Here is a 109,393-nt window from a genome sequence, read left to right on the forward strand (position 1 = left end):
GCGCACATGCGCACCATGACGCCCCGTTAAGGACATGTGAGGTAGCCACGAATGTAAACGTTAGCTCGATTATTTTGACTGCAGACTCTTGAACGGAGCGTTACGTGCCGCTTTCTGCTGCCCCCCGTAAGACACAGCATCAGGCTAACTCGCTTTCCGTGGCGGTGTAAAAAAATAAATAAATAAAAAACTACACTTAGTGCAGTCTACTACACCTTTAAGCCCCGCAGAGTGCAGCGAGTTCATGTGTCCGTAAAGGCGCACGATACCGAGCGACCGCCGCTGCTGACAGTCCATTTGCAGCGGTAGACTAACAGCAGGACACCTTACAGTAACCTGACAGCTTCAAAATGTCTGTGTCTTTAAAAAGAACTCTTTGGTGGATGGTGCGTGATGTCAGGCAGCTCGCTGTCCGTGTACTGTTCATGTGAGCGGCGTTTACTTCCTGCAAAAGGGACAGGAGCGGGCAGAGAAAGAGAGAGTGGGAGAGAGAGAGAGAGAGAGAGAGAGATGGGGGACGAGCGGCCAAGATAGGACTAAAGTGATAGAGTGAGCCAACGGACGAGGGGGAAACCTGGGCCTGCTTACACATCGCAAACTTTAGAGGTTATCCGAAGAGAAAGCGTGCCACATCTGCGCCAGCTGACAGCCGCATTGTATGGAATAGCGACGTATCGGGTAAATATATCCCACTCTTGTCTTGATATTTACACTGCCTGATTTGTATGACGCATAGGTTTTACCATGCATTACTCCCTCGCTTCCCTCTCTTTATTTACCAGCCGCATATCCCTACAGTCTTATGGCATTTATAGTAGGATTTCTAGTAAAAAAAAAACTACCACCTAAAGTAAGTCTTCAACTTAACGGAATGTGTGTCAATGTTTTTGACGCGGAGGACGATGGCTGTGTACAAAATTCCCGAAGTGTTAGTGTAGCCACGCGCTACAGAGGGGAATTTAATCAAACTGTTAGTATTTGTAGTTTTTTTTTTAATTATTTTATTGTTTCACTCCCACAAATTTGCACCCAGTGATAACGTTGGGCACATTGTAACCACAGGAAATAGTGTTGTCATTAGTTTCAACTGTATGAATGGTGAAAGTGGCATGATATTATCACGCTTGCGTCACGATGAAGTAAAAAAAAAAAAAAAAAAATCTCCACCCATAATATGCATTCATTGTTATGCTATATGTTGCAGGCCTGCTACAAATCATTGCTACATCATGAATTTTAATTGTCAGCAAATTTTGACACCTTAAAATGATGCAAATAGATGTATAACTTTTGCAGATTTATATGATAAATGCTGAAAGATCAAAAGGGCTGTGTGGATCTAAAAGTTGATTGGAAAAGTCTTAATCAGGGCTGGATTGATACAGTTCAATAATAATCTTTGTTGTGCCGGATCTGTCAGTTGTGACTCTGTTTACCTGCCTGCAGGAGCCATTTGTCTATACATACAGTACAGTAAACACTCCCCTCTTTCTCTTGTGCATACATGGGTGCAGTGTGTGTGTGTGTGCGGCTAGCCGACAAGCATCTTGCGGTAGTTTTCTTCATTTCCTGTCACTTTTCCTCTCATCGACACAAACGCTTTCTTTTCTCTGTCATTCTTATTGTCTTAGAGTCCACAGCTGAGTTGGGTTTTGCACTTTTTTTTCATGACAACTAAGTGTGTTAGCATATGGACCATGCTGGTCCACCAACAGGTGTTGAACAGGTGGGGTGTTAAAATTATTCTTTAAGTGAAGTTCACATTTTTGCAGTTTTGAATCCAACCCATCTGGCTCTGCCTCTCAGGTGGGTGTACAGATATCACTGTACTATATGTAGTGCTTTACTTTTTAAATCAATATGTACTGTAGCTATCTATACTGTATGTGCGAGTGCTCTCTCAGGCAACACAATGACAGCTTTTGTCAACATTGTTTATGATATCCACCCTCCCACCGCTTCAAGGAAAGCGTTTCGTGGTAATGTGGGTTTGTACTGCCAAGTTTCTATCTTCAATGTGTAACACGACATACATGGAAAATGTAGGACTCTTTTTTTTCTCTCTTTCTGTCTAAATGGAGGCCTTCCAACAACACTCGTCTTTGACTTGGACATCGGCCAAATGGTTGTGATGGCTCTCAACAGCTGTATTTGTCTGTGTGTGTGTATTCGTGTATGTCAGTTAAGTGTGTTTGTGTGTGTGTGCTTTGGCTGTGTCCCGGGATGCCCTTCCTCCATAGGCCTCTCACTATACAGCATTCCACAAGGGGGCCCGGGGCTGCATGTGCAAGTGGGGAGTGTCAAGGAGAGAGAACGACAACACAGATGTGATAAATATAACTGATGAGGACACTGACAGAAAAGGCTGAAAAGGGGAGAAAACACAGATTCTTGCCTCATTGTTGATCTTACCTCATCTCTTTGTCAGAGCTATAAGGTAGCATTAACAACAGCAGTTGGAGAAAAGTACCTTAAAGGTCTGTACAGCATATATTTGAGTATTACAATGACACACTCAGAAGAAAACCCCTCTGCTACTTAATCATCAAATCATCTTAACGCCCGTCTGCTTTATTAAAAAGCCTTTATTGATTCAAACTAAAACCAGACGCCCATTTTCAGTCCCTGATGCTCCTTTATTTGTAATGTGCGTGTGTCCTCATTCTTGCTGCACTTTTCTTTGTGTATGCTTTGTGTGGGGAGTGTGTTTATGTGTCTATGATTTTCCTTTCCTGAGACAGTGATGAGTCATTGCTGATGGTATGCAATACAGGGCACCAGTCATACATCATGTTCTAATACTTAAGTCTGGTACTTTTGACCCATTATGCATTAAATGATGGCCGCCACTGGTGCTACTGGTTTGTCCAGGGGTGCAGGTTGCTGTTCGCGGATCTGAAATTCTAGGAGTTAAAAGAGAAAGAAGTGCCCTTTCTGCTGAATGTAAATCCAGGGAAATCCAGTAGAGATATGCATCAAGAGATTACTGATTACCTTGCTGTTTTTCCTAGAATGCCTACATACATATTTTTGTAGTATATTTTTCTAATAGGGGTCTCTCTCTCTCTCTCTCTCTCTCTCTCTCTCTCTCTCTGTGTCACCTGATCCCAGTTATCAGTATAAGGGAACATCATAAGCAATGAGCGTGGATACAGAAGTGCAGCCAGAGGTCCATGCTATGCTAAAAACAACCCTTATCTGGTCTTCTTTCCCATTAATCCTGCTCTCCAATGGGTGCTTACAGAGGGCTTCAGCTATCTTTGCATTTCATATGTTTGAATTATTAACTGTATGAAAGAAAAACAGCTCTCTTGGCTGTGTTTCTTCTCCCTCTGTGTTTTAACTGTGTGCAGACTGTGCTACTTTGACTCACTATCCATCTTGTGGTGCAAAGTGGTAAGATGCAATGGCACAATCTGGGGCTAGCTGGTTTGATACTGTGACTTCTTTGAATGTTTTTAGACAACCATACAAATCAAAGCTTTAATATATGACAGTAAAGTAAGATAGACATAATTCCATTTTCTTATAAAAGTCTGGTATTGCCATGATTGTGACTTTAATGCTTACAGTTTAAAATGTTTGCGACAAACATGATTCATTTCTCGTAACTACCTACTTAATTCCATGCACGAGTTTACAGTCAAAAACTCATGAAAGCAGATGAATAGTAAACAAAGTTGGAGGCTCCGGTTGACCTTGCCTTGTCCACATATTTCCTTATCAAAGCCAAAATTAAGTTGGGAGTCACATCAAATCAGATTGACTGCCAAATGAGTGATTTTGGCAGCACTGCTGAAAGATAAATTTACTTGGATAAACTAAATTATGCCCAAATGACCGAAGTTCCACCGGCCTGTCTGCAAACTAATAGCCAATAGGCTAACGTTTCCCACCTGAATCAATGACAACAAAAGATCAGGCATCGGGCAGAGGGGGGAAAGAAAAACTCAGACGGATTAGTTGTTTTTTTGTTTTGTTTTTTTAAAGATCTGATTGCAAGTTAGCACAAGTGGCTATTTGCATTGATTCATCTGTCTATAGCACTGTTGGCTTACAGCCAAACTATGTGTGTAGTTGTTGCACAAAAGGTAATTTGCCAACCCCACAAAACAGGGTTGGGCAGTTCTTCGAATTCACTGTTCATTTCATATGTAATGAGGCAGATATTTTTTTTCCTAGAATGCCACACCGGTAGCGTTCCTGCAGTGATCTGCCTCAATCGAACAAAAACGATTATGAGGTCAAAGTAAAGCTATATGTGTCACATGTATACATGTCTCACACATCGGTGTTTCTGTTGCACACATTATACAATTATACAGCTGCCTAAAATGTGTTTATTTTTAATATCTGTTGTCATTTTTTGTGCACAAACACATATTTTATATGGAAACGTGGAAAATAACAAAAGGAGCAAATGAGAGAAAGAAAGAAGCACAAAAAACCTATTAGGAGTCTTGAAATGTAACTGATTTGGGCAGCTTTGGCTCGCAACAAGCTTTTCAGGAAGCCTTCCAAGAATTTAGACAATGAACAGTAAACATGGCATGTTCCTTAGAACAATTCCACATTAGATCTCAAAGATCACGTGTCTCGTTTATTCTCAGAATTGACTGCCCCCACACCACACTACATTGCAGATAAAACTGTAGCAGCTAGATCTCATGTTCTCTGTGTGTATGTACTGTACTTACACTTGACAAGGAGCTCTCACAAACTGACAAATGTGCAGAATCTCTCTCTCTCTCTCTTATTCTCTCTCTCTCCGTCCGTCTCGCTCACACTCTGTCTCAGAGATTTCTGGTAAGTGACATGTTTGGCCGTTGGCATAATGCCTAGCAAGATCACATGGCATGAATGTCGTGCCTGTGTTGTGTAAGTGTGTGTGTGTGTGTGATTGTGCATGTCTGTGCATTTGTGCCTGAGTAGGGGGAAAAAAAAGAAAAGAAAGAAAGGGAGCATGTGCACATTTGATTGTTCCAAGTATTTTCAGCATGAATAGGAGCACGTAGCCATAGCAGAGAATTACAGAGGGGCTGAGAAGTATGACGAGGACGTGTTTCTGAAACAGTCATGAGATCGCATTCTCTAAACAGGATAGAAAATTCGATTTTCACACTTAATGATACTTCATAGTCAACGCTGTTTTGCTTCATTTGACCGTATTTGTGGCATCAGTCCATTAAAAATTAATTAAGGCAATGTAACCTTATATAGAGCAGATTTAAGATTTCAGCAAAAGTTCATCTCCTTTTATGTTTCATTGCAGAATGCCAGACTTATTAAGACCCCCTGTCTTACAAAGAACAGTGGCCTGAATTTAAATCATTTTGTCAAATCCTTCAGTTTCAACGAGGGGATATTAGACTCACTGTGAAAGTCAGACCTATAATTCAGTGGATGACGCACACAGACATGTACAAACACACGCACACATTCATAAACACATAAACCCACCAGAACCATGCAGATACACACACTCACACAGAAGCAGACAGACATACAGAGAGAGAGAGAGAGAGCGAGCACTGTGGATGGCATTTATGCTTACAGCCCACCTCAATTTTCCATGCTTTTTCACCGTGTGCTGTACATAATTAAATTGCTGCAAACTTCAAGCCTCTCTCTCTCTCTCTCTCTCAAGACTCCTGCCTGTAAACAAAGCTTGCTAATTAGTGTGTAAGGTAATAAGTGAGGAAAGTGAATGAGCTGACCCCTCCTTGCTCTGTGGTGACCTGTCCTGTATGTGCTCTCGTGTCGTACAGTAACAGGCTGGCAGAATGGAAAAAGACAGGAATCTGAGGCGGCTAGTTTTCACTACACAGCTTCACCCTCCCTTTTCCAAAGCTAACATGTGTTAGCAATTACTGCTAAATCACAGCATTACTTACCTGATGGTTTCATGACAGCTGTGCTCCCTGCAAAAAAAGAGAAACCTGCTTTGACTTTGCTTTGTCTGTTGCAGATTTTATATTCATGCTAGTAAATTCAATTTGACTTGGACACTTAATCCTAAATTTAAAATGATTAAATATGCTCGTACCTTTATCTATCAGGATAGAAATAATCATCTGCACACACAGGAGAAAGCTACATAGCTGCTTGTCTTAGCTTAGCATTTAGCCAGGAAACAAGGGAAACAAACCACCCTGCACATCTATGTAACAAAATATGGAATTGTTGGTAAACATTAAAAAAATCACATCTCTATGTGGACAAAATAGAAAACAGTGCAAATAAAATGCATATTATTACATCGATATTCACACTAGCCATCTTGCATTACGAGATTGGCGTGAATTTTTTGTCCTAGTTGACACAAGTTCCCGGTAAAATTCATCTGTCCTTTCTTTTGTTGTTTGGCTGTAGTCACATGTACTGTCTACTGTTGTAAAGAAAAAAAGTATTACATTTAACACACACAAGTTGAAGAGTCTGTTGTGTTAAATACGCATAACCTCTCTGGTTAAAAAAAAAACTAAAACTTGACACTAATAGAGCTTTCCTATAATTTTTCTCAGAGGCTAAAAAGAGTACAATAATTGTGTAATCATAGCAATAGACCAAGATTTAACCGTAAATTGATCATTTCCTTGAAACACTAGACTTTGTGTGATGTGTGTGATGAACTTTTAGTATCATCATTTACTCATCCTTCACTGAGTGACCTACATATATACTTCTATATGTATTCTGAAAACTCCAAGGGAATTTTTGCTCTTTTGAGGTGGATGCCTGTCTCGGTGTTTACTCAGTTCTGATTTGAGACATAGAGATAAACAAGGTCTGCTCACATAGGTCAGCCGTGGCCCATTTCAGTGTTTTACCAGTGTGATGAGGTTATCCAAGGTGACATGTTATTTGAGCACATGTATGCTAGCTTAGTGTGGTGCTGACTAGAAGATTCTTAGGTCACACTAAAGTGTGTGTGTGTGTGTGTAGGGGGGATTGTTGGTGAGGGCTGTGCGTAGGCACCTAAAATAAATGTGTATGTCTTGCTGTTCCCTTGAACAAACCATCTTTTATGATACATTTTTAACACTAGTCGTCATTGTGATCTTTATCGTGAGAAATCTTTGCCGCATGTCATGAGACATTCTTTTTATTCACCTTCTCTAATCATGATATTAAACACCATTACTGTTTTTTTTATACCCAAGCATGAGAAGGAATTAAACAATTCTGTATGCTCTAATTGAAACATGTACATAAGGGCACTCAGTGGTTGTGGGCAACAGCTCTGTCTGTATGTCGTTGTCTGTCTGTGTCTGTGTGTGTGTGTGTATTCCTGTTTGTAGACAGTGGGGCACTGATGCTGAAAGATGTGTCCTCATTTTTGCATTGCACCGGGCTCCTCTGGCGGCCATGATGGGCTGCTCTGATGTCACACATGTGTCACTGTAGAACATTCATCTCAGAAACAAAAGCGCCGGGTGATCAAAATGGCATGTTTATTCTCTCCATATCGCCCCCCTCTCTGTCTCTTTCTCTCTCTCTACTTTTGTGTCACTCTCTTCCTGTCACCAACTCATCAGCTCAGTGTTGGCGTTATATGCACTGGAAACATTAACATGCAATTTGTCTATCAAGTTGTTTTCATTGATTTGATTTTTGAATGCCTTATAAGTTGGAAAAGCAAAATTAAAAACTGATGTTACACTTGAAGGTGTGACAATCCCATCAGAGATCTAATCTCATTTTTCTCATATTGTTTAATTGATTCTCTTGCTGCATCTGTTATGCAACAATTTCTGAATGCAATATAGTGAATATTGAAACTGTGTTATAAATTTTTCTCTATAAAATCTGCTTTAATCTTGAAAAGGAAATATGTTTGGACATATTAAAAATCCCTGAATGGGCTATGGATTTAATCCCTAATCTGACCAACAGTTAAAAGAGAAAAAGATCACAGCTGATGAAGCCCTTTAGCCTGAGGGTTGCGAGACCATCTTGCAAATTTTAACTATGAATGTTCAGTATTTCCATTTGTTATGAATAGCATGATATTCTTTAATGAGGCGATAGGACTTGTGAGATGCATGAGAACACACATCCATCTATCTATCTTTCTGTCTAGCTGTCTTGCCAAGCGTCGGGAAGGCACAATGCATCAATACTCATTTTGAAACCTGATTTCAAACAAATCTGTTTCTGTTATTGTCCTAAAACTCCCCATCAAAAAGAAGCATTTGCAATTTAAATATGTGGAAACTCCCCTGCATTCACTAGAGATTAGCAGCAAATCAAGTTGGATTGATAACACTTTAACCAAACTGACTAAGATGAGTCACAGTCAAAGAAACGTTGCTGTATACAGACAATTTAAGAAGCTTTCACATATGAAATAGTTTCAACAGCATTACGTATGCATTCATAATTTGAAATGCAATTTTGTGTATTATTTGTAAGCTATATCATTTGAATGAAGCTTTTTACGTAAACATGACAAGTGCAAGAAGGATCATCTTTGGTTATTTAAAAAGAGTGTTTTTTCTTAAAGGTACTGTGCAGAGGTCGTTGACATCCATCAACATGTGCTATTACTAATATTCAAAGACTCTGTGTCTACATTAGCATCATGTCATATGATAACATCCATTGTGTTCGTTCCACTGGATCCTTTTAAATCAAGTAGGGATGATCTGATATTTTTCAGTTAATAAACCAAATCTAAACTAAACTACAAATGTGAAAAAATCTCTTAAACCTATTTGCCTCTTTGTTTCTGTATGTGTTGTATATACTGCAGGGTCACCACTGAGATGCTTTCATTTCATGCTGATTCATTCTATTTTCTCCACTTTTCACTGTCTCATGCACCATGGAAATCAAATCATGTTTGGAACAAATGCATAGGGCTGATACACATACAGTATCTAACATACAGACTTCCTGTAAAAGCTAATCTCATTGTAGTCCTTGTGTAACAGGCAGTGACACTCAGCAGGCCATCTCATGGCTCCTGTGTTCTCAGAAGAATGGGCCATGGTTAGAGGGGACCTGCCTCAAACTCTCTTTAGGACCCTTATTCTTTTAGGTTGTTTCTATTGCTATTGTTAGTGTAATTATTAATACATGTGGCTGCATGTTCTAGACCTAAAAATCAGTTAAATGGTTGCCGTGCTAGCCTTAGAGTACTTTTTGATTGCTTTGGGTGGCAATAGTGTGGACAGAAGGTGAAGCCTGCAATGAAGACATCCAGGATATTTCAGGGCCCTGTGTTTATGCTGTTTGAACCAAAAGTGCAAGCACAAATCAAATGTGTTTCAGTGTACTTAATTATCAGATGTCTTGTGGCCAAGAGTGTGAGCACGGCAGCACTGACACATACCTGCTTTGTAATTGTACTTGCAAGAATAAATTATCAAGGTTCTTTATATATGCAGCCAATTATCTCCTTCTAAAGCCAGAACACTCCCTGCATGCCATGGCACAATCACAGTTTGAAAATGAGCACGTTGGAGATGCCACAAAAGTTTCTCCCAGGAGTAAACTGATGTCCTTGTCAAAGCGAGAGTCACGAGGCAGGACTACAGCGTCCCTGCTGTGATTCCAAGGGCGAGTTGTGTTTCTTTTAAGCTGTGTTCGCTTTTTTACGCTTCGACAGGTATTTGTTCACACATAGTGCTGAAAAAAAAAAACGTAAAAAAATGCCCAAGTATTGCTTAGATTTTCATTTGCTGTTGTCTGATGATGTGGGGCATCTTGGGGCAATGGATTGAGGCTTCCGGCGTAGCTAGTGGATATCTGGATAACAGCTAACGGATGTTTAGCCTAAGCTTCCGACAGTCTCACTAGAAGCATGAGCTGCAAGAAGAAGAGTTCAAACATCTTAAAGACTAGTTTAAAACCACTCTAGCTGCTTTCTCTAAGGCATTTGCTTGACCAGGGTGACATGACAGTTTGCTTGCTGATGGGGTATGACAGGGCACTCCATCTGTTTCTCTATCCGTCTTGTCTTTCCACACGCACTGTTTACCTCCGTGCCACCAGAGAAGCACTCAAAACATGGTGGGTCAATACTATGCAGACTACAAACAAGACAAACATCTTGCCCCAGATCTGCACTTCTATATGAATATATCTACTATGTGTTGGTTTGTGATCATTTTTAGAATGTAGCTGGATTACCTATGCTGTAGTCAAACAGGAGCAAACAGGAACTTTTTCCACAGTCCCTGAAACTGCAATTAAAAGATGCCATGTGCACTATGATTGATACTGGTAGTTTGTTCTGTACCGCTGACATTTTCCAGTCATGACAATCCATGAAATGAAACCACATAAGCAAAGGTAAGAAAAAAATATGATACTTTGCTGGCAGCAAATCAGTGCGTGCCTTAGGCTCATAGAAAATATATGTGTTATGTTTTTGACACTCAACAGTCACATGGCAGCTGCAAGTCGGTGCCAGTGTAAGGATTTATTAGTTAGAAACTGTACCAAAAAAAGAAATATCACATGGCAGTCATTGCGTGGTATACTGTATCCCTGTGTTGCTGCATAACATTCATTCTACTCACGCCCCCCTGAATCATTTCTTATGTTGGAAGGCACTGCTCTCCCTTTCTTCCTGTTCTGCTTGCGTAGTTTCCTTTTTAAGCTAGAAATTGAGGGAATTTTTCTTCTTGTGTCAATGTTTGTTCAAAATATCTCAGTCTTGCGTGAGTCCATCGGGCTGAGTTTCCTTGCTGCTCTCTATCGTCACACTTATGTGTTGCTGTAAACTGGAACGACCCGTAGGCCCCGACAGTTCTGCAATATGAATCCTCGTCTTATCACGTCGTGCCATCTTCTCTCTTTCTCTGTCACATAAGCAAGGTTTTCTTTCCTAGAAAATGTCAGTCTAGGAAGCTTCTTTGGTGGAGCTGACATTTTAAGAGTCAGTAATGTGGAGGTGGAATCTCTTTTGATTAGAACAAAGTGTCAGTTTGTTGATATGACTTGGCTTTGTCTGTTGCCATACTTGACAAGCGGACACAGAAGTGTTTGAAATGGAATTCTTCCATATACCAAGTGGTATCCATGCTGGTTTCAGTGGGGTTGCTTATAATACGGCCTTTTAACACGTTGATTTTTTTTTGCTCTCGGCTTCTGTCAGCCCTCTCTGAGCTTTACATTTCTCTCTCACTCATTTCCTTATTCCTCTCTAACTCTGCTCTCCCTGTCACTGTGCTTTGTCATCTTCTCTCTTGCTCTCTGTTTGCATCTTTCACACACACTCCTGCTCTCTTTCCTCACCCCTTTTCTTTGTATCTCTCTTCCACTGTACCTTTTCCTCTCCATTAGTATCATTTAAACTTTTTACAGTAAGCCATCATGTGTGTTTAGACCTACGTGGGTTGATATGTAAGTGTGTGCGCATCTGTTCTATATTCACCAGAGTTTGGTGTAATGTAGTAGCCACTGCTACTGTTTGTTTGTTTACCTCCCACAGCCACTTGGAGTCCATTAGCAATGCCGTTGCCTCAGGAGGATCACTCACAGACCCTCACACACACACACACACACACAGAAAGATACACAAATACTGTACACTCTTCCTCTATCTTTCTTTCCGTCTCATTTTCACTGCGACTTCGGGCTAAACTGACAGGTAGCCTACTGTTACAGGAGTTTTCTGTCATGACTTTTTTGTTTGATACTGTACCCAACCACTGTAAAATGTCAGAGTGTTTTGGTGCAGTGAACACTGGTTTATTTCTGGTTTCTTTCTCAGGACTGCTGCACAGTTGTATGACGTCCATATTGTTCATTTTACAAACGTCACATTTAAGCTTTTGGCTGTTTGACATTAGGGGTGAATAAACAGGCACCACTAAATATAGCAGCAGTACAGTGCACGTGACAGGTCTGTGCAGTTAACTGAGTTGATCAAATTATTAAAATTATAAATTGGTTATTCAACCAGGTTTGCTCATATCTTTGTTTCTAAACAAATGGCCGTGAATTGGAATTGGATTTTTGTGAAGTTGTGTATGTGGTCACATAAATATCTGATCAAAACAACAACAAAGAAGCTTAAAAATAAAAACTATGAAGCTTATTGTAAGTGAGAGGAACAAAAACAACAGGACCAAAACAGCAACTTACGTTGGCGCCACCACTAAGGTTGTGTAAAACCTGTGTTTATGTGAGACCCATGGTACAATAGAAGTAAATCAGAATCAGAATCAGAATCAGAATCGAGTTTATTGCCATGTAAGTGAAAAACACATTACTAGGAATATGCCTTAGTGTCTAGTGCAAGAGTGCACTAAAAGCACCAGGGCGACCATTCAAGGCGCCCTTTTGGCTCTCGAAAATAAATTTGCAGATTGCGGTACATACAAACAATACAATCACATAATGACATTGACCCTTGATTACAGTACACGTGTTAACGTGATGGGATTTTTTCTTATACATAGAGGATGGGGGGAGAAAACAACAGATACGGAGGCAGACGAGAAGGAAGGGAGGGGTAGGGAGGGGAATGTATGTCCGTCAGTTCCATGAGAAGTGTGTGCGATAGTATGACTGAGACCGCCAAGATGTTTACAGGCAGTTCACCAGTTGTCCTTGACGGGAGATCGGAGTTGCACAGGAGACAGATAGGAGCACAGCTGCTGGGCTATACTTCAGGGCCAGGAGAGGGAGGGAGGGGAGAGGGACAGACAGAAAATCAACCAAAATCATAACAACAATTTTCGATCTGTAATTAATTTGCCCAGATCAGTGATCAATAGGTTAGTCCGGCCTCAGTGCTCATTCGTCCCTTGCAGGTGCATGGAGAACCTTCGACATCTCTTCAGCTTGACAGATATTCCTTCCATTGAGATCCTCAACTGGTCGGACTGTCTTCCGATGTTGTCCACCTGCTTCCAGCCCTCTCCGGAGCAGGCTGAGATGTTGCAAATCAGCCCATCCATCCGGTCCATCTTCTGATGTAATTCCGAGTTCCGAGGTCCCATGAGCCCAGGGTCTTGTTTTGTGTCCACGCTTAGCGGTAGTGCCAATTTGCCAGCAGCGGCTTTTCCAACTTTTCGGTACAGCAGGACAGCTCCCACGCAATTCAGAAGTATGCCTACTACCAATGTCCAATAGATGAATAGATCCTCCACATCTTCTAGGGTCAGTGGCTGGAGACATACCAGACGCTAGGTTTCCCAGGAATCACGGACATATCCACCAGCAAATGTCCCTTCAGGGCAGAGGGGTTCTCCCGTTGATGTCTTCCTTTGTGAGAAAATGTTGTCCAATGCACTGAGCAATTTACAATTTACAATTTATTAGCTCCATGTCAAAAAATTATCCCAAGGATAGCAAAGCAGGGTGTTCAGGGAATAAAAAGTCACAAAAATCACAGGACAGGACAAGAGAGAGCAGAGCAGAGCAGAGCAGAGCAGAGCGGGAGCAGTCAGAAACACGTCTGCACTCCTTGAAGGACAGATAAGAAGATGGAGAACCTTGTTGCAGATATTTTAGATATTTTCCAAATGTGACCAAGTGGTAAAAAGTAACTAGTCCAGCTAAAAGTGCACTCAGGTGACACAGTGTGACGTATGTATAGCCAATAAAAATGAGTTATCATGCAGTGATGCATTAAAAATACTTTTATCAACAGTGACATTTTTATGATCGCACAGGTTTTAGGTCACTTTGTCCTGTTGCAGTATGGTGACATTGTCACTTTTTTACCTCCTCAGACGACATTGTTCCATTAGTCAGAAGTGGAATACAGATGTTCCTTTTTTTCCTCCTTCTTGTCACATCACAAGTTACATTATTGGTGCATATTGAGTGAATACAAGTGGAAAGATACCAGACAATATTCAGCCCACAACAAATCATTTCATAGTTGTCTCTTTGTTACATAACTGCATGAATCACTGGGAGTTTTTCTTTTCTTTTTTTTCTTTTTTTTTTTTTAAGAAAAAAATGATTTTGATCCCGACTATGTGCAGACAACTTCACCCAGCGGGGTCTATACACAGCGAATGATGTTGCATTATAAGCAGTGATAAGCAGCTCTCTCTCTCTCTCCCTCTCTCTCTCTCTCTCTCTCGACATCCCATAATGATACTCAGACAGACTCAGGCAGACACCCGCTCGTTCCCGATTGGTAGAACTGTTGCCAGGGAGCGTTGCCGTCTCAACGTGGATAGAATCTGTTGTCTGGTACACTTTAGACATGAGAACAACTGCAGGATCTGAATATTTATAACGAGGGGACTGTTCATATTGAGATTGTATAGAGGCACCATAAGCTGAGAGAGGATGGATGTTCTCCTGTTCAGCTCACTCGAAATTTTCTATCAGTTTATGTTTGTTTCTTTCTTTTATAGCTTGTTGTATAATAAATACAATCTTAATTATTACTTATGCTTTAAAGAGAAGTCTAATAAATATGTTTTTAGTCAAATTTTTGGCGATCAGCATCATGTGACACCAACTTCACTGAAGAGTGAACTTACTTGAACAATTCCACTAAATGGTTAATGCGTGAATCACGCTTGCATATGACTTTTATGGTTTTATGTTAACACCATTGTCGTTTGGTAGGCAGCTACAGTATGACTGGTAATTAAAAGCTGTGTGTGTCTGTGTGTGTGCATGTGTTTGTTTGCCATCTGGCGAATCGTCTCATTTCTTCATATTATTCAAATATGCCTGGACCTGCTGCTACAGTTAATAACACTGTGCGTAGGTATGAATCCTTGATTAAAATGGATGTAACACATTCCAACAAAGCAGACAACAGCAATCAGAACAACGCTCAAATCTATACTCACAAACTATATCTACACACACACATACTCACATACACATGCTTGGCAGAAGTGCCAAAAGTCACAGCCGGGTATATAATGATGATTATAAAAACACGCCTTGGTATGCAAGAAACTTTGACATGGAAATGCAAACATACACACACACTCATTAGGAAATGAGGACACACACACACACACACACACACACACACACACACACACATATATAATCAGTTGAGAAAGTTGATGGCATATGTTTTTTTAATCAGGAATGTGCAAAGTCTATATTTAATGCAGGCAGCGGGAGGCTGGAATTTGCATGTTTATGTTTGTTTGTTCTAATAATGTACGTGCTCTTTTGTTTCGCGTCTCGTCGTGCCTGTGAACATGCGGCTGCATGTCTGTATATATGTGCAATGTGGCACATCACCGTCCTGTCTGCCTGACTCAACATATTCTCCGTTCACTCTCCTTTTGCTCACCCCCTCCCTCTTCCTCTTTTTCCTCACTCCCCCTTCCCCTCCCCTCCCCTCCCCCCCCTCCCCTCCCTCCCTCCCTCCCTCCTCTCCCTCTCGCTCTGCCTGGCTGGCACGTACATGCATGTCTGTAGACTCTGTACTGTGCTTGCTGCTGTGGCACGCGCCAACCTCACTGCAATGCAGCCCTGTGTGCATTAATTGGCAGAGAGACAGTGGGTACGTGGTATGCAGGGCAGGAAGGATAGAGAAAAGGGGGCTGGGGGGGTGGGGGTGAGAGACGCAAGAGGCAATGTAAGGACACACAATAGTCACAATTACTGACTGACTGACGGACAGACTGATGGACGAGCAGTCTGCCAGGTTCGCAGAGGGACAGACAGACAAACAAACAGAATGTGTATTGCTGAGTGTGCACAGGGAGATTACCTGACTGTGTGTTAGCATGTGTGCGAGGGAGCGGTGGGAGTGTGTGTATGTCTGTTTGCATTAGTGTGTTTGTGGATTTGTCTCTCCTGCGTTTGACTGTGCTTTTTTTGTGTGTGCTCACTCATGTGTGGCTATATGTGCCGTGCAGATATCACACTGCTGGGGCAAAGCTCTCTAAACCAAAGTCTGACTCACTGCATTCAACGCTTTGTGATATCCTCCCTTTCATATTTCCGCTCTGACTGAAGAGTAAAAGTTTGCTCGGTTTAGCACAACTTTCTCCACTTGAGGTTTCTTTGGTAAAGAATGTGTCCTGATACTTCTTCGCACTAGCTTTACATGTATTATTTTTTAATTGATCTGTATTGTGATTCACAGTCACATAATATATCACACCTAATATTCAGCACAGCAGTAGAGAGATCTCGCCTGTGCTTTTGTGTGTGTGTGTGTGTTTTTACACTGACATGCAAAAATCCCACAACAGTTGTGTGCTTGTGTTTGTATGCACACACACATACTGTAAGTATTCTCTTACTCATCCGTCACGGCAGTTTTGCATTCATATCCTCCCACACTCATCTTTCTGGAATGTATCCTCTCTGGTAGCTATTTCTTTTAGCTGTTGTCCTGTCACAGGGCTGCGACATCTGGCTCCTGTCCCATCTCATCCACATCAACTAACATTTAAGGAGGCCTTGTCTAGAGAAGAATACACTGCATGGCCAGACAGCGGCGATGAACACAGAAATGTCACCTGAATAAGCTGTGCTACCAACAGCGGAGGCGTAAATTAATCATTTAATTTATCAATTCAAAACACAAAATAGTCTTGTGTGAAGACAGTACTTCTCTCTGTTTATGTGTAGGTGTTTGGCAGAGATGTCCTTGCATGATTCAGAGAAAATGCACAACACTTGCTCGAAAGTATTAAACCTCTTTTTATAAACTATTGTCTTATCAAAGACTGCAAGAAAAAGGGAAATACCTTCACATGGAATTTTGTTTTATTTTCAGTTCTACATTTTTAAAAGATAGGAGGGTTTCTATTGTGACCATTTAATCTTCCAGTTTAATGAAGCTTTGCCATACTAAGATGTGACGCATTCTCTCCAGACTTGCGTCAAACAGGGATTTCAGAAGTTTCATTATTTGTGTTTAATTATTTAACGGTTGCTATGACCTCTGTAAGCGTTTCTCATTTCTCTTTTGTCTTTGTCATTCTCCTCCTCTTTCGGTTAGACCATATAGACATCTGTGTCCAGAGGCAAGTGGGAGAAGTTGCTTCAACCTAATTGTCTTTCTCTACCCGTACTGTCCTCAGATGACTTTCTCTCTGTCTCAACTCTCCCCTCCCTCCCCTTGATTCTCTCTAGCTCTGCCCAGCCTCTGTCTCCGTCTGTAACTGTAGCCTGTGTTTTTCTCTCCCTCCCACTCCCTGCGACGTATAGATACTGCATTGATCAGACACACACGCGCAGACACATGCACACACACACACACGCACACACACTGAGCCTCCCACTCCTTTCATCATTGATTCGCTCTGCTCTGCTTTGCTCTGCTCTGCTCTCTCTTTCTCTACCCTCCTAATTCTCTTTCTCCCTCTCTCTATCTCACACACACTCCCTCTCTTGCTCTCTCTCTCTCTCTCTCTCTCTCTCTACAGCGGCACTTGTTGAATTCAACCCTTGGAGAATAGAGAAAGGGGAGAGAAACAGAGAGAGATAATGACAAGGAGGCAGAGGGAGGCTTTGAGACAGAGCTGGAACAGACAGTGAGCAGAGAGAATGGGGCTTTGGAGGATATAGAAGATAGAAGATAGGCTGAGGAAGACAGACAGAGAAAAGTCAGAGAATCATCTCTGAGACAGTGGGAATGACACTTTAAGTGAAAAGAGAGAGTCGGCCAGACAGAGTACATCAGAGTGCTTTCCTTCTATCTCTAAACTACTCCTCTCCTGTCCTGGTCCTGACGGCTGCTGCTGCTGCTGCTGCTGGTGTGTTTGTGTGTGTCAAGGCTCCATGGTGTGCTCTAGCCAGAGGACTGGCTTACACAGGTCAGAGCTGTCTGGGAGAACAGTGAGCGCTCTTTTTTGTGCATTTGTGCATGTGTGAGAGTGAGTGTTAGCAGAGGAAAGTCATGTGCTGGTTTCTCCAGGTGAGTACTTGCGTGCCAGAGTTACACAGTAATTTCCCTATGTAGCCTGTACTGCGTGTGTATTTATGCATGCACACTTTTATGTAAGTAAGCCAGAGTGCATGTCTTGTCTGTATGGAGTGCATGAAGTGGGAGAGAGAGTGTGTGTGTGTGTGTGTGTGTGTGAGAGAGAGAGCGAGAGAGAGGCGGTGACATTTTTTCAGTTTGTATTCCTGGAAACCGTTCTGCAGCATTGCTCAATAATGAAACTAGTGCGTATATGTATGTGTGTGTGTGTCGGTTGGTGGGAGACAAAAGCAATGATTCAAGGTTCATGGAAGAAATTAAGTTGCAATGTATGGAGATCATTACCAAGAAGGAGCTAAGGAAGCTATCAAAGTTAATATGAAAAAAGAAATGAGGGTTTTCTCACCAGACTTTAGAAAGAGGACACCGTGGTGTCAGCAATATCAAGTGTCTCACTATGCCATTAATAACTCAGGGTGGTTCTTTTGGTGAGAAAAGTTGACTTACAGGCCATGCAGGGAGAGAACTGTTGTCGCTACAGTAAATACAGTGCATGGAATGAGTTCAAGGTTCTTGGAATTTAAGCCATGTAAAACAACACAGGCATTTCACAATGTTCTATGTACAGTAGGCACAGCATTGTGTTCATTTTGGCTTTGACTCCTCCTTTTCTCTCTCCTGCTTCGACTCTCTCACCCACTATATCTGCATATCCATCTTTCTTTCACACACATCTCACTTCTCCCTCAACTGTATTCGTTTTCTCACTTTATCTCAACTCTATTTTCATTCTTACTCTTTGCTCTACACTCATTTTCTCTTCTCTTGCCCCCTGGCATGTCTTTTCATCTTTCACGCATTTTACATTCACTCCCTATTTGTCACTGTATTCCTTTTATTCCCAACACAGCTTTCATATATTTTTAGTTTATGTTCTTTGTTTTGTTTTTTGTTTTTTATAGATGCCTCTTTCCGTGGCAGAGTTTGCAGTGAATATCTGAACATCCTTTCCCTCGGTGGTCAACATGTCCCAGCTGCTCCATGTGGAGATCCCGAACTTTGGAGCAACAGTTCTGGGCTCCCTTAATGAGCAGCGCCTGTTGGGACACTACTGTGATGTATGCATTCTGGTCAAAGGTTGGTTGGTTTAGCTGGAAATTTGGAGATTTCACTTTCACACAAATTTCTGTACTGGAATTTTGTTAAAAAATCTCATCTTTTGTTTTCATCAAACAGGTCAGGCTTTCAAAGCCCACCGGGCCGTTTTGGCAGCCAGCAGCCTTTACTTCCGTGACCTCTTCAGCAGCTCCACAAAGACCCAGTTTGAGTTGCCTTCCTCAGTCACACCTGCTTGCTTTGAGCAGATCCTGACCTTCTGCTACACAGGGAAGCTAACAATGGCAGCTAGCGAACAGCTGGTGGTCATGTACACAGCTGGCTACCTCCAAATTCAGCATATAGTTGAAAAAGGCATGGACCTAATGTTCAAAGCAAACTCACCTCACTGTGACTCGCAAACGGCAGGATCCTTAGAAGAGGCAGGATCCGAGCCACAGAGTCCTTGTAATAATGGTAATGGCCTAGCAGTGGCTGCGCTTTTGGGAACCCCAGGCTGGCCTCCATCCCTACTGCTGCCACGTAAGATCAAATTAGAAAGCGGTGATCCAACACCCCTCACAATACCTTCAACGCAGAGCAAGATTTCGTCTTCAGAGCAGGGGAGTCGGCTGTCGAGGGCCGGCTCACTGTTCTACACGACAGCTGGAGGGACGCCCTTCCCAGGTATACCTCCGTTACACCTCCAAGGAGCCAGTGGGGGTGGAACAGGAGGTGGAGGAGGAGGAGGAGGAGCAGTTGGTGAAAGGTCCAGTCCAGGGGCCTCCAGTCTGCCCACCACTGATAGTCCCACATCCTACCAGAACGAAGATGAGGAGTTTGAGGAGGAGCCCTATGATGGGATTACTGAGGAGGCCTACAGTCATCTCTATGCACGTTCAGCTAACCCCTATGGGAGTGAGTATTGTGTTATATTGTCATTGTGTAAATTCATGCATTACGGTGCCTAGGATAGGCCAAAGGCATGTTTGATGAAGGCTTTACTTTGAAATAATAATTCGGAAAAAAGCATCATTGAAGTTCGGACAGTCTCAAAAGCGATCCTTTACCCTGAGTGCATTATTTTCTCAAATGCCCTTGGCTTAGGGGGGAAAATTCATTTGATATCAGACCAATCTAAAAGTAAAACCTGGTATGACTTGCAGAAAATGTATTTTCTCCAAACCCTACATGTGTAATGACCAAAAAAATAGATGCATGTTCATTTCTTCCTAGTTACATTATTTAATCTTTCATAAATCATGTATCCTCTGCATCTTAGAAAAGCAGGATGTTGTGCCTCCAGTGTATGTGTGTGTGTGTAAGTGTGTGTGTGTGTGTGTGTGTGTGTGTGTGTGTGTGTGGGTTCTCTCAGCATAAAGATAGCTTTATGGAGTTATGATTGGAGTGCATCGTGACCAACAACACACTCCTTATCACAGTTACAACAGCTGGTCTGTACTGCTTTTTGTTATGGTTTCTTACCACATATTCATACTGGCATGGATTTGCCTGCACTTGAAGGCAAAGATGGTATATCCATTTGTGTTTGTATTCTTTAAAAAAACACATAGACTTAGGGTTCTAATGGATAGGCACAAACTCTCACATGTGCACACACACACACATATTCCAGCATCCTCTAGCTCTAAGGCTTCACACAGGTTTGTCAAATTCTAAAGTTTCAGATATTTATGAAATCCACTCTATCTGCAATCAGTCAGAGCACCCCAGGGTGACATTGTGGGATATTTGAGAACCATGCACATCTTTTGTGTATATGTGTAGTGTGTGCTTCTGTGTGTGTGTGGGGGGGGGGGGGGTATAAGTGTCTATTCACACGCAAACAGATTAATCTACACTTTTCAGTGTGTGTGTGTGTGTATGTGTATGTGACAATTAATGGATTCAACTCTCCATCTCTACGTTTGTGTGTGGCATGAGTGTGTGCATAGGAAGAGCGTGCATGTGTATCCACCCACAGGCCACCTTAGACAGCGGTTAAAGAAAACATTTTGTGAGGAAGAACCTAACACCCAGCTTTGGATATGTCTTCCTCCAAAACTCAAGTTGCTTATGCAGCATCATGACTTATCCAGGGTACATCTGCAATGCTCTAAAACATTTATGAAACACAACAGAGGTTACTCTGTACTCTTTCAATTGTATAGCTACTAGTTTGATAGAGTCGCTCAGGGGTAGGGGTAGCTTTGCTTTTGTAGCGTATATGCTAATAAATTGAATAGATAGGAATCTATCTAAACCTTCAGTATAACATAAAACCATAAAACACATTTTTGTACTTCTTTGTTTCAATAGTCCAGGACAAGCCAGAGATGGCAGCATTGCCCTTGACCATGGAGAACCGCAACTGTGTGCTGATCCGCAGGGACTTGGTGGCACTCCCTGCAAGCCTCATAAGCCAGATAGGCTACCGCTGCCACCCTAAACTCTACACAGAGGGGGACCCCGGGGAGAAGCTTGAACTAGTAGCTGGTAGGCACACACATTCATTTCCTTACCACGCACACGTTAAGATTCATATGTATCTGTACTGTATATATACTTTGGCGTTGTAGGTGGGACAGTTGCTGTGGTGACACATGTGAACAGTCACTGTTTGAGCCCTTCTTGGGACTCTTTAAGATAGCTTGTAAAAGATCATTGTATACCCTTGTACTGTATAAAGTGTGCCTTTCATTGCTGCCAGAGGTCAGTCTCTGGATATCACCACTCACAGTGACATACATTAGTGCTGATTAAGACATTTGAGTATCATTAAATTAAATTCTTATCCCTAATTAAAAGACCGTTCACCAAAGCAGTCTCTGACTCATATCCAATCCGGGTCAGGAGAGGGTCATTAAAGGCCAGGTCAGATGGTGTACACTGAGGATGTCATTGAGAGCCATAGTGAGTTTGACTCATGTTGGTCACAAAAAGATCAAATAAAGCTACATAGTTCCTTCGCAGGGATTTCAGGCTGTGACGGAAAGACAGTCATCTCTGCAGTTATCATCACTCAGGTCTTTATGGAGGAGTGACCGTACAGTCGTGTCAAGTCACTGAGGAGAAAAAAGCATATGACTGCCTGCCAAGAATTTGCCAAATAGCTCCTACAGAGCTCTGAGAGCATAAGGGGAAAAGATTTTGTGTGTGTGTGTGTGATGAGACAAAAAATGAACTCTTTGGTCTGGCTGCCAGATATCGCTCTTGGCAGTCAGACCAGAGACTTTCAAATAGAACAGGTTCCTCTGAACATGTAGGTAATATAATTTCCAGAAAAATCCAATCTGTATAGAATCGTTTCAGGCAAAGTAATAGATTCTGAATACTTCCCAGTGTAATTGACAGACGTGCACACCACAGCTGAAAACAATGGCACACGTGTGAGTTCTGCAAACAAAAAAAGGGTTGAAAGAGTTCAAGAAGTTCATTTCTATGTGTTCATAACATTAATAATTTAAAAAATAAAAATCATCAATTCAATCATGTTGCCTGCAAGTAGAATACAGAATACAGTGAATGTGAGATAGTGTTCGAAAAGTAAAGAAATTTAATACTGTGATGGTTCTGATGACCTTTTATTCCCACTGACGCTTTGTTTAACTTTTTTTTAAAGATTTCCTTGAACATTATCTAGGGCAAAGAAGGAAAAGTCTTCAAAGACAAAGGTACTGGTTGAAATGTAAGCATGCTGCTCAGTTTATTTTTTTTCCATTTTACACAGGTACACAAGTGTTCATGACTCGAGGCCAACTGATGAACTGTCACCTGTGTGCCGGAATCAAACACAAAGTCTTGCTCCGCCGTCTATTAGCCACGTTCTTTGATAGGTAAGTACAAAGACATGCACAAAAGTGCAGTCAGTAATAAAGTGTGTGTATTAGTTCTATGTCCTGTGTGTGACTCTAACACTACTGCTGTTGTTGCAAACCAACTTTCACACTCCATCTGTGGCCATGTTGTGCAATGCGGTTTAATGTGTGTGTTCTCATGTGTAGAATGTGTCTACTATACTGTATGTGCCTGTTGCTGACTCTGCCCCCTGGTGTTGACTCTGTATGCCTGCAGAAATACTTTAGCCAATAGCTGTGGGACGGGTATCCGTTCTTCTACTAGTGACCCCAGTAGGAAACCCCTGGACAGCAGGGTCCTCAACGCTGTCAAACGTAGGTTTATTGTCCACATCATCTAATATGTGTGATAAAATTTTCAAAACACACGATTGCATACATGGATTTCTTTCTTTCTTTTACAGTCTACTGTCAAAATTTCAACCCTAACTTCAAGGAGAGTGAAATGAATGTGATTGCTGCTGACATGTGTACAAATGCAAGGCGTGTCCGTAAGCGATGGTTGCCCAAGATCAAGTCCATGCTTCCCGATGGCATGGAAGTGTACCGTGCAGGAATAGGCATGGGTGCTGCTGTGGGTCTGGGCTTGGCGCTGGGTGTCCCTCAGTCAGGGGTTCCCCCCTCATTCGAGCCTGATTTCAAGACCTTAGAGCAAAGGTTGTATCCAGATCGCAAGGACCCTCTCAGGACTCTGACAGAAAGCAGTCCCAGGCCAGGGGCACCTGGAGCGGAGACCGAGGGTGAAGGAGTCATCCAAGAGGAACAGGAAGAAGATGAAGATGAAGCTGGGTTAGAAGGTGTAGATGGATCACTGAGGGCACCAACTCTTATCCCAGGAACCGAGGCAAGCAACTGCGGTGACACGCTACCCGCACAGGAAGTGGAAAGTTTTGGACAAGGTCTGAGGGTGAATGGACAGTGAATGGTCCTTTTGGGCTGCCTCTCAAATTGTGAAATCTGTTTAACACCACGTTTTCTTTTGCTTGCTCTCTTACTCTTAACATCTCATCCATCACACTCTCTCTTCTCCTCTGTGCTTCCTCCACAGACGTTTTTCAGCACAAAAAAAGGCTGCACTCATATGTAGATGTTACTATACAGCAATTTGTCACACATGCATGTGCACACGTGTGTGCTTGTGTACTCGCGTACTTACCAATAGTGGAAGTAGAACATTGATAGTAGAAGTAGACACAGGCATGGCATCAGCACATTCAGAAGCTCCACCCATTTCTTAATATACGCAGTCTGTACTGAGTATTTGGGCAACTAACAAATGACTGTAATGATTCATCGTTTCAGTGCAATACAAAAGCAACAGCTGCTTTGCTGGCAGTTTATAGAGTGTGGTATAATGGTTTGTAAAATGATTCCATTTTCTTGGAAAGCTGCATCTGAAAATAACCCATGTGACCTTGGGAAAAAACAATCAGGGATCAGCTCCCTTAAAAAAACGGCATTGTTTGCAGTGTTTGACCACTTTACATTACATTACTGTATGATAAATATGTATGCATAGAGATTGTATTACAAACAGAGGTCATGTACTGTATTAGCACCATTACACAAAACACTTCTCCTTCTTGTTAATCAGCATGTCGTTCGTTCGATAAAGATCATTCAAATGTTTTTCTGTGAACGCTTAAAGACCACAATCCAAATAACAAATCTATCACATGCAGTTGTTTTTGTCATGCATATTTGTCCATGACATATCGGATTAGTCAATGTGATGCCTGTGTCTGCTCCAGATCACCCCTCCCAAAACCAACACATCCATACACACACACACACACACACACACATTTCCCACTCTGTAGCCTTTAATATCTGCAATGATGTATTTAAAAAAAAAATACAAAATGCTTTTTAAAAACTTTTTGAATTATACCATCCTATCTTGGAGAAGCAGAGAGAGAAATGCATTAAAATCTAAGCTTGCATGCTGTTATACAAAACAATGGATACAAAGAAAGCCACAAACCTGCATCTAAATAAGATAACAGCTACTGTTGCCTCGAAAATGCCGTTAATGCGCAAAAATGACTTTTATCCATTTGTCACTGGGATCTGATCTCAGTCTGACACATGCTAGAACTGACCTGGGTGAGACCCAGGGCTAACTGTGTTTGACACAGTATCAATTGAAATTTCTGTTTTTGCTTTTTCATGGAGTGTGCTCAGCACGAGGAGAGGAGACTGAAGTGCACTACACTTGAGTGCTAGAAGAAAAATTGTCAGAGAGAAGCAATGTTCTAGATGTGGTGGTGTTATATGCACCAAGATTGCTTCCATTCTGTTTTCTGTTTTGTTTGTTTGTTGGTTTTTTTTTGGTGGGGGGGGTTGGGGGGGTAAATTATTGAATAAACCTTATTAGAGCAATTCATGCTGGCTTATTGCATTTGCACTCGAGAAAGTTAAAGGGTGGGAAACTGAGGAGCGAAATGGACATGTACTAAAGACTGCAGATTTCCACCACATCCCCCCCCCCTCCCTGATCTTTTATTAGATTAGGGGATTGTGGGTTTGGAGAGATGCAACGGCTCTTTCTGACAATGACTGTTTCTATTATTTTGAAAGAGGGGACTTAGGCAATGTCGGACCGGGACTTAAACCTGTATTTGTCGTAGCCATTTTCTTTGTGTTTTTCTGTTTTCATGCTTTATGCCACGCATAATATGCAGTCTAAACTGCCTTTCTTTGCCGTTTCATGCATTGATTTTAAAAGATGTACAGTATGTTCTTTTTTCCCTTGTATTTCTGAGTTTTTGTATTTTCCCGATTAGCAACGAAAGCACATTGAAACCCAAGAGCAGACCATTAATTTAACTGAGAGTTATTTGAAGCCACCAACAACTTTGGAAATTAAATCACACAAATTCTCCTCCTACAGAAAAAGTTAAGTTAAGTATCATAAATTAAGAACTAAGGGTATATATGCCCCTGATGCCACTTCAAAGGTTGGGCCAGATTATTCTCTGTCTGTGCTCCACATATCCTGTTTGGAGTTCTTTAAGGGAAGCTTTAAGATGGCCCTGCACAAGAAACACAGGGTTCCATAGTTGCACTAGGTAATAATAATAATAATAATAATGACGTTTACAGTTTGTTTTTTCTTTTCAGAAGAAATGTGATCTGCAATAGATGAGACAGGGCTGTGATAGAATGGCTGCAATGATGGATGAATGTAAGCACTGCACTTGTGCAAGTCTTTATTCAGTATAGAAAAAATATTGAATCTCTCCATTTTCATATGACTTAAATTGGAAAATATGAAAGCTATAGTATCTATTTTTTTTTAAATAAATAAAGGAATGCATTGCATTGCATTCAATCCCCCCTGCCAAGCAAACTGAGATTAATCAATTAAATTCAATTAAATCTCACTGTATTTAAATATGATGTCTGCAGTGACGTTCCCATGATGGTACACTATGCTGCAGATGTAGCCTCCAAAACGCAGCAACTAAGTACCTTTTTTTTCTCTTAGATTACTCAAAAACCCCAAATCAAACCCTTAAATGTTGTTCTATGTGGTTCATCCTATATGTCCAGAACAACTGAGAGTCCCAGTATTGCACCACATTCTCCAAGATTTCCCACATGTGAGCATACCTCATTTGCATGTGTTGGCATTGTTTGTGTAATAGCCAGAAAGGTTTTACACTGTAGCTTTAAAAAAACGGGCCATAATATAAAATAAATCCGACTGTAAGGCTGGGTTTTAATCTAATGTGAACAGGTCTTCCAGTGTTGTGAACAGCAGGGAGCACTTCCTTTATATGTGCAAAACTGAGCAAGTTTATTATTACTATGTTGTTTATTTTACTTTTTATCCCAGCACTTATGTCGAAATAATAAGATTTAGCAAACTCTATCTTTATACTATTTTTAATTTATTCAGCTCACATTGCTCTTGTAAGGAAATAAAAATATCCAATTTAGTCTTGATATTTCAGGTTTTGTCGAGATAGAAAAAGTCATAAAATATGTGTACATTTTGGAATTTAATACTTTACTTGCCATCCAAACACTTTGTACTGTACTGTTAAACAGGGCAGTTAGAATGAGAGATTTTAATGCACAGTATTTCTCTTTTTTTGACCAGGCAAATTTGATATTACCACTATTAATACAGTATCTGATGAATTTAAAGTCAATTTTGATTAAAAGTAAAAGTAAATAGTTTACTCCACTACAGTGATGAAAGGATGTGGAGCAGTGCCTTAGACTGTGAATGTGTGAAAGTGGATGTGTGCCAATTATATATGTTTAGAGACAAAAGACATAAAATGTAGAAACTGACAGATTGATGATTAAAATTGTTCCAAAACCTTCAATAGTTGATTCATCTCCAGCCCACCTATGCTTAACTCATTAATGCAGCAACAGCTTCTCAACTTAGACTGAAACCTGAACAAAAAGGTTTCCAATGAAAATGAATTTTAGGTTTGCTCCGTGTGCGTTGTTTTTCTTTTTCTTGTGCAGGGTAGACTGAACGATGTTGCACTATAAACTGAGAAAATACTCAGAGAATGTCATGGCTAACCCTTGGGAGGAACGGCTCTAGTTAAGGTGGCTAAAAGTTAAAAAAAAGTCCTGCAGAATGTATGTAATGTTATGTATGTTTCATGTTTGAGTCACTTAGAAATGGACGAAATAAGAATAAGATGGGGCTGTTGGTTTAAAAAATAAATTCTTACTTACTTTATAAACCCTCACACAGCACTCTGTTCATGTCCCATAACTGTAAAACTGACGGACACTTTTTTTTGTTTTGGTTTGGTACAATGGTGTATCCTGAAAACAGTACATTTATATGCAAAGAGACACTTGTATCATAAACTGCATGCCATTCAGACGCTCACCTCAACCCGATGAAACCTCTGATCTTTATGCACCGTGTATTTTATGCTGAATAACTGTTGTCACTGTTAGCAAACAAAGACCAAGGAGTCTTGCAGTGAGCAGGGCTGTATTTTTATCATACACCCTGGCCTTTCATTGAATGTTTGCATAAGGTCTTAATCTTGTGTAATAATGACAGCAGAATGGTGATAAAGACTGGAATACATAGACTAACTACCCAGAGCAGTGTGCATTTAAACCTTCTGCAGACTCTGAAAAAAGAAAATGCACTAAAAGTTTGTATATGTATGTGTCCTTGAATATAAAGCCAGCACTTTAGACTTAGAAATAAAGGAGAAAACCATCAAGAGTGACCAAGGGTTAGACAAATGAGGGGTAAATGCAACTTTTAAAGCCATGTGTTCAGAGCGCTGACAATCAGAAAAGGGATGAGACCCAAAGTGCACTATGGGAGATATGACATGACTTGCTGTGCTCTTGCTGTTTGCTTTGTCTGTTCTCCAGCTTGCTTTGGTCTGTGCCAGCTTACTTTGCAGAGTGGAGGGACATGGTGATGTTAACTTCAGCCTTCTCGGTTATAAGTGTTTGCTTCTGCAACAAGGACTGACTCACACCTTGGTGCTTCGTAAAACAGAGCTGTCCCATGTTGACATGGACCATATCTGCCATGCTCTGGTAAGCATGGGCCGGGTAAACTTGGTCCTCCATCTAGTAACCTCTCGATGGACAAAAATACAAATGGAGAAAAAAAAGAGGATTTTATCATGCAACCCTACACTTTGATCATGGTAATGTTCTACACTATCAACAGGGCTTGGACCAGGCAAACTGGGACGGGACAATTTCAGTGTTGATACTGCTTTATGTTTCAAATGAAAAATGTTCAAAAATGTTTATGCGCCTTCTGAATCAAGCATCAATAATATATACAACAGAAATGCAAGTTGCCACTTTTGATGTTGCATAAGAATCTACCTTTCATTCCCATCATGGTATTTGCCATCACCAGTTTTAAGTTGTATAGTACAAAAGTACCTGATTTCTTTAAATGCAATACGGAAAAATCTGCTTTCTAATAAAAGTCCTTACTTCACCATGAATCTCTTGCCTCTTTGTTGGGCCTGTGGGCCTGTGACACCAAATACTACCACCACAAGAAAGTTGTAATAAGGATTATTCAATAGAACAGTGTAGTGCTTGAAAAGTTAAAAATCACTCAGTGAAATAAAATAAGTTGATTTCAAATAAAATAAAATTATTGTAAACATGTAAAATTGTAATGCTGCAATACAATAAAGCTAACTTTGATTGTTATTGTATTTCAATGCAATTCTTGGTTACTCTTGAGTCTTGAGCTCAGTGTTGTGATCCCAGGATGCTCTGGTGGCTACGTCATCCTCCTACGTAACAATCGCGCGGCGCATGTTTAGCTGTCCTGATGTGATTCCATAAAACTTTGTCTCAAAGGCACACAGGCAAGGAATAAACTGATCCAGCGAATCTGTAAGTTAAGACAACTTCCATCCTTCACGATGAGTGACGATACAGACTCCCCTCCTGAGAGGGAAATGAAGGTGAGCTGCGTAGCGCTTGTGTGTTGACAGTTTAGCATGTGTAGCTGCTGCGTCAATACGTTTCCAATAGCTGTGGCTAGCTTAGCTATTTATCTAGCTGCTCGGTCTTAAGTTTCGGTGTACTTAATCGTTATCTACAAGTATGTAATAAGCTATATTAACGGATTTGATGCGACTAAATGTTAAACACGCTACTAAAATTCTAAAAACATTTATATATAAACATGTATAATACGTCGTTACACTTTTATATCCGCTGTTTGTAGCTAGCCGCTCATGCTAATACCGTACTCCTTCGCATGTTAATGTGCTACACATGCATGGATATACACTCCTATTATACGAACTAAGTCTTTGTAAAATCAAATTATGCAAAACATATAACGTTATTATCTGTTGTAGGAATTCAGCTAAGCATCGTTAGCCAGTGAGACGTCATGCTAAGCTATGCGATGCTTTTTGTCAGGATGTATGTTTCGTTTTAAATGCCGATGAGTTGTTTTCTGTTTTATACCAGTAAAGAAATCAGCTATTAAATTGTTGTCAAGCATATTTACAGTATTGTGTTTATTTTCCACGTTGAAGGCTGAATGCTTTAGTTTCCAGTGAACTGACTCTGCTTATGTTTACAAGCCATAACATGTCACCTGTGTGTTTTTTAATTGTAGGATTTTCAGTTTCGTCAGATGAAGAAAGTAAGAGTTTTTGAGCCCACTGAAGAGTTACCAAAAGACAGATCAAATCTGCTGACCACCTCAAACAAGTTTGGTTTGACTTTTGTGGGACTTGGCAGAACATTCAAAATATACTTAACTGGAGATATTCTGGCTGCTGATAAAGTTGATGGCAACTCCAATGAAATAGGTACAATGATGGCAATTTTACTCTGTCAAAGTAAAAGTATTTGATTATCACAAGCACACATTTCTAATAACTTCCTGATCATTACATTGTCTTTGTGTTCTAGTCAAAGGGATACAAGTGCTGGCTGAAGTGACTGTGAATTTGGATCTGCACCACCTGGCTCTGAGTTGTGATGAGCTCACCTTGTCAGTGTGTGGCATTTCTGATGACGCAGTGTTGTCCCTCACATTCTATGATGTTCGCACCCTTATAAACAAGGTAGCTACTTTATTCCATCTACATAACTGCCACTGTATTCTTATATTTTCCTTGTAGACTTATAAAAGTATCTGTCTACCTAACTATCTAATCAATCAATTCATTCTTTGAAAAGCACCTTAAGCCCATTTTTGTTTTTAAGCTTTGTACAACGATATTTGCAATTTTTATGTCACTGCATTTGTCTGGATTTCCGCAGTCAATGATTATCCCATGCAGATTACTTACTGAAATCAAAAGGATTCGTTCTAATGAAAACAATTTACAGTAGCTATTTCATTATAGAAATGGCTGACAAAGAAAGTCAAATGAAAGAAGCATGATGTCAACAAAAACAGTAAACTCTTATTTTTACTAGCAGATCAGCATATTTGTATAATGACTCATTTTCCTTTTTATTTCTGGCCTTTATAAATTCTTCCCTGCGTGCTCCCAGCAGTTAAACCATTACAAAGTCTTACATAATAAAATAATTTTGGGGAAATTGAATTTCCAGATTCATAGATTCCAGCATAAATTCAGTTATCAAGCTATCAAATGTCCCAGTATCTGCCAAACCTTTTATTACTCTGCTGATTTTTTTTTTCACCTTGCTTTCCAGGCAAAACCACAGAAGTTACCCTTTGCGTCTCTGCGGCCCGCTGTGTCCCCTGGCACTTTTGTGCAGGACCTAAAGTGGAGTCCTGCTCAGGCCTCTGTGTTGGCTGCCTGTCTGTCTGACGGCAGAATGATGAGTCTGGAAGTTACCGACTCTGTCAGAGTGCAGGCTGAGCTACCTGCTTCATGTGGCATTACTTGCAGTGAGTGAAGCCCTCATCGTAAATGTTGACCTGACCTGTGCTTGATATCTGTGGTGTGCTTCAATTTCAGTTTGTGTACTTTTGTTCAACACAGTTTGCTGGAGTCCAAAAGGAAAACAAGTGGCTGCAGGAAAAATGGATGCAACAGTCAGTCAGTACACACCAGTAAGTGAACCTTAACAAGTATAAGAATTGGAAAATCCTTATACGCTTTTGAAGGCTACAGTAACTGATTCCCTCTTCTGTTCTAAAGTTGCTAGAAGAAAAGAAAGTTATTTTATGTCCACACTTCTACACCACAGATGAACCTGTTAAAGGTAAGATGGTTACTCCTGCATTTAAAAAAATGAATCTTATCATACATACTAAAAATGTCCCAAATCATCACTTCTCTCACAGCTCTGGATGTGCTCTGGCTGAGAACCTATGTGTTTGCCGTGGTGTATGCTGCTGCAGATGGTTCTCTTGAGACCCCTCCTGAGCTGGTCTTGATCTCTGTTCCTGTGAGTATGCAACGCATCCATAAATCTGTGTTGTTCCTTTAAAACGACAAATAGGCTTGCAGGGGTTTCCACACATCTTTTGTGTTGTTGACAGTGCTTTATCAAATGCCTTATTGAAGAAATCACTAAGCTATTGAAGTCTTGTGTTTTTCATAGAAGTGCTTGGGTCATGACCCATCACATGCATGTGTTTATATAAACTTTGTCATATGACTTATAGCTGAGAATTACAAATGAATGTCACAGGGTTTTACAGTTTGTAGACCCAATTTGGATATGAAAACTAACAGAAACACAGGGAAACATTATTATTAAATATCAAGGTGTAGTAAATAGCTATGTAAATAGCTGAAAAGTTAATCCACATAAAATATAAGTAAAATAAAATGCAGCAAAATATACCTCCAATATACAGCCAAACATCAGTTGTTCCTGTTTGTCATGAATGTGGCTTAATCTTTGCTTTTATGTATTTTTGCAGAAAAAAGATGAGATAGTAGAGACAAAGTATCTGAACTTTGGAGACAGTGTTTATGGCAGCTGCACTGAGCGACAACACCACTACTTTCTTAGTCATGTAGAGGACTGGTAAGAATGTTTGCACCTTAAAGCATCATCACTTGTCTGAGATAAAATGTGGTTTTTGGTTTATGTATGTTTTAACGTCATGTTTAATTGGTCTAAAATTTGCTTAACCTCAATGGTAATTTTATTCAGGGACCTTGTGTTTGCGGCATCGGCAGCATCCATTGAGGTCAGCGTCATTGCCAGACAAGATGATAAGGTATCTAATTAACCAAAATGTAATAAAACATTGTGTGTTTTTAAAAATGGACATAGATGGAAAATAGTATATCTGTTCATTCTGCTGAATGTTTTTTATGCCATTATAAGTATTTAAGATGCTCCAATGTATCCATTGAGAGAGGTTACATAACTGTCGTACAAAGTTCTTACTCAAAATACTTTCCTCTTAATTCACTCAGGTTAGAAATGAATCCCTCATTGTGGCAACAAAACAAATGCTCACTACCTAACTACATTTCTCAGTGCTTAAGCTTGCAGTTCTGCTGAAGTTTAAAAAGTTAATAAAACCGAAAAATGCTTGTTTGCTTTGTTTAGTGGATCAGAGTTGATTGTAGATTATAGCTACACCAGTATGACATAACTAATTTGTTTCTTTGTTTGAACACTTGGTGCTCCTTTTTAGATGTGGGAACTTTGGATCCTGGAAGATGCGAGTAGGGCTGAGCTTCCAGTAAATGAGACAAATGAAGACACATTGCCCCTTGGCTTAGCTATAGACTTCACTAGCCAGCAAGAGATCCACATCTGTAAGTGAATCCGTCTCTCTGTTTAGTTTCTCTTTTCACTTGTCTTAGCAGAAGTTGAGCAAAAAAACAGAAATTCAAATTAAATTCATTATTTAAAAAAAACAGTAGGTATACAGTTTAAGCATCTAGGTTGCTGCTCAACGGCACTATTGGAATGACAAGAATTTCTGTCAGAGTTGAATTCCCAGCCTTTAAGCTCTAAAGCAGACATTTCCACCCAATTCTTCTTGTCCATGAAAAACCTGTAAGCGTTTCTTTAAAACAATTGAGTTGAAAAAATACGACACTAACAGGCAAATAATAAGCACAAGCTTTTGAAATGGCATGTCAGGCCAAAACAAAGAAAATATTGACAGTGCACTGTGGCTTGAAATCACAGTGAATTGTGTGTGTGGCATTGTAAAAGAACTTTTTAAGGAGCTGGTGTCCACACCAAGAAAGGGTTTTTATTTAACCTGTGCTTCAGCACAGAAAATATGTCAAAACATAAACTGAAAGAAACTGATACAGACTCTTTCCATTTAAATATCAGGCTCTGATTGCTGCCCTACCACCACTGACAAAGACATTAAGATGTACAATAGACATAATCAACAGACAAGAAATGAATTTCAGGTCTGACATATTCTGTTTTTATTTATAAGTGGTATACTCTGTACTGCATTCCATTGTCTTTAAAAGGTTGTGCATTGAGCACTGTTAATAATCAGGTGAAGCACAAATCTGTCAGGTTTCTTTGTGCATACAGCACCCACTGCAGTGCTGTATTGCAGCATGTGTAAAGAATAGTGATAAGCTACCGTCTCAGTATACTGTTTTATCTTAACTGGCCCAGTCTGCCAGACATTCACGTAGAGCTGCTGTTGCTGTCTGGTCACATCTCTTCTCTGTTCACTCTAAGAACTCCCTCCCCATCAAGGAAAAAAAAAGCCTGTAATTTGAGCAATATTATGACATGATTGTGGTCTGATCAAAACCTTGGTCCAAAGTGAGACATTAGGTAGGCAAAGCAAAGGAAGAGTAACGAGAGAGTTATCTGTGGAGGGAAAAATGCACTCATTAAAATGGCTCAGACAAGTGAGAGGACCATAACAAACAACAAAGCCCAGACAATCCTGTTGCAGAATGCTGATGAGGTTTACGGTGTGTCTCTACCGTCTGTTCACTATCTTCTCCACCCTCTATCTCCTTTCTTCTCAAATGGCTTTCAAACTTTAGCTCCGTAACTGAAAAAACATCAGGTGATGTGTTTTTGTTTCTGTTTGTAGAAATCTTTAGATCACACTATTCTATGAAGAATATTTAACTTATATTCAGTGCCAGACTATTTAATGTATATTTGTGTAAGTGCATTCAATATGTTAGCGCTTTAAAATTGTATATATTTACACATGGAAGTAATAGAGATGCAAAAATACAGGCAAATACTCTTGGTCAGTGGTAGATAATCAGACAATGATATAGTGAGAATATTGTCACACCCTGATAACAGGAGAATACAGGCTTAGGCTTAGACACGAGGCACTGTGATCGGTTGTGAGAACAAAATGTTCAGCGTACTTTTCTTTTGTTTCTGAACTGACTCGTATCAGCTATGACTAATGCATCTTTAATTTGCACTATGAATACTCAGTCTCCACCATATAACCGGTGGTTGAGACTTGGTTTGCCATTTTGTCTACAGCCCACAGCACATAAGTAAGATTTTCAAAAGTGCAAAAAAGTGGGTGTGAGGAGTAGAAAAGGTTTTCACGTTTGGCAAGTAGAAAGCAGTGGAATTTTTTTTTAACCAAATCAGACATTTTAGGATTGTTGTCTGTTCCTGAGATACATGAGCACAGTGTGCTTTTTTTGGATTGAACACCAGGTCCTCATTTTAACCGCAGGAGAATGGGGAGAGCCAAGGTCAATGAGATAAATAACATACAGTCTTTGTGCTCAAATGTTTGGGGACAAGTGACAAATAGCATTTTGTCATCACAGAGCAAGCACAATGTGCAAACAACTCTTGCTGTTGATTTCCCTTGTGAAGTAGTATTAGAGGCCCAGTACTGAGCAGAAAGCAAGATATTATCTCCAAAGCCTGTTACTCTCCACTGTTGATTGGATCCTTATTTGTCATCTTTTTTCTGTGTTTCTTACCAAAGGGGTAGGGAAAGATTTACTTTCACTTTCTGACCTGTACAGTATTGCGAAATGTAAACTTGAAAATTGAGAATGTCCATATATATATATATATATATATATATATATATATATATATAGAAGAGTATTGTGCTATGTGTGTGGGGGAAGTTTTCCCAAAGTCTGTCACTGAATCCCATTTTTTTTTTCAACCCACCAAAGCTGATGAGAAGACCTTGCCCCCAGCACCTGTGATGCTAATGTTGTCCACAGAGGGATTGCTGTGCCCATTTGCTCTGCTTAACCTCAATCCTGGGGTTAAACAACTAGTCTCACCTCCTGCTGCCTTGGCCTTGGAAGGGGAGAGAATGCCCAAGCCAGGTCAGAAAGCCAGAACCAGACAAATGTTTGAGAAAGCGACAGAGGGATTTAATATTACACTTCATTCTTCTGTTCTCTCAAATAACATTAGCCTAATACATTTTCTAGCATTTGTCAGTATAGTGTTTTCTCATATAATGCCATCATAGTCTCTTGACACTGAATAATTACTGATAAACCTATGATAAAAAATGTAAAATTGTTTATTTTGTTGCTGGAATCCAGTTTCTTCTGGAAGTGGAAACCTGAAGTCAGACAAAACTTGCTTGTGTGATAAGATCAAATAAAAGCAATTGTGTTTCTGTTCGCAGGTTCTTCAGCAGTACAACCACCCAAAGTTGCAGCCACCATTCCTTCTGTCCCTGCAGCTTTTCAAAACATTGGTCTCACCTCAGCAGCCGCTTCTACCCCCCTAGCCCCTGCTTCTTCTTCTACTGCTACCCCGTTCAGCATCATTCCTACTGTTCCTGTGTCCTCGTCCTCGTCTGACTTTAGCTTCTCTATCCCAACTACAAATTCCATGTCAGCCCCTTCAGTTTTTACCCTTGGGGGACCCACACCTTTCGGCTCAGGATCCTCCGGCTTCTCCTTTGCCTCCAAACCTCCCACTGACACTCCATCTGCCCCTTCAGCATTTTCTTTCAACCCTCCTTCCATCAAACCATCAACAGTGGCAGCTCCAGCTCCAACACCTCAGAGCATTGCAGCAGCTTCACCATCTGCAGTAAAACTAAACTTAAATGACAGGTACTGATCTGTGTTAAGAATAATGAGTTGTTTTTTATACATATATGTATATATGTCTGTACAAATCTTTGTTCTCTCCCTTAAGGTTGTCAGCTGTGGACACTCCACCACCAGCTTTCTCCTTCAGTTCATCACTTCCTAAAGCAGCTGTTTCCAGTTCCGGTAGTGTGGCCACCCCTCCACTGTCAGTCACGAAGCCACCACCTTTGTTAGGTAAGAAAGAATATTCTATACAGACATGCACTGTGCTCATGTCTTGTGTTGGTATTTTTAATAATGTAGATTGTTTCTCAGCTCCTGTACGTGCAGCTCAAACCAGCACACCTGCCACAGCTGTCCAGAAACCAGCACCTGCTACCCAGGGCCGCATTCAACCCGTACAGGTACCGTGTTTATGCTGACAAAATATTAATCTTCATCTATGTAAAGCATATGATTCAGTGAGGTCAGTTCCTATGGCATGGACTCTAATTTTCACATCACTTTCTCATACAGGCGGCAGTCAGTGTGAAGACCTTGGAGAAGCAGCTACAACAAAAGAAAGACTCTGATCCTATTATGGCTGGTATACTGGAGGAGGTGAGTCATATTATAGAGTCAATACTGAGTGCCATGTACTGTGGTGCTCGTGTCTTTTAACCAACATAGTTATGTATCATATTATCTTCTGCTAGGTAGGAATTTGTTTTCAAATAATAGCCAACAATGTACGATGTACATTAAGGGTTGAAGGCAGTTTTGGAAATCTTAAAATTTAGTTCAGTAAATAACAATGTCTTTGACTTTTTGTCAGATTGCACACTTCCAGAAAGAGTTAGATGACCTTAAAGCACGAAGTGCAAAAGCTGACTTCAAGGTTGGTGCTAATGATGAGATGAAGGAGCTGAGGAAGGAGTCTGAAGAACTTCATATTTTCACTCTGGAGATCAAAGAAACTACAGAGGTGAGACGACAAAACATGGTTGGAAACTACCTGACCTTTAATAGGCTGATAAATGTTTTTAAACTTTTTTGTGTATTGCAGTCTCTCCATGGTGACATCAGTACACTGAAAACCACATTACTGGAAGGATTTGCAGGAGTGGAAGAAGCCAAGGCTCAGAGTGAGCTGAGCAAAGACAGAAATTACAGACAGCTGCTGTACAAAAAGCCTTTGGACCCACGCAGCGAGGAACAGCTCAAGGTAAGAAAATAGAAGGACGAATGACTAAAGGTATTTGTATAAATTGATGCTTTTGAATAATTATAAACCCACCATACACACTTCTTACATCTTTTCTATTTGATTATATTTATTCAGGAGATTCGCAGACTTTACCAATATGTCATGTTTGCTGTGGAGGATGTAAATGATGTCTTGGATGTGGAGTGGGAGAAACACCTGGAGAAAAAGAAAAAGCAGAAGTGAATATAAAAACTGACATGTAACCCTGCCAGCAATTTGAATGTGGAATAAGAAAAGATTACTGAAGTAAATCTCTTCTTTACAGGCACATGGTTGTTCCTGGGCGTGAAGGTCTGTTCACAACACTGTCCAACAACCTGTACATCATCAACCAGCAGAAAAACAGACTGGACCAGCTGGTTAAGGAACTCACTTCACTGCGCCTTTACAGCAAAACAGCCACTCCGACTACTAACCAAAATAGGCCCACAGCAAGAGCTGCAGGGTAAGGACTGGCAAAGAACAACGAGAATCGTTGTGGAATGGCATAATGTTAAAGATAAATGAAAATTAAAGTTTTCTGTTTCTTTTATTAGATTGGAAAGTGAGCTTGAGAGTTTAAGGGATGCACTCCTGAAAGCAAGGCTGGACACCACCCCTCCTAAATCCAAGTCTAGATCTCCAGGTATCAAGCTTTGTTTTTCTTTTAATGAAAAAGAATAAAGGATATAATTTTAACGTTTCTCAATCATGATGATTTGCAGGAGTGAAGATATCACCAGCTAAACAGTCTCAGCTGCGCAACTTCCTCTCTAAAGGACAGATGCCTCCTGTGCGCTCAACTGCACCAGGTACTAGTCGTTTAAAAACCTCAAATGTTTGAACTTTACCATGTAGAAAGTGTCGTCTAAGCCTCGGTTGCATTGAAAGATACCTGAGAGCATCTTTACTCTTGCAGCCAACCTGTCTCGCTCAGCCTTCCTTTCACCTAAATACTATGAGGACTTGGATGATGTGAGCTCAACATCTTCCCTGTCCCAGTCCCTGGACCCTCACTTGCCTCACTTGGACCTGGAAGAGGAAGAACTCCAGCCAGCATCCCTTCCCATGACTGCCATACCCCCAGTACTGTCCACCCCTCGTCATCCTGCAGTTGTTAGGACCCCTTCTATTCAACCTGGCTTTACGTCCATCCAGTCCACCCCCTTAAACAAACTTCACTCAGTACAGGGTATGGGCATTGGACTCAGCCCCATTGCCAGCCCTGGTAAGTAAATTGTAAAAATCTGCAAATTTGAGGCAACAACATTCAAAACTAGTTAACACAAAAAGACAACAGCTTTTAAACACTACGTGTGTTTACATTTCAGTTCCAACCAATAAGATCAACCTGAGCGGGGCGGATAGTACTGCTCTTGCTACAAAGACCGTAAAGCATGGAGCTCCACCTACAGAGAGGACCATACCTGTCACCATACCTCCCCAGCAGGCTGCCGCCACTGCTGCTTTACGGCGACAGATGGCAAAAACAGGTATAGAAAACAAGCAAAAATAAACAGAAAATAATGATTTTTTGTTTATTTTTAAACAGCACCAAATGTTCTTTTAGCAACCTGTACAAGTAAGGTTTTCTTTTAGTTCCAGATGTTATAGCTCTTATATTTCACCAGGGGGAGACATAGACCTATTATAGACCAAATGTGAAATTTGATGTGTAGTATAGTATAGTATGCCATCACTTCTGAAAATAATATACCAAGCTGATTAATGTAATTATGAAAGTTTATATAATCACGTTTGTCTTCCCTATGCCCATGTGTTAATTGCCCGCATATGTTTTTATTCCAGCTGTTGCCAACACTTCATTGACAGAGTCCACCTTGAAGACAGTTCCTCAAGTGGTCAATGTTCAGGAGCTCAAAGACAAAGGGCCTCCTGTACCGGTCTCTTCCATCATCAGGTAAAATTAGTTGTAGACTTAGATATTAGCAAGAGACAGTTTAGGTCTCAAGAAAGAGTTGTCGGTTTTCAGGTTAGGATGGAAAAGTATTTCTGGGTCTAGTTTTGAGTATAATTGTGTCTTGTGGTTTAGACTGTATAATTGGGTAGGTATAAAGTGCAGAGATTAAAATTAACACAGTTCAATTTCACAACCAATATATTGGATAATAGAGCCGAATAAATATGTGAATTCCCAATGTCACTGTATGCCCATGGTGTAAATGTTTCATTTCATAGCATTACTCTGTTCATTTCCTTTAATTTGGCTCTGTATTCACTCAATTATTCACACTTTGATTGTTTTGCTCCTTGCTGTATCCTGCACCGTACTTTTTCTGCCTCACTGGGCTGTGCTCTACTTTTGTGCTAGACCATTCCTCTTTGGGGCTTTTCCCAAATAAAGCCTGCTCACAATAACAGAAAAAGCAAGGCAAGGTATTGCGAGAGGAAGATGATTATGCAAGTGAGCTTTACCCCAATTTTGAACTTAAACTGGTTCTACAGACATTTCTTTAAATGATTCCTTTATTCAAAGAACATTACTACACACATTTTGTTTTACTGTATGTAAAAATATTTTAAAAATGCTGAATTTATGATTTAAATAATCATGCAGTGTATGAGGCAGGCATGCTAGTGTGCAGTTACAAAAGTGGAATGGAGTCATTTTTAATGTACCTCCAGCCTTACACATAGATAGCATTTGTTTGTTTTAGGGCCATTTTCTGGTTGTGGACACTTACTTCTCCTAAACTAACACCTACCGGAAATTTGACTTTTCACATTTTAGTTCGGCTGTCTTTGTGACATTCATTTCTTTTGTTTTGTTCCAGCTCCTCCGGATCAGATCCAACAGCTCCAGTCTTTGGAACATTGTCCTCAAACCAGGCTAAACGGGTAAGTGTTATGTATTGCTTCCAGGCAGTCATCTTCTCATATATTTGTTGTTGATGTAACAGATAACTAATCTAACAAATTTAAATATTCATCCATACCTACCATATGGTTAAAAAGACACGCTTTTTATATGTCTAGATTAATTTTCAGAAAATGTTGAAATATCTGGTTTTATTTAGTTGGTATTTATGATGCTGCTATGTTCTAACATGAACAACAACAAGGTTTTGTATCCCTCTGCTTACAATGTTGTACATTGTACGTGACATGTGAAAGTCCACGGTTTGCTCACAGTTTAACATTTGAAAAAAGACCACTAACTGTGTGGGTGCAAAATATCCCAGGTCACTCACATGTAAATGTTACAAATTGCAGTTAGGTGACAGGGGAACTCCTAGCACGGATTCTGTCCGAGTGCTGCCCCAAGTTCACTTAAACAAGAGTGATCCAAACATACTGAGCTCCTGTCAAATATGTGTGTACTACCTATACACATGGTGTTTTGTCCAAAACACTTGAGATGTAGCCTGTAGTAAACCTGGTCAAGATGAGGCACTCTTATATAATAGTTAGAATTTTTTACATGCATTGTCTCTGCAGAATCCTACCCAAGGTGTCCAAAAGATCTCCACTGAAAGTACATCAACCCCACCATCAAACTTTGTCTTTGGTAAGTACAGTTGGAAATATGTGTATTTTTGCAAAGACACCTCTTTTCTTTTGCGCTAAACTGGTTACACATAAAACCAAACTGCAGACCCTAACGTTGTTCATGATCCTTGGTTATACGTTTGTAAAACTTTGACATTTTAATATTCTTGAGGCTCTGTGTTGTGACAGATTTTTAATGTCTGCCTAAATGTTTTGTCCTTTAGGCCAGCCATCCAAAACAGATGTTTCTGTGGCTCCTGCTAGCTCAGTGGAGCAAAGCGCCAATAAAGGTTTCTCCTTCTCGTCAGGGTGAGTTGATTAATATAAATAAATAAACAAGCATTCCACGGTCACCTAAATGATCTTGTAGATTATACATTTTCACTTTTCGTAAAGGTACATTGTATTATCCCCTCAATCATCATGAAACAATGCTTGACTGTGCCACATTAGCTATTAGTGCAGTATCATACGTTGGGTAGTGAAACAGTGCAGCAAAGATCTCATTTATTAAGTCTCATCTCGGCCCCCACCTCCTGCTGTAACAATCTGGATTCTCCAGATAATTTGGTCAAATTCTACTCACAGCGACTGCACACATTTATTCAGTTTCACTGAGAAATATGCAACACACAGAAGTTAAACGTGGTGTCATTAATTTTGCTTCTGCAGGTCAGCAGGCTTCAGTTTTGCTTCAGTTACACAGGGAGCTGGAATGTCACAAGGTAAAAACAGTACTGCTGCTTTGTATCAGGTTTTAGTATACATGTCCTCATCATTCTTTTTCGTCCTTGCTAGAAAAAAATGCAAATAAATTCTCCTTCGGTGGCAATGGCAAGATGTTGTTTGGCCAGACTGGGGAGGAGCCATTCTCCCTCACCCCAAAGTCTGCCTCCCCTGGTCTTGGCACTGGATCTCCCACATTGGTTTCAGGTGATGTCGCCAAACAAGCCTCAACCACAACTGCACTCAGAACAGAGCCACAGCCTGCAAAGACAACTGGAGGAGAGACTCTCGGCATTTTTTCTGGACTACGTGTGGGCCAAGGAGAAGACGCTAAAGATTCCTCTACCAAACCTTCTGCTGTATTTACCTTTGGGGATGCTGGGTTTGGCACAAGCAAGGGCGCAGCACAGTTTAATTTTGGGCCAGCTCTTAAAATTGTGACAGACGAAGACGAATCAACAGCAACGGATTTGTCCAATGGGGCGACGTCAGGAAGTTTGTTCAAGCCTCCGGAATCAACCACCAAGCCAGCTTTCTCTCTTCCCCAGTCAGGCCCCACTGCTGCAGCTTTGCCTACAACTTTGCCTACATCTTTTAGTAGTGTTCTTGCAGCTGCTTCAGAGTCATCAGAGGAACCAAAAGCACCAGCAACGCCATTGGAACCCACACCACCACCTGAAAAAGAACCTACTCCCCCTGTACCTGATGCAGAAAGCACCAGTCGTCCTGTAATATCTGATTTTACAGCAGACACAACCACCCCAGAAACAACAGCAGCTACACCGACACCAACAGCAGCACCAACACCTATACCTACACCTGCTTTGTCCACAACTGCCCCAACTTTAGACCCTCCCTCCTCCGTTCCTGCACCAACTGAAACAGCCCCTCCACCACCAGCCAGTGCTCCTTCCACAACAGAACCCACTCCACAACCGTCAACTACTGTGCCTCTTCCCACCTCAACTGCTGCCACTGCTGCACCTGTCTCCCAGGTAGCTCCAGCAGCTTTCCAGGTGCCCAGTGCTGATAAACCAGGATCCATTTTTACAGCTCCTGCCACAACAGACAGCAATTCTCTTGGAGTCACACCAGTCATCATCACAGCTGCTCCTGCTGCCACGACTCCAACCCCAACCGTTGTTAGCGCTGCAACAACTAATGCTTCTAACACTGTGTTTGGACAACCAGCTGCACCTCCAGCATCCTCAGCCCCAGCATCAACAGGATTTGCCCCAGCAGGGTTTGGTGCATCAACTGGAACTGGGTTTGGCAAATCCATATTTGGCCAGGTCAGTGGCTTTGGCCAGCCTGCCAGCAACACTGGAACAGCAAGTGGCTTTGGTTTCGGCCAGTCTACATTTGGAGCAAGTTCCAGCAGTGCGACTACTGGAACAGGAAGTCTTTTTGGTGCACCTACTGCCAGCAATGCAAGTTCCTTCTCCTTCGGCACAAGCAGTGCCAATGTAGTCAGCAGCACCGGCTCAGGGCTTTTTGGTCAAAGCACAACCCCAGCCTTTGGTCAGAGCTCTGGATTTGGGCAGGGAACTGTGTTTGGGAGTAACACCACTACATCCTCAGCATCAGGTTTCGGCTTTGGACAGCCGTCAGGTGAGTGTGAAACCAAACTTCAGTGTAACATTTTGTAAATATTTTGTCAAGCCAACACATGCTGTAGTAAAAACAGAGACCACAGTGTCACTCACAGCGGTGTGACAATCAGTAATTAGACCTACATGTCAAGTCACATTTGACAATGTTGAAGCTAAAACACACTCTGACAGGCTATGAAGTACAATATTACTGGAGGTGAATGTGCAACCCTATGATCTATTCTGACTGACCTGCACATTGTGTGATTGTGGCCCAACATGTTTATTTTGTTTCATCTTGTGGGACAGAAGAGACCTAATTTTGTTTGAAGATGACCTGCAGTGTCAGTTTGAATGGATGTGAGGAAGTTGTCACATTCCAAAAGATTCTTTAAATTCTCAAAGTGGTATGGGAATGTCTGTGTCTCAGTGGACAGCTGATGGCTGTGCATGGGCTCAGCAGTTAGACACAGCTTGGCATTGGTCTCTACAGACTTTATATGGGGGTCCAAGGTTGTCAACTCAGCACATCGTTGCGACTACAAAATGTGTGACGCATCCCATTTAAATACCAATAAAGGTGTAACTACTTAGTTAATATATCAGTAATCAATATAGTTGACTGTTCTTTTTCTTTTTACCACAGGTTTTGGCTGCTCTGCTGCCACCCCTGTTTTTGGTCAACAATCTAACAGTGGGAGTGTGTTTGGACAGGTATAACAGATCTTTGCCCATACATATTATTATTTTGAAATGCATAAAAACAAATCCTAATATTGTAAACAACATTTCTGTCTGCAGCAGCCACAGTCTGGTGGGGGTCTGTTTGGTTCAAGCTCAGCCAATACGGCTGGTTCTGCTGGTGGAGGATTCTTTAGCGGTCTTGGTGGCAAACCGAGCGAGGACGCTGCCAACAAGAACCCATTTGGCACCCCTGCCCCCACTGGAGGGTTTGGGCAGTCTCCTCAGACAGGTAGGCTAACACTGTGTAAAGGTTATTATTATACAAAGAACCAAATGAATCAGTCAGTACAAGTTACATTGTTTTCTTTTATAGGTACCAACAGTCTCTTTGGGAATAGTGGTGCCAAGAATTTTAGTTTTGGACAGTCGTCCTTTGGAGAGCAGAAGCCTGGTGGGACCTTCAGCACTGGTGCAGGAAGTGTTGCATCCCAGGGCTTTGGCTCCTTCTCTACACTAGCAAAACCAGGTACATAAAGTAGCTGCTGGTTTTGTGTTACTCTCACCTTCTATAAAGGTTGTGCTTGGCTGTACTTTAGTGAACATGTTACAGGAAAGTTTGTGGTATTTTCAGATCAGAATTGGTTTGTACATCATGAAGGTAGATATTAATTTTGTTAATTAGAGCTTAGCCAAGGACCAGGAGTGTTATTAGGCAATAATGAATATTATAATTACATGCATACACAATTTCACCTGATAGAGTTTGTGTCAGTAAAGTTCGATATTGTCTGTTCTTTCTGTTCAGTAATGTGTGAGGTTCAGCAATAGCAGGTCAGATGTGGTAGAACCCCTGTGTGTGTACATAATGCCATTTTACCCAGCAGTCGACTCGTGACATTGCTCTGTCCTTTATCATCTGAGCTACAGCAAGTGCCCTTATCTCCTCACCCCAGCAGAGCAGAAAGTGAGGAAGTCAGATGCTCCATCATTACTTGCCAAAATATTGCTGATGCAGTGTTACCTCTCAGTGCTGCAAAGTCACAATGTGATGACTTAAAGATGTGATGTAATAATTTTAGGGAATGTATTTAATATATAAGTAATCGCTTAAAGCTGTATTACAGTTAAATTTTATCTTGTTTATCACGCGTCTGCTTGTTTATAGCAAGGCGGTAGTGGGTGGTGGTAGTGATATAGTGGACTACAGTATAACCTTAACATACAGGGAAATATCAGGAATATTCCAAACACTGTAATCTCCCTGCTACACAGCTCCACACAAGCTCCAAAAGCACTCGGTAGATTGACAATTTAGAGTAAAGAATAAACCTAATGCTTCCCCAAATCAGTTTTAAATGGTAAATTACCTGGGTATTTTGTGCCAATCCTGGTTGCATCAGTAGCAGCATCCATCCCACAGCTCCACTGGGATACTGCTACTGCCCAGCACACTAACGCCCTATCACTGGCCTATGTAAGGGGAATGTAATCTTGTTACATTAGCTCAATCAATTATTTACTGGGGCATGCTGCTAGCCAGTCTGTAATTTCAGTGCGCCCTTTCTCCTCTGCCACTCTGAGGCTTTGAATTGGTGTGAAGTGTCTGTAAGCTGTCATAGTGTGCTGTTATAAAGTACTGTACACAGGAAGATGTGCTGACTGTAGCAACACTTTATTGTCAGATGCAATACAACTTTTCTGAATACTTTTAGTGTTAGCCCAGGTCCAGGCTACATGTGGAATGTATGGGGAATGTATATACAGTGATATTGACAGAGGATTCTTGAGTGATGTACTTTTCTCTGTTTGCTGTGGAAGTCTACCACATTAGTGAAATATCCTGTGCAAATAAGCAAATGTCACACCAAGCCAGAGATACCATGATTCACTCACTTTTACCTTGCTGAGGTAGATGTGCAGTAACTCCCGCTTTATGTTCCACTGTGTTCTCTCACAAAGCTTTGATCTTATTTTGTTTTGACAGGTGCTTTTGGCAGTGCTCCAGTGTTTGGGAGTCCCCCTTCCTTTGGGGGTTCCCCAGCATTTGGTGGTGCAGCATCATTTGGAACAAGCCCCTCTTTCAACAGTCCCATAGGTTCCTCAGCTGGGAAGGTGTTCGGTGAAGGAACGGCTGCTTCTAACATGGGTGGATTTGGGTAAGAACATACATCTGGATTCACCTAGCAACAAATTAACCCAACGCCTAAATCAGTTTTTGTAATAGTTACAGTCAGTACCTTGCACGGATGTGTGTGAAGAAGCAATTTGATACAGTTTAACACAGTAGATTTAGTTTTATTTTTGCTTTATACATTCCTGCAGTTTGTGTTTGAAAATGTCAGTGTCACCAAGCTGTGCAATACACAGGGGGGAGCAGCAGCAGCATTTTGCCTGCAGCAGCGAAGCAGCTTTTTTGGAAACCAGAACATCTGCGCTAATGCATAAAACAAGGGAGGGCCTGCATTTACCTTGCTGTTAAACACTCCATTAAATTATAGTGTTGGCATAAAATACACTAAAAGACAATTATCAATTGAAGCTGCTGCCATATACATTTTGAATCGTCTACCATACTCTAACCCTTATCTTTGTTTCTGCATTGCATTTTGGGGAGAAATTAGAAGCACTTCTCTCTCGCTCCCTGCTCACAAAAATGCTGAAAATTGCACTCAAGTAGATAAGTGCAATCACAGTTTTCAGTTCAACTTTTGTGTCTGTGCGCCTATCAAGAGTTTTGATATCAGTTAGCATGACAATGAGCCCAAAACCATGCAGCTCTATGCAGCGCTAGATTATTCCCCTTAGATAATCTCACTCTGGGGTCATGCTGCCTGCAGATTAAACTGGCCTGCTCTCTCTCTCTCTCTCTCCCCCCCTTCCTGTTTTGCTTATATTCTCTTTTCTCTCCTGGGAGTCAGTAGGCGTGGGTCCTGTAGAAGGGATTACCACTTAAATCCCAGCCTCTCAATCCTCACATGCAAAAACACATATACCATCTTACATCTTCTATGTTGGTTGCATGTTTACTTAGAATTTCATACATCCTCTGTATTATTTTGTTTATGTTCCTTCTCCTGTCTTTTTTTGTCCAGTATATAAAGTCTAGTCTGTATTATGGCATTGATAGCAATTATTGTTTTCACATATTTAACATCAGTATACACTTTATGATTCTGATTCCAGTCTCTTGATTTTTACCATAGCACACCCTCAGGGTCTGCTTCCGTTTTCAGGTTTGCTTCACCCCCCAGTGCCCCGTCCTTTGGTGATCTAGCCAGTCAGAACACGCCATCATTTGGGAGCCTAGCCCAGCAGGGTCCTGGGTTTGGAAGTCAGCCCAGCAGCTTCTCAGGATTTGGACAACAGCCACAGGCAGGAGGTGAGACTACTACTTTAGTGGCAGTTTTTTTTTTCTTCCCACATCATCTTCAATTGTCCTCATGCCAGCTAGCAGTAACGGAATATTAATGATGACAAATCTTTTATCCCGTGGGATCTGTTTAGTCTTTTATCCCATCCTGATAGCCCACATTCACACAGCCTGTTCTAGCCTTAAATGGGGAATCCTCTAACACATTAGCTTATCCAGTTTCTCAGCACTGTTTTTGTCTTGCTTGTTGATTTTTCCTTGCATCCTTACATTGCACTCACCCATTTATTCACGTTTGTCTGTTCTTCAGGATTCTCTGGAAACACCTTTGGGTCTACAAACCAGTAAGTGTGTTGTTAATTGAGTTTTTTTGTGTTTTCAATGTAAATGAACCGATGAGAACACAGAGCCATGTTTCTCATATCTCTCTGTCCTTGCCTGGTAGTGCTGCCTGTGGTGTTTGAACTTTGCTGAATCTCACATCTGGTCTTCCACAACAGTGCTTCTTATAGAATCTTTCTGATTTAATACCACCTCATCTAACCTCATTTATTTCCAGTTATTCAGCTTTTCTCTTTCCTTTCCCTTCCCTTTGTGTCAGATCCTTTCTTTTTGGCACACATTTAAAAAGATAATACTATAAATAATAAATCAAATACTGTACTGTACTCTGCTACACACACACACACACATTGCCTTCAAGTGTGTGCATATGCAGTTCATCATTCTCACCCCCTGTGGGTAGTTGCTGTTACTGAAATGACAGCAACTTTCAGAAGTGATGGTATTGTTGGAGTCACACTCTCTTAATTACCCGCCCCCTTCTCCTACTCGCCTTTTCTGTCCATCATCCCTCACTCCCAGCTTCTACCTTTCGTCCCTTCGTTGTCTTCTGCTGCTTCTCACTCCATTTGCTGCCGTGTGTCACATGGCTGTGTTCCAGTGGAATGCACTCTGAAGTGTGCAGTTGTGTGTATTTGGAGAAGAGGCTTAGTCTATTGGACAGATTTACATGCTGTTAATCTTTCACTCTCAGTCTCGCTTTTATTGTGATTTTAGAAATAGGAAGGAATGTTTGGGAGCACAGGGAGGCTCAAAAATTCATGAAACTCTGTACACACATATCACATGACCATTACAGTGTTACCACCTATTACCAAATATTGTACCAGTCAGTTAAAAAGAAATGGGGGCACTGCTGAGTTATTTGGCCACACCCATTGGTGGCATCACTAAAATAAGAATATTTTCATAAGGGGGACATTTTTTTGGAAAAAAATATTAGTGAATGATAATAAAATAATAAGCCCTTGCTTTTTAATGATGCCCTAATGATACTACTGCTGCTTTTGCAAACAGTAAAACCTTTTCCTTCTCAATAATCTCTGTCTCTGTTTTGTCATTTGTTCTTCCAGATCAAATGCTCAAACATTTTCCAGTTGGAGAAGCTAGTGTTATTAAACAACGTACCGCGACAGTTCATCCTGCAATCAAGCTCTCTGTGCCCCACAATTGGATGAGCAAAATCTGTTAAAATAATATGAGCAGAAAAGAAAGACATCGCCACACACTGATGTGACTTGTCACAGTTTTGTGTCACGTTGTCAATGAACACACTGTTCTGTAATGCTACCTTTTAGTTTCACCTTAGGTTCAGCATTGCACATACAGATATGCTTTTGTTTTTAAACGTTTCAGGCTTTACTGGCATGGCTTTACAGTATATTAATATTCAACCTAGATCTATATGACTGTCAGTATATGTATCCATAGACCTATTGTGTGGAATTATAATAAAAACAATAATCTTAAAGATTAGGAAAAAAACAGCTTTTTGCAGTAGTTTTGCAGCAAACCCCTTCCTTTGATGTGTATTTTTACATGAAACCTCCAAATAAATCACGTTTCTCAAATTATTTGTCTAAAATGAATTTTCGTCATAGTTTATTTATTAATCTAGTCATGTCGATTGCTTTTTTTTTATGTGCATAAGAAGCAAACATCATTATCTGAACATACAGCAGTGTGACTTACAAAAGTTCTTCAGGAAGCAGCAGTAGTAACTAAACATAATTAGACTTGCAAAGTAGCAAGTAGCTGTATAAACTCCCTTTGATTTTAACTCAGTGAGGGTCACTGACCAAAACCTATTTTTTTAGGAGGAAAATCTGGAATTCAAGCTGTAAAAGTGCTTGTTGATATAAGGTGGCATGAAGAATAATTTGGCAAGATGCCCTCAGCCATGTTTAGATGGTTCAACAAATTAATGCTAAACACTTCTTGAAATGCAGCTCGTTCCTCCATCCTCAATAAGGAATCCTTCCACTCGCATGCACAACTAATGTGGGCTGAGGGTGAATGCTGATGATGAGGGGAGTGGGGGGTTGGGTTGGGGGGGCTGCACCAGAACCTCGACATTATGGCATATGTCCACCGGCTGCAGAATTCTCAGTCTCAGCTCATGGTTATGGGGCATGTCACTGTCACTCTGTCAACCCTTATCTTGCGTCTTTTGCCACATGGATGGCAGAGGTCCCTGCTCTCTCCCTCTGAAGTGCCATGAGAAAATGTCAGGGTCATAACATGCGACCTGTAATAGACACCTGCTAAAATAGTAAAATCCACATTCCACAGCAGTCATCAGTAGATATAAACAGTAGTGTTGAGCCGGTCGCTTTAGTGTCAAAATGTTAAGGAACAGTTGGCTTTAAATGAACACTATGTGTGCGTTTTGATTGCTTGTTTTTAATTGGTTTGTCATTCGATTTATTTGTCATATATAATAAGGTGTAATCAACACCAGATCAATTTGATGCCTTAGTAAAGAATTACAGTTGGACACATTGGCAGATTACAGAGGCACACGGGCAGTTACAGAACCCAAAGTCTTAATGCTTTCAGCTAAAGCGGATGAGCTTATGAGATTTCCAGCACCCACTCCACTCCAGCATTTCATTATGTCATTTGTTATATTTATTTTTTTTACTGCCAGTCTATCACAGATATGCAGTAGTGATCTATTTGTTTATCCTGTCATTGTTCCTCGGGATAACAAGAGCAGGGCAGTCTCACAGACACTTGGGAGGATGGCAGCTGTCCTCATGGAATCCAGATAAAAATAGCTTAGACCCAACCAACAAAACCCACCCACCCACCTGCCCCTCCCCCAGCCACACCCTCATTCTTCGTCTCTCCCCAGCCCCACCCCCCACTTGGCGATGATTAGCAGCTTTCGAACACATTACTACACTGCATTGCTGACATATTCATCATCTCCACACTCCACAGTGTGTGTGTGTGTGTACGTCTTTTGGATCTTCAACAGTGTGCTACTTCTGTGGTCACTCAAGTATTTCCCATATCGTGCACATTGTACCAGCTGTGCAGTCTTGTGTGAGGCGCGGGTCATCCGGAGCGCTTTGCATCTCATCTGAAACAGAATACACAATTTGCCCTAATGGGTAATTTTGTCTGCACCGATAATCCAAATCCAATAATGCATTAAGAGACGATGGAGAGATCTCGCTCCCTGTTTGTCTTAGCTGACTGAAAAATCTCAATATTAGCATGACAGCCGGTGCCATTATAGTTCATTTTTCCCTTCAGGATTCTATTAACCTTATTTCTGTACAAACACCAAAATGTAACCTTTAATAGCAGACTAATTTTTCCATTGCTCCCATTATAATAGGCTTACGTTATCAAACAATGGGCCTAGTTTGAGCAAAATTTCGTCCACACAACAACCCCAGACCTGTTGACCCAGGCCAGACTTAAAAAGCCTTGTAACTTTTGGGAGCCTTGTTATAAACTGTGCGTCCTGTCATTACTAAGCTGCAGGATGTAAGAACATGATCACTTCTAGTATTTATTTATTTACTTCAATGCTAAGTAGAGCTTTGAGCACTGTACCGGCACCAGACATGAACAGGATGAATGATAAGTAACATCCGAGCCACTAAGTCTATCCTAACCTCACAACTTTTAATTACCTACCTGCCTTAGCTCCTCCTTATCACTTTCTTTCCCCTCTCTGACTTTAACTCACTCACAGGGATTATGCAGGTCAGTGTCATGACTTATCTTGATACTTTTTAAAAGGAGCTTTGTTCTGAAAGTTTAAACTATATTTAGTCTTCTAAGCGCATACAAGGTGTTGCATGGACCAAAAAAAGAACCATCTTCTGTAGAGGAAGCCATTCACACATGACTTAACAAAAACAGTTCAACACTTACTTTGCATGTGAATGGATTACCCAGAATGGGTTTAAAGTCTTATCTAATAGACGTGATCGTGGATGTTGGGCATTACCACGGCTGTCAGGGGGAAGGATTTCAGTATCACAGGAAGTATACAGAGTCATTTAGGCTTTTAGAGGAAGACTTGAATGAATACTCACCCTTGGAAACAACTGCTCTTCCTGATGTCCCAGTTTAATGTCAGTGATACTGTTAATCCTATCTTCTATTACCTTCCAGTTATTCATAATTTTGTTGCAGCATTTGGAATCTGTTTTGCAGCACCGGACTAGGTTACCTCATTATTTCATCAATATGCCTATTAAAGTATTTTCAGTAAACTCTGAGTTTATGTCAACACACACACAGTAGTTGATTTGCTGAATCTAGGACTTTACCCTTTTCACTAAGCAAGCAGCTCCTATTTAAATGCATACTAATCACTGCTGCTGTCAGCAGATGTGTAGTGGTGCCCACATTTAGGGTGCATAAATTAACTAAATCCATATCTTTTCTTTTTTTTTATCGTGACAAAGATTCTGAGGTATTTTGATGAGTCATTGCATTTGATTTAGCATAAAAGAGCATGAGCTTTTACCTGTTACAACAGTGTGCATAACAAGCCTAATATCCTGCAGCTCTGTGTTAGATCAGGCATCCAGCTTTGTGGCATCATGATGATAATGGCCTGTGTTCTATGTGCAAAAATGTCAAAAACTGTCAACGTAAACACTTACTACTGCATTTAAAGATTGTTTGCAGCTTGCTTTGTTTCCTTTTTTAGCAATTTATTGATCCATCTGATCTGTTTGCCTGATGATGGATCATCAAATCATGATCCAAGAATTCCATTTACACTATAAAAAGTATCTTAGCTTCTTGAAAATGGTCCCAAAACTGAATTGTTTCATCACTGCTTGTTTATGTAAGAAGGTGCTAATCATTGCATAACTGTGAGGAATGTGCCAAAGTATGGCGGTCCACATCTGCTGGCCTTAGTAAAATGGGGTCAGTTCAAAAACCAAATTAGACGTGTCCTCATCCCACTGGATTTCCAAACCTTCTGTAAGCTCCTTTAGGTCATAGAAGCGTGGAGAGAGAAATTAAAAGTTACTATGAAATTTAAAAAGGAAGACTAAGTCCTATGCTTTATTAATGCAGGAGAAAATATTAATATTCATAGAAGTTAATTATGGGCAAGGCAGGCTTGGGTCAAAGGAGGCGCTCAGTTTAACATCTGAAATGAGGGCTGAGCTGTTTATTGCGTAAAGGATCTAGACGCTTTCCCACAGGAGCTGCTTGTGATGTCTGAGTTTATTACAAAAGCTTTGTCAGGGTGTGGGAGGTATTAGATCCAACTGGATCACATGTTGTAATTACAGTGACAGCAGTTTAAGGTTGCCTATAAGTATCCTGTTCAGTGCTTAATGACTGTGATTATTTTAAATAGAAAATCACATTATATTGTATGCTAAGAGGTTATTGTCCCTATCCCAGGCTCAGTGTGACAGCACGGATATGAACTATGTTGTTTTAGCCTCAGTCAATTATATAACTGGATGATATTAAAAAAAGGGGGTGACAAAAGCCTGTCATAGGCCATAACATTATTTATATAGCAATTTTTATCCTAACTGCTCACTCGTTCAAGCTAAAAGTGCTGTTTTTGTCATCTAAAAATCCAACTGTGAATAAAAATACATGTTTTTTGATAAGTGTTTTGAGGCTCAATAGGAGGCTCCACCTGCTGCCATCTTGGAAGTGTCTGAGTCTTCCTAACTCTCAGTTAATCCATATACGGGTATGACAGTGGTATACAAGGGTAACTGAAGTGATAAAGGGAATAAGCAGCCAGCCCAAAACCTCCGATGAGGTTTGCTTTGCTTTTTGTGCCACCCACAAGTGGCCAGTTGAGGAAATACTAGTTTGGGACATTCCCACATTGGCTTTATAATTTTTCATTTCTTTGTAGCTTGGTTAGCACTGTCGCTACTGCTAACTTGGAACTCGTGATCAGATCTGAGCTGACATTCTTCCTTTTATTTACTTTTGCTTAAAATGTGCCACTGTCGCTTTATGGCACATCTGGTTATCCTGTTATAGTGTTTTTTTTTTGTTGTTACACCTCCATCATCAGCTATATATGATGTGTACATTATCAGATGTGTGTGTAGGCAGGAGTTTGGAAATACTTGCCAACTTCTGTAATTTTTGTTCCCCATATGAAGTCTAAAACACTGGAACCAGCTTTTTCCACTTTTTTCTTTAAATTGCACAATTTAACAGATGGCAAATGTTCCCCATACAGAGAAACGCTGAGTCCTCATTAAACATATTCTGTATATTTTTATCTACTGTTTTTGTTCCAAATAAAATTCCATGTTTGCATACTTTGGAAGCACGTTTTGGATAGTGTAATGTGTTCAGATAACAAAGCAGAGCAAGAAGTCTTATGGAGGATCGGTGGTTAATGAGCCCCAGCATTGTCCCAGAGATTACACAGAGTGATATAGAGCTGTTGCTTTTAATGCTGGCTCCATGGAAGTATTAATAGTAATGCCCGGGTCCAAAGATGCAGCAGTGAAGTGATTATTTGGTATTACAAATAGGGACAGGTGGATGTATGCAGGGAGACACAACATACTCATGGACTCTGAGCCATGTAAATATAGCTGTGAATGTGCAGTTTAGGAATGTGACCAGGATAGCATAGACAGAGGAGGCTGCAGGTCTGGAATGGACTCAAGCCTCAAGCAACTGAACGGACACAAGCTACGGGGCTCTTTGTGGCCTTCCACATGACTGTGACATTAATAGTCTTACAGCACCATGTTAGACTATATGGAGTTTTGTTGTTTTTGTGAGTCAGTGTCCTCGGGTTGCTACACCTGCTGTATTCATTTTCAGCCCTTCATTGCGTGCTTAAAGCAATGAAGAGAAAATTAAAACTGCAGTGAGTACTTTGCAATTCTTCAAGAACTCCTCAGAGAGATAACGGATGTGCAGCACAGGAGTGCAAAACGTTATCCACAGCTATTAATCAACATACCTATGTGCCATCATGCATTTCAATGACTCGATTCTGATTCATAGTCTTGTTTGTTTGACTGAAAGATTGTGTTTTTGTGTCTTTCAAAGGATTTCCTAAGAGAGCTTTGAGTCTCAGAATGTAAGTCTGCCCAGGTTTATGTGGACAGCCTGCTCCAGAGTCCCTTTAAAAGCCAACCAGTCATGACCAGCTGGGCAGAGACTAATCCAGGACACACCTGAGGGATTACATCTCACAGCTGGATACCTCCCAGGAGGAGCTGGAGGATGCTGTTGTGTTGATAAAATATCCAGATGGTAATTAAAAAAAGAAATGTACACATTAAAGTCTAAAGTACTGTGTGTTTTTTTTCTTAAATATCTTGTTTTAAATGTCTTACTGCCACTACCATCAACAAAAGGACATCTATAGTAAAATCAATAAGAGCACTGTGGAAATCTTTTGACTCACCAAATCATACAGCGCCTCATATGCTCCACTGTGTATCAGTCGCCTCAGGGAATTTGTTGTGTGCATGCAGGCTTTCAGCATTTTTCAGTTCAGCACTTAAAAGACAGCTCGTCTTTGTCCTGGCTCAGAAGAAATAGTCCCAGCATGTTTGGAGGGCAAACCCCCCTAGAGTGTGTGGATGAAACATAAATAAGTGTACTATAATTAAACTGAAAATGCTATGAGTATTATGGTTTGGGTGGCATTAAAGAAAAACAAGACAACAGATGATATTTATACTTTTTATTTCTTCATGAAAAAGTCATTTTTATATTTATATATATATATACTTTTTAGGGGTTGTTTCCCCAGTGTTGTGCATTTTCACAGTTTTAAATATTTTTCCAAAACTGACCCATTTTTTTTTTTCAAGTATTGGAGTAAAAGTCAAAGCTGAACAAAAGAACACATTCTGCTTTTCAGTGCTATATTTCCACAAACCAAACCCAATGAGAGACACTCATGTCGTCTTATGTGCTACATTTTTGGAGGTTGTATTAAAAAAAATATGAATTTCTGACACAAGAAGAAGCACAAGATGACTATTATGATTATGGAACACTTTATATATTTATATATATATAACTGTAATGCAGAACCAAAACTTAAAAAGCCAGGAAATGGCTTAGGTGGTCCTATATAATCAATACAAGGATGACGATTCACTCGTGTCTCACAGGGGGGATAAATAACTGCACAGCAAAGGTAGCAGCCCTAAGAACAACTGTGAGGGTGTGTGGGTTTAGGAGAGGAGACGTCCGTTTTCTTGGCACAGTCCTACAAACGTGGCTACATTTACAAATACAAACAGGCCTGGTTCTCAGTGCCAACAATGTCCTCCTGCATAGTTTTGGCTTTATCCAATTTTGGCACCTTTTGTCATCTGTATAAAACAAAACAAACAAAAAAAGCATGTTTTTCTGTGGCTTAGGAAGCATAGTTAAGGTTATTGTCATGTACACAGTGTGTGAGCTTTTCTTACAATGAGCTATACAATGGAGGCTGTTGACAAGCACCGTCTTCAGTGACCTCAATACTTTATTTAAATTTGAAAAACACACTTCCTGTTTATGAGTGAAACAGGTGTGTTTACGTGTGCGTATGGCTTTGTAGCATGTGTTCAGATGGGGTCACGTGCAGCGCGGCAGATAAATGAGTTCACGTTGCCAATGTGACAGCGCTGTGACAATCAGATACCATGCCAGGCCTGTTTCTTTCCCCTTAGGCTGTTTTTGTATGTTTTGTGTGCCCGGTCCCCTGTTTCATGACAAGGACATAACCTTCCCTGCACTGTGTGTATGTGTGTCAGATTCATGACTCAACAACAGCAGTAGTGCTTCAGTGAAACTCCTCGTACTTTTTTAAATCCCTTCAGTGGGATTTAAAGCACACACTGAGAGTATGGGCCACCCTGCGTGTCGAGGTTTAATTACATTACATGTAGTCCAGCTTGAGTACGATCCATAGTGTGAAACAGGTCACTGAAAAGGCATCCACAACAAAGTGGCATGCTACGTTAGGTTAAAGGTCACTGCGTTCATAACAGCAGCCTTCAATACAAACCACAAATTGAAATAACTTGTGGCTGACATCCAAGTTGTTCTTGGAAAATGTCAACGTTATTTTTAAGCTGGCATTAATGTCTAGATGGATTCAATTAGTTGTCGCTTTAATATTCACTCTTGGCCATAACCATTTGGCAGCCTGCTGTACATTTTAGGACAGAGACAGCTCCCCTCTCACACACACTTTGCCTCTGACCTTTGCTATTGTGACCTCGGTTAAAAGCTCAACTGTGACTGCTGCTAGCCATTGCATTGCATAGCACGGCTCTGCACAGTTCAGTCCATCTAGGGCATAGAAGTGTGTCAGTGCAGATATAATTATGACAGCAGTCCCCCATTATTTCTGTTCTCCTTCACCTTTTCCCTAAGATGCCCTGTGACTCTGCCTGGAGCAGAGGATAACTCTGTACAGGGCAGGCCTGTCGGAAATCTAGTTTTACATGTAAAGGTAATTTACCTCATGACATGAATGAATTAGATCTTCGGATCAGCTTCTGATGGGTTATTATTTCACTGCTGGTACATCAGCCCATTAACACCAGCTAGCTTTTTCTCAATTGAATTCAAGTATTTTACTATACACAGACACAAATATTGCTCTTATTTCAGTATGGTACATACTATACCTATATTAAATTAAGATGTCAATGACTCAACATGCATAATGACTGTGCCCTGTCGGACTGATTTTACTCCAGTGTTTAGCTTGAGATAAAGATATGAGAGGGATATAGTCCAAATTCTCAGCAATGCATACATGTATTTTTAACCATACATTTATGGCACTGCTAACAAATATAATCCAATTCAAGCTGAGCTGTCTTCAAATTTTCAAAAGAAACATGGGCAGACCCATGCCTGGAGGATGGATACCATGTATAGTCAACAAGGAGGACATGCTTATATACTGAAACAACAGCAGCACAGTGAGCTTTGTAAAATGCAAGAGCCGATAAGACTTACATACAAATTATTTCATTGGTTGGAGGTGAAACAACAATCACTGCCTGGGCACAAACATCTTACAGATTTATGAAAGCAACATATTTTGGGCTCAAATCCTTATCTATCTGGCTTCTTTCTTGCTTTAGCAAAGCAAGATTTACCCTTGACTGGGCATCATCTCTTCAAATGTTGATATTTAGCTGACCAGAGCTGTTTGTTTATGCATGCATGCGTGTGTGTTTTTGCAATTTGCTGGCGGTGAAATAAAGGAAGACAAGCCCCACATTTCTACAGCGAGAGCTACAACTGGCAACGCAGAGAAGTGGGTCATCTATATGCCAGCCGAGCAGTTGACATCACCCTCGCATGCCTTCTGCTCTGCTTTTCAGCCTCAGCGGTAAGTAAAGAAAACTGATGCTTTTCTTTTTAAAAAATGCTATAATAAACACAACTTGCATGAGATTGTCAACAAAACGCGGACTACACAAAGCAGACAAAACTGCTTATTGATAAAGGTATTGATTGTTTAGACACTCACTGTGGCAATAAGGCAAGACAGGGTGGATGAAACAAGGAAGGAGGTTAAAAAAAAGGGGCCCTGAGATGGAGTGATAGGAAAATGTGGTTGAATGAAACAAGTCAAATGTAGAGTGCTTTTTCAGTTGTTATTGCATGTTTAGTTTATTGTGCTGCATGATGAGGGTTGGCTATACTTTTATCAGTTTTGTCCATCTGAATAGAGTGCCCCCTCTTGTTGCATAATGCACTTGAAACTGAACTTGTTAGCTTCGTTGTGTTCACATACAATGCTGGTTGCACTTTTTCGACAATAAATGTGTCAGGTAAATGCTAGCTAGATGTAAAAGTCTACATTAGAGTCCTTTTCTGTGCTCTTGTTCCTGTCCTAAACCCACACTGCGTGCCAGCACCAACAGTCTGGAAGAAACGGGACGATTGACCAAATACTGCATTGCACTTTTGTTTTAAGGCTAAAAAAGTTCGCAGTGGAAAGCAATGTAAACTTAAGGCAGCATGGATTGAATGTCTTGCATGTTTTTCTTTTTTTTAAAAAAAAGAAAAGTATTCAAATCTAGCATGTCACTCAATGCAATTTGTCCTGTATATAACACAACAACAAACAAATAAAATGCACTCCCTTCCAGACCCCTAAATAAAAACACAACTGGTATTCGTACACAAAACTTTGTGCATATCCATGTATGTAGCACGTGCGCAAACATGGTAATGTAAATGCGTAAATCCACTCGCAAACCTTATATCACGTGGCCTAAGCGGCCAAACAAAATAACAATTCAAACACTTTTTTTTCATTTTTGCAATTTAGCACAGTGAGACCCGACCCAGTTTGAAGGTAGAATGGTTGCACTTTGTTCACTCCAGTTTTAAAAGTATTCAGTAGTTCACCTCAAAGCAACAGCTGTTCATTTTCTCAGCAGTCGTTTCACTTCTTACTTTTCATTAAAACATGAGAGAAGAATATAGAGGCTAAAAAAGAGGGGGGGGGGTAAATAAATATCAAAGAAGGGTTTGTTAAAGCAGCGGGCGCTGGTGAAGAGCAGAAGGAACGAAAAAAAAAAAAGTAAGAGATGATACTGTTAGGTATCCAAGGCCAGTCTGGTCAGAGAAACAGGTCAGTATTTGGGTGGGATGACCACCACGGGGTCACCATTCTTTGGCCGCCACATCAGCACCTGGGCGTCATTGGCGTTTGGTTTGACCATGGCGTTAGCGGGGATGGGCTCATTCTTGCCCAGGATCTGCGGTTGTTCCTGGGCCACGGGCTCTTTTAGAAAAGCCCTTTGACCCAGCGGCTTCTCCGGGTCAACGTGTATGTTAAGACGCATCCTCCAGCGGATCGTCTGCAGGACGAGCGTTTCCGAGGTGACCTGATTGATGGCCACCAGCCAGGTTGTAAAGCTCTGGTCGCGGTGGATGCTGCTAAGCTGAGGCACGTTGCTGTCGCTGACCGGCACTCCCCAGGTCACACTGGGGTAGAAATTGTCATTCATACTAACAGTGAACTTGCTGTCTTTCTTGGTGGGGCCTATGACGGTGCAGGTCTCTGTGGTGTTGCCATACCATGGGTAGTTAACCCCATCTGAGTCACTGATGGCCTGGATCTTTCCGTCGCGCAGGTCGGGGAGCTCCCAACTTGACCTAAAAGTCAAAGAAGTTCTAGATGAGGGTTTGCAGAGAAATAAACTCAGAGCAAACAAACAATCAAGCAGCACAATAAACCTGTGAAAAGTTCTGTGAAAAACCTGCATAAATAATGTGTGGCAGGTTTGCATACCATCATCACCACTAAAACTAGGATAAAGCATCAAATGTATTCAAAACCTTACAGTTGGATTTCCCCACCAGTTTCCATCCTAGTGACCTATTACCTCTGGTGTGTCCACCTATTGATTTTCTGCCTACAGTAGGAAAAAGATTAGAGTTTATTCCCTTAAACTGAGGATTGGCAGAATGGAGGAGATAACAGTGTGATCACCGGCCACATGACTTACTGCCTGCTTGGCCTGGCCTCACATTGTGATTTATGAATTCACCCAGGGGGTGCGATTAGCATGTCAGGCATGATAATAGCCAGCCTGTGTGTGTGTGTGTGTATCTGAATGTGCACAAACGCTTATGTTTGTGCCCATATGTACATTTCTATTCAGAACTATTGCTTAATCCTCTCAACTGATGCCTACAAAACAATTTGCAGCACATCTCCATTCTGTCATAACCTCCAGTACACACAATATCTGGCAGTGAACATCTAATTTTCTGTTCTTGGGCTTTATTTAGGATTACCTGCCTTCATGGAAATGTCCAGCTTGTCTTTTCTTAACAGAGTATACTGCGCACAGGTAAAATATGCATTCGTCTAACCACTGAGGAACTTCGATGGTGATGGAGAAAAGCGTTGCAGAGATAGGGCTCACTTCCTGTTTGTGCCTTTGCTGCCTGCGTTGTCACAACCAAATGGTCTGCAATAGGCAGTGTGAGTCTTTGTGACAGAGCCGCAGGCGTGCTAAAAGCGGTTCACTCTAAGAATGACTCTTGAGCATGTCAGTTTTTGTAAATGTTGCAAGCATCTATATGGGGTGTGGTAGTTTTCAGCAGTGTAAATATCATTTCCCCTTCTCAATAGAACTCCAGCTTAATGTCTTCAGTTTCTATTGAAGGGGCAGCTGAACAGCTATGGATCAGCTATATAAAGCATACTATATATGTATATGAACTAAATGAATGGATACTAATGTTAAAATGAAAATGATAAAATTACTGCCAACTCAGTTTGCTAAAAAATGTGAGATGAGTGATGGATAACATCAGGAAACCTTGACCAGATAGACCTAATCTTACTACCTTTCAGAAACTTTTGCAACAATAAAAACTTTCATATAAAACACCACTTGATAGCGGTGTTGAAGCAGTGACGCTTCGTCTCATCTGACTGATCTAAAATAACACTTGCATGCTGTGTGCAATTTCCTGTTATCTATAACTCCCACTACACATCAAAACTGAAAACTGTGTAGTGTGTTGGCCTGAATCATCGTCAGACCTAAGAGAGAGAGAGAGAGAGAGAGGCACAAATGTCTGCAAATGTCCTGTTTTCATTCGAATGTTGTGGGATAGGAGTTTGGCACAACAATAAAAGGCATCCATTAGAGGATTTCGTTCACAGATGGTAAAGCCTGGATCAACTTTGTAGCAACAGAAGTACGGAAAACATGCTGCCAATGCAATCAATTAATCAATTAGGGGATGATTAAGCCTCACCACCTCTGTGTGTGTGTGTGTGTGTGTGTGTGTGTGTGTGTGACTACAACACTGCCCTACCTAAACTTTTTCAGATGTTTTTGGCTTAAATTTAAGAAACATTCTAGGCATAAAAATGACTTATTTTTAACAAAAAGCCTTAACTGCCCTTTATTAGCTTTACTTATATGCCCTCATCCGTCTCTTCAGGAATATGCTTGCAGTGTCGAAACCTGTGAGACTGTACCACATAAAAAGCCGGGGGTTGAATGAATGTGTACAGAATCCCGAGCACCTCATCCGAAGCCAACAGAGAAATCATCCACATTACCATCCTCAGCTGTTCTGTCCAATTACAGCACGCTTAAGCTTTATTACCATCAAAGAATCTACTCAGTATGGGAGCCTCAGCGCTGACAGCAGACTCCTCTTCTTGCATCTTAAAGAGTGACTTCAAAAAATGTACATGGTAAAAGAAGGCCTTGAAGTTCTGTCTTTATTTGCCTTTGCTGAGAGGAAAGATTTAATGCTTTTTAATGTTGCTAATATTTAAAAATAAGAGTGCATGAGCTTAGGAGATTTGTCTGTGTGAACGAGGTGCAGAGAGGAGTGGCTGCTTTCCACCAATATATATATATATATATATATATATACATATATATATATTGTAAACCATATCTGTTACATTCATGCTGTTTAGCTGCAGCTTGTAAATCCTCATGTGAGGTGTTGATACTATACAGTGCAACCCTGAAGATCTGGACTCAACGTGTCTGGCAGCATTTTTCATATATTATATATATTTTCATATATGTGTCTATTGTTACTTGCAACCTTTAAAGGTACACTTCTCAGTCACTGTCCCTCCATGTGGTACAAAGTGGTATTACAACATGGTGGAAGCTGCTTAGTATGCTAGTGTATATGTGTTGATCATTAACATTTTTTAACTGACAATCTTAAAAATAGAAAGACTGAGAGATTTTGAATAAAAACTGTCATCACTAACTGAAACTTTGATGAAAAACAATAAACACAAATCCACTCATGAGGCTGAAATTCAAACTGAGGGTTTGTTGCCTTTCTTACAGACTCAGTCTCTCTCTCTCTCTCTCTCTCTCAGACACACACATGCACAGGGCCATACAGGGGTGGGGGTGTTGGGGAGGTGACAGTGGCTCTAATCTAATCTTAGTCTCACAGCACTCAAACATCTCATGCTGTGGCAGTCTCTACAGATAAAGCATATTCTGGATCAGCTTCCCCACTGCATCATATAAGATGAACACTACAGCTGAGGAAAAAAAAATATTAAAAAGAAAAGAGAGCGAGAGAGAGAGAGAGAGAGAGAGATGCTATCAGTCCCTCAGTCTGAGCACATTTTACAGCTGAATTTGTTCATGTTTGTTTTGCTAATAACCACTGGTGCAAAATAACTGTATTGACAAGTGGAGGCATCTGAAAGGTCAGAGCAATTATTTTCCATCACAATGTCCCACTATATCCACCGGTACTCTGCAGTCTGCGTGCAGCCATGAACCCCACACTGGAGAGTCAATATAAGACAAGTGTGCTTGTTTTTACTTCTCTACAAATCACAAAACAGATGTTAAAGTGTTGATTGCATGAAAAAGACTGGTACTGCTGTCAAGATGGGAAACCCAGATGCAACCAAGTTTCACTACTGTGAAATGTTTCCTCTGAAGAGAAATGTTAGCAGGATTTGTAATGCAAAAACAGGAACTCTGACACTCAGAAGTTCTCAGTCTGTTTTTACACATTTGCAAGTTCATTGAGTCATGTTTCATTTCTGTTTGTCCATTCTGGTTTAATTTATTATTTGTTTGTTTATTTGTTGTTCTGAAACTGCTTGTTGACTGTGCCAATTTGGACACTTCATTTTTTTAAACACTTGTTGGGGCTTTAAAAGTTTATATATATTTCGAAATAAAGCATGTTAAATGGAATTTAAAGACAATTTTCACCTTTGTCACTCAAAGATTAAGATTACAAAACCTTCAAAGCTTCAACACATTCTGATTAAGGAGGAAAATGAGTCCATGGTACTTACATCCCTTTATCTCCATAAGTATTGTAGAACTCCATGTGGTTACACGCTTGAATCCAGCCGATGGTCCATGTCTCTTTAGCTGCTAAGGGCGGTACCAGGACTCGTGCATTCGCCCTGAAGTGCGGCGTCCGGTAGCGCAGGACCACGCTGGACGCCTCATCGATGCTGGTGGGATTGGAGTCGATGGAAGTGTTCAGCTCCAGGACGATGATACTGTCTCGGAAACTCTTGGGCTTACACCTGATACTCTGAATGCAGCCCATTGCATTAAATAGCAACACAATCCACAACAACGTCCAGAGGTCTGGAGGAGAAAAAAGACGCATGGAAACAGCAAGACAATCACCACAGATGGATCCACATCATGATTTCCTCAAAAAGGAAAAAAAGTTTACCAAAACAAAAAACTAGAAAGTCTCATAAAAAAGCCATGCATCAAAAACAGAGAAGAAGAAGTAGAAGAAGAAGAGGACAGGCCTAGAGACTCTTCACATGTGTAGAGAGCGCATGCTTTCCGGTGCGTAAAATTCAAACCAGCTCAGGTACTTTTTATCCGTGCACTGGTGTGTTCATGCTGTCAAGATGTCACTGGCATCTAAATGTGCACAAACATTTGACCATTTGGCAGCATGCTTCCACTGGGAAAAGGTGTGCGTAAAAGGGTTCAGGTTCATTATGAGTTAAATAATTAACAATAAACTACTAATGTTACATCTTGGCGTCGAGTTCTCTTTTGTGTGATTCTTTGTGTCATCAAAAGCTAATCCCTGGACTAATAGCTAAAGCTCTATGGCCAGCTGGTGACCGGAATCATAATCAAAAATGTTGTATCGGAGTACAGTGGACGCAGACAGTTATTATTGGCGACGCTCGCATTATGTGGAGCAGCCTAAATGTCCATTTTAATCCGCAATATAGCCTAATTCCTCATATTAAAAAGTGTCATTTCACGATTTAAAGAGCGTTACACCGAACGCTTTTAAACATTTACGGATTAAGGGTTCGTGTGGTGCATTTACATGAATTGTGTGCCTATTTTTAGCCGTTGAAAAAGCAACATGCACAAAAAAAGACGTCTACCTATAAAACAATTGACTGGAAAGTCTCCACAGCAGAGAGATCCTCAGCTCACGCACAGTTCTTCGGTCAGAGAGGTATAATTCCGTTATCTCCACCACATCCGCTCCCGTTATTTCTCCTCTTGTGTTGTAGCTGCAAATTATTTCACCGTCCCAGTGAGAGAGGTAGCGGTATTTCCACCAGCACTGAGAAACCTGGTCGACTTTTGAGAGACGGAGCACCGCAACATCCAGAGGACACCACCGGGTCAACTTTTGTGCCCGTATCCATTCCTTAAAAAAAAAAAATTAAATAATAATAAATACGCTAAATAAAAACATAACAGTCAGTGACGCGAAGGATTCCAGCTGTCACATAGTTCGAACGAGGCGACCGTTACAGTCCTCTTTCGGATGGGATGCAGTTCAGCCGAAATTCCTGCACAAGCTGTCATTTCTCCCTGCTCGTCCCATCTCAGCCACGGCAGGTTCACCCCCGCTACGCATTGGTCTATTTGAGCTGCCTGGGAAGCAGCTTTATAAGTCTCTGCTTGGCGACACTTCCGGTTTGAGGTGAAAGCATGCTGGGAAATGTAGTAGCCTACGCAGCGATTTCTGTGGCGTGCGGTAAATTAACAATAATATTGGCAGCAAAATAACCCTACCGAATATGATTATACTGATTATAGTGACGTTATTTTTGGAGGATAGTGCAGCAGCAACAAAAGTGCAACAACGAAATAATGTAGTAAACGTATTTTTTTTACATTTTCTTTCTTATATTAGGTTTTTATTTATTATATTTTGATTTTGATTTTATGTTTAGGCGACTTTGAAAGTCCTCCCCTGTCCCTCCTCCGTCCTGTCGCTGTCTGTTTAAGCACCTTGGAGAACTCCGCTCCACGCAGAGCGCACCGCAGAGGCTGAATCCTGATTGTGCGTAAACTACGTCCAATACGTACGGCAGGAGCAGGTGCTGCACTAGCCGTGCTGCTTTGTCTGTATCTGTTGTTGATGTTTTTTAGCTGACTTTTCGCACTTCTTTCCCTCTTTCTCTCTCTCTCTCTGCCTTTATCACTGTATTATCCACGATCACTACCCTCTGGACGTGAGAGGTGTTGATGGGGGCAGCAGTAAGGAGGATTTGTGAGGTTCATCTTCATCCTTCTTGGCTCGGTAAGATAACAACACCGCGTCTTGCGTATTTCTTGTACATATTTACACCGGGCTTATTTCAGCACACGCAGTAAAGCACCTGTTAGATGTGTAGTTGTGCAATTGATGTGGTAACAAAATGCTCGTGTTGTTATTTTATCTCCATGCTGTAGATCAGGTTTCACTGGATTGGCCGAAGCACATGCCATTCAATACACTGTCCCTGCCTGCATGGTATAAACAGCATGGCCATCGCACATTCCAGACGGTCTAAATTTAACTATTAAGGCCACAGGAGGGGAGGACCGGTGTAGGGGGTGGTCAGCCCTGGGACATTTCACTGTCGTGGTGAACTCGCACCACTTGAATTATCTTCGGGACAATCTGTTTGAGGAGGCCTTAAAACATGCCCTCGGGTTACAATGTGAGATCCAGGGTGCGGGAGAGGAACAGCGTCCTGAGCAGGCCTGAGTTCATGTCTCTCAACCACCAGCCCTCCCGTGGCGGCGGCGGCGGCGGCAGAGGCGGTGGTGGTAGCGGCACCTCTGAGAGCCGAGGCAGCTCAAGACGGCTGGGTCAAATCAAGCACCAAACAAGCCAGCAGAGTGAGGAACCTACCGAGAGTGGCAGCAAGGACAGGAGGGAGTCCAACAAAATGCCAGAGGAAGACTGCATGCAGCTGAACCCTTCCTTCAAAGGAATAGCAATGAACTCCCTCTTAGCCATTGACATCTGCCTGTCTAAGCGCATGGGGGTGTGTGCCTACACGTCGTCCTCCTGGGGAGGATGCCGCTCCATGGTCGCGCTGCTGGCACTCACAGGACACGGTATCACGTGGATCATTGGCACTATCATATGTCTCACAAGGAGTAACACTCTGGCTGGGCAAGAGGTCCTAGTCAACCTGCTGCTTGGTAAATACACTCAACAACCTCTGCAAAACACACCCACGTTACCCAAAACTCGCCCTTCAGGAGTCATAGGTATACTGTAACACTTTAGGATGAGGCCTATTAAGAGTAACATGTATGACTTCCATGTCTATAGACCTCCACGATTGTCCATTTATCAAGAAGAAATGCTGAAAACTCATTCTTTGCAACAGTAAATATGGCAGTTTGTTTCTTATTCATCGGTAGTACTTGATTAATATAATAATAATAATATTCATATGGTTTTTGTTTTTATCAGACCCTTTTACAAAGTTGTTAAAGGTAGGGTAGGAGATTTCCTTCTCTAAATTAGTGTAACTTCTCTTTACAATCCGATAGCAACCAATTAGTTCGGCGGCAGTTTCGCATTAAAACGAAGAATATTAATCATCTGTGGAAGCTATAAAATGCTAAAAACATCAGCCAATCCTCCGGGTGGACCCTGCGCAGCCTATTGGCTGGTTGTCACTCTCTTCCTGCCCTGAGGTACGTGCAAGATGGCCGAAGACATAGACCGCAGCTCGTCTTCAGGTAATGCATGTGTTTGGGAGGCGTGGCTTCAGGGTGAGCTCTGAGAGAAAGGGGCGTGTGTTTACTTTTGAAATCTGGCTGACTCTCACTGTTTTCAAAATCTCCTACCCTACCTTTAAAGCAAGGCAAACTTATCTAATCTGCAACAAGCTTCACCTCCATTTTTCCAAGTCCCATTTGCATATAAATAACAATGACAACACTAACACTGGCTGCATTATTATGTCATTCAGTATTTTATGTACAATTTCTCAATAGTAAGGGTGTAAAGAGGCAGTCCAGCACGTGCAATAACACATTCCAGAGCGACTTGTGTTTGTTGTGTGCAGGAAAGTGCACATGTACACACACACACACATGCACAATCTTCTTGTAGTAACATTGAGCTCTGATTGGAAGCCAGTAAATCTCAGGATTTGGGACACTGGTGTATTGTGTTTGGGAAATTGTTTGGCCCTAAATGCTTGTTCATTATGTGTTTGGTCCAGGATAATTACTGGACTATTGAGGTCTGTCAGGAGAAAATCCATATGAGCGCATATTCAACAGCGACTGGGGAATTAATATTTAATGGCGTCTGAAAGTATGTTTTCATCTATCAAAAGGGTAATCAGACAGAATTGGTCTGTCATGGTTTGGCTGGACCCAGCCCACTGCTGAAGTGTGCACAATTGTTTCTCATGTTGAAGAAGACACTCTCTAGACACTATGGTTGTCTAAAAGAACATGGCAGACCTTGGCTGTGCAGAAGATGTTCCCAATTTAATCAGCCAGCTTTCTTCAACCAATATGCATCTCCATTCAGAGATATATAAGCTTCTTTAAGATGATGGGGTATTTTTTACATATAAGGAGAACACTGAATAGCCTTGCAGAAAATAAAAGATCCAGTAAGTGTAACAAGTATCTCTTTAGTGTGCACATATGATCATGTAGCATCCCTAGCAGCAGCTGAAAGGCCGTCTCTGTGCAGCAGTGACAGTTAACAGCTCAGCTCTCACAGCTGTATGTAATCAATTAAATGTAATTACACAGCTTGTTTAGCATTTAGCATTTTGTTTCAAGGGACTTACCTGTGCATAACTCTTATGACTGCAGGTATTCAGCAGTAAATACAATGTTGCATCAACTAGTTCTTTTTTTAAGTAAATTTTTACTTTTTTAAAGTAAATAAGTAAATTAAGTAAACAAATTTTTTTATGAACGTTGAATAATCTCTGATACAGGCCTTGGAGAATGGTCAAGCATTTTCTGTGCTAAAATTGTGAACCACTGATATAGTACTTAAGGTATAATGTACTTTCTTTGTTACATTGTTTTCACAGACAGACTCATGAAACCCAAACAGCCATTGTGTTAGTATTCCCTGGCACTGTGAGCACTAATGAGCATCGCTTGTTTTCCTCACAATATGAGGGGCAGACAGAGCAATTACTGTATCTGCTTGCACCTGTTGCACTTCTTGGAAGTGGAGGCTCCATTCTCCATATATAGCAGCTTCCCTTTGAATCTAAGTTCAGGAGGGAAGGTGAGTGTTATAGCTGGATGTCACTGATATGTGACTTCAGACAACCTGACTGTGTAGACATGTCTGCCTTGATATTTTTTACAACGTGCAGAATTGGAATCCTTTATCTGCTATCATTTCCCACAACATTCCTGATGCGTCGCTGCCAGACAAATCCACCGAGTTGTCTCTGTTGCTTCAGTCAGCTGAAGGGTGTCACAAACACTTGTGCTCACAGCAGATAATATGATGCGTCATTTCTTGGCTCACCTTCTGCCACAGTACTTTTGAGATGTGGACAGCCAGAGGGCAGAGGTGCCCTGCAGCAAAATAGATCCTAACTGTCCTCACTCACATTTCACCTTTCACGTATCTTTTTTTTAATCACCTCTCCCTTTGTTGTTTTGTTGCTTCTTTTAGAGTTGCTGTATTTTCCTCAGTGAACATGAACATGACACCAGCAAGGGTAAAATAATGGCCCCTGTGAGGACAGTGAGTGGGTTGGAATGAGAAGTAGGACAGCAATAACCAATATGTCAGAAAGTTGACAGTTACTCTGCACTGGCTTGGTTGAATGTGGTGAAGATGAAGCAGTTAAAAATGGTCATAATATTTTTGGTAGTGCTGTGGAGTTATAAAAGGAAACTACAAATGTCTGTTTGCTTTATTGGTTATTCTTGCTCATCAAACACTGTATCTACTGTCTTGTGTTATGTTGATAGCCCTCCTCCTTGATGTGTTGACGGTGTCTGGAGTGCAGAGACTGGTGAAGCGGAGGGGTCCTTGGGAGATGACACCGGGCTTCCTGGACTGCATCGCCATGGACGTGTACTCCTTCCCCGCTGCTCACGCCAGCCGCGCCGCCATGGTCTCCAAGTTCCTTTTGTCCCACCTGGTCCTGGCTGTGCCGCTCCGCATCCTGTTGGTGCTGTGGGCCTTTCTTGTGGGCATGTCCCGGGTGGTCCTGGGCAGACACCACCTAACAGATATGGTGTGCGGCTTTGCACTGGGCTTGCTACACTTTAGCTTGATGGAGACGGTGTGGCTCTCATCAAGCACCTGTCAGACTCTTATTTCCATAAGCACGCTCAGCTGGAGCCCCTTTTCCTGAGCTTTTGAAATGAGGCTACAACACAAGGCTTAAATCTAACCTTGCAATATCAAGGACTTAGGTGGGTCTTGTGATGTTATTTTTGCAAGGGTCAAAAGTTTGTATTGCAGGACGTGAACTAAGAAGCACTAATATTGCAGATGCAGATGCTGACTTGCATGCAATACCCAAGACAGGCAGGTCACAACCTTCCTAATGCTAAATTCTTATGTTGCACATCTGTACTGCTAGAATCCATTAAAAACAGCTAAGAGAGAAAACAAGACAATTTGGTGAAATTGTACATAAAGTACTTTTTTTTGGTTTAACCATAATATAACTTCTTTTTATTAAGACCTCCATACCTCATGCATTCTTTTTCATTCTTTCCCTCCTTTTTTATTTTGGGTACTGAAATTGTGTTGAACACTGAGTAGAATTTGGTGTTAGGCTGTAGTGCTGGAAGTTACATTAAGATGTATGAAGTTATTGCTGTTTGGAGTGTCATTATATCTCTGTATTTCTAATAAAAATGTGTTCTTTTTAACTATATAGGCTTAATTTTGGTAGGCAACAAATGCCACATGTTCACAGAATCTAATATTTTAGATTACAGGGCTAATTTTGTTCAGTGTGCCATTTATGATTTAATGACTTTGTTTTTTTTAATGGCAGATGTTCATGTTTCATTAGAATCTCTTTGAGCTGCACATTAGCCTTACAGATGTTTTATGGTTTGTCAGTGACGCTGATTCTCTCTCAACTACAATGTGTGTGGGTGCATACACAGCAAACACTGTTTTTTAATTGTGTTTTTTATCGACCTTTTATGGAAGGGGACCTGTTTTTTTGTGGTAAAAAATATTATATAATTCTGTGCACTGCAGATTAAATGCAGTTTGATGTACACTGGTTTGATTTGTTCTGTACAGGGATATATATATATGCTGTTTTTACTTGTTGCTCCATCTCATTAATAAAAGAGGTGGACTGTCAGGAAGCCTGTGTGTTTAAATCTTTTTATGAGACGTGTGATGTGTGTATGCTCATCTCTGGGCCTGCTACTTTTAAAATCATGTCAATACTTTCTTACATTTCACCAGTGAATTTAATGAGTGTTTGGCAATTTGTTCGGATTGCTTCAGACATCACATGGACTTTAAGAATCACATGGTCTATAAAAAAAATAAAGAAGTGTGAACTGTTGACACCCTGAGTCAAACAACACCTCATACTCATACTATCATTATACTCTGTCTGGCAGTCAGTGATTTAAACAAAGAAATACAAAACAAAACTCAAAGCAGGAGTTTCACTTAACATGTAGTTTGTGTGGTTTGGTATCTGCAGGTGCTTGTCTTATGGTTTCCTGTATTTATTTTCCCTTTATTGGTCCAAGGTGCTTGCTTTGACAGAGTTATGATGCAGGCTGCTGCGCATAACTTCTCATCTCTTAAGACTACTTTCCTGTCACACTACTCTCTTAACCACAGACAATCTGACAGGAAATAACACCAATTCAATGCTATGTGCGCTGAAACAGTTCATTCAGCAGGAACAGAAACTGCTCTGGCAGTTACTTGGGTTTGTATGAAACAACTGATTAACATTTGGACCAATGTGTTTGCTTTTTTAAAAAAATCTAGTAGTGCATCCATTAGTAACACAGTTCCCCTGCCAGCTGCAGGTCATAGTACATTTTTCATGTTTCATGAGTGAAATAAAAAGTTTCATCTTTACAGCTATATTAAAATATGTCACAATAGAATATTATAATATATTACAACCAGTTCTGTTGTCTATGAGCTCAAGTTACATAGTTATAAAATACGAGTAGCATTGGTCACCCCAAATTCTCAGGTTCCAGTCATGTCTGAGTATGCTGTAGGTATGAGTTTGGACCATGTTTTAGTTTTTTTTTTAATCAGTTTTCAGCTGTGATAAAACAACAGAAAATGGTTTGACAATTGCTCCCTCTAGAGGAGTCTTTGAGACCATGCACACTCCACTGATGTGAACCAGATGTAAAGAATTAAGAACAATTGTCCATATATTAGCATGTCAATGTCTGTAATAATGAGTGGATCAATGAGCAGATGTGTGGAAAGGCACATGAATAATTCAGTGTCATTTATTTCATTTTTTTTTTATTTTTACAGTGATAAAAACATAATGAGAACTGCAAGGTATTTTTGTAATTGCTGAAATGAACCAGCAGGAGGCGACAGCTCTGCGTTCCTGCCGGCGCCCTGGTGTGATGACGTATGACGCTCTCAGCCGAGCCGATCCAGCCTACCCACTGCCCCGTTCATTCTCAGGCCGGGTAGCACCCCAGCGACAACACTGCGATCGGTTCAACCTATGACGATTCGGCTCTACAATCGCTATCCATCCTTCGAGTAGGCAACACTTTGTGGAAATATATCACTATCACTGACCAGAAGATATCCTTAGTTGTTGAATCGGTGAGTTATGCATGCGGGTATCGGTGTATAATCCCCCTATTTTGCTTGTCTTCTCCGCTGCCCAGTTTTATTGTTGCTTTGTTCTGGGCAGCAGCCATTTTTAATCGCCTTGTCCTACATTGCCACCGCTGTCTTCAGACCGTTCAGAAAGCCAAGCAAGGTTGAAATTCATAGCATGGGGACTGGGCGTTTTATTTAAATGTACCCTCAGTAACCTTGTTCAATAATGTCAGCACAAACGCATAGAGAAACTCCCGGGCCTGTCAGGGTTGTTTTTGTAACTCTACACTGGAAGTTTAACGGGATTGCCATCTCGTTAGCTTCCTAACAACCTGCAACTGTCGATGGCAGCTAGCTAATGCTAAGTTAAAGTATTTGGTTGTTATGTTTTGCTAAATAAACAGTAAAACAGCAGTTTGTCTGTATATTTACAGTCTATAATATAATGACTGTAATTCGATATAGTTCATGCATGATCCTTGCCACCAGCATTTGATGTTTACATAGCCATTTTAATTTAGCCAGCAGCTAGCATGTCTCAGTCGTGATTGCTAATACCCTTACCTCAGGTTCTTTTAAATATTTGTCTTGCTCCATTACAGATTAAACATGGGGTTATCTTTAGACTATTATAAAATAACGAGTCCAACATCTAATACATTTTACAAATTCAAACAGACGGGTCTTCTTTTTGTTTTCGTGTAGCGAACTGATTGGTGTCAGTTTCATGTTAGCATTATCATTAGCTTTCCCCGAGTCAACGGTACCTTTAGGTCAAATGTTATTATCGGGCCCGAAAATTAATGTTATCACTGCAATATATATATATATCCATTTTTACCTATTTGGTTTGTATAGGTTCTCTAGTAACACATTGTTGACATGTAAACGTGGTATGTATGGTCGGTACTAGTTTGCATAGCTTACACATCTGTCCAAACAAAATGTAAAATCCTTTTATCTCAATAGCAACCTTAGATAGATTTAGGGAACATTGGTAGCATGAGAGTCTACAGTATTCTTTAAACATAACATTGCTAGGAAATATTTGCTAAACGTTAAAACTATAGCGGATTTTTAAACGAGCGGCCTTTTTGGGGGAATGACGGGATTTATGATCAAATGACAATAGATGTTATTTTTCTTTTAATTAGTAAGTATGTTTGTATGTAATATGTTTGATGGCATGTTTTTGACATTGTTTGGTACTCAGAGCATTGATGGGTCCATATGCACTGTTAATAAATAATACGTTATCGCATTGGCTATAGAGATGACTTTTTTCTGTAGATTAGGTTTGCAAAAGCTACAATATCCTTAGAATTGAGAAACAGATGTATTGGAGTCATGAGTTATAAGTTGTGTTTAGCCTTAATGCCACTAGTCTAGTGGATGTTTTGAAGTTTATAGGGTTTCCTTTACACTGAAGTCAGGCAACTCACAACAGTTTCTGAAGGATCCTTTTAAGAGCTGACTTGTGGTTACTGAATATGTGAATTGCTGCAAACATTAAATGCTGACATATGCACAGATTTTTCCTGCTATCTTCTAAATATGTAGATTACAATTAAGAGTCTGTGTTGCTCTATAGCATCCAAACCACAATGGCTGTCAAAGAAATTGATTTTCTTTCTGCTTCCATAAGCCTGACAGGTTGATGTAAATGCATGACAAACAGAAAATCCATATAATCCAAGTATTTTCTGTCACAAAAAAATCTGCAAACTGATGCTAGAGTTGGGTTGGTGTCTTATAATCAATGTTAGAATATATTCCAGCCAATATAGTACAAGTTTGGTTTCAGAAAATTTGACAAGAAGCTAAAGAGTTCAGCTGGTTAACATGGATGTCTGTATCTCTCTTTTTAGATTCAGAAGGCACTAGGAAGAGGCGCAAAGAAAAATTTTCATACTCGATGACATTACATCGCAATGTCCGATCGTTTGGGGCAAATAACCAAGTCCAAGGATGGAAAAAGCAAGTATTCCTCACTCAGCCTATTTGACAAGTACAAGGGAAAATCAATAGAAACTCAGAAAAACGCAGGTAAGGTTGATTAAGTTTTCTTCTCCCCCAATACTTTCTGTTCATTTTTCAGCCCCTAACTTACTCTCCTTTTATTTACACGTTTTATCTGCCAGTAGTTCCACGACATGGCTTGCAGAGTCTTGGTAAAGTGGCCACAGCCCGGCGTATGCCCCCACCTGCTCACCTGCCGAGCTTGAAGTCTGAAAACAAAGGAAACGATCCCAACGTGATTATAGTGCCCAAAGACGGTACAGGATGGGCGAACAAGCAGGAACAACCCGATCAAAAGAGGTAACTTGTTACTGTTTCTGTTGGTTTGTCCTTCACTAGGTAGTAGTACTTGTGCATGTGACTTAATCCCTTAACAATTTTTTTATATATGTGCAGTTCTATTGCATCAATACCACAGCTGCCGGAGTTGCAGCCGCAGCTGGCTTTACAGAAATCTGTCTCCAATCTTCAGAAGTCCTCAGCAGTAGCCACCCAGGAGGTGTGTATGTGTAGCTATGCTGGTGCAGTTTTTCTTTTAAATACACAGCCAGTGGCTTATTCTAGATTTCTAGATATCAAATCTATATGTCAAAGGTAGGGGACCAGCATTTGGCGTGTGACTTGACTTTCCTAATTTCCACAGAACACAAACACAGGTGGACCAAAGCAATGGGCCCAGCTAAATGGAAAGGCAGTAGAGCAAGATGGTGAGTCATCTCAGATTAATCTATATGTTAGTGAAAGTTGTGTTAAAAATGAAATTACAGGCAAGCTGTGTGCTGTGCAAATTGGCATCCCATATATCTTTGCCTTCTGATGCAATGTTCCTTTGCCTCTTTCTGTGACGATCTAAGGTTCAAGGGCCTCAAACCGACTTCAGCCCTTCTCTCACGAGGAATTTCCCACACTGAAGGCAGCTGGAGAACAGGACAGGGCTGGCAAGGAAAGAAGCGGCTTCGATCCGTCGTATGGGCCCGGACCAAGCCTCCGCCCCCAGAGTAAGTTCTGCTCTTACTTCCCTGTACAAGGTATTGGCTGGTGGGTGCACAGACAGAAATCATTTTTATGGAAAGCAAATTACTAAATGGATTTTTTGACAGTCTAGCTAATAAGCTAATAATACTTTCAAACACAGCCAATGGCTTGTAAAACTAAAAACAAGACAATACAACAATTAAAGTAGGAAGGCATTTCATGCAGTGTGTATACAACCCAGTGCTCTGTGCAAGTCTATGTCATGTATTGAAACTGCTTTCAGGCAAGCAGAACATCACAATAGAACCGCTGACATAAAGTAGTGTGTCACATTCACTGCCTCTAGGTTTAGCCATGACCCCTAGCTGTAAAGTGGAGAATAGCTCTTAACAGTTTATAATCCATTTTTCTAAAATCTCCCCTTTCCTCTTTTGTCTAGATGTGACGAGCTGGAGGGAAGGTGGTGGCAGGAACCTTCAGCCTTCGTCACTCACCCTCAGCTTGCCAGCAGATCCTGAGGGTAAGCCCACTGCCCTGGGTGAGACTGGCAGCCCTCCAGCCACTTCTCACCCCCCGTCTGCCACCGGCACCACCTCTTCTAGCGGAGCGACGGCTCAGTCACCAAGCCTTGACCCCAAGGAGCCTTCCCTGCGACCCGCCCAGCCAGTCCGCAGAACAACCGTCCCTACTGCCCTGCAGTACCAGCTTCACCACACATCCACTGCTGTCTACCATGATATGTTGCCCGCATTTGTAAGTATTGTATGATTCATGGCCATTGTTTGGTAAATAATCTTCATGACACAGAATTGCACTTAGTGTTATGGTTTGTATAGCATAGAAGTAGATATAATTGAAAGCAGCTTCTCTGCTAACCTGTGTGATAATGTTGTTTTCAGATGTGCTCCAAAGAGACACGCGAAGCCCCAGGTACAGACCATGTTCCTCCCACTGTAACAGCCCCAGTGCGATTTGAGAGCAAACCCAGTTTTAGGCAGAGCTATGTCAAACCTGAAGTTGCCAAGTAAGTGCATTCTGAATATCCAGGCAGTTACTTAACGTCCTTTGTAAATCTCCACTTGTTAATTTGCTGTTCTACGATCTGTGATTGCAGTGGTGAAGTGCGAAGAGAGAATCGCTTTGTTCGCGCTCCCCCTAGACTCTCTTCTCAGCCCATCCGCAGGCCTGGTGACAGACCGCTTCGCCCAGCTATTATTAATCCGGACGATTTGAAGGATCTGGATGAGCTTGATAATGACTGCGAGGACGGATGGGCTGGTCAGTAGTTCTTCTTGCCTGAGATATCAGTCAACTGTGTGACCCTACATTTTTCTGTTCAACTTGTGAATAATGTTTGTATCAAAGAATAAGGAGGAAAACAGTATTCCAGTTGGAATTCAGCACCTAATCCAATTGGTAGAAACAATTAAAGAAACTGTCTGTGGCTATTAGACATGTAATGTGATTCCAATGCTTTACCCACTGTAATTCACCAGTAAATGTATAAAATGTTTTGTATAGGACTTCATGAAGAAGTTGATTATAGTGAGAAGCTCAAGTTCAGCGATGACGAAGAAGAACACTCTGCTGTTGATAAAAACAAGATATGGTAAGATCTCTTTCCTCAAAGCGAACTACAGCTCAAAACAACCACAGTCTTGTCATTATGTGTGATTTAAATGTTCTTTTTAAGGACTGAGTGGGAGAGAGAGAGAGAAAACCAGCGAGACTGCCAATCCTCCCTCAGTTCAGGGGAGACATCTTTCCCCCAGGAGGGCCCAGAGGAGAGTTATTCCTACCAACATCATCACCACGAGGCTCCCAGGAAGAGCAATGGCAGATATCTCTCTACAGACACCCAGGTAACTACAATGATGCAGCTCTTTGATCCTCATCTTTTGAGATTACTTATCTAAGATTAACTCATAATGACACATAAAAACACATCTTGTTCTTTAATCCCCCTGTGACTGTGAAACATAAGACAACACTACAGAGTATGCAAAAGCAGGCAGTATGTATTCAAACAGCCTTAAGCAAGACTGTCATTGTGAATTGTAAGAAATTACCTTGCAATAACCATAGTGATATGTGTTTAACCACTTTTTACTTGCCAAACATTTGGCTTCTCTTTTATTAGGCTGGATTTGTTGATAGAATAAAGTAAATAAACAGTTCAGAACTACATGTAATATTTTCAGATCCACATTTAATATTTTCAAGTCTTTAAGTCTTTTAAGTTGATTAGTGTTTCTGGGTGGGCTTTGCAAAAGAAGCTTTGTGTTTCTAGTACCTTGCACATTAAGGAGCTTAATATGTAATGGCTAATAGGTCTAAATCTGGTCTAACAAAATCCACAATTTGTCTGTCACCTCTAGGCCCAGCAGAAGAATCAAGGGGAGCCACCAGCTGCAGACCAGGATATTCACCAGCGGCAGTCTCAAGCACCAGCCAGGGCAAAGTATGTATCCCCTGAACTGTCTGAGGCTGTTGAAAGAGCCCGGAGACGACGGGAGGAGGAAGAGAGGCGCGCCCGTGAGGAACGGCTGGCTGCATGTGCGGAAAAGCTCAAAAAGCTGGATGAGAAGTTTGGCAAAACTGAAAGGCAGACATCAAGGACTGAGGATAGCCAGAAGGATGTAGAGGGAAAAGACATTCCTTTATCCCCAAACAGAGAACAGACTAAAGGCCCCCATGACAATTGGCAGTACAGTACAAAAGGTAATACTCGTATACAGGCTTTTACATCTAGGAAATAAAATGTTAAATAAATGTATTTATGACACAAATTACAAATTCTAAACATGTTTTACGATTGAATAATTACAGAAGGAAATGAGTGTCCCCAGGACAACTCACCTGGCCATAGTTATCGTGAAGAGCCTGGCTTCTCTACCTACCGTGGCAGTGAGGATGATGCCCAGGAGCCCTCTTCTCCCTCAGGAGACTACAGTGGACGTCATCCCTCCAAACCTATACCACCCCGCTTTCAAAAACAACCACAGCACCACCAGCAGCAGCAGCAGGTGAGAATCTGATGATGAATCAAATGTTATATTAGTTAGTTTTTACATGGGGTATGGTTTGCCTGTCATGTCATTTTATGTTTGTTGTATGCACATAGGATCAAGTGTTTAAGATGCAACACTGGCAACAGTCAGGGCACCCCGCTCCATCAGGCTCAAGCCACACACAGCGAGGCTACTATCCTCCTCATGTCCTCGGGTTTGATCCCCGCTGGATGATGATGCCGCCCTTCATGGACCCACGCATGACCCAAGGACGATCTCCTGTTGACTATTACCCTGGTGCTGTGCATTCTTCAGGTAAACACTAAGGCTGTGCCAGAAAAAAATTGTTTAAGGAGCACAATATCAGCAAGTTGACAGCTAGATCATGTTAAACTAAAAATGTGTCTTGTTTGATGTGTTCCATCAAACAAACATTGGACAGCCAAAAAACTGCTTCTAGTTTCTTGATTGACATCTATATGCCGTTTTTTTTTTTGTTTTTAGCAGGAATGGTTAAATCCATCATGCATCAAGATCACTTGAACAGTCCTGGTTCTGATGAGGGATGCCATCCCAACCTGCACCAGGAGAGACGAGCGCCGTCAACTGAGCCTTATCCCGCGTGGAACCAGGATGGTTACCCCTTGCGCAGCTTCACACCACCATACCAGAGGCAGCATGAAAGCTCAGACAGTGGCCAGCATGATGACCGGTCAGTGGACTGTTAAGACACATAAGATTGGTGTCAGTCTGTGTTTATAATTTGTAACAATTTTTGCTTCCTTGTTTCCACAGAGGGGATTCCCAACAAGACTCCTTTGAAGAGAGGAGCAATGAGTGCTTGACACATGCACAAGATGATCTCCCCCATCATGCTTACCAGAGCCGAGGCTCAGATAGAGAACACCAAAATCATGACCAAGGCTTACTCACCACTGCTCAGAGCCTTGCTCAGAATCACTCAGAGAGTGATTACCCAAAACAAGAATCTAGAGAAAAGCATCTGAAGGATGGCCTTGACTCTCACGATGATACCTTAGATAGCATTAAGGACACCTGGAAAAGAGATGGAGGCCAAAAACACGATGGTGGACTCAACAGTACCCAAAGCCAGTGGTCTGAAGCAAGCTCTAGTTCTAGCAGTAGTATCAGTCAGCCTTGTGAGACCAGTGGACGGACCTTGACTCGTAGAACTGGGCCCATCAAGAAACCAGTTCTCAAGGCTCTCAAAGTGGAAGACAAGGAAAATGAAAAGCCAAAACTTGAGCCAGAGGAGAAACCTGTCCCCTATCGACTGGAGAAAGAAGTCCTTACTAATGTTTATGACTTGAAGAAAGATAATCAACCTGCCAACAACAGGCGTCCAGCCTCGCCAGTTATTGAGAAACAGCCTGAAGAGAGACATCAGTCACCAGCTCCCAGCAAAATGGACAGACCCCTGAGCACCCACAGCGATGACACTCCCAAGGAGAGCATCTGGGTAACTGGCAAGAACCAGTCACCTAGAGATTGCCAGGAAAGCAGAGAACCTCAAGTACCACGGCGTAATAACTGGATCTTTATTGATGAGGAGCAAGCATTTGGGGCTGTCAGGGGGACAGGTAGAGGTCGCAGTCGAGGCTTTAGAGAATTTGGCTCCAGAGGTGGAACCCGTGGTGGCCGTGGTGGTGATAATCTCAGAGGGGCCTATAACAATAACAACAGCGGTGGTGCTCAGCGAACAGGCAGAGGTCGTGCACCACCCAGGGACCTTATTTCTAAGGTTGAAGATTACCAGAGGGGCAAGCCCCGCAGGCGAAATGTTAGCGAGACCTTAAGTGAAGCCTCTGAGTATGAGGAACTTCCAAAAAGGCGTCGCCAGAAAGGATCTGAAAATGGAGAAGGCTACACAGAGTCTGGAGAAGTTCGTAAAGCTGATAGAGACTCATGGAGATCAAACAAGGTGTATACAGATGAACAGGCGGTCTCAGAGTCCAGAGAAAAGACCAAGGTCAGCAGGGGCTTTGGAGGTCGAGTTCTTCCTCCCAGACTGAACACCACTGGTAGCTACAGTCGAAACTTTGGAGGATCCAGAGATATTTCTACATGGCGGGGCCGTGGGCCTCAGTTTAACACCGGTGGGGGCTCCATGCAAGAAAATGGTTATGGTCCTGGGGCTGAGTCTACATACTCCCGCAAACCACAGGTTGAACGGGACACTCTGAAGTACACTCCTAAATTTACTGGCTCCTTCATGGAAAATGGCACAGAGGACCGTGAAGGGGAATACTACTTTGACAACGATAACCCAGATAGACAGATGACTCGGAGACGGCGTCCTCCACGTCAAGACAAGCCTCCGCGCTTTCGTCGTCTACAGCAAGAACGTGAACCCGGGTCAAACCAGTGGACAAGTGATGAGTATGTAAATGGAGATTTCACAAATCCATGGCCAGGCCGATCCAAAGGGACTGGGGATGATAACTGGCCCAGTGGCCACTACTCTGGACATTCTAGCCAGCATGGTCAGACAGAGGAATGGGAGACAGGATCAGAAAACAGTGACTTTGGTGACTGGAGAGAGAAACGAGGTGGAAATGGAGGCCTGTCTACACAGGGACATGGTGATATTCCATCAGACTCTGGCCATAGTGAACCAGGCTCTGGTGAGAAGAGGGAGCTGTCCAAGAGAAGCTTCTCCAGCCAGAGACCATTAGTGGAAAGGCAGAACAGGAAAGGGGAGCCATCACTGCTGGAAGTTAGCAAAATGGTGCGTGTAGCTGATAATTCCACCACCACCTCCTCTAACAGGAGCGACACTTGGCAGAATGGAGGAACTTCTTGTAAGAGGTGAGGCAAATAAGGAAAACTTGAAATACACTTACACAAAAAACAAAACAAATGCTAAGTTAAAGCACTTTTCTCTCACTGTCCATTTTCAGCAGGAGTCCAGATGAGCCAGGCCCTGTGTACAGCATCGAGCAGCCACCAGAGGACAGGGAGCCCAGTGACCCCTCAGTAAAGAAACTAGACAAGGAGCTGAAGCCAGGACCTGTCCAGACAGATATTGCTGAACCTTTGTCCCAGTATGATATCAGCAGCTACCCAAGTGAGTGCAGTTTTGTGAATTGTTTTTTTGTTGTATGAGTTCACAATAGAATAGAAACATATCTATATATCTTGTGTCAATGAAGGTTCTCAGTCATCCGGATAATTTTTATTTAGAAGGTTGAACAAGGCAACTGGGCTTGTTGAATTTTCTTGAAGACATTTTGCTGCTCTTCCAAGCAGTTTCATCAGTTATAGCTATATATCCTACCTGTTAGATAAGATATGATAATCCTTTATTAGTTAGACATTCACAACAGTTATGTACAGTCATGTTCAGAAGTTGGTAAACCCTCATTTAATTCTAAGTTTGTGTAAAAACAAGTAGTAGTTTGTTCAGATGCAGTTGTGCTTCCAAAGAGGCTTTCTCTTGGCAACCTTTCCAAACAAACCATGCATGCCCAGTCTTTCTCATTGCACTGTCAAGGACATTAATGTTTAGCATGCTCAGGGAGCCTTGTAGGCTCTGAGATATTCTTAAGGTTTTTTTGCATTTCTCTGAGCATTGCATGGGCTGACATTTTTTTTCTTTTTGGCTCCATTTCTGCTAAATAACTAATGGCAAAGTCAGAAAGATTTTCTGATCATGGTGCTTGTTTTACTGGTGCCACACTACATAAATACAGATATTTACCATTTCCCATAGAAAGTTTTCTATCACCAGAGTTTGTTGTGACACTGTATCTGCTTTGTAGTTGAGGGAGACACAGGGGGACCAGGTTCAAATCAAGATGTATACCAGGACGCCTTATCCAAGAAACAAAGACGGCCACAGGAAGATGAGAGAAGGAGAAAAGAGCAAGGAGCTCCTGTAAGTTATGCTTAACACAGATGTTCAGTAAGGTCCAACAACAACAAAAAAGTAAACATTTTGACCTTTTTCTTTCACCCATTTTAGGTGCCAGTGAAAAACAGGACAATCACATCCAAGATACCGCCACGCTTTGCTAAAAAGCAGGGAAACATGGGCATGGAACAACCTGAGGAAACAATTTCTTCAAACAATCTGGGAACTGAAATCTGGGAGACCAACAGCTCAGGTAGTGTCATAAAACAGTTTCTGTTTGTTTTGCCCTTGATACTTTTGTTTGCACAACTAAGCAGGAACAACCTTTTAGTTTTAGTGCTGCATGCATAATTAAAAGTTTAAAAGAGGTCGTGTCTCCTTGCATAATCTCTAGTGGTATTAATCTATTTTATTTATTTATTTATTAGCTCTTTCAGTTCAGTCTTCAGGAGGAGACTCATGGACTAAGCAAGTGTCTTATACTGGGAGTGAGCCAAACTCTGAGGTAGCATGATGTAGTTTAATCATTCCGGTTATTAAAGATTAACAGTTTATTTACAGCATTGTTGGATTATTATTTTTCCCATGACCAGGACTCTGATGCTGGCCCTGAACACAGTAAAGAACAGCACAAACCAGGGCCCATTGGAAATGAACGCTCCCTCAAGCACCGCAAGGGCTCTGAAGGAGTTGATAGGCTGGAAGGCAGCCCCATCACACCAGTCAACGGCGTGGATCTCCATGTAGACACTGTGCTGCCTGTGCCTCCTATTGAGTTTGGTGTCAGTGCCAAAGACTCTGATTTTAGCTTACCACCGGGTTCTACCCCAGTGCCTGTGTCCAATCCTGTCAACAAGCTTCAAGATGCCCTTACCACCAATGTGAGTGACTGTCTTAGTTTGTTTTATGGCATGTTTTTTTACTTGTTTTTTATTTATTTGCATCTTATTGAACCCAAACATTTTTTTTTCAGACAACTCTCAATCAGAGTATCCCCATGCTGCGTTCCAACCACCTGCAGCCTGGCATTAACCTTAACCCCATTACCTTCCCCAGTGCAGACCTCACTCTCAAGGTATGTGAAATGCAATCCCCCTATACGCAGAGCAACTCTTTCTTGTCTTTAGTGGGAAAGCAAACCAGTTATTTGATTTCCTTTTCTGCAGATGGAATCGGCTCGCAAAGCGTGGGAGAATTCCCAGTCTCTACCTGAGCAGGGCTCTCCTGGTGGCGGTGGTTCTTCAGGTGCTCAGCCTCCTTGTAGTGTTGGCTCATCCACTGGTGTCAGCTACGGTTCTTTTGGAGGAGTTTCAATGCCTCCGATGCCTGTTGCATCCGTTGCCCCTTCCATGTCCATGCAAGGTGAAGCTAAATTCCTTTTCCCTGTTTTATAAGTGGCTTAATTGTATATGATTTGAACTAAAGATTTTTTTTTTCTGTCCCTAATGCAGGTAATCATATTCCCCCGTTGTATCTGGATGGCCCTGTTTTTCAAAGCCAGCCACGCCTCGTACCTCCAACATTGACACAACAGCAGACCTACCAACAGGTACAGAAATACATGTGCAAAGACAGGCTTGTTTGTATATCAGCAGATTGTCATGATTTTTACATGTGCTTATCTATTCAGGCGGCTGCAGCCCAGCAGATTCCTATCTCTTTACACACATCTCTACAGGCTCAGGCCCAGCTGGGGCTTCGGGGGGGTTTACCAGTCTCTCAGTCTCAAGATATGTTCAGCTCCATCCCGCCCTTCAGGTAATGCATTTTTTTAAATAATTCTTACCAGTCACATTGATGTTTGCCTTACTTAAGCTATGATTGTTTAATGTGTGCGTCAGAAATAAAACCTTATTCTGATTTTTTTCTGTGTCTTACCATCAGGTCCCAGGTTTACATGCACCCCAATTTGTCACAGCCTAGCCCCATGGTGCTGTCAGGCGGGGCCCCTCTTAAGGGTCCTTACTCAGCTTTCCCTGGCATGCAGCCTTCAGACATGGTCAAGCCACAGTCAGGCTCACACTATCAGCCTATGAATGGCAGCCAGCAGCTAGTCTATGACAGTCAGATGAACCAGGGGCCTGGTATGGGATCCTCTCAGTTGATGGATTCTCAGCTCATCCAGGTTAGTGGACTGTACACAGAATTTAATTAAGCTCAGAAATTATATGCTTCTCTGAATTTAATCAAAGCATCACTGGACTGTTCCCTTACTAGGTGACTATGCCCCTTCCCGGCTCTCAGCTGCGCTATGGTTCTGCTCAGCAGCACCTCATCCTCCCACAGTCGATTCAGCTGCAACAGGGACAGAACTTGTCAGTGGGAGCCCCACGCCGAATGCTACCACCAGGCTCCCAGGCTGCTGTCCTAGCTGGCAACAGAGAGGTGAACCCCAAACTACTTTGAAGACATTGTTATTAAGGGAGTAGGCAGACCACAGTGGTTTTGTCTGTGTAGACAATTTTGTGAGTTTGTTGCCCTGTTTGCAGGGCTCGCAGATGGAAATGAAAGGTTTCCAGTTCTCTGAGAAGCCCAACCACTCCCCAGGCTTGTCCGGATCATACAGGTGGGACAAAATGATAATAAGTAGCTGTAACTGTAGACAGTGCAATTTGAGGGATTGAATTGAACTTTTTGATTTCCCCTTTTATCAGGCCTGGGTCTGCTAGCCCTAGTGGGAAGTCCTCTGGTCCTGGGGGACCAGTAGGCCCTCTGCCTACACATTTTACTCAGCAGGTATGTATTTATGCACAATGTATGTGAAGATGTATTTATTTAATCACAACATTTTTAAACTTGGGACAGTACCAGAGGGTTCCATTCCCTCTGAAATAATAATTGATACACTTAAAATTAAGGTTTCGGCCTCGCGTCACATACACACTAATGAATATTACATGATTTAAGCAAAAAGTAATTGGACCAAGTGTAAAAATTATGTTAAGAAAAATTACAATACAAGCATTCTAATTCTTATATTTCATTTATCCCCCCCCTTCACACTTTCCCTCCCTCCCTCCCTCATCCTCTGCTATGACCATGAACAGGTCCCACCTGCTCAAGGCAGCATGGTGATGCACATGCGCCCCCCCACCACTGGCCCTTTCCCTAATCCCATCCAGAGACCTGTCATGCAGGTCAACAAGCCTGTCATCATCCGTTCCCCCCCTTACCCCAATCCTGGCCGTGACCCTCCCCATTCTACCCCTCCTTCGGTCCCCGAGCCCCCAGTTAAAGGGCCAGAGGATGGCATGAAGGTGAGCCACCCACTGTAAATATAGGTAATTTATTTTTATCAATTTTCTTTTTCTCTATGTGAAATGATTTGTTTACAATGTAGTATTTAATAAATTTGCTGACATTTGACTTTACTAGATACTACACTAATATGGTTCTGTATTGTTGATAGTAATACAGTAAATGTGTATATGTGTGTATAAACTTACATTGAAAATGTGTCACAAATATGTAGAAATACAATGCATAAAAGATACATCATCTTATCTCTTATTCAAAAAAAATTTTGTGAGAAAATTATGAAAGAAAAGATGCTTGTCTTTCTGATGGCTGATCATGAGCTTTGGGCAAACCATCTATATGTATGTTTTGGCTGTCAGGTACTGCTGTGGGTCTTTTCTAACTGCGCCTCTTCTTTGCACAGAGTAAAACAATGCGAGAAGTGCGAAAGGCAGTGGGGGAGGGCAAAACTCCACCCGGGGGCATGACCAGCAAACTCCAGGAATCCCTACCCTCTGTGGCAGGGCAAGCCAAACCAGCACGCACTGGAGCCATCAAACCCCAGGCTGTCAAAGTAGAAGAGGGCAAGGCATAACAATGGACCTTAAAAAAATCCTCATCACCATTAAGCCTGCCAACACAGAGCACCAATGTCCGAGCCTTTTAAAAACCCACATAACCCACCAAGGCATCGAAACAAGGGGCAAGCAGACATCAGTACTAAGTTTGCCCATCTTGAACTTTCAGAACTGGACACTTATTATTTCACACCACGTATAGAGAAATATATATATATAAATATAAATATATGCATACACGCAGTCTTTAAAGCAGATCTCTTCAAGGTCCTCTTTAATTTATTATGAGTCACTTTTAAGGGGAGATAGGTGAAGAGAGGTTTTTTTTTTCTCTGAGAGGGAGGGGGGATGATTCATTTTTCATACTGTTTTGCCAAACTGTATTTACTCCCTGTTCATGGACTAAAGCCCTTAAGACCAGGCAGACACTTGATATAACTTACTATGAGAGGCAAAGTCTGTTGAAGTTTTTTAAAAAATTTGAAATGCAGTGGGGCACTTTTTTTGTCTTTTTTTTCCTTTGGTATTTTGCTGGTAAATAAAGGTTGAAGTCATGATCACCCATTCATGCAATTGGTAAAGGAATTCTTTTATCAACTGAGAAGAAACCTTATTTCATTGCATGTCCACATTGTGCACCACCCCAGAAATGCATCTTTTTGGGGTGTCTATAGTTAATTCAGCCCATGAACTGTGGCGAAAGCGAGTAGATTGGTAGAAAATTATTTCTTAAAGCTGTTCTTTGCTTTTATGTTTGGTTGCTCACTCTCTCCTTTGTGTAAATTTGAAAGAGAAACATGGACCATGGATGAAACTTTTATTAAAATCATGTTGCTTCCATGGGAACCTCACTGGCATTGGCACAGCGTGTGCATGTGATGTGCTGACCATGTGTAAACCTTCAGGACTCCTACGTAGAAGCTAGCAACATTTCACAAAAGACTTGGAACCCAGCATTCATTATGCTGACATCACCTGTATGGATTTTGATCAACCAAGCTGGCATCAATTTGGGGCTCATTGGGAAATAATTGGGGGGTGGGGTGGGAGGGGCTGGACTTGCTGTAAAGGACCCGTAAAATGCTGATTGAAATGTTTGCTTTTTTTATCACCTTGCTTGGGTTGTAATGAATCAAACTATCCGTTTATTAACATGTGATTAGGTGATTTATTTTTTAACATCCCTCAACATGGGGTGCTCTGCTTTTTTTTTCTTTTAAGCCTCCTGGAAGAGTTCTTCAATTTTGTTCAAATCCCACTTGGGTGAAATTATAGAGAAACGGTCTCACACAATGTTTGACATCCTGTCTCCGTCGTGGCACTAGCAATAAATGCTGCCTGACTATAATCACAATCAGGGTCCAAATAACCTTATTTCTGTTATTAGCTTATGATTACAAACAATGGGTGTTTAGCATTGCTTGTTGAATTAAAATACAATATTTGCTTGAGCTTTTTTTGTGAGCACAGCAGTTCCAGTGGATGACAACTGACTTTTAAAAGTGTTTGTTCTATTTTAAAATGTGAAGCTGTTGAAGTCATTTTTTTTTCTTCTCTTTTTTGTAACGGACACTCTTTTTTGAAACTCACAATACCAATGTCATAACTGGTTAAATGTTACTGCTTACTATAATGCTCCATGACACTACAAAATGTTTATCTTTATGACAGTGTTTCACTGGTATATGTGTATATGCATACTTAACTGTACAGTAAAGCCTTGTGAGTGAGTGAGAAGGAGAGGCTTAAAAACCCATATTTCATTTTAGATATTGTGGCACTATAAAGGATTTAATGTTGAAAAAGTCACTGTATTCTCAGAATGGACTGCTTTCACTTGTGGATAGGTCTGTGGGACTTGGAGTGTTTTTGCCTCTCATCTTTTACTGCAAAAGATCTTGATGCTCTCATCATTGTACCTGCACCACAAATGTTGCCCGACTTTTTTTTTTGTACTTTTAAGATGCGTATTTCATTTTTTTTTCTTTTTGTCAGAGGACCAGTGCTTTCTACAGCTGATCCAGCATTCTATTTATCCTACCTGACCTTTGACCTTTCAGGTATTTGGTCATTACTCTCCCTTGTTTAAAAAAGAGCTTATTGAAAGAAAAGAAATAAAGCAGTTGTGATTTCTTAAATGGACTGTTCATTGTGTATTCTCACTCATGTTTACAACTCTTTTAATTTTTAAGTTTTAGTATTTGCTTCAGAAAATACTGGGTGCACTACAACAGGCCTCAGAAATTCATCATTATGAGATAGATAAAAGTATTCATTCACTTAAGGAACTGCTGGGACAGAAAGCAGTGTCTTTCTATTAAATGCTTTACATTTATATGTACATGCATTTTTAATATACTGTCACTACACTACCAAACTATCAATACAATAATAAGCGCTGCTTATTGTGTAATTCTATTGAATCATCACAACGCAGTGCCATAGCGTGCTTTTATTTTGACAGGCTCAATCCAACACATACGGAGCGTTTAATTTGAAAAATATGTAACCGGAAGTTAAATGTGTTAGTTTTAATGAACAGTCTCGGTTTATACCTGTATATATCCGGAGGATGTTAAATGATTAAATGTTTAATTTTTAATTATTACATCTTTCGTAAATTTGTTATAGTCTTGGATTTAGGTGTTTGTATAATCCTGGCCACTGCCGTGCGTGACGTGTCAGATTCCGGACATTTTTTTCGCGACAAAGAGGCAAGTCTGGTCTGGACGAAGAAAGTTTTTTTACGGCTAAAGAGGAGTGAGGAAGTCGCGCACCTCGCTAAAGGATTTATTGCCAAATTCCATCCATATAAACAAGGTAAGTTGTTTTTGTTAGCAAGTTTTTCTCGCCAGGGTCAGTCTGAGGACAGAAAGGTGTTGCTGCTGCTGCTGCTGCGCTGCAACAACAAAAAAACCTGCACAGGAACGATGCTTGCTAGCAAAACTGAACCTTAGTAAGTTTAATATCGGAGAACAGAAACTGTATTAGTTTTTGCCTCAAGTGGACGAGAAAGTGCTTTTAAAAGTGTTGTATGTTTTTGTAACGAACCATTTTGTACATAGCCAATGTGATAAGTCGTTGGAGAGTTCTGTAACTTTTATTTTTATATATGTGCAAATAACTGTTCTGTCAATTGAGTGAGCGGTAAGGGAAGACTTAAAATGTATAGTATTGTGAAGCAAAAATGTAGCGATAGAGAAGAAGAAAAAAAAAAGTGATGTCAGAAGTGGGATTCGAACCCACGCCTCCAGAGGAGACTGCGACCTGAACGCAGCGCCTTAGACCGCTCGGCCATCCTGACGTCTTTACGTGCTGACGCAATGACGCAATACGTGCATGTAAAAACAATAGATGGAAAAATGTGCTTATAAGAGAGGCTGATAGGAGTAACTTAGACCCCGTAACTGGGTCTAGGTTACTCAGATTTTAAAGATTTTACTCGCACACTCCGGCTTTCATTGCTGAATTTATGTAAGAAGAGTCATGTCTCCCTCTAGTGGTGGTATTTGGAATTAGGGTTAAGCCTGTTCTGTTTCTGTTTGCTGTGTCTGTGTCCCAGGATGTCCACCAGGGGCCGCGTCAGGCCAGATGAAAGTCTGATGATGATGCAGGAACTTGACGACAGGCTGAAAGAGCAGATTGACAAATTGGAACATGTTCGACTTGCTGCTGTTGAACTGAAAGACAGCTTGTCTGGGGTATGTTATTCATAATCCCTGTCCATGATAGAACGTATTTATTGTGAGGTAATTTAAATTTTTGTATATTTTTCCCTAATATAGAGCAACAATAATCTAACCCAGTCTATTAGTGACCATATGGAATGGTTGAATCACTTGTCAGACCGAGTGGAGACTCTTCACATGAACACTACTGTTTTTGTTCAGGTAAGAAACCCCTGTATGTTTTTTTTTCCATATATGCATAGTGTAACAACAAAAGACTGCGGGACTAATCAGGCACTTATTGCATCATCTTAAACACTACTAAACAAGAAATGCATTGTCTCTTTCCTAATTTTTTTCATGTATTTTCAGATGAATCCAAAACCTCGTGCATGGACAGGGAAAATGGGTTCCAAATATGGCTACCACTGGGGACGTCTCCATCAGGCAGATGATGCCCTGTCAGAAATTGGTTGGTCGCCTGTTCGTACACGACGCAACAGTGATGCTGCCTCTGAAATGTCTTGTAACTGGTGACTGTCCTAAGTGTCAAGTTTTGATGCAAATTAACTAGTTAAACATTTTTTGTAAGTTTTTTGGTATATTTTTTATTCATGTTTCAGCTCTGTGTAATTAAAGACTAACTCTATAACCACCATTTTCAGCTTAGAACTGATGTATACGGGCATTTAGTAGTGCTGTGTTGACAAGTTAGCAGTCAGTGATCAGGCAGATTTTCACCAAGGCAGACAGGGGTTCCATGGTGTAATGGTTAGCACTCTGGACTTTGAATCCAGTGATCCGAGTTCAAATCTCGGTGGAACCTGAGGATGTGTCATCTGTGGGCTAATGTGTTCCCAAATGATTATTGTTATTATATTAATGGCATGAATGCTGGAACATATCTCAAGACTTCCCTGGGAGATCCCCTTGTTGAATTGTTTTTTGCAGGACCAATATCAGCCTGCCAAATAATGCACCCCCCTCTCTGTAATCTACCAGCAGACGCTTAGGTTAAAATGATGTTTGCATAGTACATTTGAAACTTAGATCATTTGGATCAATTACTAGTGCAACATATGATTGATTTATTTTATTTCTTAAACAAAGACAGCTTTAGCAGTGAACCTCATCGCATATTTCTTTCTTCAGCAGATCATGACAAAACATTTACTTCTTAAGATCATTTGTCTTCAGAAATAAGGGGGACTACTGATTGACAAGAAAAACACCCCATCACAGGTGGAGGTGTGAAAAAGGAAGGGTGGGTCAGGCTTGGAAATGTTCATCATTTGGATTGTCTTGCACAGAGCAGCTTGTTCCAGAGGATGCTGTTGGACGTGAAGATCTCCTTTTACTCCATTTTCAACTGTGAGGGCACAAAATAAACTGTGAGTGTTTACCATCAATAGATGAAGGGAAAACATGAACACATACTTACTTATGGACAAGATTGCGGTCAAGCAAAGGGATTTCCAAAGGGATCCCCAAAAGCAGCTGTTGAACCAGAGGTCTGGCCAACAGAAGCAGTCTGCCATGAGATGGAGAAAAGGTTAAATATGGTCACAGCAATATTTTAGTTACAGACACTGCTTGATGCCTGTTGTACCATAGCTACAGGTGGTGCTCCAAATGGGCTGGAATCCGGTGCTCCAAACGCTTTATCAAACATGTCCTGATTGAGGCTTTGACCTTGGGATGCTGAATTATTTGGAGCAGAAGAGAAGGCAACATCGAGGAGGCCCGGATTAAAGCTTGGAGCTGGGGTAGCAGCTGAAGCAGGAGCTGGTATAGGGATATCTAATCATGTACAGAACACAATCAGTGAAGGAGTCAAATACACATTAATATGCAACTTTACTGCTGCAGTTATTTTACCATTAGTCAATGATGGCATCTTATTAATATCAAAGTCATCATGATCTGCTGCATCCTGAGGCAAGCCCACTTTGCTGGAAAAGTACTGATCGAAAGCCCCTGCCTCTTTGCCGCTGGGAGCGGGAGCGGCATTGGACAAAACCTCTCCTTTCCTTGCTGGGATGGCGGGAGGTTTGGCGAGCTGGAAGTCCTTGAACATGTCCTTTCCACTCTTCTTTTCTCTGTCTCCAAGTGGATCCAAAGCTGAGAAGGCACTGTTCTCAACTTTCGGAGGGGTCTCTTTAGCAGGTGGCCTCGGAGGGGGACGTGCCGGACCTTGCTGGTCACCCCCCGTTTGGAAAGGATTGGTCGAGGCGGGTTGACCCCAAGCAAGGTGGGGTGGAGAGAGAGGTGGGACAGCAAACTGCGGAGGCATCTGCTGGCCCCAGGCTGTGGGCGGTATGGGTAGACCTCCAAAAGCAGATGGCTGCGGGAAGGCAGGCCGAGGGCCTGGAGCCGTCACTCCTGGCATTGGGAACATGCCAGGTGCAGCAGGGGGGGCACCCCACATGCCTGCAGCGGTGATGCTCGCAGCAGCGGGTGGACCTAACTGTAGATTCCCTGATTATGTACAAAAATTATCATGAAGTTAACATAAAGCCCTAAAAAACACATTGGCATGAATGGTGCATTTTTGTGTATTACCCAGAGCAGCAATGGAGGAGGGAGCAGAAGCGGAAGCAGGTGTGCTGTTGAAGAAGTCAGCTGAAGCTGGTGATGCCTCAGGTTGACTGGGAGCTGCGAAAAGATCTGCTCCAAACAGGTCACTCGGTGTAGCCTAATCACAAAAAAAATATATTAACTTGTGTTTCAGTTCAGCGCACTCCTGTCATTTCATGCATATTAAACCATGCAGCAGGTAGAAACCTCTTATTTACTGCAATTATTTATGCATGCTTTGACACTTACCAGTGTTTTTTTTTTAAATCACTGAAGCATGAATGTTAGGTAAAGAGAAAGCATAGTTGATTGGTCAGCAGTCAAAATGTATTTTACTTAAGTCAGTTAGAGAAGCACGTGACCACCTGTGCATGCATGACGACAGAACAGACCTACAAAACCTTAACAGGCCTCACATCTTATCTAAACCAAAAGCATTCTCTAGTGCACCCCATCATACACCCAGGCTCAGAAAAGGGAGATGTTAGATCCAGACGTCTGGAAAACACTTACATTCTGCACCCACACATGCACACCCACTACTATAATACTTCTGGCCGTGTCATTTCACCTTTGCACTCCTTCGACCTCGTCCGGACTTAGAGTTCTGCGGAGGTGGGCTTATGACAACTGAGTCCTTGCTATGAGCCACTGGCGGTTCTGGTCGATGAGTAATGTCGTTAGAGACGGGGGATATTTTCAAAGGGGAGTCAAAAAATGGGTTTTTTGTTGAGAGGACAAATCCAGATTCATTCCCATCCATCATGGTGGTTGTGTTCCCCTGAGTTATTTTGCCCCCTAGAGGCCACTGTCCATTACTGAGAGCCAGAATCATGGTTTTACTGGATAAGCCATTTATCTGCTGACTAAGAAGTTCCGAGTCTCCATTCAAACCACCATTAATAATTGTCCTACTAGTACTGCCAGCAGTGCTGTTTAGATGGTTGTTGGTGGCAGTCTGTGCATTATCAGGCGTCAACCGAGTGGCCGAGTTTGAAAGGGGGTCATCTCTGAAAGGGTCACTGTCTGGAGCTGGGAAGTAGCCAAAAGAAGAGGAAAAGGGATTCTCTGTGTGGGGAGATGCCCTATAACCAGGGGCACAGGAAGTTACAAAGGAGTTCCCCTTTATGAAATTCTGATTACTGTCAACTTCAGCGGAAAAGTCCAGCAAGAGAATATCATTAGAGCCCTGGTTAACATGAGAGGGACAGTGAGAGAGAGAAGGAGATGAATAAATTATTAGTTGTGCAGACACGTGTTAACAAAACGAACAATGAATCACATGGTGTGAAGAGACATGTTCAAAGCTGCTACACGTGGAGTGTTTGCTTCAAATATCACAGTCATTGTTGTCAAAGTCAGTACTTGGCAGCAAGGCAGGGTAAATATGCTAAAGTAAGCACTTGCTGTTTGACCTGAAACTAAAGATATTGAGACATTTCAGCATCAGTGGTGTAAAAGATTAGCAGGCTTTCTTCTACTAGGGCCCATCTGACCTTAAAGTATGTATGGATGCTATTTCTACTAAAACAGTCAGTGTGGTTAATTTAGACGATTTCTCGAGACGATTTTCCTCTTAAGATTAAGATTAGGATTTAGGATTATTATAATATTATCTTTAAACTTGTCTCTCCTCATTGAACACCACACATATGATCTGAAAACTTTCAATTGTGGTCCACTAGCTCTTTTCCTGTCTTAACTCGACATGTAGCAGCTTTGAAGTTCGACAAAAACAACATTAAGATTGGTAAACATGAACTCAATTCTTAAAGGATACATCTGCATTAAAATGCCAATGCATTAAAAATTAGATTATTTTCAAATGATAAACACAGAAGTCTTTTAAGAATTGAGTTCCCATAAACACACACATGATATAATCTGGAAGGTGGTGATGTTATTCTTACAAAATGCACAAGGAGCAGCCTTTAGAAGAACACTACTGCTGTTCTGAAGAGGAAGCTTGTTGAATCATAAGCATATTGTAACATGAAGATGTGTATGAGCCACTCATTATGCACACCCTGCTACAACTGAAGTATAATTCCGGGGATTATCAGGGGATATGGCACCACACTTACATTTGGAGACTGGATGTCTGGAGGAGTTGACATGGCTCCAAAGAGGTTAAGCTCCTCCACTGGCTGCAAGTCAGAAGAAAATGTACTGAATTCATACAGCTAATAAACACCGGTTGTATTTTATTTATTGTGAGCAGAACAGAAATTCTTACCTGTGCAGTTTTGACTTCACTGCCCATATTTAACAAGGCATCACTTCCATTCTGAGGAATAAAGATAAAAACAGTCGGTCAAAGGGAGAGTTGGAAAGGTTTTTTTTTTTTTTTTTAAAAAAGGTTTTAAAAAAAGTGCTTACCTCAACTACTGCAGTGCCATTTTCACCCTGTAAACAGAGGCAGACTGTTAATGATTATACGTATTTTCCCATTTTACTGACCGCTGTGTCATTTCACAGGAATGTCTGAGGATGTGATTCGCTGAAAGAACACAGAGAGGCAGTGTTGACATTCAGGAGGTGCATACAGTGCGTACCCTGTCAACTTCACCGCATGCTTTTCTTTCAGAGAGAAAATATTGTCAAAGCCCAACCTTTGAAAAAAAAAAAAGGTTTTTTTTTCCAGTTTAAAGTCAGTTACCTTCTGTGAGGTCTCCACTTCTTTCTTCCTCATGTTGAAAATGACTTGGAAAAGATCTTTCAGATCAATGACCAGGGGCTCTGCCTGTGTGTGGACACAAAGATGGGACGTTTTTCACTGTTGTCCATTTAACGTTGATGCAGACCCAGACATGCCAAACCAACATCACAGAACTAACAGCAATAAAGGCAGACACAGCCAGCAGTGACTCTATGTACCAGTAGGTGGCAGTAATCTGTTTTCAACCTTTCAAAGGGCTAAATCTGTGGATTTACAAACTGTAAACAAAACAGCACTTCCTTATCATTTCCACACTAATCGAGCCCATAACATATGGACTGGATGTCTCCACTTTATTCATTCCAGATAGAAAAAAATCAGAAAATATTTGAATAATAGATTTTAAGATTTGCCTACTTTTGTCCCTACCTTTTCTCTTCCTATGCACTAGTTTTATGTCCAGCTTGAGCTGGCAGATAGACACACCGCATGACACTGACTGCCTGAGTGGCCGTTACCTGCTGTGCAGTCTTTATGGCAAAGAACTGATGCTGTCCCTCCGCTCCGCACACGTATCCAAACGCCCTGTTATCTGTCACATCTCTGGCAATGAAGGAGATCTTATTCACCACATGCTCGTGTTCGATCACCTGAGCAACAGGGGACAGGAGTTTCATCAGCATTAGCGACAAGATCGATGAAGCGTAACCTGACAGGAATGGGAGCAAACTCAGCAGAACTCACTCCTGATTTCTCGTCAATGATCTTGATCCCTGACATGGAGATGTTGACCCAGATCCTCTGCTTGTGCTTGCCTTGGGACCGTGCAGCTACCGCCATACCCTGCAGTCAAATAATAATTGATACAACTATGAGGCAACAAATCAAAACAAACTGTCATTACATTAGTATTCATTCCCTGAATGTACCTTCAGTTTCATCATGGAGTCCTGGCACATCTTGTCTCCCCGGGCTTCTGCGACATCATCAATGCCAATCAGCTTAGCTTTGTACCTTACACCATCCCCCTGAAACCTGCCCAGCAGGTACTCATCTGTCTTCTCGGGAACTGTAAAAAGTAAAATACAAGAAAACTAATATGTATGCCAGATCCTACCAGAAGGTTTTTTGTCTTCCATTCCTCACCTTTCTTCTTCTCCTTTTTAAAAGTGGCTTTGGAGGAGGGTGTAGCCGGCGAGTTGGGAGGGGTGTTAGAAGACGGGGATGTGGCGCTGGTGTCGGCAGCTATGGGTACACTGTTTTCCACCTCTGTGGACATGGTGTGGTGTTCGAGCCTCTCTGGACAAGCGGACAATCAGAGGGTGAAGCAGACGGCAGCTCCGTGTTCAGGGGCAGTCAGGGCGAGCGAGCATATGACTCCTCTAACACCCACACATGCTTCTCTTGGTGTTTGTCTGCAGCGAGAAAAAAAAAGTGAAGTTGGACAGCGAACGTGGTGAGAGAGGAAAAAAGGAGAAGACAGCAGCTTTGTGCACAATCCTTCCTGGTAAACCTGAAAAAGCTGTAAAACAGATTAAACACTGTCAATGCTTAAAAAGATGTGTTCGCACATCATAAGCAATCATGTTATTTAACAATGTACAGTAAACATTTACAAGCACAGAAACACCCATTACAAGACACATGACCAATAAAAACACAGTGGTCTGTGAACAGAGAGAAAACTTTTAACACTTTAACCCTGCTTCAAACGTGCTGTGTCAGGTATTTGCCTGCTACTTATATTATGACAGCATTCAATGAAGCATCACAGATCAGCATTAGATTCACTGGTAATCTGCAGCAACATTCATATCAATCAATCTCCCAACAGACTGGTCACAAAGCACAAGACAACGTCACATGATGCATAAATAACATCCCTGATTCACCTGCAGCGTCCCATCTATTGCTCTTCCTTGAATACATCACTCACGAGGAAACAATCACCAAAAGAAAAGCCATACAAGGATTCCTCCTTTGGAAAACAAAGTCAGCTCTGAGAGGGACGTACATACCTGAAGGACCAGCTCCTGAGGCTACACTGGCTGGAATACAAGTGTAAAGAGCCTGTGAGTGCGGTAGGATGGACCAAAGGTTGAATATGGGCAAAGGTTGAGCAATTACCTGAGGTTAATCTTACTCTAGCAGAGCGAAAGATCCTCGTGATGCCCAGCTACGCAAGGACAAAAGGAAATTGGGGGCTTTAGAATTAAATGCACCCAAGATGTTTTCATTGATGCTGCAGAATTAAAGGAGGAAAATCCAAATTCCCCTGCGATGATGCAAATTCAGAAGGGAAGGGAAAAAAAAAGGGAAGAAAAACAATCAATAATCTGGTCCAGCTTTTATTGCATATGATCCATAAAGGAAATGAGAGAGATACAGTGATGACGACTGCATCACAAGAGCTACTGTGCCACAGTAAAACAATCAAATCATCTGAGCCTGCAGCAGTTCTGACATGAAGGAAACAAGCTCAGTTAGGCTTTGTATTTTTTTTGTTATGTCAACCACAGCAAGATACTGAGCAGCAGTGCTGGGGAGCGTGGAGGGACGTGGCATAGGTTGATGCTCCATTTACACAAGCCTGACACATGACTGTCCAGAAACCACAGCCTTGTCAGAGTCCCACTAAGCTGCAGGCTAAGTCTAATAAAAAGGGTCAAATGTCAGCTGTTCATTGCACTTTTGAGTTAATTACAACTGACAGTTGAGAAGAGGCACAAATAAATCCCCTTAGCCACACAGTGCATTAAGTGTGAGCGTAGATTTGTCAGCAGAAATAACGGCAGCACAAGTAAAGGGGGAGAAATGTCACAATCCTCTGGCCGTCAGGAAATGTAAACTACTGCACATCTGGAGGAAATCAGGGAATGACTCAGTCTGCAAGTCAATGAGATGGTGAAATACCACAGGCCCACTGTGAACACAGGGGGGCATGCAAACACTTCTATGCCGAATGGAAATGTTGTTAAAACAAGAATATGTGGAGAGGAAATCTCAAGATGTAAGAAATGGTGACCTCAGAGAGAAAGAAGGATCAAAAATGAGTTACAATTAAGAAAACAACACAGTGAATGAACATTTTCCAAACACTACACTGTTTAAATGGGAGTGCTGCTCCTTTTTAGAGTGAAAAACAACTTTTACGCACCAACTTTTTTTCAGTTTTTCCTGGCGAACAGCTTTAAACTTTTTTTTTTAAACCACTACCTGGTAGACCTTTAATTAATGCAGGCAGGGGTGGAAAATACAAGTCAAACAACACAATGACCTACCTGTGTGAAAGCCGCGCAGCGACACGCTATTAGTCCTGCTGTGGAAACGGTGATTTGTGTTTCCCGTGATGCCTCCGCGGCGCCTCGGCTGCGAAATGAGCGCAATCAAACACAGCTTCGGAGGAAAAAAAACGAGAGAGAATCAGATGTTTTCCGCTGGACGCCGCCGACAGAAAGGAGAGACTGCTGCGAAGCCCCAGGTTAACCCCTTCACTGCCTGACGGAGGGGAGAGCTGCCTGTATATTTCTACGGGCAGAGGGGGCGGTCTCTGCGCGCACAGCAGAATATGGGTCACGAAAAATGTTGCGTCAAGAATGAAATGTGTCAAAAGAATACGGCACTTAATATAGGAATATCATTATATACACTACCGTTCAAAAAGCATCAATTAACCTTTTTAGCACTATAAGCAAACACAATGTACCATTAGAACATAGAAATGATGGTTGCTGGAAAAGGGCCTCTGTATACCTTTGTATATATTCCATTAAAAATCAGTCTTTTCTAACTAGAATAGTCATTTACCACATTAACAATGTCTAGAGTGTATGTCTGATTACTTAAAATAAAATAAAATAACAAAAAAATACATACATACAAAGACATTTCCAAGTGACCCCAAACTTTTAAATGGTAGTATATATATATATATATATATATATATATAGATTTGAAGGGGAATTTGTTGTTTGTGTGTCTTTTAGCTCTTTGTTTTGATTTCAGGGACAGCTAGGCTACTTTGTGAAAATGTTTCCACTTTGTAATTTTGTTGTTAAAGATGTTTTCTGCACTAAACAATCAAAGACATTTAAACAAAAGCAGGAAGTTAGGTCGCAAAATCAATGTCAGATCACACTGTGACCCCATCTGCTTGAAGGCCAAACTGTTTGTTAGCCACCTCGCATATAAACACATGGTTAAAAAAATAAAGTGCACTACTGCTGACTAACAGGTAAATGTAATGTAAAGCAGCTACATATTTACCTCAGGAATAAATGGCCAGTGCTCATCTGATGCAAGGCAGACAGTTAATACCCAGAAAGTTAAAAATCTATCCAGCCTCTCTCTGCCAGCACCATGGGTTCACAGTATTAGATGACTTTTCAGTGGGAAAACATCATATCATTAGAGTGGACTGAGGAGCTGCAGTGCCAGAGTTCCTCTGCTGCTAACACAGCAGAATTTCTGAAAGCACAAGCATGACATTTCCTTCTCTGTGCCCTAATCTCACTGCAATCACAGTAAGTGATGGCTGAAAATGGGTCATCCACTTCCTTTGTATAAATGTCTGTTTTGCTCTCAGTGCCATGCAGTGATTTAGTTTGTGTAATGACAGTTTTCCTATTTGCTGTTGTAAGCCCTCAGTGGTGATTAGGAGACTCCCGGAGAGAAAAGCCTCAAGGAAGTGTTTTTGTTTTGTGTTTGCAGAAGCATCAATAGATGTTTGTTTATAATAATTAAAGGGTGATGAACGCAGGCGGGGATAGGTTCCAAGTTACACGACAGAAGACTCAACGGAAGCGAAGCATTGGGAAACTAAATTTGTTTGTAACGGCTAAAAAACTGGAATATGAACACTGACGTCAGAAGTGATGTCAACATGGCTTTTTCCTGTGGATGTGTGGGTTTCACTTCTCTAAACTTTGCTGTTTTAGTATAGTGAGAAGTCTCCTAATAGTGAAAACTAGATTATATGTCAGACAACTTTAAAGAATTGACAGAAACTCAATTAACATCCCACGTGGTGCTGACAGAATAAGAAGCTGAATATTTCTGAAAAATAAACCTTATTGTTGTGTACAAAGGAAAATTAGTTCAACAATGTGTTCATATCCAGCCATGCTCTGTGCGTTACGTGCAGCTTTCTTGCAGTACCATCAGTGACCTCAGCCTGCCTACAATATTATTCAAGTTGATGATTAAACAAACTTAAACATAAAAAGATAACTTGCTTTTTTTTCTTCATCACAGATTCCATTCCTTACCCTCAAAATACTTTGATATCAAGTCTTAAAAGTAACACAAAGCAAAGAAGCACCCATGCTTAAATGCATTTCTGCAAAAAGTTTCCAGACGTTCGGTTAGCCTATTCCTCCATAAATGAATACATATCGTGCATGTTGTGGGTGGCGGGTCCCCACAATGGTTTGTTTGTTAGCTATAGACCTGCTAGGTGAGCTCCTAGCAGACGATGCTAACATGCTGATCTGCAGTCAGTTAGCAATTCAGCTAAGCAGCAGTTTGACAAGAATTAAAATTAACTAGCATTATTATTATTTAATGACTTTTGCCTCTTCTTCTGCTCTTTTCTTCTTCATACAGTCTCTGCAAAATGTGTTAAAGAGGTGTACAGTGTGTACAGAGAGATGAGAGAGAAGAGAACAGAGGAAGGATGTCTTTCCTGGCTTTGTATCCTGTGTTCTGCTGACAGAGGCTGGTTTTTAGGAGATGAGCCCCTCAGAAATCAGAATACAGATTCAGTTCTCCCTCCTCAGCCACTGGAATGATGTTTTTCACAGCTTCTTAGCAAACATCTTATTGCAAATTCTTCTCACGTGCAATATAGAACGTTAACCTTTTCCCTTTGGTGACGTGTCTCTTCCGACTAGCATCACTGTCTGACTCTTCCTCTCTTCTTCTGCTGAATGTGATTCATTGACAGTTTAGAATCAGTGACACACCCATTGCAGCCTCACACGTTACATACAGGAGAACATGGTGGATGCTAATATGGGAGGAGCTGTGATTCTGATAGAAAACTTTATGCAAAAAAAACGCAGACTACAGCTGGCACACATCAGCACAGACACAGAGGATTTATTTTTATGATAGAATGCTGACAGAGACAATCTAATGGGAAGTGTCCTTTCCTCAGTTTATGACAGGAAGGCCACAATCCAAACATCAAGGGCGTGAATCCAGGAACAGGCTGCCACCACACTCAACCTAAGATAGCCACTTATCTCCACTCCATAATTGAAGGATAGTTTTACATTTTCTCTCTGTTCTTTATCTCTCTTGAGAGAGAGGGGTACAGCAGCAGGAAGCAACGTCATCATTATTTTTTTTGTCACACACAATGACAAGATTCTATGAGATGTAGTGCGTAAATTACTGTAAAACCAATTGCTGTTCCAGCAATGTTTCCACACAGTTCCAACCTCCCCCACCAAAAAACAGGAAGTCTTTCTAGTCAGGAGAAATATTGGCCAAGCACCTTACCTACCCTCTGGTTTCCTGAGAAAGCTGGGAGGAAACTGCCGAACCTCATAAAAGTGGTGACTTCAGCACATATTTGTGTCTCTCCATCGGGAAATGACCACGCAACCTCGAGACTACCCCAGTTCTGCTCTGCAGATATGGTGGGGGGAAAGAAGCAGGACAGGGCAGCCCCCAGATTGACTTTGGAGACATCAGGGAATAGACTCACTGTATTTATTTAAGTCAGCAGAAAGAATATTCTGGAGTTTAACAAAACCTTTACTTGAAACTAAGAACTTCGCCGTCTGTGATAAATCATCAGCCGATTTTATCTTTAACCAAATATAAGCTGCTTGTTTTTAATCTAATACTGACCTCACCGGTCTACTCTGAGACATGTTCTGTTTTTGCAAATAATTTATACATGCTGCACTCCCTCCTTTTGAAGAACAAAGTACTGCAGACTCAGCAAAAGCTCTGCACAGATCACATGACAGATCACCGGGTGCAACAGTTCAAAACGTCCAGTTCATTGTGCAAGACTCGTTTCAGTTTAATTAGAGAACAGTGTTTCATATATACACAAGTAAAGAAACGTGTGTGCACTATGTGTTGGTGGTTTAGACCCTACACTGGGGTCACGTCTTCATAAAGAGTGTGAATCTAAGACAGCTGGTGCAACCGATATGTGTGCGATGTTGCCATCTTGTGGACAAAGAGTCACACATCAGCACCTGCTGTATATGCAGATTTTTAAAGACTTGACAGGATTTAATTGATTGTCATTGATTGCCATTCAGTTTCCTGGTCCTCGCCTGATGAGAATTGTGTACTATGATCTCATCAAGCCAATGTGTTACGGGAAACCAGAAGCTACCTTTGCAAATATTTGCTCTGCAGCCCACCTCTAATGTTGCAAAATCTGGAAAACATTGAACCATTTGCCTGACAACGATGTGTAAAATATAATTTCTTTAATATTAACTGGGAAACATTGCATTAATTAATGTCTGTTTCAATAGGATTTTCTTCATCCACATCTGACATAATGCTGAATAAAAAATGGTAAAGCACCACTTTTGGTATCAAAAATAAAATGGACAGTGAACTTTGGTTTCTGAGCAGTGAAACATTATTGCTACGTCTGATGTCCAGCTTGACAACAACAGCACCATCTTTTTTTTGCAGTTGGATAATCATTAACAAAGTGGTACCTTAAAAACAGAGGGCCATCACCGTTCCTCTCTGCAAGGGGTCACCATGAGGCTGGAAGTCGCTCTGAGTCTAACCTTGGCATTTCTTGGGACAGGAATGTATGTATATTTCCTATTTCATGGAAACGGCCGTGAAAATGTCTTGTGTGGATTCCATTATATTGACGTGCATGTAATGTCTGTCATTTCAGGGGACAGCTAACTCCTGATCCGCCACCTGTGAACTGTGCGTGGAGCCGTTGGTCTGAGTGGAGTTCCTGTGATCCCTGCACGAAAATCCAGGTGAGCCTATTAAGACTGTAACACACAAAACACGTGATTACAGAAGAGCTCTGCAAATATTACAAATGATCAGAGATCCCCATGTAACACTAACCCCGAGCCAACAAAGCATTAGAACACTTCTTGATGCATATTTTGTCTTTTTAATGCTGCGACATGATTCCTGATCATCAGAGGCGCTCTCGTGGTATAGACGTGTTTGGCCAGTTTAACGGTCAGCCCTGCCAGGAAGCAGTAGGGGAGCGTAGATATTGTGACACCGCTGCTGAATGTCCACGGCCAACTGTGTCTTTGTGCACGGAGTCAGAGTTCCAGTGCCGCTCAGGTACTGCACCTTGTTTTCAGGCACCTACACCTACACAGCATGTCTGTATCTCTACTTAAACGTTTTATTTGATCTGTTTAAACTCAATCTATGTGCAGGAGCTTGCATTAGGAAGAGTTTAGAGTGCAATGGAGACATTGATTGTGAAGACCAGTCCGATGAGGAATGTGAACCTGTGCGCAAACCCTGTGGTGAAAAATTCTTGGATAACAACGAGCAAGGCCGAACAGCAGGATATGGGTGAGAGTTTTTACAAACATCAGCCAAAAAAATTTACAGTCTTAAAAAAAGGCCACTTTATCCGTGCAACAGAACTAATCTTTTGGGAATCGAACCTCGCACGAATCCTTTCAATAATGACTTCTTTAACGGGAGATGTGATCGAGTGAGAAATCCAAGCACTTTGCAGTATGACCGGGTTCCCTGGAACGTCGGTGTGCTCCACTATCAGGTAAAATCACAACCGTTTTTCCTATATATTCCTCTTGTGGTTAAAGGTGGTATTACACGTCTACCTGGTTAGCATGCTAACTTCATTCGATTTATCTGCTGTAGCACAGGCATCTGGGGTGAAGTCACATTATAACCTATGGATGCTTTTAATATTTTGGCTGTTTTTACAGACTAAAGTGGAAGAAACTGTTTCCAGAGAAGTCTATGAGGAAACACACAGCATCCTGAAGGAAATCCTAACAGATAAGACCTCTAAAGTTGATGTTGGGTTGTCTTTTAAATTCAAACCAACGGAGGGGTCTCTGGCCAATTTTTCTGCCAGCGGTGGTGTAGATGTAGGTACTGATAAAGCAGAAATTATAAATCGGCTTGCTAAATTCGAGACCACTAAGGTAAATCAGTTGTAAGATGTTTTTTTTCCCTAGAAACTATCCACCAAAATGATCCTAAACATTTGTATGATCTGCACTTTGCAGAAAAAGAGCTTCATACGGGTAAAGGGTAAAATACAGTTGAGCACCTACAGGATGCGCAGCACTCAGCTAAAATTAGCTGATGAGGTCCTCAACCATATCCAGTCACTGCCTGTGCAGTATGAGAAGGGCATCTATTTTGCCTTTCTGGAGGACTATGGTACACACTACACCAAAAACGGAAGATCTGGTGGTGAATATGAATTGATATACATTCTCGACCAGGAAGCTATTAAGTCAAACCGTAAGTATGGAAAAGACTTTTTCAAAAAAAAAAACTTGGAAATGGAAAAAAATGTTAATCCACTGTCCTGTTCTGTTGGTTCCGTTCTTCCTTGCTGACAGATATGACAGTGTCAGATATTAAAAACTGTCTCAGCGTAGGCCTCAGAGCTGACGCTACTTTGACAAATTTGGGCCAGGCAGAGGGACATCTAAAAACTGGCGGTTGTGATGGTGTAAAAACAACAGACGGAGGTTTGTTTCCCTCTTTCTCTTATTCAAAATGTTCCCAATAAGTGTAAGCATCCTCTTGGATTTTAAGTCCAAGAGAATGAACCTTTCAACAGCACATGCACTTATGTAAGGAAGAGACACAGTGCATAGTCACTAAAGGTTGGTCCTTTTTTTGTAACACAGGTAATGATGGAAACAAATCCAGAGACAGAATGGTGGAGGAGGTGATGACAGCTGTCACGGGAGGCACTCCAGAAGCTGCCGCTGCAATGAAGGCTGTGTTAAAAACGGACGGGGTGATGGATCTGAACACGTATACAGCATGGGCTCGGTCCATTGCAGATGAGCCCGCACTGCTTCAGAGTGAAGTAGGAATAGTAGCTGGCTAGTTTTAGAACTTTTAGACCTTTTTAAGACATATATGACTTTATAATTAAAACCTGTTTTGCACGTTTTCTGTTGTTTCTGACAGGCAGATCCCATCTACATGTTAGTTCCCATAAGCATGCCTGATGCCAACACCAGGATATCAAACCTGAAGAGGGCCACAGCAGACTATGTGGCGGAATATAACGTGTGCAAGTGTAAGCCCTGCCGTAATGGAGGCACTGTGGTTCTACTGGATGGAAAGTGTCTATGTCTTTGCTCTCCCCTGTTTGAAGGCTTGGCCTGCCAGAACAGGAAGTCTGATAAACTTGGAAACCGAGGTAACGTTAGATTTGATTTCACAGTTTATTTCACTTCAGCAATGTATTTATCTGAACATTTTTTTTCTCCAGATGATACACCTACTGTTCAAGAAGAAGGAAACTGGTCATGCTGGTCTCCCTGGTCCAACTGTAGCGAAGGGAAACGCAGCCGGATTCGAGGCTGCAACACGGGGGACATCAGTGGAGCTGTGTGCAGAGGAGACACAAGCAGTGAAGATCACTGTTAAGCAGTTGACAGCTTAAAGGTTAAAGGAGTAGTTCATGAAATATAGTTTTGCTCCAGTGCGCAGGTCCTCTGGTACCAGTTAGTACACTGTGGTGGAGTCTGCTCAGCTACAATTGTAAATGACATACAATTAAAATTTCTCAGCATACTTTATTGTTATTGTAACTCCAGTTTTAATCACGAGCACATTCCTTCTTTATATACTGTACAGGGGTTTATTAGCACATCCTGGGACATCCGTTGTCATGCCAACATGCCATAATAAATGTACAAAACAAGCACAAAATAAGATATTGTCACAGAGATGTTCAATGTTAACTACTGACTTTCAAATTCATGAACAACGTAAACTTTACATCACATCGTTAGCCTTAAAATATGCCAATTAGCTTACAAAATAGTGACAAACCTATCATGAATGATTATCTAACTTACGAGCCTCATTTTAACTCAAGGGGAGGTGAACCAATCTTCTAACTCGATCCTTGACCCAAAACAGTGAAGAATTCTTCAGCATCCCTTCGTCTTCTAAACAGCGTTCTTAGCGCATCGGTAATAATAATCCCCCCATCATAATAACAATGAACATTAGTTCTGCTTGGAAATTGAACAGCTCCTCTTGGATTATATATTATATACATTTATTACAAACAAAAATACATTTTAATAGAAATATAAATTCATATTTTTGACTTTGATCAATTAAATAAACTGAAATCACAAGTTTTTGAAAGAACTTTAAGACTTTTTGTGTGTGTTTTTTAGCTTTTAATACTCTGAGGTGATATATTAATAGGATAATAAACCACAGACACATTCCAGCTGGCTGTGCAGATGAGAACCAGATGAGCTGAAGCTGCCTGGATGGAGATGAATGGAGAGAATGAACAGACGAAGGACAGAGATCCAAACACACAACATAAAGAAAGGCATAGGCCTACTGTTTTTGTTTTCTTATTTTACTTTGCTGTCAGCTATAGGTCCTCTTTCACACATGCACATGAACAAGTGGTTCATACTATATCGCAAAATTAGAGAATATCAATATTAGAAAAATATAAATGTTATTTGTTGCCAGTAGATAAAGTGTACAAGTCACTATTATTTTAACAAAAGTATAAAACTCAACTAAAGTACAATTAAAAAAAATACGTCTCAGAATATTACTACATTTTTAATTATAGTTGCAATAAGTCCATCCTTAGAAATTAAACAAAACAAAAAATAAGCAGTCAGTCAGATAAACGTAAGAAGTAAAAAGCATTGTGTTTTTAGGAGGTGTAGTGGAATGGATGGTACCTCAAGTGTGAATTTAAGTGCTGTATACTGCCTGTTGCTGCCCTCTCCTGTTGAAAAGGTGAACTAACATGGGAACATACATACAAACTTCAGTCCCTCAAATAGCCACTTGAGGCTGGGCTCCATTACCAAGCCTTTCTTGTTACTTTTCTTTCTTCTCTCTCTCTCTCTTCTCTCTTACTCTTCCCTTTTTTCTTTTGTCAGTTGCAAAACCATTACCATAAGGTTGTTGCACTAATACTTGTGGATTTGTTCTTACAATGGGCAGAGAGTATGACTGGCATATTTGCTTAGCTTTAACAGCCTTTGATTTCTATGTTTGGTCTTGGGGTTTGAATCCAGTCACTTAGCACCAACACTGCAGGCATGACTCGAGATCCTCGTGCCAAAGAAGGCCTTGTTAAGCAAACAGTGAGAGGCAGAGATAGCAGAGAGTGGAAGAGCTGCAGCTTGCACAATATTTAGGAATGTGCACAGACCTTAGATAATATAAAGAAAACAGTCCTGTCGTGTTTAAAACAAAGAATTAAAACAAATCTGAGGTTAGTGCTTCTTTGAAATGACCTGAGCGCATTATTTATTACCTCTCCTCTCAGTAAGCTTACTCGGAATATCACCTCCTGTCATCACTCAAATAGAGAGGAGTTAAAGTCCAGAATGTTTGTGCATGTGTGTGTGTCTGTGTGCAGTGGGGGGTGATGAATGCATACTTGAGAAATAACCACTGGGGGTGGTGGCCCCTGGCCTTTAGGATGTCAGCATAATGGAGTAAAACTTTCAGACCGTATTGAGCTCCAAGGAGACCCCATTCACTGTGGACAGCAATCCAGCCTCAAGCCATTATCTTAGTCTAAAATGTTTTGTTCTTTCTTTAGGCTTCAACGGAACACTTTGCACAAAATAATGAACCCTTCTGCATCGATAGACTGCCCAGTCTTTTTATAACCAATATTTACACATGTGGTTAATTTAAAAAAAAATCAACAATGGTTTATATTCTCATAATTCTCCATTATGTAGATATTTGAAACATTTAACATTCATAAACAGAGACATTCATTGTTAAAGTCTGTGAATTCAGTCGAATTGATGCCCTTTTGTATTTATTATCCAAATTAGAAACATCTTAAGAGCTACTTTTTACTTGTTACTAACTTGTTTTCTGTGAAGTTTCTTTTTATCTAAATCAGCTGTTGGTGGCAAATTTAGGATTTTTGTGGTGCTACATGAATAAAATAGTCTTACAAAATAAGAGTCTTGCAATTCATGTAGCCTCCTAAAACTGAGTTAAAATTTTTCAAGCTGTTTCACACAAGCTGAGGGGGAAAAAAAGTTTTTTTTGTCTCATCTCATAAACATATAGCCTTTATTTTTCTGTGAACAAGAGGGAAGGGATATATTTTTTTAACAAAAGCCCTTAGGAAGAGTGTGAAAGTAGCCCCCTCACACTTTTAAAAGCTTGGACACAGTTGGAGTTGCCCCCTCCCCACTTCCCCGGGTCACTAAAGGCATTGAAGTTTCAGAGGGCTGCTACGGCAGATTACTCCACACAGCTGTCCCAGCACCGTGGAAATGAAGTTATGCCCCTTGTCAGCTATGTTTTGTGTTCCCTTCTCTCACTCTGTGAAGCAGCTCGACTGCAGGAGGGGAACGAGGGGAGGGACTGAAAGGACGATTCTTATCCAGGCCATTCTGGAAAGCCTGCCTGATTGGCCGATTAAATATTCCCTCTTTGCATCATAATTTAAGAGAGGCTTGAAATCCCTGACATTCAACCCAGCCCAGCCCCTCTGCTAGCCAGTCCCCTTCCCCCATTAACCCTCAATCATAAATCAACCCCTCCTCCACCTTTCCCACCTCTCTAAAAAAGCCCGGGGTACTGCCTTCCCCCAAACCTCCAATTATTGTGGGTCACTGGGGTTTACTCACTTCACTTTGCTCTTGCTAGGTTTGTTTATTGTTGGCCAAAATCAAACCACTGCCAAATTCTAGAAATGGTAAAGCAAGGTTGTCATAGCTTTTAATAAAAAAATAAAATAAATCAATCACTAATTAAAAGAAAGCATGTCCTGCTTGAATGAAAATCTTAAAGGATTAGTTTAAATAAGCAACTCACGGTTCATCGGCTATTTTATTTGAGACAGACGTGAAGAAAACAAAGTTGAAAATCTGAAATCAATTTCTCCATTGATTTAGTTTTGCAGAGATTTTGAAGTGTTAAAAATGTGTGAAAAAAGTGTGAAAAATGAGAGCTTTTAACAACTGAAACACGTCTGAAATGTGCCCTCATTTGATTTTTTTCAAACAAATATAGTGAAGTAGAAAGAAGTACAACTACTTGACATCTCCATTATTTATTACATCTTCTGAATATTTTGCTATCCTCTTGGGTTCACATGAGGCAGACATGAGTCTAACTGAAGATAAGATAAGATAAGATAAGATAAGATAAGATAAGATAAGATAAGATAAGATAAGATAAGATAAGATAAGATAAGATAAGATAAGATAAGATAAGATAAAACTTTATTAATCCCGAAGGAAATTCTTGTGCCAGAGGTATCAAGTTACATTAAATGCAGTTAAGTACAGGGTATAAGAGTATAAGTGTCACTATGATCCAAAATAAGAGTACAGTACGCAGTATGAGCACAAGAAGCAGTTTATTTCAAGACTCAA

At 41.2% G+C, this 109,393-nt stretch overlaps 7 protein-coding genes and 2 non-coding genes across 22 annotated transcripts; 6 read left to right on the forward strand and 3 right to left on the reverse strand.

Moving 5' to 3' along the window:
• Positions 1 to 265: 265 nt before the first annotated feature.
• On the forward strand, positions 266 to 28,744 carry nacc2 (NACC family member 2). 4 transcript variants are annotated; one of them, XM_028417430.1, is made up of 7 exons: positions 266 to 678; positions 18,793 to 18,967; positions 19,067 to 19,843; positions 21,245 to 21,421; positions 22,656 to 22,761; positions 23,000 to 23,097; positions 23,187 to 28,744. In XM_028417430.1, exons 2-7 carry the CDS (start codon positions 18,856 to 18,858, stop codon positions 23,702 to 23,704), a joined length of 1,788 nt encoding a protein of 595 aa, XP_028273231.1. In that variant the 5' UTR covers positions 266 to 678; positions 18,793 to 18,855; the 3' UTR covers positions 23,705 to 28,744. The 4 variants fall into 4 exon arrangements, with proteins under 4 accessions (XP_028273231.1, XP_028273235.1, XP_028273234.1 ...); XM_028417434.1 differs by lacking the exon at positions 266 to 678 and adding an exon at positions 4,699 to 4,806; XM_028417433.1 differs by lacking the exon at positions 266 to 678 and adding an exon at positions 17,153 to 17,723.
• Positions 28,745 to 29,050: 306 nt separating this feature from the next.
• nup214 (nucleoporin 214) lies at positions 29,051 to 54,936 on the forward strand. Of its 3 annotated transcripts, none has more exons than XM_028417428.1 (36): positions 29,051 to 29,225; positions 29,894 to 30,089; positions 30,193 to 30,347; positions 30,949 to 31,147; positions 31,242 to 31,312; positions 31,401 to 31,464; positions 31,547 to 31,650; positions 32,132 to 32,238; positions 32,368 to 32,434; positions 32,861 to 32,984; positions 35,331 to 35,489; positions 35,801 to 36,236; positions 36,322 to 36,449; positions 36,531 to 36,619; positions 36,732 to 36,815; positions 37,030 to 37,179; positions 37,261 to 37,419; positions 37,537 to 37,640; positions 37,727 to 37,906; positions 37,998 to 38,086; positions 38,166 to 38,252; positions 38,360 to 38,668; positions 38,772 to 38,933; positions 39,250 to 39,361; positions 40,236 to 40,299; positions 40,900 to 40,969; positions 41,175 to 41,259; positions 41,623 to 41,675; positions 41,749 to 43,287; positions 43,915 to 43,982; positions 44,070 to 44,241; positions 44,326 to 44,478; positions 45,937 to 46,108; positions 47,156 to 47,331; positions 47,633 to 47,666; positions 54,700 to 54,936. In XM_028417428.1, exons 1-36 carry the CDS (start codon positions 29,184 to 29,186, stop codon positions 54,707 to 54,709), a joined length of 5,973 nt encoding a protein of 1,990 aa, XP_028273229.1. In that variant the 5' UTR covers positions 29,051 to 29,183; the 3' UTR covers positions 54,710 to 54,936. The 3 variants fall into 3 exon arrangements, with proteins under 3 accessions (XP_028273229.1, XP_028273228.1, XP_028273230.1); XM_028417427.1 differs by lacking the exon at positions 54,700 to 54,936 and adding an exon at positions 48,738 to 49,253; XM_028417429.1 differs by lacking the exon at positions 54,700 to 54,936 and adding an exon at positions 48,738 to 49,253 and having other exon boundaries at positions 47,186 to 47,331.
• Positions 54,937 to 56,044: 1,108 nt separating this feature from the next.
• fam78ab (family with sequence similarity 78 member Ab) lies at positions 56,045 to 65,012 on the reverse strand. Of its 2 annotated transcripts, XM_028417438.1 has the most exons (3): positions 64,538 to 65,012; positions 63,458 to 63,761; positions 56,045 to 59,787 (listed from the first exon to the last, which is right to left on the reverse strand). In XM_028417438.1, exons 2-3 carry the CDS (start codon positions 63,718 to 63,720, stop codon positions 59,262 to 59,264), a joined length of 789 nt encoding a protein of 262 aa, XP_028273239.1. In that variant the 5' UTR covers positions 63,721 to 63,761; positions 64,538 to 65,012; the 3' UTR covers positions 56,045 to 59,261. The 2 variants fall into 2 exon arrangements, with proteins under 2 accessions (XP_028273239.1, XP_028273238.1); XM_028417437.1 differs by having other exon boundaries at positions 63,458 to 65,012.
• Positions 65,013 to 65,450: 438 nt separating this feature from the next.
• Positions 65,451 to 70,782, forward strand: LOC114443427 (inactive phospholipid phosphatase 7). 2 transcript variants are annotated; one of them, XM_028417435.1, is made up of 4 exons: positions 65,451 to 65,488; positions 65,631 to 65,691; positions 65,844 to 66,584; positions 69,363 to 70,782. In XM_028417435.1, exons 3-4 carry the CDS (start codon positions 66,077 to 66,079, stop codon positions 69,749 to 69,751), a joined length of 897 nt encoding a protein of 298 aa, XP_028273236.1. In that variant the 5' UTR covers positions 65,451 to 65,488; positions 65,631 to 65,691; positions 65,844 to 66,076; the 3' UTR covers positions 69,752 to 70,782. The 2 variants fall into 2 exon arrangements, with proteins under 2 accessions (XP_028273236.1, XP_028273237.1); XM_028417436.1 differs by having other exon boundaries at positions 65,466 to 65,691; positions 65,849 to 66,584.
• A 1,234-nt stretch (positions 70,783 to 72,016) lies between these two features.
• prrc2b (proline-rich coiled-coil 2B) lies at positions 72,017 to 87,243 on the forward strand. 5 transcript variants are annotated; one of them, XM_028417396.1, is made up of 31 exons: positions 72,017 to 72,195; positions 74,064 to 74,241; positions 74,337 to 74,514; positions 74,611 to 74,713; positions 74,858 to 74,921; positions 75,069 to 75,212; positions 75,629 to 75,942; positions 76,089 to 76,213; positions 76,304 to 76,467; positions 76,711 to 76,798; positions 76,883 to 77,051; positions 77,568 to 77,910; positions 78,019 to 78,215; positions 78,314 to 78,515; positions 78,705 to 78,912; positions 78,996 to 81,029; positions 81,125 to 81,288; positions 81,983 to 82,098; positions 82,186 to 82,327; positions 82,503 to 82,579; positions 82,668 to 82,955; positions 83,048 to 83,149; positions 83,241 to 83,436; positions 83,526 to 83,623; positions 83,705 to 83,832; positions 83,959 to 84,199; positions 84,292 to 84,459; positions 84,564 to 84,640; positions 84,729 to 84,810; positions 85,122 to 85,331; positions 85,736 to 87,243. In XM_028417396.1, exons 2-31 carry the CDS (start codon positions 74,127 to 74,129, stop codon positions 85,904 to 85,906), a joined length of 6,708 nt encoding a protein of 2,235 aa, XP_028273197.1. In that variant the 5' UTR covers positions 72,017 to 72,195; positions 74,064 to 74,126; the 3' UTR covers positions 85,907 to 87,243. The 5 variants fall into 5 exon arrangements, with proteins under 5 accessions (XP_028273197.1, XP_028273194.1, XP_028273198.1 ...); XM_028417393.1 differs by having other exon boundaries at positions 72,018 to 72,195; positions 81,122 to 81,288; XM_028417397.1 differs by having other exon boundaries at positions 72,018 to 72,195; positions 81,122 to 81,288; positions 84,573 to 84,640.
• Positions 87,244 to 89,110: 1,867 nt separating this feature from the next.
• trnal-cag (transfer RNA leucine (anticodon CAG)) lies at positions 89,111 to 89,193 on the reverse strand. Its single transcript has one exon. It is a non-coding gene; the product is annotated as a tRNA-Leu (tRNA).
• A 1,118-nt stretch (positions 89,194 to 90,311) lies between these two features.
• trnaq-uug (transfer RNA glutamine (anticodon UUG)) lies at positions 90,312 to 90,383 on the forward strand. Its single transcript has one exon. It is a non-coding gene; the product is annotated as a tRNA-Gln (tRNA).
• Positions 90,384 to 90,628: 245 nt separating this feature from the next.
• Positions 90,629 to 98,318, reverse strand: dab2 (DAB adaptor protein 2). Of its 3 annotated transcripts, none has more exons than XM_028417825.1 (15): positions 98,075 to 98,318; positions 95,940 to 96,208; positions 95,723 to 95,862; positions 95,538 to 95,636; positions 95,312 to 95,443; positions 94,794 to 94,877; positions 94,514 to 94,540; positions 94,371 to 94,421; positions 94,219 to 94,281; positions 92,706 to 93,323; positions 92,120 to 92,252; positions 91,436 to 92,035; positions 91,167 to 91,357; positions 90,999 to 91,088; positions 90,629 to 90,926 (listed from the first exon to the last, which is right to left on the reverse strand). In XM_028417825.1, exons 2-14 carry the CDS (start codon positions 96,070 to 96,072, stop codon positions 91,017 to 91,019), a joined length of 2,343 nt encoding a protein of 780 aa, XP_028273626.1. In that variant the 5' UTR covers positions 96,073 to 96,208; positions 98,075 to 98,318; the 3' UTR covers positions 90,629 to 90,926; positions 90,999 to 91,016. The 3 variants fall into 3 exon arrangements, with proteins under 3 accessions (XP_028273626.1, XP_028273627.1, XP_028273628.1); XM_028417826.1 differs by lacking the exon at positions 98,075 to 98,318 and adding an exon at positions 96,812 to 96,830; XM_028417827.1 differs by lacking the exon at positions 92,706 to 93,323 and having other exon boundaries at positions 98,075 to 98,316.
• Positions 98,319 to 102,451: 4,133 nt separating this feature from the next.
• c9 (complement component 9) lies at positions 102,452 to 105,704 on the forward strand. The gene is made up of 11 exons (XM_028418475.1): positions 102,452 to 102,589; positions 102,682 to 102,772; positions 102,947 to 103,097; positions 103,196 to 103,337; positions 103,410 to 103,548; positions 103,721 to 103,942; positions 104,027 to 104,267; positions 104,369 to 104,500; positions 104,663 to 104,847; positions 104,952 to 105,186; positions 105,259 to 105,704. Exons 1-11 carry the CDS (start codon positions 102,537 to 102,539, stop codon positions 105,414 to 105,416), a joined length of 1,749 nt encoding a protein of 582 aa, XP_028274276.1. The 5' UTR covers positions 102,452 to 102,536; the 3' UTR covers positions 105,417 to 105,704.
• The last annotated feature ends 3,689 nt before the right edge of the window (positions 105,705 to 109,393 follow it).

The sequence above is a fragment of the Parambassis ranga genome, chromosome 12 (genome assembly GCF_900634625.1).
Source record: "Parambassis ranga chromosome 12, fParRan2.1, whole genome shotgun sequence".
Classification (NCBI taxonomy): Eukaryota; Metazoa; Chordata; class Actinopteri; family Ambassidae; genus Parambassis; species Parambassis ranga.

Bases quoted from the DNA above. Each gene is read 5' to 3' on its own strand.
- nacc2 (XM_028417430.1), top strand. From the start codon at position 18,856: ATGTCCCAGCTGCTCCATGTGGAGATCCCGAACTTTGGAGCAACAGTT. The intron at 21,422-22,655 runs GTAGGCACACAC...CATTTTACACAG, and splicing joins GAAGCTTGAACTAGTAGCTG to GTACACAAGTGTTCATGACT. The intron at 22,762-22,999 runs GTAAGTACAAAG...GTATGCCTGCAG, and splicing joins TTAGCCACGTTCTTTGATAG to AAATACTTTAGCCAATAGCT.
- nup214 (XM_028417427.1), top strand. From the start codon at position 29,184: ATGAGTGACGATACAGACTCCCCTCCTGAGAGGGAAATGAAG. The intron at 43,983-44,069 runs GTATAACAGATC...TTCTGTCTGCAG, and splicing joins GTGGGAGTGTGTTTGGACAG to CAGCCACAGTCTGGTGGGGG. The intron at 47,332-47,632 runs GTGAGACTACTA...TCTGTTCTTCAG, and splicing joins ACAACAGCCACAGGCAGGAG to GATTCTCTGGAAACACCTTT.
- fam78ab (XM_028417437.1), bottom strand. From the start codon at position 63,783: ATGCGTCTTTTTTCTCCTCCAGACCTCTGGACGTTGTTGTGGATTGTG. The intron at 59,788-63,457 runs GTAAGTACCATG...TTTGACTTTTAG, and splicing joins ACTTATGGAGATAAAGGGAT to GTCAAGTTGGGAGCTCCCCG.
- LOC114443427 (XM_028417435.1), top strand. From the start codon at position 66,077: ATGCCCTCGGGTTACAATGTGAGATCCAGGGTGCGGGAGAGGAACAGC. The intron at 66,585-69,362 runs GTAAATACACTC...TTATGTTGATAG, and splicing joins CCTAGTCAACCTGCTGCTTG to CCCTCCTCCTTGATGTGTTG.
- prrc2b (XM_028417393.1), top strand. From the start codon at position 74,127: ATGTCCGATCGTTTGGGGCAAATAACCAAGTCCAAGGATGGAAAAAGC. The intron at 74,242-74,336 runs GTAAGGTTGATT...TTTATCTGCCAG, and splicing joins AGAAACTCAGAAAAACGCAG to TAGTTCCACGACATGGCTTG. The intron at 78,216-78,313 runs GTGAGAATCTGA...GTATGCACATAG, and splicing joins ACCACCAGCAGCAGCAGCAG to GATCAAGTGTTTAAGATGCA.
- dab2 (XM_028417825.1), bottom strand. From the start codon at position 96,072: ATGTCCACAGAGGTGGAAAACAGTGTACCCATAGCTGCCGACACCAGC. The intron at 91,358-91,435 runs GTAAAATAACTG...GTACATGATTAG, and splicing joins GATGCCATCATTGACTAATG to ATATCCCTATACCAGCTCCT. The intron at 91,089-91,166 runs GTACAACAGGCA...ATCTCATGGCAG, and splicing joins GAGCACCACCTGTAGCTATG to ACTGCTTCTGTTGGCCAGAC.
- c9 (XM_028418475.1), top strand. From the start codon at position 102,537: ATGAGGCTGGAAGTCGCTCTGAGTCTAACCTTGGCATTTCTTGGGACA. The intron at 102,773-102,946 runs GTGAGCCTATTA...CCTGATCATCAG, and splicing joins ATCCCTGCACGAAAATCCAG to AGGCGCTCTCGTGGTATAGA. The intron at 103,943-104,026 runs GTAAATCAGTTG...TGCACTTTGCAG, and splicing joins CTAAATTCGAGACCACTAAG to AAAAAGAGCTTCATACGGGT.